The sequence below is a fragment of the Oxyura jamaicensis genome, chromosome 12 (genome assembly GCF_011077185.1).
Source record: "Oxyura jamaicensis isolate SHBP4307 breed ruddy duck chromosome 12, BPBGC_Ojam_1.0, whole genome shotgun sequence".
NCBI lineage: Eukaryota > Metazoa > Chordata > Aves > Anseriformes > Anatidae > Oxyura > Oxyura jamaicensis.
Window position 1 is genome coordinate 16488848 of NC_048904.1, and position 144179 is coordinate 16633026.

A 144179-nucleotide genomic window follows, 5' to 3' on the forward strand; every position below is an offset into this window, starting at 1 on the left:
GCTCACACTGCTCAAAACAACAGCAGGAACACTGAGCTATTCACCAACAACAGCTCTCTTTTCAGGGATCTACCTTCCCCTCCGTTATGTTTTGCCTTGTTCCTTCTGCCCCGTCCCAGATTTATGTATCTTTTTCTTTCCAATCTTAGCCAGCCTCTCCCTCCAGCGTCTCATCAGCCTGCCATGCCTTCCCGACCAGGAGGAAGAAGTGATTATTCTGCAGCTCACAGTGACACTCACACTCCATCATGTGAAGGGTTTTTCGGGATGAGGATCAGCAGCCCTCCTGAAACTGTGTAAAAATTAACATGTTTAAAAAATAAATAAATAAATAAAAATCTGTGGTCTGTTGATCTGACCCTGGGCAAAACACGGCTCTGGCTGTGGCTGTTTTACTTCTAATTGCAACAGAATAGCAGCTTCCAGCCAGTCTTATTTGTAATTTTTTATCTCACTGTTCAGCTAAGTCTATCAATTGCTGCAAACTGTGTCATGCTCGAGGGTAAAGAATAATAGAGAAATATTCAGCTAAATTGTACAAAACTTGTTCCCACTGCTGTGCATATATGTTGAAACAGCAGCCTGTCCCCAGCTTGCTAGGTAATGCCATCGGTCCATAAAAAGACAGCTACAGCTCCTCCACTCTCTGGAAAATAGACAAAAAAGCCATCATTCACCCTGGGAAATGTCCATGGAATAATTACTCCCTCCAAAACAATTATATCCACAAAAGCTCCTTCTCCTCAGAGGGAAAATCCTTGTGGAGGCTCTTCCAATTAAGACTTAATATATGACTCTATTTCTCCAGGAAAAGGGTTGTTCTCATTCCCACTGGAACCACTCGGAAGCTTTAATGGTCTTTGAGCCAAGCCCAGTGATGATGCATCTTCATTAGTGATAGGAGTGCTCCCCTGTTTCAGGTTTTTCCATGTTTTGAATGATTATCCATCACTCTGTGGAGTGCTGGGGATGAGAAATAGGACATAAAATCACACAAAGAAGCAAGATTTCCTACTGACTCGGCCACTCCTCACGTCTGCTTCAGGGACTGCATGCAGGATGGTATTTTCGGTAACTTTTGCCCAAAAGTTCCTGCCTCCACCACCAGCACAGCTGGGAAATGGGGTTGGGCAGCTCAGCACCAGTCTGGATGTGCTCCAGCTGAGGCTCTCAGGGCCATGGCTGGAGGAGCAGGACATGTTCTGCTGGGCCGTTCAGCTCTCTCCTGCCCCATAGCCATCTTCAGCTCTGGGGGCTGGGAGCTGGCAATGCAGGGAAAGGAAATGAATAATAAAGCAAGCAAGTTTCTTGCTCTGTACTTCAGTAAAACTGCTTCAGAGTGACTTGCATTTCAACTGTCCCACAGCAACTACCTCTAGGGGTCCTGGGACGAGCAGGGATTTCCTTAATTGAATTATTCTTTAATTTCTGTTCCCTATGTAGCACCTGATCTGTCTGGCTGCTAGGCTGGGAGCTCCCTGCAGGGTCCCTGTTACCTGGCAAAGGAGAAGAGAGATTGCCTCTGACTCCCAGGGGCTTTGCATCAGCTCTCCCATGCTTCCATCGCCTTGTTTATGCTTCCCTGTATATCCCATGACTTTTCCCAACAAACTGGGGACAGATCTGAATATTTATTGCTGCTCTTCTTTCCCTCACACACAGATACATTTCTCTCACTCTCACCACACAGTTGTCAATCTTTTTCCTTACCCAGTTTTGGGTATTACACAAGTTCTTCTTTGTATTATCTCACTTCTGCTCAGTAAATGACTCTTCTCAATCAAATCTGTGATGCAACTCTTTACCACACGCTGCTTACCTGAAGTTCCCTCTAATTCTTCCAGCAGTGTGTGTTCCAAAGCTTTGCCTTCTTGCTGTTGCTGTCTGTGCAGCATTTCATGCTGATGCCTTGCAGGATTTCTTTTCTTAGCTCCTCCAGCTGTGTAGAATTTCTTTCTAAAGTACCCATGGGTCTTCTTGATACCCAGGTGCCTGTAGGTGCCAGTGATGAGGGAAATAATGGTGATTGTCAGCTGCACTACAACATGGTTGTGCCATCCCAGAATTCGACAAAGCATCTTAATGTTTGTTTAAAGAAATAAAAATGATAAACATTCTCTCATCATAGGTAGTACTCAAAAAAGCTATTGGATATGAATCAAGCGAAAACCAATGCAGCATGCAAAGGCTCCTATTCATCTCAGAGGTGTTAACTCTGATTCCTAATACTGGTAAAACTGAGATGGTAAAACCAAGGTGAACAGGAGCTACAGACAATACTAGGCCACTCTTAGAGAACCTCAATTAATGCCTACCCTTCAACTGATTTTAAAGAAGAACCAATGCCTTGGTGTAATAGGGTTGCTAACTTCTTGGTATAAAAATGTAGAATTACACCCCCATTTTCCTCTGAGCTTAAAATCCAGTTTGTCCTGTGTTTCTATCCAAATTGAAATAGAGAAGGAGATACATTAGTCTCACCACAAAACAATGCAGCTGACCCTGAAAACCCAACCCATGCCTCCAAGAGCCCTCAAACCTGATTTTTCCCCAGCAGCTTTTGCTATGCAGCTGGCACTGAAAACATTTCTGGGAGTGGAGCATTCACAGCTTGAGATCCAGGTGAAATACACAGGAGAGCAACTTGGCAAAAAACAACTCTGGGGCCGCTTGGATCATGCCGTGCAGAAGCACGAGGTCCTTGGACCAAGGGCTATGATCCCAGCTAGCTCTAGCAGCCTGCACCTGGGGCAGCATCACTGGCACACACGTGTGTGGCACCCTGAGGAATCATTTCCAAAGCCTCCGAGTTCCTCTTTGCTCAAAGGAAATGCTATTGTTGACCATAAACCAATAGTCAGGTTTTTATGATATCTATATTGGTTATTAAATTTCTGAACTCTGTAAGAAAAATGAGAAATCCATGTGAGAGTTCCTTGTGAATATACAATGAAATCAATTCATTCAGGGCAGCTGAGCTGCTTATCAAATAAATGAATAAAGCAAAGTATTCCTTCTTAATGTGGAACTTACATCTTTAATAAACATCAGATGCATGTTCTCATGAGAATCCTATTATACAACTTCCTTTATTGATTCATGTATTAATATCATTTTGTATTAAACTAGTACATAATTGATGATATGGAAGTGTTTTTGTATTACAACTCCTTCACCGCATAATATAACCCACTTATCATATTTTCAGCTCAAAATTCAGAAAGTCCATGGGTACATTATACACTGAAATGTACAAATTAACTATAGAAAAGTACAGTATATCATTTGCAAATCACATGCTAACCGTATGTAAATATACAGTGCTAAATGCTGACTTTGATATAGTTCAGGTTGAAAGGTATACATCAGCTAACAGAAAAAAAATCTAAGTGCTCATTAGAAAACAAGAGCTGATCTAGCCATTTGGGAGCAATATACAGCCTATATGGCTACGATTATCAACTCTCCACCAGGAAAAACTGCCCTGTCTCCAGTGACTCCCGTGCTGGCACTACCTTCCTGCAGCACAAGGAGCCGCTCACTGTGAGTGACTATGTGAGTGCCCAGCACTTACAGCTCCAAAGATGCTGCCTGTGAGGCACACAGCCATTCTCCTCCACTAGGAAGGGTCTCATTGCTACTCTCAAAAGCACCATCATACAGCCAAAGAGTTCAAATATAGTGCTTCATAAAGCACTATATGCAATTCATCTGCTCTGCTTCCATTGCGCCATCATACACTTTCCCACCCACTAATAATGTCCATCCTGTGCTCAGAAAAGTGATTATTAAATATTCATGTTTCAGGAATAGATACTTCATCCACAGATCTGCCCACATCAAGTGCAGTAGTTCCACTAATCTCCTTTAGTCTTTCTCCCCAGTACAGTATAATTTACAGCAGACTCAAAATATGAGTTAATGCATCTTTTTTTCATTACCTTCTCCCCAGCTTGAAAATTTATTATGTATTCCAGCTAGTTTGATGAGGGTCAGATGCATATGGGACGTTTCATACGCTGCATTTCAAATCAGGCACAAGCATAAGGCACAGCTCTTAGATGTCTGGAATGGAGTGTAGCTGCCCCTGCCTGGGGACATCAGTGACAAAACTCACATTGGCCTGAATAATACAAGATGAAACCCCAAGTAGCTCCCTTTTTCCTATTTCTTATGATTTGTAAATATTCCTACTACTATATTCATTGAAGTGCAAAACTGAAAATGCACCTATTGTCCATTTGCCCATTTTCTTGCAGTATTTTAATCTCAGGGCTCTTTTTAACAATAAACCATAACTATGGGAGATTCACTGGCCATCTGACTTGATCAAAGCCACACAGATCTTTCAAACAAGAATAACTAGTATTTCTCCTTGTCCTTTTTGGCAAGCAGATTAGTAACAGAAAATACATTTTTTCCCAAAATCATCCTTGCCTTTTGCATAGCTAGCATTGCACCTGTGAAGGCTTTGATGCCTATGTGTTAACACGAAGCAACACTAACACTAACACTTTCCAGATGTGGAAGCATTAAAAATACATTGCTGTTGAATTGCTGAAGCAACTGGCTGAATTGTCTTCTGCAGCTCCAAAACAATATCGCTTCATGCCACCTGTATTGGGTTGTCCATCTGTATCCAGAAATCACATTTCACAATACTCACATATCAGTGCTCTGGGATAATTCTCATACCCAGCTTCTTTTCCTGGTCCCACACCCACAACGCGGGACAAGCTGGAGGGGTGCCATTTCCTGAGAACCAGCAGACGCTGGCACTTCCATGCTGACAGGGTCTCGGACAGATCCGAGGCAGCAGGCTGTCACGGCATCGCCCACCGAGGCACCGTGTGAATGCTGTGATGTCTGACAGCACTCCCAAACTCCCCCGAGCACAGGCTGTCCCAGCGGGCGCTCCGGTTTGCAGCCTAAATTTTCACAAGCAAGCAGAAATGATCAGGCATGGTGTCTCTAAGACAACTGCTATAATACAAGCATATATCATCTACCTATCTGCACGTACTCAGAATGCCTTCCTTTCCAACCCTCGCCTTGAGATAGTAGGCAATGGAGGGCCCAGCTTCTCCTGCTTCTCCTTCCTGTCTCTTCCCACACACCAACACTGACTGTTCACTTCTCTCCTGTCAGAAAGGGTGCTCAGGCCTCCTGGCTGCCTTCCAGCTCCCCTGAACAGGCAATGACCCACACGATGTGACTTTATAACTCCCTCCCCTCAAGATGACCTGCCACTTCCCCGTCCTCCGGTTCCTCTGAGCAGTAAACAAGAAGTTCTCCTCCAGGAGCAGCACGATCCATTATTAATCCTGCATCACCGTGTCTGGGACTTGCAGTCCAAAACAGAAATAAAAAGACTGCAGCATGGGCAGACTAGGGCTGCAATCAGAGCAGGGTCTGTAATTTAATAGAACTACCTGGAGTAATGCTGTAATCTCCAACAGGCTTCAGAAGTAGTTCAGAGAGAGATTCCCTAAATCCTCAAATCAGCTACAAATATACAGTTGCATTACTACTATGGATTGAAATGTCTTTGAAGTCAATAGAGAAATTCTTATGGTATTTTTTTATAGGTTCATGTGTTTATATATATATATATATGTCTCCCTAGGGGTTTAATTGGTCTTGAGGGTCCCTGAAGAGCTCATAGCTGAGCCCCTAAGGAAAGGCACAGTCTGAGAGCTGTCTGTCTGTAGGGGTTTGTTGCAAAGATTTTTGAGAAGATTTTTTTTTTTCTATTAACCACCATTATTTTTTTCTACTTTTTGGCAAGGTGAGAGTTGTCTCTATTCTGTAACATAGACATCACCGTGTCAGAGCACGTTCCCAAGGAGGCCAATTTAAAGACTGACAAGAAAATCACCCCTTCTATTTGGACAGAAAGAAAATGATATTTTCCCAGCTGGAAATGAAGGGAAAAAAAAAGAAAAAAAGAAAAAAAAAAGAAAAAAAAAAAAGAAAAAGAAAGAAAGAAAGAAAACAAACTGAACCCTGTTGTGTAATCCTGCCCGGGACTGCTGGACAAATCAAGGAAAACAGGTTTGCCAGACTAAGGATCACCGTTGTGGGACGAGCCTGGTGAGCTTTATTTGATTGTAGCAGAGCACTGACCTTCCCCACACTGTTATTGCCTGGTGCAGGAGCACGCCCTGCCCGAGGGCAGATGGACAATCACAGTGACATCCTCCCACATCCTCACACTGCCAATGCTGCTGAAGCTGGCCCAGGTCACCCATTTTTACCTTGCCCACCTTGCTCCTTTCTCACAGACGGGTAAAAATATTTGTGGGTATCTTCCAGAGGGCACAGATCTGCTCAGAAACCTTGGACATTTAAACTTAATCAATGGCTGTGAAAGCACTTCCAAATCAGAGAGCAGCTTGCTGCTGTGGGAGGGGAAAAGTGTATTGGTGAGGAAATATTTTATATATATATATAATTTGATTCAGGAAAAAGGAACGTATTTTTATGTATTTTTGTGTCATTGATTTTGGGGTGTGAGTTAAAAAAAATAACTGGTTAAGGGCTGCCCTCAGTGTCCCTGTCGGTACCTGGATACAAACCCCTCCATACGGGTCCAGATGCTGATGCCCACCCTCCGAAATCCCAAGGAGAGCAGAGCATTGTGCGGGCTCAGCCAGAGGTCACTGAGGGCTCTGAATGAGCTCTGCCTGCAGATCATATGGAGCTAAATCCCCATAACCAGGTGACCCCGCAGTACAAACAGATAAATGTTAATACAGAAATTAGCAGAAAAACCAAGGGCATATTTTTACCAAATCATTTCATAGAATCATAGAATCATAGAATATCCTGAGTTGGAAGGGACCCTTAAGGATCATCAAGTCCAACTCTTGACACCGCACAGGTCTACCCAAAAGTTCAGACCAGAATTTACAAGTTAAGATTTACAAATTAAGTTCAGAGCAGAATTTACAATTCTGCTCTCTGTTTCTTTGTTTAAATGCAGGCCAAATAAAACTGAAATAAACTGTTAACATAGACCAAGAATGGAAGGCTAAGTGAGGTGCACATAGTGGATGGGCAAAGCATGGGTAAGGAATTACAAGCCTCAAGCTTCTGTAATTGCCTTTCTGCTAATTAAAAAGCCATGCAGAATTTCCCATGGGAGGCATCAAGGAAATTGAGCCTCGTGGTGGGAGTCTGAGCAAGGGATGGGATGCGACCACTTGCCTCTGAGAGGAAATTTTCTGCCGGGCTTCTTTCCCTGTCCTGTCCCACCCCATCACTTCACTGCTGCCCCAAGCAGCCCTGCCCACAGGCGAGGAGCAGAGGGCACCATCCCAAAACCCTCTCCCCGTCCCCCCAGCCCAAAGCCCTTCCTGCCTCCACACCATTGCAACATGAGCATCTCAACCTCCACGCTCACCGGAATAATCTTATGTCATGTTCACAGAGATGAGACGGGATTTATTTCTAGATGAAACTTGGCTGATAATACAAAGAAAGTTATTAATCCACTCAGGCCAGCCATCTAACACCCAAAGCTTGTTACTCTTGCTGGCTGGGAAGAGGTATTTGATTGAATCAAGGGGGATTTGCTTAGCGCTCTCTTCTTGTTTGAGTTAGAAGCTGCTTATAATTTGCAGCTGGGGTTTGTGCCCCTGCCGGCTCTGCAGCACCAGAGACTGAACCCGTGGGCTGCAGCTGAAATGGGAACAAGAGGCGGGATTTGTGTGCTTTCTGCTGTGGTCTTTGGTATCAAGATGCCAGGACTGGAGGACTGGAAATAAGAGCAACTCTGATAATCAGTGGCATTATTTATTTATTTATTTTTGTCTCGAATATCCATTAATTCTCTCTTCCTTTCTGTCTATAAACTCAGCTTCCTTCCACTCCTCCGGCTATGGTCTGCAAGCTCTCCATCTTCACCTCTCCTTCCGTCAGACTCCAGACCCTCCTCACTCAAGACCCTGCTCATAAGGCTCCCATCGAGTCCTCAGATGGGGCCTGCGCTGCCCAGCTGCCCCCACCAGAGCCCCGTCCCCAGCAGGGGCAGGTCCCCACGTCCCTGTGCCCCTAGCTCTGCTCCCCCATGCCCTGCTGCCGGCCAGGTGACATACCAGGAAAACAAACCCCTTCAGCCACCACCACCACCTGCAGGGGAAATTCAGGTGCTTAGGAAGCTTTGAAGATCAGGGGAGTTTTGAGCAGCCACGTTTGTGTACCTCTCTGCAGGCAAACTCTGATTTCTCCATAGTGGTGGTTTAGATCTGTCAAAAGTCTGTGTTTAACTGCTGTTTTAACCAGCGGGGACTGGGTTTTCTCTCTTTCTCTTAGAGGGTTTGATGAGAGAACCGGTATCAAGAGGATCAGCCAGAGAGTGATGATAATGCTTTCAGCATCTGAGCCAAAGCCCACTGCCTTTACTCAAAGCCTTTCCATTGACTTCAGCGGCGTTGATCAGCCCTGCACACCACCGCCGGACGGGGCAGGCTTTGCTTTGAATACAGCTTCAGAGCTAGACACCAAAGTTTCCAAAGGCCAAGGTGGGGTCCAGGCACAGAAGTTTGTGAATAGGCAGGGGGACAAGGGAGAAGAAAGGAAGGATTTTTTTTTTCCTTCCACACCTTTGTCACTGTTGCTCCCATTATATTTCTTGTTCAGGTATTCCTCAACGTCTCCTAAGGGATGTGAAAAGAAAAATATGTCAACTCATTTCCAAGAGAGAGATGTAAAACCTAAAGGTATTGTGTAAATAAATGAACAAAAATGAGGGGAGTGAATAAAGTAAGAAAAATAAACAAATATTTCGTGAGATTGACAGAAAGGCATGAGTTTAACTCCTCTTTCACGTCGTCGGATATCAGCTAAATGTAAGTAACGCAATTTTCCCCGTCTCTATTTATTGCATTAAGCACAAACTCTACCATCTAGGGAGACGAGCAGATCGTGATGTGCTGTGACAAGCTGCCCAAGTTCCCGCAAGCAGGAGGCTCCCGAGCAGCCCCACAAGGGTAGAGCCCCCCCGTGCCCCTAACGGAGCGCACCCACGCAGGGTGCCCACGATCTGCCGCTCAGCACCCGCACAAGGCTCTCCAGAAATAAATGAACAAGCAGCACGTGGAAAGGCTGGTGGTGGGAGCAGCACTCGGTAGCGAACCCGAACTTCTGCGTCTCGTGGCGGTCGTTGTTGCTGCTTTAAATCAGGAATTAAATGAGCAATTGCAGGCCTGTGCCTGCGACCACCCAAGGGTTTAAATAAACATCTTCACTAAGCTGCTGCTTGGCACCGTGTGTTTTTGGTGGGTGAGACCGTAGGCTCCCACTTCCTTCTCAGGCTCTCTGCCTCGTTACACACTAAAAGCCGGAAATTAATTAGCTGCTTGCATAAAATGGAGGAGGGCTGAGGGAAGGTGCGACAGAGACAGGTGGCTGTCACAGGGGAACGTCTCTTTGTGTAAATACCCGTATCCATTTGCAGGCTCCAGAAAACCTCATCCCCGAGAAAATATATGCCAGATGCGAGCCATCTGATACGTGCTCTGCTCCTCTGCAGCAGCTTCCCCTCTGCAGCCCCTGGTTAATTATAACTTTGAGGAATAGCGGTCTATAATCATGTGTGTGGAAACTCATTTCTCTTTAAATGAAACCTGGCTAAGAGTTGCTTCTTACTGGAACAATTTTCAAATAAACAAGCTCTGAAACTTAAAAGGAATCTTAAACTCCATTAAATAATACAGTTCCTTAGCAGGAATTTCTCCTGGGAAGCGATGTCTTCTATTCAAGTGCCATGTTATGACAAGCATGACAGACTTGATAGCGATCTGTTCCAACTCATGACATTGCTCAAATTAGGTTAGATAGAATCTGTGCAGGCTTTCTAAGGAAAGCTCCTCTGGGTGAAAGCACTATTATTTTTGTTAATGGCTGTGAATTATGATTTTCTTCTCCTAGGAGTCATAAACTATGTTGCTACACAGTAGTACATCATGTAATGTATGTAATACATGATTCCTTAGTAGGGGAGGAAACTATTACATTTGCATACATTAGAGCTAGAGTTGTAATCAGAATGTGTTTTCCCACTTCCTCCACTGAATATTTATGGCTTTCTTTGCCACTTCCCCTTCTGCTACACATGTCTCTTGCTTGACCTGGTGTCTTGCTCTATTTTATTCAGGCTCGGGAAGGGTAAGTGTTTACAGCACGTTCCTGTTGCTCTGCAAACACCAAGTGACTGGCTTTCTTTCAGATTGCTTTCCAAGCCTCACACATGCTGCCATGCATAGGCAGCCGCAGCCTCGGCAATGCGAAAAGACAGATGGAGGCAGAAAGCAACTTAACTCCACCTCTGTGGGCTCACGAGCACATCAGGGCACCAGACAGCAGCTGATGGCAGCAAGGACACTTGCAGGTAAACAAGGGGATTTTAAGGTTGTAGCAGCACTCTGCATCCCAAGCAGTCTCTGAAAAACCACAGCCAGCAAGTGACAGTTCATGCCTTTGAGGGCTGCCAGACAGGGCTACGGGAGAGGACAAACCAGCCCATCCTCCTGCTTCGGTCCTCTCCTAACCGAAAATCTCCACACAGCCATTAGCAGCAGGGTAGGAAGGCACAGGGCAATGCATTCAAGGCTTGGCCACTGTTCTCATACAGTTGTTTCCGAGGGCTCAGATCTTCAAAGGTGCAGCTGGGCTCCTAAATCACCAAGGTCTTATTCAGAAATCCCGCTCACCAGTCCACCCATGCTTGTATTCTTCCACACCTTTGATCATTCATGGCTTTAATTTAATAAAAGCCATTCAAGTGCAAAGCCAGATGATGAGGAGATAAAACTTAAAGGGTTTGTTCTGAGCTTAAGTGGGCATACCTATTTCCCCGTCAGTAAAAAGCAAGCTGAGAGGAGACTGACACCTATTTGTAATTTGCAGAGGAACTGGAGGCCATCTGAGCAACTTAGACAAAGAAAATCAGCAATTACACTGGTTTTGGTGCTACACGTGTGCACAGAAATGAAGCAGCAAAGCTGGAGGACTCTCAGAAGGATCAGAAGACAATACCCTATCAGGTCACACTATCTCAGGACTTTGGGAGAAATTCCTTTTGAACATTATAAAGCAACAAAAAGTGCATAAAGTCACAAGAAAGGCTCTTGGACCTCAAGATCACAAAGCCACTCTCAGGTCTGTTTTGCCAATCACAGTGTCTACAGCCCACGTAAGAGCACATCAGCAGTTTCCCCTCCAGCCAGCGTTTTGTGCAGGTGTCTGGGATTAAAGACAACTCAAGAGGGAGGTGAGACATCACCTGCCAGTTCCTGCAAGTATGGAAGCACTGAGACAAAAGTGACTGATTACAGCTATGCTCCCCAATACACTGTTGCTGATCACCACGGATCACCTTCTCGATGTCCATCACACCTGCAGAGGCCTGACCAGGTTAAGGGGAGGGAGGTTTTGGGTGGAAGTGTCAAAGGCTCACATTAATAACGGGCTGCACGTTCAGAGCTGAGTTATGGCTGGCACAGGGAGGTTACAGAGAAACCAAGAGCATTTCTTACAGGCTCAAACCAATTTAACCACAGGTTCCCAGAGTGACATGTTGTTATTTGTTAGCTGGAAGATCATTTAAGGCAAACTTCAACCTTTCAGGCAGCCTACGGGTAGCCCAGCAAGCTGCAGCGGGCAGGTGCTTGTGTTGCGGAGCCACTGTCACCAAGGGATGCATAAAGATCTCGGTTTTGCCATACAGAAATATTCTGTCTCGGAGCAGATTTATTGCTGGGATGCCAGGAAAAGCTGCTCCTGCTCCTTTTCATTAGGGAGGGTGGTTACAATGTGAGATTTCTGAGTGCGGGCAGAGGAGGAGGAGATGGCACTGCGTGGCACTCTGAGGGTTTTAATGCATGCCCAAAGACATGCGTAGAGCTAAAAGATGTTTAGGTGCCTGAAGGTGCAGAGAAGCACACGGGCCCAGATCCTTAGGGAAGACAGCACTGAAATGTTTTTTTCCTGGGCAGAGCTTAGTGGAATTTGCGTGTCCTCCCAGTGAGGAAAACCACACCTCCCTGCTTCAGTGCTTTTGGGAGCCGTCTGTGCACCTGCTCATACCTTAAAGTGTCAAAAATGTCTTTGCAGGACTGGTCTTTGTACTAAAGAACAGATACACGTTTAAAAGGAAAACAAATTTTTAAAAAGGATGTTGCAATTCCTGAGCCATCAGAACAGGCACAAAATAAACAGTAGCAGGTGGTTTCACTTTCTACATTTGAATTCCTGACAAGTTCACATCAAAAAAAAAGCAATGCAAAAGATATTTCAAGATGTTTTTCTATTTTCTCTTCCCACAAGGGACTCTAGCCACAATGATCTAAGAATTACACGATAGTCATTTACCATCCTGGGATCATAAATCTGCTCCTGCGTTCAGCCTCGAAGGATCATTAATGTAAAGCAAACAAGAAAGGGACAGACCTTAAACCAAGCTCACCATCCCTAAGCATGAGCATCCCTACAGACACGAGCCCTGAATACCCACTCAGCTCCAGGCAGATGCCAGTACCAGAGCAGTGTGGGGGGAAGTTTGTAATTGCATTGTGCGATGATTTTTCAGTGGCTAAACAGCAGACTTCCGCCTGCAGTGCTGTTAATCTGGCACCTTTATGAAAACACCATTTATTTTCAAAGAGAACTGGATATTTACAGCTGATAAGTGTTATTTGACCATTTTTGTGAAATTTAATTTAAGTTTATACTGTATGCTCTCCAAACTACTCTATAAAATTACACTTAAAGCAAAAGTGATATAAATCATAGACAAACTGATACAATCCTCACCCCTTAAAAGTACCGCATGAGTATTATTTAGCCATGATGCATGCAAATTAAATTCAAATTAAATAGCAGTGGGTGTGGCACATATGCAAATTTCAAAACCTACCCAGTCCCAATTTCCCCTTTATGAACTGCCTACAGCTATAACTCTCGGAATTTATGAGCTGCTCAGCTCCTAATGCAATCTTTGTCATTGTAACCAGGCCAAAAGAATGGGAAACGATACAAAGTCAGCCCATCTCCCCCGTCCCCATTCCTTCTCAGGGTTTGGTCACCATAGAAATGCTGTCATAAAGATGGGCAGGCGAGGCACAGCGCGGGAAGGTGGGGGCACTTGTGCACAGTCCTGTGTACAGAGGGCACCTGAGGCTTTTGGAATTACCCAGCGCAGAGCTGGGACACTGAGGGCTGGGATTCACGCAGGGAACCCAGCACGCACCAGCAGCTGCCCTGCTGTTCCTTCCAGCAGCTCATGGGCACAACTAATCAACAAAAAACCTGCAACTGCTGTATGCCTCGTGCCCGCTGCTCCAACCCACATCTCTTCAATTTCCATCACACGCAGCCTGCTTTTCGGCAGCACAAACCACTTCCAGCAGCATCTCCCCACCATTTCAGTGCAATCCTCCCCGTTCTTTTCCATCAATAACACGAAACGACAAATCCCATGAAGAATAATACAATTTCCTTTCCTCTATCAAACCTCTACCTAGAGGGGTTATTTATATGTTGCAAAGGCCTAAATGCCTGGATTTAATATTTCTAAAAGAAGATCCCAGGATTTTGGACAGAAACTATCCCTTTTTCAAAGCAAAATAACATTTTGGAAATTCTTTGCTAGTAAAGTGTGACCTGGCTCCAGAAATGACCTGTGCTTGGGGCACACTCATTGTCAGTGCTATTTTCAAGTGCAGGGTCAGTATTTTTCTGAGGGAAACATGATGGTCACCCTCCCGGCTGACCTACGTGGTGCTGACATGGGGCAACCAGCAATGAAACAGAAATGCTAACAGCTTGAGCTGAGCCCCATAGATGGGTGGACTTCAAACACAGGACTTCTCTGACACAGGTCCTGGAGGCTAGGCTGATGAAGCATCCTTTGAATTATCTGAGGTTTCTCACAAGGGCTGTAGGGACTTCCACCCTGTGACAGCCTCACCTTGTTTTTCTCAAGATTTTGCAAAGAGCCTTCCAGCTGCTTCGCTTTCCTCCAGGGCCCTTGCCAGAGAAGCAAGATATGAATTTAAGTTGCAAGAGACTTGGTAACAGAGGAGCTTCCATCAAGGGCCATTTCCCATACCTGGCAGACTCAGACTTAACAGAGGTGTTGTGCCTCCATCCTTCATGTAAAGGGTTTCCTTCAGAGTTTCAAAGCAATAGCACAGCAGCCCCAGAGTCTCTCCATCACTTTCCTCCTTTCTATTCCTCATAACAGAGAAGGAATTTGGCTATTTTTCTCTCCTGTATTGGACTCATCACATTTATCATCTGGACCTTTCTCTGGGGACATATCTACAGACAGGATTTTTCCAGAAGTTCCCTGCCACTACCCACAGCAAAACTGAAAAGCAAACACTTGTATTCAGTAAGCACAAGAAGGGGGTGCCATGCAGCCCCTCCGCGCACAAACACAGAACTCACATCAGCGATAGCCTTTGGAGCTCAACCCTCCAAGGGGAGCAGATACCACAGACAGAGCTGGGTGAGGGGAAAGGACAGAAAAGGAGGTTTTCCTAAACTGAATGAACAAGGACTTTCAGGTGAATAAAAACATGCAAGACTGATCAGGCAGGCAGTCTGGTTCTGAGCTGCGCCAGGATTGCTGCCCGGAGCCCACCGATCACAGCTATGGTAACTGCGTGTTTGGTGACTGCAACCGTGTTTTATAGTTTTTATTAGATATTCACTAGCCACATGGTCTGCCATAGCCACGTAGAAAAGACATTTATTATGTAGAACAGAGACAAGTCTCAACAAACAGAGGCTTAAATAATTAACTTTGCCTCTGAGTAAGCAGCTCCACGAGGCACAAAGGAGATCCTGCTTTTTAGTTCAAATTCAGTGAAGGCAAATCTTGTGTTCTCAAGGACTGGAAGGCTGCCTTTTCCTCTGTGAATGCCTGCTGGAGATAGCATGGTTTCTTTGAGTCCAGGGTAGTCTGGAAGTCTCCACGTCAGAAAAGGTTTTTGAAGAGGAAATCAAGAAAAACTGCAACTCTGAGCACAATGTGCGCGAAGCCCCATCCACTGCAGATAGGACACCCTAATTTATGACTGCAGACCTAGGAGTAGCATGATCAAAGGCAGTGTCTGAAAGTGCAGTGTTTGTGACTTGCTCCTGTCTGTTCTGTTCCCAGCTAATTATCTCTTCCTTAGGTGTACGGAAAATAGTTTAATCCATTTTCGCAAAGCTCATTCCATCAAGTTAGGCAGCAAGGTACACAGTGCCTCCATTGCCAGGAAAACCTCTATCTTGGAGCTGCTGAAGCCAACAAAGCCACCTCAGTGTAATCTTTTCTACTTGACACACTGCTGGCACTTCTGCAGAGGAGAAACAACAGGCAAAGGAAAACTCTCAGAATATTGTACCTTCACTTGGGACACAAGCTGGGAACATTTTGTTTCCTCCCATCTACCATGGGTGCAAAGGATGGTGGTGAGCATTCAACACCCCACTTCTATTCCCCCAGTGAGAGGGAGAATCAAACCCAAACCCCATTGCAGCTCTCTGCTCTCCCCACTGGGCTCCGCAGGAACACTGCATTTCCCAGCATCGATGATTACCAATCTCCAAGACTGCTGTGGTGTGGGACATTATCCCCAGCCCTTCCCAAATTTCATTATGTATGCTCACTCATGCTAGGGATTATGCGACTCCGGTGGAAATCGCGCAGCTTCACAAGGATAGAGAGAGCACACGGCTTTTGGATTAGCAGAGTTATCCACCCTTTAGGGGTGTCTTAGCCTATTCTTAGCCTTGGAAGGCAGCAAGGTGGAACAGCTCCTACCCACGGAGCAGTCTCCTTGGAGTATTAGCAGTTTTGCACTTTGGGAGCCCTCGTTAGCAGCCTGCACTTACTTTATTGGCTGCTGTTAGGATGCACCTGTGCTTTGGTCTCATGAGTCTGCTGAAGTAATAATCCACCTGACATCTCCTCAGTCTGCTGTGCGTTTTATGGTTTTATAGCTTATTTCTCTATAATGTCACTATATACATACATTTCATGTGGGCTGACCTTGAGAGGCAAAACCTACTCCTACATAACTATACCCATAAATCCAGCTTAGTCTTTGCATCCCTTTGAGCTCTCTCCATACTGAGCATAAGCCAGGTCCTGCTGAAGCACGTAGGAAACCTCCAGCACTAGAGTTATTTCTCTTCATCCGGCCTTCATGGTGCACTGACCAAGTAAGCTCTAGTGTTACTAAGCTTTTCTTATTAAAACAATCCCTCCTTATTTGGAAATAAATTAAAGCAGTGAATTACAGGATTACAGAAGACAGACCCACAAAGGGCCTGGAAAAGTCTACCCAGCTTATTCCCCCTGTATCAACACAGGAGCACATCTACTTAAACCGTTCCTGAAAGATCTTGTTTAAACTATTCTGAGAATCCCTGGGAGTGAATCCTACTGTATTTGTATTTAGACATGAGTTTTTATTTGCATGGTTTGGTCTTTGAAGAGGCTTTTATATAAATTCTAGTTCCACTGAATGAACCAGATTAACAATTATTATTATTTGGGTTGTGGTTTTTTGGTTATTTTGGTTTTTTTTTGTTTGTTTTTTGGTGTTGGCGGTGGGTTGTGTTGTTTTGTTTGTTGTTGTTTTCATTAAGGCTATGTGGAAGACATAAAAGACACTGTCAAGACAAATTGGCATCCTTTTGCCTGCACTTTTCAGTCTGAGAAGATTCCAAACTATACAACGCAAAATGCACTCAAAGTTGAAAAGTATCCTATGGGGAGAAATAATAAATAAAACAATTTGAAGCCTTTCCAATCTGACAAAACAAAGAAACGTTCTGAGCTGAGGCTCTCAGGGATAAAAATCAGCTTTTCAGCTTTCTATTATATGTGCTAATTTATGCTTTACATATTTTTTAAAAACATGGTAAATTTGTAACTTGTTACATCTGCTGTTACTTCTCACCATGAGCATCACTCATGCAACACACGGGAAGCACTGGTAGAGCTAAGCACCACGGATGGTGTGTTCGCAGTTACTACCAATGCTCACTAGTTTACTGTGGGATGGTGCTTCACTGAATAATTTTTTTTTCCCAACCACGATGGCCATCTCCTTCCAAACCACAGCTCTGGCCTCAGTCACATCAGTGGAAAAAAAGATCTTTGGACATTTGGCTCTGACACCTTTCAAAAACATCCAGCTCTTTGAAGTATACTTCAGTTGATTAAACCAGTTGCACACAACTAAGGAAAAAATGCAAAACTCGTAATACAGAGCAAAATACAGCAGATAAGTGAGACCCTCCAGGGCTCAGGAACTGGAAACCAGCAGGATGAAGTTTCTGGAAAACCATTGTCCTACACCTTCTAAATCCACAGAAAACATTTCTTCCAACTACACCATATGCTGACTCAGTTCTGAAGCCAGTTGCTCATTCTGCAACACCATTAAACAAAAGGGAAGGAGAAAAAAAGAGTGTCATGTTCTAGCAGCTAACTACAAGATCAGATGCCAATGAAACCAGTCAGACTAGCCAGGATTTCAGTTTTGATGTTGTATTTAGTCTTAATTGCATCACTGAGACGTGACTCAATGATCTTTTTGAGTCTTGAAAATAATATCCCTTTTAACCTTTGCTTCTTCTCCACAAAAAGTCTTAATTCAGACTCCAGGCTCCAGTACTTCAGAGTACTTCTTCCAATGATAAATGGTTTCTTAAAGCTTTTCAAATATTCATCCTTGACCTTGAACGTTCCTGCATGCATCTTACCACCTCCCTGCTCCTCAAAGTAGTTGCTACTACTGGTGCTCAGCAGACCCAAGAGTGGAGACACAAAGAAGGCTCTCCCTTCTTTGAACTGCCCATAGGCATCCATATAATCCTTTCTTCTCTCCATTAATTATACAAGATGATTAGGAGAGACGTAGAGGTGCTGCGGGCTGGGCTGCCAGCAGTCTGCGGTGACGGAGTCCTCATTCTCCACGGATACAACCACTGACACTAAAAGCACGCCAGAACACCTCCAGGAAATTAGCTCTTGGAGAGGAGCAGATGGCTTGAACTGAATCCAAGCAAGGCTGAAGTGAATGAATCCAAGCACAACCAAAATGCAGGTTGAGAAGAAGGATTATTTTTTAAAAAAGAACTCATGGAAACATCATCTTCCACTCCATGGAAAAGCACACTGCCCACATTTGTCAGAGCTGTGCCTTGCGTCTGACACCTTGAGAAGTCTGGCTGCTTTAGGTGGCATCAGTAATCCATGAATTTGTCACCTCTGGGCTGGATTATAACAACTCTACGTGTTTTGAAGCTCAGTTTGGGAGCTGTTCACCAGCTCCAGCTGGTTGGGAATGGGGAACAACTGCTTTTTCTATGGCTCACGTAGCCAGCAGCATATCTGGTTTGTGTTCAAGTCTTCCGCATAGCTCCCAGACAGCATCTGATGCCTACTCAAGGCCCTGGCCCTATTTTTCAAAGCAATTAGTGTCTCAAGACCCAACTACATCAAAGACTGAATTTTCATCAGTGAACCCCCATGGCAACAGTGCTCCTTTGAGAGGTCTTAAAGCTCAGAACAAAGCATCTAGGAAAGCTATAAAGAAAACAGGCCCTTTTTATCAATTGCTATGGAATATTTTTCTAGTGGAGATGTGGCAAATCCAAATTCTGGTACACTTCAGGCATAATTTCTTTGAGGTGGATTTACTTCTTAATTTAAACATACAACTCATATAACTGTTATATTCCAGAACTTTTCCCAATTTTCTCACCTGTTGCTGATAAACTGTCACAAGTTTCTACACTCTTTGTAGAGAACTGGACAAGGTTCTGTGAAATCCATTAGAAATTTAACACCTCAGCTGATCTTTGCCTCAAAGTACAAATGCTTCAGCCCTTAAATACCCTTACAGAAATTAAGGAAAAGCAAGACCAGGAAGAATGTGCAGAGTCCAGTTTAGTCTGTGCTTCAATCCATCCTTGATGGTTTCTTTTGATCACACGCTGTATCAGACAGGAGGTTTAAAAAGCATTTTCTTCTGGCATACACGTAGCTTTTTCCATCCGGAGGCTGTGCAGCTTCCTCATGACTTTTTTTTTTTCACTCCCTTTATGAATTACAAGTAAATTTGGGAAGCGTTTTGAGTGTTCCTTCTCCAGGTCAACCACCTTGACAAGTGTCCAGGGCAACATTATCAGGGCACAATTGTGTGCAGAAGACTGATTTGTCTCTAGTACTGACCAGTGGAAGTATCAGGGTTATTTGCATTGAAAGAAAATTGATTTTCCAGCTCCCCACATTTTTAAGAATTACAAAGGGACAGTCCTTTACAGATGGACATGATCTCATATGCCATTTGTGTGTCAAGCTTTGGGAACTGCATTTTTTCCACAAGGCTGCTTTCACTGGAAAGTGACTGGCTTCAACCATTCTCCTCCTATTTCATTCCCCTTCCAGAACACCTCCTGCTGATCATCCTCAGCATTGAGCCCAGATAGTGGTAAAAGGGATTATCTTGCTGTCCCCACCAATGTCCATGGCATACGTTGTTAAAAACACACTCAGAGTGGCACAAGCAACCCCTCACATCCATCATATTTTGCCCTTACACAGATAAGATTAAAGACCTTTCAGTAATTAAAGATGGAAGGATGCCATTGAAAGGTACAGGGTAGCTGGGGAAGGTGAGTTATCCAAGTGACACATCTACGATTCTCTTCTCTTTCCTGACCCCTTGTTCTGAAGGCTACTGTTTTGTAAATCAAGATTAATGAGAAGAACAGCACTTAAGTGCACCTGATCATAAATCTGGGAGAGTTAGTACACTCTCTGACAAGATTAATATATTTTATATCTGACACTGTCTGTGTAATGCTCTGTGTTCAATTTATTACCATCCCAGACCTGAAAGCAGAGCATGGATTTACTTGCAGTGCAACTTGCACTTTTTGCAGAGCATTTCATTTACAACTCTATATTCATTTTCATCCATCTAGAGGTTATTCTCATTATGGAAAAAACTTTTCCTTTTAATATAATTCCAATATAATTATGCACAAAAACAACATATTGGCAAAAAGCTACTGAAAACTGCTGTCGTTAGTCAGATCGTGAGAACAACAGGTTTGGAATTTTTCTGAGGAAGCATCAGTAAATGCCAATTCACCTAAATCAAAACATTTTGTAGATAAAGGAAGGTTTAAAAATTAGTTACTTAGAAAAAAAAAAAAAATGCAATCTGTTTAAACCACCCTTTTTTAATATACATTTTTTACTTGAAACAGGCTGTTTTTTATGTAGAACTGCTTGCTTTCTCTAAAATTTAAAGTGATCAACAGATACTTCTGTTAAATTTTTAAAAGGCAGAAGCCAAACTGCAGTAATCACAATTAAAATTTTTGAGGTTTTAGTTTTCTGCCTTAATTTGGGACAACAATGTTTTTAAATGCTGAATTTCCATAAATTAGGAAGTCTCTTTCCAGCCATATCAGACACCCAAACTCTACAAGAAACCATAAACCATTTGGAGCAATTCCTTTGCAGATCTTCAGACATCCAGGAGCTCTTGATGCTGAAGCAGCATGGGGTAAGGAGAGATGGGACTCAGTCCCATTGAAGGGCTCCTCATCAGTTGCTTCCTCCTCATTTACATCTGCTAGAACAGCTCCTGTGGGCCCAGGGAGCCACCCCAGGCATGATGGGGAAAGGAAAGGGAGGTGGCACATCTCCTCCAGGGGCTGGTCCCTCCTTCCAGGTCTGCGTTCACCATCATGCATGCCAGACAAATAGGTTCTGTTCCCTCCTGAATCAAAATCAGAGCTGGAGAGCCATCAGCGTAGGTCTCCAGTTTTAATTCCCCTGGGGAACAGCACATGGACACAGATCATCCAGCTTTCAAACTGCTCTTATAATTCACGTCAGAAGTTCAGTGGCTTCCAGGCTGACATATGCCATGAGAAGTATGTGAGTGATGGAAGCTAATTTCACCACCCAAATTTCTTTTCCAAGACTCATCCCTGTTCACAGTTCCCATCCTTACATGCTTTGATTTCTCCTTTGTGCACACAACCAAGATCTTCACCAGTTCCTGCCCTCTGCCACAATGTTTCCTAAGTCAGCACCCTACCAAAAGTTTGCTTCTTATTATAATTCCTTGCTTTACAGTACCACTGTCACCTCCTCCCACCGAACCATATGTTCCTCATCTCTTCCCCGCTGAGCAGTCTTTGGTATCTGAAATCTGACAGCTGAGTGACCTCCCCTCCGTGGCCCCTCAGCACAACTCAGTGACTGCAGTCACAGCTCTGCTCTCCTCAGGAACCAGATCCACACCTGTGAGTGAGGGCAACTGCATGCCCTCACTCCCAGCCTTCACCTAGCCCACCTCCTGATGCTGGGGGCTCCTCGGGACGCAGCTCTCCTGTTATTTGGTGATAGAGCACTTAACGCAGGGCCTCACATCTGATTCAGGATTCTGGCTGCTTTCATAATGCAGATAGCTAAAAACCTGCTCCCCCACGTTTCTTGTGACTAGCCGCTTCTGAATCTTTTCAGCACCAACACCACTGAAAAGCTTCTAGCATGAGACGAGCTCTCAAAGAGGTTCCCGAGACACAAGGTCAGGATCTTGCCCAACAACAAACCATTTGCTCCCTGTTCGTGCTCCAGCTCTGCAGCCAGGACTAATACAAAGCAAAGTCAAGTCTTCTAATCTTCCATGGTAAAAAACACCCAGCAATCAGAGGCTTATTAGCAGATAATGATTTACTTTCTACCCACCAGCTATTTGCAAAGATCATCCACTCTCCCTGTCTGAAGTACCATCAGGGTTTCTCTGTAAGTCTACTCCATTTATCATTAGGGGGATTTACACTGTAAACAGGACAGCTGCATTCCTAAGTCTAATTATACCCTGAGAAGACAAAGCACCGTGTGCCCACACACTGCACTGGAATTAGAAGTCCAGGTAGAACAGAAGAGAGACTTTTAATTAAACAATGTCAGTTACCTTTCACAGAAAGCCTACGATTTAATTTAAACACACACGCAGGAAGAACAGTAGGTCAAGCACCTTCCCCATCCTGTGAACTTCAGGCTTAGCGATTGCCAAACACAGCACAATCATTTCAGCCCACCTGCCTCACATTTCTGTTCAGAAGTACTTCATTTTTTTTTTTTTTGGCTTTTTTTTTCCTTTAATTAGGAGCAAGAAAAAGGTTGTAGTGACTTCATAGCATGTCAGATTTAATCTGCATACGACCCCTTCATGTGTTGGGGGTGTGTGTGGCAGGAGTTTTTAATAAAGGATTACAGGATGCACCTGCTGTGGCTGAAATATTGTGAGCCTTTTCCAAGCTCCAGGAGGCCTGCATTAGGTCATGTTTGACTCGAGCACTTATAACTTATCAGCCTTTGGAGCTGGGATGGAACCTGCAGCACGGTGATGGTGCCAGCTGATTTCAGTTGCCAAAAAAGTGATCAGGTTGTTTGCACAGAAGTAGATAAGTGTTTACCTCAAGATGGGCAGGATTCCTTTGTCCCAGACAACATTTCTTGTTGTTCCCAGACGTCATCGGATAATGACTTTTATGCCAACAAGTTAATCGCAAAAGCAAAGCAATGCAAAATAATATATACTGTAGTCACATATTTCCTGCAATTGCTGCAAATTTAATATAATGAAATTTGCTTTTATGAAGGAAGGTTACTGAAGCTGTAGAAAATAAGCACTGTTTCTGGGTGTAGCCATCACACAGCCAACTGATTTTCAAATTTTCCCCTTTGCTGACCCCACTCAATCTGCTCATCAATGCTTACATCTCTCCTGGGATGTGGGACATGGGGTCAGTCCCTTTCCCCGTGAGAAAATTCAGCCCACTGCCCACCAGCATGTGCCTCTGAGTACTGGTGGAGGTGTGGGAAGGGCAGCCACGCTCCCACCTGCTGAAGCAGCCCCACATTGCATGGGCTGATCCCACATCACTGGATCCAGAGACAAAGAAACACCTGCATGCTCTCCTAGAGGTTTGAGAAGCCTCCTGCTCATGATTCTGTTTCCTTGCCTGTTTTTGAGGTCATTTTAATGAAGAAAAGCTTGTCATAGAGCTCAATTGGCACGTGCAGTTATACAGCTCAATTCAGCAGCTCTTACATCAAGCAGCAGCCAGCACAGAGCGGTTGAACAGACCACTTCACCTGGGTGCTCTGAGCAAAGGGCTACAGAGCCGTACCCTCTGCCAGTCCAAGTGTGTCTGGGAAGCAAGCATCTTTGGAGTGTTGGATGTCTCCTTTTGAATAAATCACTTGTCAGTTCATTGCTCGCAGCTGCCAGTGTGTACCAGACTATTTACTGCATCCAACCCATTTCCATTCTAATGGTACACAATAGAAGAGAAAGACATACTGAAAATACACAGCACGATGACAAGTGTTAATAGGGCTGCTATCCTGCTTTAAAGCAATTCTATTAACACATTATACTGCAGCTGAGGTTAATTATTTCCAAGGGAAATGTTTTTTGCAACCATGACCCATGGTAAGCTCTCATAATGGTGATTAAATTCACATGTGACTAATATACATAAGACATTAAATGATGTTTGAGGATTTATTAAGATTTGCAGAGACATCTGCAGGGCCATAGTAGACAATCTCCTTGGGCTGAAGAAGCAAGAAAAGTAAGAAAAGCTTATGTTGGCCCATCAAGCTAAATAAATGAGTTTCAGATTTTTGGTAGATTTTTTCAAAGTAAAACCTCTGTAAATTTAACATTTCATTTAGTTAAGAAATGAAACATAGGCCTTATAATATGTAAAAAAATGGTTAGGCTGCTTATAACATGTAAAAAAAAAAATACATTTTGCCATCAGTTAAACACAATTTCAATCTACCACTAAGGACAACGCCAGTTTAGAGGGGAAGAGATGAAGGAAATAAGGAGCACTTAGTCACACCTTCTCATCTGGCATTGTCTGTCTTCTTCCTTACTGCAACCTGACTGAAGCACAAGGTTGTGCATTCAACACTTCCCTGGCACACAAAAGACCAAAGTACTAGTAAATGTGGGATATGCCTTTCTCCTTTGCAGCATCCACCTGGGTACACTGGTGCTGGAGACTGATGAGAGCCAGTGGCAGATCACTGTGCTGCAGGAAAACCTCCTCCTCTGCCTCCCTTCGGACAGTGGGCTCACCATTGTGTGCCAATCTGTATGCCTTCATCGTGCATTTACCACAGACCCAGATCAGTCCCAGCAGGGACTGTCACAGGGCAAACAGCAGAAGTGATAATGCAAGTCATGCTGTGCCACGCACACTGCAGCATCGGGATCTAAAAGCCTTTCCAGCCTCATAAAAGGAAATCCTTCTATGGATTTCCACGGTGACTTGGTATGGTGTCTACAGTTACAGATAAATGAGAGCAACATCAGCGAGCTAACAGCTTCCCACACGCTCTCAGGACTGCTGTCTGGTGTCAGTACGGCATCTGGTTGCAGCTGCGGAGCATTTGGCAAACCTTGAGCCCACGCTTTATGGGAAACAATGCTGCAGCACCTGCCTGCAAGAACCAGATTCTGTTACAAAGAGCTTCCCCTGCTGCATACCATAAATGTTCTTGAATAACAGAAGATGCTAGTTTGAAAGGAAATAGCAAAGGCTCTCATCTAATTCTAAAAGGCTCTCATCTAATTCTGTCCATGCAACAGCAGTGCAGGAGACTTTAACAAATATCTCTCCTTTGGCTTCTGAATGTGTCTTCATATCGTACAATTTGGATATAAGAAAGGGAAGGGAAAGAAGACAGAAATGAGGAAAATTTGGATCTATATTGTAGCAGCCAGCCAAGTCTTGCACTACTTATCCCATAATGCCTCATGGTAGCAGCACACAGTCAATATTTGATAGACAAGTTGGCAAAGCTTCTCACATCTTACATTACATACTTACCACGTGGCAGGACGAGAGATGCAGACAGCCAGGCTACAGGAACCTGCACAAGGCAAGCACTGTGGTCTGGCTTCTCCCTGTGATCTGTGCCTCGGGACAGAATGGAAACAGACGAGGCTTCTTAGCCCTCGCTGTCATAAGCAATAAGGCAGAGAGAGATGTAATTGCTTTCAAACATTGATTGAAACCCTATCAGCTCCATCATTCATGCAAAGTCCTGCATGATAAATGTGCATGCTAAGATATCCACTGTATTTAAAAGACTGTCTGCACTTACTCAACCATTTTGTCATTCTCTGTACATAACAGAGTCTGCAACTGGATCTCACATTCAGCCTCCATCGCAGGACTCTGATTAACTGCAGGACCAAATCCAGTGTTTCTCTCCGTCAGGCGACCTTCTCGCACTCTCCTCCTTGGCCACTCCCCAAAATCAACTGAGAGCTAGTTAAGATAGAAATTACACATAGCGAGTTAAGGTTTGGGAAGGAGACAGTTTTGCTGGTGCCGAGGAGGGTGGTTTGCTATAAATTAGCTCTTCTGGGAAAGGGCTTTCCAAAACTGTAAGGAGAAAGAAATGGAAAATATTTCTTTGGTTCATAAGCCTTCGTGTTTGAAATTAGAACATTGCTTGTGCCACTGCAACAGAGGGCTCCTGGAGGGCAATGTTCTTCAGGTGCTGTTAGAATAAAAGTGAAGTTTAATAAGCAATTTCCTCATCGTACAGGCCAGGACATTCATGGACTTGAGAGAGAAAAATAAACAGGATTTACTGTGTTATTCATCAAATATTGATTTTTCCTACATTTCAGGATATAGTGGATCATACCCCCAGAATGTACTATGCTACAGTAGAAAAGTTAAGAAAGGAAATAATATGTTGATCATTTCAGGGGCTACTCATCAAGCAGGGAGGACATCTTTGGCAGACGCGGTACTGTTATTTCTTCATTAAAAAATAAAATAAAAATCTGGAATTTCCAAAGCAATCCTTGGAGATGATAATCCAGATAATGTCCCTGATTCAATTTCAGAATTTGTCTGACAGAATGTAATTCTAAATACCTATGGATCACCAGATCAATGACCCAGGAACATAACTGTGTTGAAATATTCTTGACACAGTGGACATTAATGGCTTGTAACAGGCCCATAGGGTCTATCCTGTCAATGCAGCTGCAGCAATTCAACAGACTGTAGCATCTCTAAAATTGCTATCAGCCCATTAAGCCATAGGTCTGCAGATGTACATCTCTCTAAAAGAGGAGCAAGGCCTGATTTGGTTTGACAGACTGAAATAGCCTCATCAGAACTATTAACTAAAATCTCTTCAAAGGTGCTTATGGGGGCTTTAGATCCCACTCCTTTTACACGCTGTGACTACGGAACTCCAGTGGGATGCTTGAATGGATAAACATTTCTGTTCTTCGAGCCTCTGCCCTTCCAACGTGTGATGTTCTCAGTGGATGGAGCAGTTGGACAAAACTTGGGAACCAAAACCTTGGGAAAGGAGGAGTGACCAGACCCATGAGCAGTCAGCGTGGTGACCTCACCATGGTACACTGGGGCCCACAACAGCCGCACGAAACCTGTGCAAGACTTCTGCCTCAGCAGCCAGTTACATGGCCCCTGCTCTCCATTCCTCATCATTGCTTGTCAAGAAAGGACCCCAGGGTGATGAACTGCTCTCTATGGCCTTCATGAAAGACTGCTGTGGTGAGGATGATAACCTGGTGGGTGAGTAAATGGAGAAAGGGGCAAGGGTAAGAGGGAGCAAAGACACAACGACAATCACAGCTATAGCCAACCCCCGTTTTGAGGGCTTCTCTGCAAATGTTTTTGGATAGAACCTTTCTAAAATGAAAGCTAAAATATTAAGACATTCATTGGAGATAAGCATATTGTATGACAAATACAGTTCTGTGAGCAGAGCCCTGAAAGATACTATAAACAGCTCAAAAATATTTCCTTATTCATCAGCTGCAACACTCCAGAACTGTTTCATTGTTAGGCTTAATTTTCAATCATGGGAAAAAATAAAAATGAAATACAAATAATAACAACAACAACAAAAAAAACTTTTTAAAAAGTAATGCAAATATCCGTGTGCTTCACAAAAGTTCCATTTTGACTTGATTACCCCAACTAATTAAAAACTACGCTTGTCACATCTTTGAAAATTAACTGTGTTCGCACAGGGTAAGTGCTATCATTTGGAGAGGTCACAATAAATTACTTCTAAACAAGAAAAAAAAAAATTAATTCCTTCTCTAAGTACCAAACTCTTTACTAACCTAATTAAAGAGCAAAAATCAGCGTCTTGAAGTGATTCCGAGCTGTTTCCCATTTGCAGAATAGAAGTCTTTGTGTTTAAGGGTGCAACACACAACACATTTGAGCAAGAGGTGGAAAGCACAGAATTAATTATATGAAAGATGAGAGACAGCATTTTATGCAAATATTATGTATATCAATACACCCTAATACTAGAACAGTGAGTGTATCATTATTGTGGAAACTGGGGGATTGACTTTCTTGTCATTCACTGCCAAAAATCAATGCTAAGCATCCTTTTCTCATGACACTGTTGCAATTCATAAATTATTAACCCAAGTCTTTTGTAAAAAGTTCCTGTTTACAAGGTTACTCTGTAAGTTAAAATGTTTGTTTCCCATCAGGTCTCTACTGTATAGCATCTGTGGGTAGATTTACATGATGAAGTTGATAGATTTGTATTTTGACAGTACATCTGTCATCTTCGTTTCACGTGTCAAGAGGTCAGGTGTGCGCTTGGTGTTATCAGGTGTCTCATTAGTGTCCTGCGGGATACACTACCTTGTCTGCTTTACTTTAAGTGACAAAAAATGTTCTTTTAGCCCTTGCTGCAAGAATTCACACTCCCTTTGTGACTGTTTGTATTTTCCTAGCATCAGAAGATTAGAAAGAATTTGTAGCAGATGTACAGAGAAAAATGTTTAGGGGAACAGCACCATGCGGGGGAAAAAAAAAAAAAAAAAAAAAAAAAAAAGGAAAAAAAAGGAAAAAAAAATCATTTCCTTCACACACACCCCACCAATCTGGTCTGCTAAGGGTGCAAGTATCCCATGGCCTCTTCCTTGCAGGACCTGAAACACATATTTAGGCACTCAGCACAGTCATGTTACAACTTGCAAAGTCTCTGAAAAATGTGTTAACTACCACCAGCAAGCCATCAGCTCACTGCTGACTTCTCTGAGATACTTATGCTCCCTATGGGCCAAATACATAGCCTGCGAAATGGTCCCAAGTAGAATGAAAAGCTTTACCTTTACTTTGCAAAGACCGCATGTGAGGCGTTGAAAGTAGCAGCACCATTCCTCTAGTCTTCCTGCAAATCCTGCAAAATCCTCATATATTTGTTAATGCTTCCTGTTGTCTGTGGCCACAGCTTAAAAAGACAGACTAGAGAACACCATTGTGCATTCATATGGACCTGTGTGAACTCGTCAACTCAAGGAGTTTCATACGAAACTCAGTGAGGACAAAGTTTGGTCCTGTGAATGCTAGTGTTATTTTACAAAGGACCTATTTTATTTTGCAGGGACTTAGAATAATGCATTTTACATTGATTTTACCGCTGTGGTAGATTACTTTGTGGGCCAATTAATTTAAAGGGTAAGCAAATAGCTGACGGTTTTGCTTGCAAATCACTTTTTCTGCTGAATTTTAAGCAATGGGCTTATTTGTGAGAAAACATAGTAAGGAAAAAAATTACCATGTTTCTGAAACTGGAAAATCATTCAACACATTAGTTTGTGTGGATTTGCATACTACTATACACCAGACAGATATATTCTGTACCTAATTATTTATCATCTTTTAGGCTACTTTTCCACTGTTGCAATATTCCTCGTCTCTTTCTCATAGTAGCTGATGGATGATATTTTAAATGCTCTTTTAAAGTGCAGGAAATTTATTTTTCCAATTATTATGGCTCTCTTCAGTCTCAGGAATATGAAGGCTATAGGTCAACTGTCCTTGAAAAGCCCATTAACTAATAACCCTCTGTATAAATAGTATTAGGTATCTTGAGGTGAAGTTATCTTACCAATGTTACCTTGTTACTCTTCTGGCTCCAGGTAGAGATCATTTGTGTGATAGGATAAAGTTTGCCTCTCTTCACTTTCTTTTCATCCCTGAGCCAAACTTTCCTCTACTCAAAAGACCAAGAATAAAGTTTCCTGGCTGGAAGGCATTTACATGAAAAACATCCCTGATGGTTCAAATTTAAAAAAATAAAATTAAAAATTAAAAAAGTGAAGAAAGTGCATCCACCCACAACCCTGAATCACAGAGAGAGCACAAACAAGGACTGTATAGCCAAGAGCCATGTGAGTGGGATTAGCAAACTGTCACCTAATGCATACATTAAAGAGAAAAAGGGATAGTAGATTCCTACAATCTACAAGTTCTTGTGTAATTACCATTACTAATCTATGCAACCTCATGTCAGTATAGACTGTTATGGAGTGAAACATAACTGCAGTGAGAGTACAAAATATTTGTGTCTCTATTCCTTTGCTGAGAAGCCTTCAGGGACCAAATCACAAGATCTTACAATGGAGTCAGTTCCACAAAACTGCACTTACAAAGATAAAATCGTTTAATACCCTAAATGAAGAAGTTATTGCTAGTGCTAGATCATCCAATGTCCCTAAATGTCCAATGTCCATACCACAGTTCAGTTTAGGGCTGAGGCAGATAACTATAAATGAAAGAGTTAATGCATCTTTAAAAGTTGCTGCCTCCCAGCTGGAACCTGGATTTCTGCAGCCATAAATATCAAACACCCATCCTCATGAACCCAGAGGTTCAACATAGCCAGCATATTCCAAATTCCAAGCTGAGCAGATCCATTCTGAATATGCCCAGAATTATTGCTACAATGCAGTGCTTGGGGATAATGTGCTGTGAAAGCAGTCCTTAAAAAGATATTACAACAGTTTAAAGGCATTTATTTACCCTAAATAGTTAAAAGTTTCTTACAAGCTCACCTATATTTCAATAGATATAGAAGTGTCTATTGGTGTGACAGAAGCCTTAACGGTTCTCTTACCTCAGGGTCTGCTCAGTCTGCAAGCAAATTGTTATTCTTCAAAGACATTTTCTATTGTTGTAGGTTTGTTATGAACTAAACCTTTAAGAAAATTTACAGCAAACGTAAAAATTTTATTCACTCTCTTCAGGTACAAATTCAAACAGAAATCCTTGAAGATAACAGACTTAGTGGAAAGTGGAATAAAATCTATCATGGATTTAACAGAGCTGCAGAACGCAAGAGAAACCTTGCAAGGATTTCCATTAAGATAATTTATTTTCTAGATAAATAAAATGCCATGAATCTAGTTTGATCTATATATAGATATAAATATATGCTTTAATATATTTAACACCACAGACATTTTCTTATCTAATTGGAGAAGATAAAGACGGTGGTAAGGAAGTCACTGAAGAGTGAACAATATCACCTTCTGTTCAGAATGAGGTATGATGGAGGTCCTCACCTGTCAGTGCTGAGATCATTGGACCATGGCCTTGCAAAGAGGCACACAGAAAACCCCAGCACAGGGGCCAGGCAGCACCTCACAACCTCAGCCTGTGGGAGAGAGAATAACAAGGGGTGACGTTCAGCAGCTCAAACTTCCAGGTCAGCTCTGAGGCAGCGTTGGTAAGGATGTACACTACCAGCAGGAAGGCATGAGCTGAAAAGATGCAAGCCCAGAGTATTAGAAAAACCCTCACTGACTGTGAATTGTTAATGTGATGCAGCTACATAAAAGGCAAAAGCAACACAGGCCACAGAAAGTGAAGTATTTGCAGCAGAGATGTGAAAGTGGTTTAGAAAATCATAGTTTAGAACACTGGCAATGGCATATGTCAAATAAAGTGCATAATTCTGGCAATCCTCGTTCAAAAAAAGATTCACCTAAATTGCAGTGGATGCAAATAGGGCTACACAGATAAGTAGGGAAAAAGATGAAGAGGTCATGGTTATTGTATATCTATTGAAATGTCAGCTGAGTGAAGGAAAACACATCAGGATCATACTAATGAGGGAATAAAAGAACACAGTTAAGTGAGATATAGGTATAATCAGGACATAAATCAGTTCAGCCTGCATATCAGAATAATATCTCATCAGAAGAGCTAGTGCCTGCAACAATTTTTTGTTAGAAATTGTATGGCAAAACTGCCATTTTAAGACAGAAGGGATCAGTCTCTGAACCAGGCTGCAGGAGGCAGTGTCTCCTGAACAAAGCCTGGACACGATGACCCACAGGTTTTAGCCCCACAGAAGTGTAACAGTGGGAAGCAAGCTGAGATTTCTGATAGATTGCCAGCACGCTGCTTACAAATGCTGCTATTCCAGAACAAAGGTATGCATAAATTAAGCCACTTACATGGAGAACACACCAGATATCTGTGATGTTGATCTCTCTACTAGCAGAGCTTCTGGCCAAGCCTTCAGTTTTGCTATTGCTCAGCAGAAGGGCAATGCTGGAGTCAGATGCCAGACAACAGCAGTAGAACAGCAATTCTCCAAAAAGAGACACGCATGTATTACAGCATTTGTACAGTGAGTCAGAAAAGGCTGTAAATCAACCCAAGATCCTCTGGAATGAAACTGTTTTAGAAATATAAAATCTCTGTCATCAGCTAAGGATCTAGGAAGGCAAGTCATTCATCTGGGCTGTATTTCATAATCCCATGCTATCAAACTTATGTTCTAGTTTTCCCTCTCCTCAGTGAAGCTGAGTGCCCCGTGCAGGCAGCTATTGCAAGGTGTGTAACATACTGTTCTCCTTCTTATGCTCCCCATGAGAAAGATTTAATCAGATGCATGAAGTTCTGGTTCAGTTCTCAACTCTGCCACAAATCCCCTGTATGACCACCGGCAAATAACATATTTTCTTTGCATTTATCGTCAAAAAAAAAAAAAGAAAAATAACTTTTCTCTAAAATTCTTGTTTGACCACATAGATCAGAACAGCTCAGTGACGGCTTTTTACTATGCTTTTATACAGAAATTACCAAGATAAATAAATAAATATCAGTTATGGGTCAACATTGTACAAACAGTAAACAAAAACCATGTTCACTGATGATACTCTTGAACAGATATACACAGAAATAATAGAAAGAGTAAAGGTCCTTTTAAAATTTAATCAGAAAATTGAAACAATGAAAAAATATTAGGAATGCAGAGCTCGTTAGGGCAAGCAGAGTCTTTTAGGTAGAATGCCTGTTCAGCTGTCCACGCACAGAGCAGAACATTTCTTGTTTACTTATCACCAAGTACAATGACCACTATGATCCCAGCTGTAATCAAATGCATAACTGAAAGTGAGCTAAATCAGAGAAGTCAAAACCAAAAAACACAGAGCCAGATCTTTCCACCACTACCTGCTATGGAATTACCTGGCTGAAAACTCCCACTCACTCCAGCAAATCAAAGGCTAGCAATTATTACTCTGAGCAGCTCCACACTGCTGATGGTATGGTTCCCACACACTAGAAAGGTTATGCACAGCGATCTAAAGTAGTACAACACACTCATTTTGGTTTCTTTCCTGGCTATGTAGAAATTAGATTTACATTGTTACACTCACATTTACATAAAGCAAAACAATGAGTTCAGTAGCTGGGTCAGCAGCAGCTCATCTTCATGATATCCATCTGCATCATTGCATTCTCAGTCGGTTTTAATGCATCTTAAGTCACAAAATGATGTAATGGGAATCAGCCTGGCTACAGCTTTGCTTCTACTTACTGTTCTATTTATGAAGACTGATGACAAAAAACTGTAACAGGCAAATAAGAAAAACAGTATGAAATGCATCTACAATAATATGGAACAATTGTGTGTCACAAAATGTAATCACTTGGAAATTCAGTCTGTCAGAGAACTGGACATTTAATTATTATAATCATTCTAAACAAGAACTAATTTAAAGTGAAGATTCACTTTTATCTAGAATTTTGTTCATGAATTTAAAGTTACCTATTAGGATATAACCAAAGCTATGAAAATCTGAACAAATTACTCTCCTTCCAGTAAGCCCTCCTTATGCAGTACAAGCATGCTCTCCTTTTTTGAGGCATCTGAATGAATATTTCTAGCTAATGGCTAAATCCTTTTCCATATCTAGATTCAAAGAGGCAAAGAATATGTATACTTTGCTATTCCCCTAGAGAATGGATTTATTTTAAGAAAAACTGTCTCCTTTCAAATTTTGTCTCTTCCTCATGCTTCCCTGCCATCACTCATGAATGTAAAAGTTAAAGTACCTAGAACTATCTAAAGAAATAAATTTACTTGCACAGATATAACCAAAGTATGCCCCACAATAATTGTTACTCATTTAAGTGCTATCTTTTCACCTTCAAACAACCTTGATAGTTACTAAATCACAGTTGAAAATACACAAAGACATTTACTCACTCAGCATTGGGATCAGCTTTGTATTTTTCTGTTGTACTGTGAGAACTACCTCACATAAATCCATATTGGTTGTAACATAAGCTTTGACCACCTCTATTACCTTCATGATCCAAACTCATTTAAAGCAATTTTACATATCTTAATGTCATAAAGTCTTATCATTGATGCACTGCAGAAGTCCAGGTGTATGCTTCCATGAATTGCTGCTAGGTGTCAGAATCTGAAGAATCCGAGGTGTATTTCAGGTAGAACCAAATCTCCTTGTGTTTTCTCGCAAAATTAAACATGTATTGTTCTGTATAGCAAAATCCAGATTCAGGAACTGCAACCACAGTTGAAAGAAGTATTGTTCTTTTCGCTGACTATTTTTGTAAGTTCAAATAATTAAGTCAATAGCATCATCACAAAAGAAGGGTCTGTCTGACAGCCAAGCAACACAGTTGCACGTGCCATTGTGCTGGTAGTGACCCACAGGTTTATTCTTTGCTACCGTGTTACCTATAAAAGAAAAATAAACAGTTACCTACACAGAATCATTCAAACAAGGGTGATAAAACATGCTTGGTTGCTGTAAAGGAACTGTATAAAGGATACATCATGAATGAAATGGTCCCAGCCAGACCTACAAAACTTGCACAGAAACAGACTCCATATGCAAATGTTAACTAGACTGTTATTCAGTCGTATAAAGAAGAGCTGCAGATAAAGAAATGGCTGATTACTATTAAATTGCCAACAACATCTTATGGAAATCTTCTTCTGCTTTATTTTCATTTTCAACAGCAATGCCTACAGCACAAGAGTATGACTTAATCCCCAGAGACCATTCATGCAAAGTGCTACCCATTCCCAGCAGTCCACCTTATGGAAGGCAACTACAGATAGTCGGTTTGGCTACACCCTAAGGAGGGGTCACATCAGATTTCCCATCCTGAAAACGGATGAGAATAGGCAGCCTGCACGGAGGGAGCTTTGTCAGCCCTGCTCTGTAGTGTCTAGACACGTTACAAAACTTAACAGACATGTAGCACAGAGAAGTTTTTATTTCCCTCCCCAAGGCAACTGGTGTAAAACACAACAAGCTCTTCAACTTTCCACATTTTAACTGTCCCACTCAGCTACTAGCTATTCATTTAAACACTGAGTAGCATCAGGAGTCTCCCATGTTTCATATACTTCAATTATTCTTGTATTTTCACAAAATAAAAAGATAGAAGTCTTAAAAGTGATTACTTGGCATTTCCTCTTTCAGTGTATAATTAACCTGTGGAACTCATTGTCCCAGCTAGCTCTGATCCCGAGGTCTTAGTAAGCTTTAAAAATTGATTAGAAATTTAAATGGTAATGAGATCATCTTTGCTACATAACACAGAAAAAAATTAATATGGGATGGATCTCAACTCTCATGCTTTAGATATAAGCCAAATATTAAATTGGAAGAATTTCATGTATGGGTACATTTTCTATAATTGTCCACAAGGGTTTTGCTGTATCTTTCTTATTTAAGTATCCCAGCACTGAGCCACACAGGCTGATTTATGGTTTGGACTACTGGTCACAATCAGATATGACAGTCCTCTATTTGTGCCGAGTTTTAATAATGCATTTAATATATATTTTACTGATTGAGCTGAGTTTGAACAAATCTTTGGTTCACTTTTAAATCAAAAAATAAGTTATACCATACTTTACTTTTCCATCTAGCAAGGGAATCTTTTTTTTTCCCGTTCTCTCTATTCTTTTCCATTTTCTTTGCAGACCAATACTGCATGTGCCACAAGTCTCCGTTCAGAATTTACAGTTACCATTGCTCATTAAATTTGTGCAACATCTGTACATTGGGAGACAGAGGAAGCCACCCACAAGACAGGCAAAATATCTACAGAAGAAGCATGGATGCAGGAATAAATTCTGTGGCACAACTTCTGCTGTCTAGCAAGTAGCCATCTACATGTCAGCTTGTCATCTGGGTCTTTTTTAAGGTACAGAAGAGAGAAGCCCTCTCTGGGAATACTCTTGTAGATGGGCACAGTGATGCTATGAGATCACCCATTTCTCTCCATGTGGCTTTGGAGAATCCTAAACAACTCAGTTTGGGTGGAACCATGCCTGCAGCTGGGCAGAGTGAATCCAGTGGTCTTTGAGAAACCTGATCTAGTGGGAGGTGGCCCCTGTTTCCTTCTCTGAAACGGCCAGTCACTAGTTGAAGTTCAGGACTCTCTTTCATCATTTCACTAAGATGTTTAACCACTAACTTTGTTATTCATATCTATATTTCTGTTGTTGCAGTACCCCAAGACTCCAGTCAGAACCAGGATCTCCCTTACACTGTTGCTAAGCACTTGCACAATAAAATACAGTCCTAGCTTAAAGTGTTCAAGTCTAAAATAAATTTTAAAAAGGGCAGCAAAAGGAAAGTAAAAACATGTAAAGGGATAAATGAATAGCTCTCATATCAGTAACACAGTAGAATGATTCACATCTAAGCGCAAGTGCCAGTTTGCTTATCCTTTCAATTAAATACCCCTCAATCTCCTATGGTGATAAAAATCAATGCAAAATGCATCACTCTGCGTCCCAGCAAAGTGGAGGACGAGCTTAATGAAATAACATTTGCACTCATATTGCTACACTCTGCCCTCTGTTAGACCCGCACAAACTCACTGGAGTTGATGAATTTGCACAGGTCTAATTGCAGGCAGGATGATTTGTCCCACTCCAGCTTTATAAAGACATCCCTAAACTCATCAGAATGCATTACCATATTCTGTAGATTGCTGGTTGCAGTTTTTGTCATGGATAATAAAATAAATGATCCATGCCAAATTTGCCCTTCTATTAGTAAAATCCCACTGGCTCAGGCTGCTTCTTTTCACTCTTCAAGAGCAAGAGTCATGAGCACAGGCTATATGACTCATGTGGTCAGTTGACCTCAATGAAGTAAAAGGCAACTGTTCATAGGAAGGAAGAGACAAATGCATGAATGAAGACTTAATGCCTCAAGTCTTCAGTCATCAATGCCAACGTAAAGGTCCTTCTTCTAGCCTTCATCTCTCTAGAATCTCTTAAGGGTATCATGGATATTTAACCCTGGCTAATTCTTTCCCGATAAGGTCCTATTGGTTCAGTGTCAGCTCTTTTCTGCCATGTCCAGAGATCAAGTTGTCTGATTCAATATATAGAACTCCTACTTGCCTTTCTTACCCTCTGGTGTGATGCTACCACACTGCCCCTTACCTCTATAGGAGTAGCTGAAGTCAGTGCCTGTGAAAAAAAAATCAAAGGCTGAGGGTAATCTATACCTTGCCATAACTGACTTCCAGTTTCAAATACTGATTCTAGGGTCAGCTCTCAGGTGCAGTATCAGTCGGGCCTAGGCACACCATAGACTACATCTTCATCTTTTGGTACATGATTTGCAACTTCTCTGACTGAGCAGGGGGGATGGACATGATGACCTGCAGGAATTCCTTCCAACCTATACTGTTCTGGGATTCTGTGATCTTAAGAACAGGAATAGGGTTTTTCAGAAACCCCTCCCCACCCCCTTTTTTTTAAGTCAGATTTCTCCAGCCTGCCACCATGGAATGTGTGTGTCTGAGCTCTGGACACTGATATCACACCACAGCTGTTCAAACCATCTAATTTTCCTTCTTTCATCCAGAATTAGTACAGTTTTCACTCCTTAGAACAGCCATTATTGAACAACATTTGGTGTCAGTATTTGCTTATTAACTCAGACTGTTACCAAATCAACAACATTCATTCCCATCTAGAAGAGGCTGGAAAGGGAAAATCTAAGCATATGTCTTTGCTTGCTATTCCCTGCTGAAGACTCATGTTTTATGATACATTTAGAAATGCAGTTTGCTATGACTTGTTGAACTTCAATGTAATGAACTCATTTTAGATTGTTAAGCAGACAGAGAACGTGATATTTTCTTTCTGCTGGCCATTAATTAAGAAATAGGATGGCACAGCAAAGCTTTGTTTAAAAAACAGGCTGTCTACATGACAGCCTGTAATTAGAAATTATCTGAACCAAGCCTGATTTCCACTGGTGTTCAGTGTCCCACAATTCCAGTGACGTCAGTAAAAATTCTCAACTCCCAAGGTTGTCATTCAAAAGCTAAAAGGACTTTCCAGTAGCACAGGATTATAACTTTAGATGACACTGGTAAAGACCTCAGATCTATGTACTCAGTCTGCAAGTTGAAGAATTGATCCTGGAACATAGTTATCCCACTAGCAGTGGTCACAACTGAATTATTTCTTTGGTTTGACTCCAGCATCCAGTAACTTAATTAGGCTCGGAATGAAGGGGCAATTCTGACCCAGAATTTTCCTCCCTGAGAATGTTTGCATTAACCACCACTTTCCAGAACACTGAGGAGTCCAGCACTGGTACTCACACCTGCAGATGCAATGCAATAGGCAAATGCCACCAGCAGACTGCCACCTATATTTAAATAGGTGATCTCTGTACTTGCCTTTGTGGTTTTGACTTTATTTCCACTGCTGCAAGACCAACCTGAATAGTCTGGTAGTACTTTACAGTCCTCTCCATCCAAACAGGGGTTCATATGACACCACCACTTCTGTAGAACAATAGAAGCTTGAAAAAAGAAATGGGAAAGAGAAACAGAATACAATCTTTTTTAATACTGTTGTTTTTTGTGGGGAGGTTGCGTGTGTGCTGTCCAATTGTTTGATTACAGAAAGTAGAACCCAGTTTTAGTGGCTTATCACACTGACCATGTTTGAGCTAAAGATGTGGCTAAAAAAAAAAACATCACAAACACACGGAAAGGTAAATGACATATGCAAACGATGAAGATAGCCAAGCACTGCTACAGAGTGTTTTGACTCCCATTTTTGAATTGACATCTGGAAGTGCCTTACAACTTCCACCATCTACAGAGGTGATTTCCTTCCTTCATTTACATGCTCCAGCTATGTATCTGCTGTAAGGTGGTATGAAACAGGCTTCTCTTTTAACCCGGATATGCATATGTGAGGCTGGATGAAGAAATGCCAGTTTCTCCCTCCACTGGGTAAGAAAATAGAATTGCACAGATATGTAAGCATGTGAGGTCAGTCATCAAATAGTGCAAATAAGGACATGGAAACCATTGGAAAGTATTAATTAACTAAAAATCTACTTGCAGTTACACTGCCAGTTTTGCAATATGTTTCAGGAAGACTTCAGTAGTACACTAACTGTGCAAATTTATTAATTTTCTAGCCTTAAGCCAATTTCTGTTAATAAGAATGTTTGTTTTTTTTATAAGCATAGCCGTGACTTTTTAATACTGCTGGTAACATATACTTTCCTACAAACTACTGCAAACTTCACTACTGCAAACTTCAGCATGTATTTCTCTGTTTTGCACTGTTCATAGGATTCATCAAATTCTATAAAATGATTTTAAAATATATCAGTTCATAATCGTACATAAACTAAATTGGATTTCAAAATAAAATATGGCAGAAAATGTTGATTTAGTCTGCATTATTCTACTATGTGCACAAAATATTGAACTGCATGCTTTAAAAGACACTACATCCAAAAGAGATGAACAAAAATAATTTAGTCTACTTCTTGTAAAGCACTTTTTTTCCTTTTAATTTCAAGGTAGATTCATATTTCTACAACCTTCAAATTAGGGTGACAAGCAGGCAAGCTGACATCAGGATATTGCGGAAATGCTCATTCAATTACTTTTGTTTTGCACTTTCACTCTAAGACTACCTGAAGAGCACTATGAAAAATATATTTCTGAAACACCAGTTTGGCTTTTATAAATGATTTTTTCAATCTCATAAAATTATAAAATGAATGCACTCTTTCTGTCACCCGTCATTTGGATCTTAGATCATTTGCATTGATGCTGGTTGGTTGTTGATGAAATGGATGAAAACTGGTGGTGCTTCCTAAGAGGTGAGGTATCACTTCCAGCCCAGACAAATAGTCCAGTAATTTATTTTATATCTTCTCTACTTTCTAAATTTGTTTCAACTTCTACACCACATTTATTTCAGATAAATATGACTAATCTAGAAGGCTAGATTCAAGAAGACTGCAGGCACCTACAGAGACCTCAGCAAAAGATCCTGGGAGTAATCTGGCTGCATCTTCAGAGCTCTGCTTCAAAGCCAGGGAGCCCTCCTGGGAGGCCTGGCTACTGCATCACACAGCCCCGCAGAGCGCTGTTTTGAGCCTGGATGTGGTGACACACTAAGAGTTTGCCTTCACTCCGACACATGAACCTTCTTTCATGTTTACAATACTACCTTAAAAACATAAGTTCAGATTCAGACATTAAAAACCATCTCTCTCACTCAGCTGTTCCTTCAGATGCCTAGAATCCCTGCTTCTAATACTTGCTCATTAAAAAAGGCACTGGTTGACTGGCCAAAAATGCAGCACAGAAGTGGTTTCACACAGCACTCTTGAACAACTGTGCCCACGTAGCTTTCTGGTCCACAAGGTCCATGTGGAAAAGAAATACATAAGACAGTGGACCAAGCCCATCGCTTCCCACAGTGTAGTCTTTCATTAAAACAAGCACAGGTGAGAGTGGGAAACCCTGTGGAGTCAATCTAACTCAAACAAGATCCACAAGCTCTTCAACAGACTGCTTATTTCACCTTCTATTCATCTCTTGTTTAGACACTTCCAGAGAAAATGACTGCTGCTCTTCTGTTGACTGGTTTCTATTCCGTGCTGAAATCTCTCTTCAGATTAATGGCAACACTTTGAAATACTGAATACAGATCTCATTCTATTAACTTTCAGCAAATTCCTCATTCTGCTGTAGGCAAAGCACTGATTCTTGCATCCACTTTATGTCCAATTTCTTTGTAGTTCTAATGTCCACTCTGCTGACATATATGTCCTAAGTGGCTGTAGCTGTTTGTGCCAAGCACACTTCTGGGATTAGTCTATTAAAATTCTCCATCAGACCCCCACGCTCATCTCCAGAGCAAGAGTTCCTTAACGATTGTTGCACTTGCAACTGTGTGACTCTCTGAAGAATGTAAAGGTTTCCTCTTCATTTAGATTGAGGCACTCTTGGAGAGGTTTCACCAGATGACTTTTCTAAGAAACAAGAGCAGTTATGTCATACTCATACAACCACCCTCATGAAGAGGAAGGAGACTGCTTCAGTTTGACATTTGCCAGTCGACTGCTGGTGGTTACCCTACCAGAAATAAATCTTCTGCTGACATCGTTCCCTAGATGATGTGGCTCCATGGAAACAGTAGATTCATAGAGATTAAGGCCAAAAGGTGCCAATACATCATCTTGTCTTGCATCATGCAATTCACTGTGCTGTGCCCCTAGCTGTGTTTGGCTACACACTGTCTTCCAAGCCATTTGGGTGCAGGTGAAGAAAGAAACTTCTCCCACTGACTTTTTTTTTTTTTTTTTTTTATGACATTAAACAATCTCAGCATGAAACAGCTTTGGATTTCTTCCCTTTCGAACCCATTCTGTTGTGCTTTCTTCTTCTGCATTACAGGACCTCTTAGCAATCATCATTTTCTCCCTGTGAAGGTATTGAATGTGTTGCAATCAAGTAACTTTTCAATCTTCTGCCTGATAAGCTGAGCTGATTGAACTTCTTCAGTTTCTCAACACACTACATTTGTCTTTATTAACACAGAGTTCTTTCAAACAGGTTCAACTTCCTCCTTGCAGGACCATGCCATGTGACTAATGTGACTACCTTGGGCTTATCATTACTTGTTCCTTTGCCCCATACATTTTTTGTTAGGATAGGTTCTACATTTGCTTTAAGGTCACCGCTGAACATGTTTCAGAGGGGCAGATGTAGAGCTAAGCACGGTGAAATCTCAGTATGTATGTGCCATTTGACTACCACTTCCTATTGCTGACTGTGGAGATGAACGTTTTTGAGGTATGCTAGGTAACTGATGCTGAGCAGTGCACATATGCAATAATATGTCATACAGTTCAAAGTTAAATGGCTTACAAAAAATAAGACTTAGACCCTCAGAAGTATTTAGGAACCAAATCTTTAGTTGAATAAGTGATACATTATTTTCCAAGCTTACTTGTAAGGTCTGGACTTCTGTAGTAGTCTTCAAAATGCCTCAATAAATAAAATCACTTGCATCTGGCAAATTTGTTTTCAAGAAAACTACAAATTCTTGTGATCTATACTCCAGGAATTCCTTGTTATTTAGATACCACATCAGCTTCTCAGTTTTTTTGTGAAGGACTGAGATCAACCTCAATCGTCTCTAAGTATCTAGTCCACACTGCCTACCCTCTCAAAACTGGCACAATACTAGTGCTCATCTAGAATGTCCCAAGTATTCTGAAATACATTTTAAATTTCAACAACTGACCAGAAATCTATTAGTCAGCTTGTTAGGACTGTAAGTTACACATATTCAGAATTTAAAAATAAAAATGGAAAACTTAACCCCAGTAGATCTTGGTTAGTGGTTTCTCTAATTAACAAACTAGAAAATACTTCACCATTCTATTTCTTACCAAAAGCAGAACAGTGATACTGACCTGCCTCAGCATTAGCAATTTCAATATTTCACATACTATGGGCTGATAATTTTATTTACTTTTATTTAATAATTTCTTTGTATTCTACTTTAACAAACTAATTCATGTTTGTTGTCGGGACGAATATAGATGTCTTTCCTACCTCATTGAATTAAGCTGTCCATACAAATTTGCAATACACTATTCATTCTATTTTGTGTTTCTTTTTTTTTCCTCTCTTTGAATACTGACACAGCATTAGCATCCTTTTGAGTACTCAAGTATTCTGAAATACATTCAAAACCAGTGGGAGGGAAATCTTCTCAGCAATTTGTACTTTTATCTGTTTGCTATGCATTGGTTTTTTGTTTTCTTGTTTCCATAAGCCCCCTTCCTTTCAGTCTGGAACCCAGATGGGCTTTCAGACAAAGGTGTCCTTTTTTTTTTTATTGTGGTTCTTTGACCTTCTAGAAAACCCTTAAATTCTTTAGTCTTATTCACATTCTTTTTTTAATCTTAGTGTTTCTTCTTCATAAATTCTAGGACTAACAGAATTGCTTGGATGGAAGATGATTTGGCTAGTGATGATTTACTCTGAGGTATTTAATGCACTTCTCTCCAGACAAAAGTTATCAATAGAACATATATATAAATCATACCTTCTATAAAAAAGACTTAGTTAGCACTATGTTCATTTTATCATGATTTTCAATGGGTAAAAGCTTCTACACGTGCATGACCAAAAATTTTGTAGTCTGACACAAAAATTGTGTGGCACTTACTGGGCACATACTCAATGAGTGTGATCTACATTGTTTCCTCATTTTATCTAACATTTCAACATGCGAGCAATTTGAAGCAGAAACTATGATAACAACAACCATGCCATGCCATGCATGATCAAAGAGCACAGAGATAATTGTGACTCTAATGTAAATTATAATTAGTTCTGTATAAGGTCTGAAGTTCAAAAAAAATGCTTTAAAAGTTTACTGTAAGTCAATTGCTATGCAATTCTTTTTCTTTTGGTTAGAAAAATTAATCTGCACTTTGGGCACATCCTTCCCTTTTAACTCAGAGCAAAATATAGGCAAATTAAACATCCCTGCTTTCGGCAAAAAGGTGTTGGAAAATAAATCATCTGTACCAGTCTGAAATATGCAAATTCAAAAGTTTTTGTTTGTTTGTTTTTTTTAACTGTTTATGGTTTCAACAGCATAGAAGCCTACTGAAGGATGTGTACAGAGTGGGAGAAAACACATCTAACCCTGAGGCTAAGGAAAGATAGTTATAGTTTCTGTGCTACCGCAACTGAAAAACACTGACTGTAGTCCCACATGCTTGCAAAAATAAGTGAAATATGTTAAAGCATTACCCTAAGAGGGAAGGTGGAATCAAAGGCTTCCACTTTAGAAACCACAACCTTACATTCACAATATTTTGTCTTATTTAATCTCAACTATGCTTGAAGAAAAAATAGCTATTATATTCTTTTAGCAACTATTTGCATTGACAATTTCAATTAAGCTCCCACTGTATCATGCATTTATGTCTTTCTACCATGGAATGATAATGCCACCTTTGCAATCCTTAGGCAAGCTTAAAACAATGCCTCATTTTTATTATCTTTCATATATAAAAGTATTTCTGTTGCTTGACATACCACCAAAAAACACAGAGTACTTCTCACTTGACAAAAAAATATTAACGAATTGTACAAAGTTGTTTGCATTTCTAAAGTACAAGGCATGAAAAGTCTAAGCAGCTAAAAAAATCTATTTACTTAAAAATAAAAGGTGGAACATACGTTAAACAAAAAATCAGACATATTGCATGTAGTTAGAATTTTATGTCTAGAACTAAATAGCTCTGAAAGTTTGAAAAATTTGGACTTTGAGGCTTTTGTTTTATATTTAACTTGTAATGGTTGCAATTTCATGTGGAAAAAAAAAAAACAACGAAAACAAGTATTTTCCTTATGAATTAATAAAATGGAGGATCTATTAACTTCTACATCAGTGTTAATTAGCTGTGAGCTACTTGAGTATTGTCTGAATTTGATTTGTTTCAATTCAAGTGTAGATCATACAGAACTTTCTGTTTAAATATCTTTTGAATGCTTACTGATATATACATGACATAAGACTTTCACTAGACTTTTTCTATGATGAAAAAAAATCTCAGTCTTGGTATAACTGCTTATTAAGTTAATAACAAGAGCATCAGCAGCAGCTTCTCCAGGGAATAGCCTCTGGTGCTGGGGGAGGGCGACCCACAATTTCTGAACTGTCAATAGGACAGAGAGGAAAAGGGCGGAGATGAGGTGCAGAGTGAACCTTGGGTAAGGAAGTTTTATAGAGTTTCAGAATCCCTGGTCAACATTATAATCAAGGTACAATTTTAGCTTTAGTGTATACAACACATTTCATTTCAGATGAAAACTGCTAAAACTGCTAAGTGTACAGATGGCAACACTGAGCTGAGAGGATTTCACATCTACCCAGGAAGCTGATGGACTGGGACAACTGCACCACACTTTTCTTTTATCAGGTAGGTGTCCTAGTTTAGACACTGAGCCCTGTGCAGCAGTATGCTTGCTCTACTCTACCAACTGTAACTTAATTGGGTTACAACACACAAAATGAATGGACATGAGGCATCATTATAGTACTGATGCCCAGCATAAGAGACCATTGGGCACATAAAATGGTGAAACATCCATCTGGAGAGCAGCTATCAAAATCAGATGTCCCACCACTACCCGTAAGCCCAGTCTTAGGACTGCATTTATTATGCAGTGACATTTTGGCCAAGCTATTATGTCTAAAGGTAACCGGAAGGGTTAATATCATTAGCTTTAAATTTTTGGCTTATGTTGTTTTCAGACTAGTTTTAAAGGAGAGTTTTTGTGTGAAAAAATAACAAGTTCTATTGGCACAGACATGAAATGGACAAGTACATATATTAACAGGATTAATTACACCCAGATTTATGCACAGACTCATTATCATCAATGCACAGCAATGTTTTCAAAATTAACAAAAGGAAGGATTATGCTTTTGAGGCAGTAGGAAGTCAAACAATCAAGGAGACTAAAATTCTCAAACAATCTTAATGAACCATGAGTGAGCAGGAGGCTGCTTACCTTCCACACATGAGGGCTGAGCCCTTGTTGTACCAGCCACCTGCCCTGGGAAGCAGGAGCACTTGACTGTTTGCGATCGTTCCTCAATCCGGTTCTTATTGCAGCAACGATGCACTGCCACAACTTCACATGTCCCTTGCTTAACTTGGTGCTGGCCTAATAATTGCAGAGATAAGTGATGGAGAGCAAAATAAAACACCAGTGTATAAAGAAAAAGCCAATACATACAGTCCTACAAGATACTGAGTCTCTCAAATACCCATTTAAGTCCCAAGAAGATGAAGGGATAAAGCATCCTGTGGGATCTGGCTTATTCCCTGAGTTTATCCTATCCTTACTAATAAAGATCAGTTCAGCATACCAAATCAATTTTTCAGCCAGTCTTCCTTGGCCCTTACAAAACCATAGGGAGAAAAGAAGATTGGACTAGTGAACTAGACAGATCAGACAAGAAGACATGCAGAGAAAGAGCACACTTCTTCCTCTGGCTTCCTATCTTGCATTTGGGTTTTACTTTCTATCCTTCCTTTTCACAAGCAGACACAATAGACAGGACAATACTTAATGCAAGGGAAAGTTAACTTAAATAGCAGCGAAATCCTCTATCATAACAACATGTAGGTAAGCTTCTATCATTGCAGGTTATAAATAAGGCTATGAATAAGGTAAGCCAAAAAGCTGTCATAGATAGTCAAGTGTTGTCAAAATAAATAAATAAAGTTATATGGAATTCCTGAAGTCTCTTCCAGCCCATTTTCAACAAACCTGTCATAAATTCTCTATCAGTTGTCTTCCTCTCAAGCACCTTTCCTCACAATTCACCATCTGTCTGAGTTTACTCTAAACTTCCTCTCCTTTCCTCACTCCCACCTTCATGCCTTAACTGTTCTGCACCTTGTTCCTGACCATTTTCCTCCACTCACCCTCTGTCCTGCCTAAAACCCTTGCTCAGAAACCCCACTTTATAAAACTCCTCTATTCTTTGCATAAGTCATTTCCACCTCCTCCATCTCCTCACTTTTCTGAGCTGCTCTCAAGTGCTTCATCTTGCATTTGTCTCGTCTTCTGTAGAGTAGAACCTTGAATACCTCTTATCTATATTTGTAAAGCACCTTGTAAGTTAACAGCACTATGTGTGTGTGTGCTTGGTTTTATTTTGCTTGTTTTTTCAGTAAGTGAGGTAGACAGACAATGCCAAGAATAATAAAATTATTCACCATCATAGTACAGGCTCGTTATATGAGAAAAGACTACAGTACAGGTATTGGTGTAGCTGTGTGGAACAGTGGAGGTACAGCAGGATAAAGGAAGGTGAAAGTGAGAGAGAGCATTTTTCAGAAATACTGAGATGCAGCGAAACAAATGAAAACACTACAATGGCAAGCTTGGAGAATTGCCCTGACTCCTAATCTCTCCATGCTTGACCCCTTCCCATACACAAAACCCTTTTGTTTTTTAAAAACAGTACCTGTTACTAGACAGATAGAGAACACCTTGGTTTGACGCAATATGGGCAGGTTTTGTTACTGAATGATTAACTTTACTGCACTGCTTGGACAGAAATTTTTATGAGTTGATTTAAGTGGAAAATCTCAACCTTAAAAAGAGTTAGGAATACAATCTAGGCTTCTAAATGGCTTTTGCACAAAAACAAACAAACATCATCAACAACAACAAAAATCAGGACCGCTTTCAACTATATACGTAACTTTTTAAAAGGTTGGCTTGGCAATGTTCCTTTGCAGTGCGTGGTTCTGTTTCACAAGCTGGAGGGCTTGTGTTTCAAACACAGCTGGAGGGCTGCCTGACTTCTGTTGCCAAATTTGTATTCACAGCACCTCAATGGGCAGAAAACTATATATATACAATCTTGGAAAGAAAATATAGTCTTTATTTGTGCACTCTAAATGTAAAAAGAAATTCTATATGCAGAGGTGTTTGGTTGTTTGTTTTCCTGGGGAAAAGCTACACTGTAGTTTTAAGCAAAATATGCTACAGCAGGAAAATGCATAATGTATTTTACAGAAAGTTGGGAAAATGTTGAAGACAGCATAAAAGTATCTTAGATAGCTACTGTATTAAGTTTATTGGCAGACTGAATTTTCATGCAAGTACCTAATATCGTATCATGAAAAAAGTGGAAACAGCTACCAGCCTGTAGGATAGTAAGTGCTCTATAAATCAGTAAGGACAATAAATGCATAGAGAAATTAAATCGGCCACACCACTTCATTCCAAAGTATTTTTCCACAAAACACCTCAACATGACAACATTTGGAGAAAATAAATAGATGGACAGAAATCCTGATGGAAAATATTTTGTAAACTGAGATTGTTAGTCTGAAAACATTTATCTATTCATTTGTTTGTTGGATTAAAGGCCTGAGCCCAAATTCTTTGGAGTAAACAGGGAAAGTTTCCATTGATTTCCTACAAGCCTTCCAGTGGTGGTCCTGCACTCACTGGAGTCAACAGCAAAATTCTAGCTGACTTGAGGAGAACAAGGTCACAGCCTGGACTGTCTCTTGAAAAGGGCATTTTGTAGTGGAGTAAAGAAAAAGCAAAAATTTGCAAATGCTCAAGCCACATACTTGAAATTGCTATGTATCTCATCTGAAAGACCAAGCGGTCAGGTCTTGTTTTAATTAAAGTCATTATTCACCACACATTAGATGCCAAGATAAGAGCAGAAGCCATTTTGTCAGAAAGTACATCATAAGGATGGACTAGATCCAGCCCCAGCGATCAATATGTACCTGAAAGAATGTCTATTTTCAAGACCAAAACCTGCTTCCTTTAGGTGAATAGTCCTGTTAAGTCAATAGCAAAATAAATCAAACGGGATTTGACCCTGAGCATACAGCCAAAAAAAAAAAAAAGAGGGGGGTTACTTTCAGTTATTTTGAGTTATCTTGTTTGAATTTTAAACCACTGACACTGCTCCCCTAAAGACCGTGGAGTCCACAGGCACACAGACACTTGTAGAAGACAAAATTAAGTTCCATTAAGAATGCATCCTTTGGATCACTGGCTATTTTACTCTACACTCATTCATACGCACACAAGCACAAGAATATGTCCCCTCTTTGTCTACGGGCATGGGTAGGATTCTAAGGTTTCAGAGTACTGCTGCCACGCGAAGGAAGACAGCACTCTTCTCCCTTGTCCCCAGCTTGCAGATCCTACGGAGTAAAAGAGCGAAAGGTACTAAAAAGCCAAAGACATCTGCATGCATCATTTGCATTAATTGGATTGCCCTTGTAATAGTCTTTTCCCTCCTACATGCTCACATCTATATTTCCTCCTGCTTGTTCACGCACATCTTAACACTCTTCATTCAGTTGAACACCCATATGCATTTCCTTTTAATATTCAGACACATCTGTGAACAATTGCTGAACAATTGCTAAGCGTTAACGTGCTAGCTCTATGTGCCATTTTTCTCAGCATTCAGCAATCTAGAGGACAAGCACTCAGTTTGCAGTGTGGCTTTCAGAGTTAGCAAAACTCACAGATTATCTTAAAAACTAACCATCAACTCAGACTATTCTCTGCCTAAATCTATTGATAAATGTTGTATCTACATTCAGGTGCCTAAAGGCAGAGAAAAGAAAGAATGTAAGAATATTTTCCTGCACATTTTATTCTCCATCTTGCGCTAGATAAAAGTTCATCTCAAGTTTAGAGTACATTTAAGTTACAGCTGAGAGCATAAGGACTGAAATACTCAAGAACAGTCTTAAAATATTTTATAATCAATGGATTCTCAGGAAGCCAAGGTATTAGAGGACTGAAGAGTTTTTAAGTGTGAAGATCACAATAAGTGAATTCTATACCAGACACATCAGGAAAGACATTTCAGGGAGAACTGCAATGAGAGATAGTAGAAAGCCAGACTTGGGAGAGCAAAGCCCCTTTGGGCTCACTTATAAAAAGCCCATAAATTCATAGCTCTTCACCTGTAAACCTGTTCAGATCTGCAACCTAAGGGCTGTCAATATTTGCAGCTGAAATTCAGTTACATCTTCACATTTAAATAAAAGAACTCTCCAAGGAGAGATGCATTTTATCAGCAACAGTACCATCAAAAGGTTCCTGTTGTGGAACAACTTCTGCATACCAAGAGAGGGGATGTCTGCCAGCCAAGCACCAGAGAGGACAGAGGACAGATCCTGAGAACTGTAGAACTCTGGGTTACCTCTGATCAGGAGTCTGGTGCTGGTGGTGTCTTCCTTATCCCCATTTCTTTACAGCTTAGCTTCCTTAGAAATACAAATGCTGTTCAAGCTAAGGACACATTCCCTCTCTCTCCGTACAGGACACAGACATACCAGGAGAGGGCTCGTTAAAGCGGCCTCTGGGACACTTCCTGCTATGAATTTTTATGCCTTCCATAATGAGATACCTATGGGTAATAACAGCCCTCAGGTGCCCAAGTCCAAAAAACCTCCTACTGACCTCATGGTCTGGCTACAAGAATGAACTCTTCTTTGTTACCTGTGTGCTTTCCAGCCCAGAAGACAGTTGACTCTTCAGAGCAGCTAGGCAGCCTTCAGTTTTCAGAGAAGGCAGTCATCACCTCTGAAGAGCAAGTACAAACTAGGAATTTATTAGGCTCATGCCTTGTAAGCCAGCACAAGTGTTATATGTATATTTGGCTAAATAATCAGCACTGAACTGTTCATTCTCAGTTTAATACAATTTTTCTACTAATTATTTGACAAGACCTTGTTTTCATTTTCTTCAAAGAAGTCAAGGCACAGATATGCAATTAATGCTTCTAAAACTCTTTGAAATCCTCAAATACAAAAAAAAATACAATTATTGTTAATAAAATATCAAACATCTCAGCAATGTACTCCAAAACTAGATGAAAAATATCAAAAAAAGAGGAAGGTTTCAGAAAGTTGCTAGCCAATTCTGTCCACATCCATTTCATCTCTGTGACTAATTCTAATCACTCCCAGGGAGCACTCTTTCGATGCAATATACATGCAGGCAGCATGCCTTTATCAGAAAACCCTGATCCTGGATAACCTTCTCTTTTTCTAATTTCTTAGCTCAGAAACATATGGAAACAACATATTTAAAGGGAGTTTTTAATCTCTGTTTCATAAGCTGCTCTCTCTGATGAGGAAAGCAACTAGTACTGCGAAGAACAGTACATCTAGGACAATATGATCCTAGCTCAGCACATTCTTCACTGAGCCTCAAAACCAGCAAGCTTGGTCTGCACAAAAATCAACTGCATCATTTATTTAAAGGGTAAGAGGATGTCTGTCAATAGGGAGATGAATGGCTACGGAACCTAATATTGCAGCAACAGTATGAGAAACAAGTGAGTTTAGAAGTCAGCAGCAATGCTGTTTGGAAGAGGAAAGCACTCTAAAAAGCCTGGTTATAGTTCATCATCTCTTCAGCTTTCACATCATGTTAACTTTTGCTTACACACAGAAATGCACACCAATATAGGCAAATATTCTAGAAAAACACTTATTAAAGGACATAACATTTGTAGTTTTTCACTTTTTGTTACCAACCATACTTATGAGAACCTCTCCAGCTCATGGGGTAGCATGCTTGTTTGTCTTTTTGAGGGGAGGGCACAGGAGGTGGAGAGGGAGTTTCTAAAAATGGCAGGTGGCCTCAGGAGATTTGAAATGTAAAATTAAGACACCATCCTCTACGACAAAATTACAGCAGAGCATTTCTTTACTAACAATTCATCAACCACCGGATTTTTTCACAAATCATTTCACATTCATGTCGAGGTCCTGACTTAGACGTTCTCTTTCCTCAAGGATACACAATAGTTATATATGCACAGTTCCTCATAAATTGTCTCTGCACATGCAGTTCAGTCCAGTTCCACTTGTAAAGCTGTACCTTTTCACTTGTTGGCAGTTAAGAGACTGTTAGAGATGGCCCAGAACTGCCACAAAACACCATTTCAGCTGCTCTACAGAAAAATATGGGCAAGAAATATCTTCCCCTAATGACCATTATCTGCCCATAATTGGATAATTGGAAAAGTAGGATGTAGTACCAAAAAAAAAAAAAAAAAAAAAAAAAAGGGTATCCAGTAAGGTAACCAGTTTGCTATCATTTTCACATTTCTCAAACACATAGCAGCATTGTGATTACTAGAGCTAACATCCATAACAAAGCAAGCAAGCAGAGATACAGTGAGCTCACAGATCAAGGAACGGGACGTTCACACTCAGAGTGCTCAGGTTTCCAACCCAAGAGTTTCTTCACAGCCCATAAAGCTTCTGTGCACCATCAGTTGTGGAAACCACTAGTGTGCCATGTGGAAAATCATAAACAGCATTGTAACCGGATGAGCAGGGAACCAGCACCAAACCCCTTTAATTTGTTTTGGGCAAGAAGTCACAGCCTGAGGAAAATGACTCCCAAACGTGCAACCAATTTGAGAGGAACCCTGGAGAACAGTTAATGTAGATGTGCATTACAAAAGACGGTGAGTGACCTCAAACCCTGATAACGAGACCTGAAAAGTTCATGAAATCAAAACTATAAGCTTTCATACGTGCAGGTAGAGGAACATGCTGACACAGCTGGAACGAATCATGTAATACAGTGAGTTCTTTGGCAAATGTCAGAGGTCACATCCATATGGAGATTAAAGTTCCCTGGAATAAGTAGTGTAGGTGACCGTAGATCAGACATAAACACTGAGACTTCTCCAGGGAACAAAGCATTAAATGTGAGTGGTCGATAAATCAAAACAGCTGAGACCGAAGTAGGTGCTGCAAATGGAGGAGGGAAAAGTTGCTGCAAATGAAAATAAAAGTGGATGAAGAGTGACCTGGAAGCAAAAACAAATTAAACCATGAACCTCTCTCTCTACCTGCTGGGTGCTATGCTGAAGTTAATCAATAAGGACTACCTTTCAGCCAGGCAGTAATATTCATCCTGGTTCAAGCACACATATCACTTGTACAAATGAAATCTAAAGCATAAAACTTCATGAAGTACCTTGCAGTGAAGTGGTGCTAATCATCTCCTGAGGGAAACTTTCTACTGTGTAGCTATTTCAGGTGAGAGAGAGAAAAAAAGTAAGGGGAAAGATTTGGTTTTCCATCACATCTTGTAGCAAATGAGCAACACTGTGTTCTGTAATATAGGCGTATTTCCCACATGTCCCATTAACACTCGTTCTCGCTATTACATGCGCACAACTCTTTTTCCTCGTTTCTTCCTTCACAAGTTTACCATGAGAGAAAGGAAAAAAGAATGGAACTAGCTCCCTATAGAGTTTTCTGCTTGCCTGAGGAAAACAGGTACATATGTATATGTACATACACATCTGTATAGGCCAAGCTTACAGTTATTCACCAGTTTCTAAGCTAAAATTTAATTTTCTGCCCCAATCATGAGGCATGATGGCCTCTCAAAAAAGGGTCACTCTTGCCATAGGAAGGCAAAAGTAGCATGCCTGGGACCACAATAGGGAAAGATTATTCCATCTTCATCCATAAGTAGCTCTTCATCTGTGGCAGAAGCCATCCTGAGCGAGACATCATTTATGCAGCCCTGGCAGGCACTGGGACCCTGATGAGATCTTTGCCTCCGGCATCCTGCTGCCATTTGCAGCTGCTCACTGCACCCAAATCTAGTACTCTACTTGTACCATTTATTACTTCACATTCGTGGCGCGCCAGAAGTACTTTTAATATTATCATAAACCTTAGGGGAAGATAAGAAAGGGAAAAGGGAAAAGAAAAAAAGGAAAAGCTTTGTCTCATATATGCAACAAAACAAATTTTGAGGCCTTGTGCCCTTCTGAGCATTTCTTCCTCACCTAAAGTACCATATGACTGTTTGGGGCTTAGCTGTTCAAAACAAATGTTTGTAATCTACTTAATACCAGAGGTATTTTTAACTCAGTTCATGGTCATTCATCAGACAAGAAATGTATTTGTTTAGAGAACACGAAAGAGTAATTGTCAGAAAGACATTAGCCTCTGCAGATTGAGTAAATGGCAGTTGCCAGAAAACACAGCAAATGTTTGGGAAAGAATATTTTCTTCATTTCAAGTGAAAATTAAATTTGTATTCTCCTGTCCAAATATAACAGGTAAAACTGAGAAGACAAAACAAGGCAACTTGTGTTCTGTTGCACTTCAGTACAAATTCACAACGTACAAAGAACTTGAGCTTTTATTTATTTTTTTTTACTTTTAAAATGCAAAAGTAAGTTTCTCTCTTTAATTAAACTACTTTTATGGGACTTTACAATAATAGTAATGTGCCTGAATTTGGCAGTTAAATGTAAGCAAACAATTATTCATTAGTTAACTTCCATTGGAAAATCTGTTCAAGAAAGATCCAGAAAAACTTGCCATTAAATGGTGTTGTTTATGAAAATTGTTCTGGTGCCATTTCCTGGTCAACAGCCTTAGTTTAAAAGACTGAATTCTGCAATGAATCTCTTCACGTTAATTGGTCTGTGTTTATTATAAGCACGTAGCACTACTCGTTGCTACTACAAGAGTCGTCTCTTTCAAAAACAAGGACCAGTGGAGAACGCTGAGAGTTTGAATGATACATTTCCTGCTGAAGTGCAATGAAATTTTCATGCGATAGGCAAATCAGGCAAATGGAATTTTGAGGAACACTGAAAGCAATCGGATCGGTTAATGCACTGGGCACCAGGCCATCAGCTCCTCAGCTGGTCTTTAATCCCTGGAATAGCCCCTGTGCCTTGATCACCACTGATTAATTATTTTCAGAGTTTGCTTCATTTTATATCAGGTTTTATATAGCTGTAATGGTTATCTTGGGTTTATTCTGATGGAATGGACAAGAAAAGCATCGCAGCAGTCCAACTATAAGATCCAGCTGCCAGTTGAGCAATAACAGGTCATAAAACTAAATTGCACAAATGCATTTTTAATTCTGAGTGACATGAGGACTTTCAAATGGTTTCAGCATGTGCAGACTCCATCCAACCTGGCTGAACAGCTAATTGAACTTAAGCTATTTTAACTATTATATCCATAAGGGCAAAGCATAAGTGAAGTTTCCAGAACACTGATAGAGTTTTTCAGTCGGTATTACAGAAAGTTTTTATTTTTTTTCCATTGAAACAAATAACCCCACAAAGTGTCCAATATTTTATGCCATACTATAACAATTAAAAATAAAAAATAAAAATAAAAAATAAGAATCACAATCAAATAAACTAACAGTCAGAATATGATCACAATCTCCCATAGGTCCACATTATAGCTCATGATCCGGAATTATATTTCTAACAGTCAAATAATAATTAAAAGGTCAGCATTCAGAAGCCACGAAGGCCTGTAAGTTTCCCTTTTCATACTGATGACTCTTTTTCAAAGTTTCACCATTATTACTTTTTTTTAAGGTTCGGCAGATCTCTTGAATCTCTCAATTTTCACATTTTAATCTTCTTTACCACAGAATAAAGGTGCAAATCTAAAATTCTGACATTTCAGTTGCAAGTTGTAGCCAAAGAAACTCCCAGAGATACAGTTCAGAGATCTGAGCCTGGAGAGCTGTGCTCAGTTCCCAAGTGCATTCACAAATGGTGCTGCCACAACACATCCTATGCTGATCTCTCACTTTATTTCCTCTATGTTATTTATATTGTTAATCCTATGATCTTATGCATCAAAAGGTCTTTTTGCAGTCAGTATACTGCTATGCCATGCCTTAGCTTTGACACAAGAAACCACATCTCTGGGAGAAGGCCGTACAGTTTAATCCTGGAGTCATATTTAAGTCTCACTGTCATCACCCAAAGGGCTAAGAAGACCGTTTCAGACTATTTTATTTGGAAGGTGGGTTTCCACCACGACATGGAAATTTGCTCCCTGATAGCTGAGCAGGGTGTGGGCGCAGCAGCAGCGCAATAGCAGCACTTTCCCACATCTGCATGCAGCCAGATAGCCACTGGCTTATTTTCAGGACACTTGACAAAGCATATCTGGGTGGGTGGCTTGAAGCAGGTAGAATGGAAGGTGAGGTTTCAGATTCTCAAAAGCTTTTAGATATTAAGTTCTTATCGTGGCTATAGGAACTACCTGAAAACATTGGAAATTACATGTTTAAATGGCAGGAAGACACTTGGACTTCTTTCTAGATCTTGGCCAAAAAACAAACAGGTCAGCCAGAAAAAGGGACAGATGTCATTCACTAGAGAAAAGGGGGATTCCCATTTTTAGCTGGAACATTTGTCAAAACTGTGCAGGTTGCAGAAACAATGTAGTGAAATTGTCTTTTTAAAGTATCCCAGGTAGCTTGTCAGATTTGACAAACTTTTACTCTAACCGGAAAACAACAGGCCGCCTCACCTGGTGAATTTTCCTTCAGCCCTAATGAGACCATCAGCAAATGCAGAGATGAATTAGAATAGTCATTAAGGAGGCAGAGCATAAAAAATGAGCCACGGGAAAGGTCAGAGCAATAAGGGTGAATGAAGAAGAGCACGTGCCCTGTCACAACCACTGCAGATGTGAAGGAAACAACCAAGGGAGAGAAGCAGATGTTCCTGTTAAAGCTGTGCAAATCTGATGGCTGCTTTCAAGGATAATGGAGCAGCCATAGGTGGCAGGAGAGGGCACGCCATTAACTTCCACAATGCTAGGCAGACTCCCCCAAGAGCCATTGACTTTAACAGAAATGCTCCGCCATCTCCCCAGCCTGAATCAGATTAAAGGTGACCTGGTAGAGTTGTCATTAGTTCCACTATTCTTCCACAAAGATGGTCCTCTAATTAAAATGCTTGTGTTTTTCCTCTTGCAGTGTACACGTTACAAAGGGGAAACTTGTCGAATGTTTCCTCAGATCAAATTCTCAAGAAGAAAAAAAAAAAGTGTAAAATCAACACTTGCACTGCCTATTTTTCTTACCTCTTAAATCTGGGCTGATTTTAACTCATTTTAAAGAGTTTCTTTTTATTTGATTGACTTTTCCTGGTTTTAAAATATGCATTGCCTCACTTGAAAGTTGAATTTTCACAACTTTAACTCTCTCTGCAAATCCAGAGAGTTCACCATATAGTATATAGTGTCTTCTGGTACTTCCTTTAGTTTAGCGTCCCACCAGGGACACGGTGGAAATGACCAACAGGCATTGCTTGTGGTGCACGACCTGTACTGCTCCGTAAAGGCAGATTTCCCTGCAAGACCCCTTGATTCAAGTTCATGGGAACCCAAGCAAAGGTCAGTTTAATCAGTCGTGAATCACAACAGCAGGAGTCAGTAACAACTGCATTAGTGCCACTGTCGATAATGAGCTGTGAAGCCCTCCACAGTCAATACAACATACTTGTACAACAGCTGGATAGGGCATGGAAAAAGACCTCATCCCCCAGCTCCTACCTGCTCAACTGTTACGTTCAGAGCTGTGCAGGACAGTGCACGTGGTTGCAGTGCTCCCTCTTCCACTTGCCTCTCCTTTAAACGTGAACAACTCTACACTCTGCTGGTGTGCCTCCAGTGCCCAGAGCGCAGGACTTGTGTCTGACAGCATCACTGCTGCCCACCAGGTGGTTCTCAGCATCAGTGACACTAGCCAAAATCACATTACTCTCACCCAATCAGCTCAATACAAGAAAACAGCAGAAATTGTCTCCTACCCAGGTGTGAGGGAAGGAGACAGCCAGAAAGAAACCACAGCCACAGCAATTTTTCTTAGGCAGACGTTATTTACTAACCACCCTGCAATCTCCAACTAATTTCACAGTAACCACCTGTCTGAAGGCAGCTCTGATCACTACCAAGCAGATCTGGATTAGAAACAATGACCCTGAGGTGAAAGGCTCCGTATCTTGTTACTAATCCATTGAGGCTTCCTGTTCTCTTGTGATTGCATCTTGTAATTATTTACAAGTGCTTCTTTTGAGCACAAGAAATTACAAGACTTTATTTTAGTGACTATACACCTTTGAAGTATGCAAACCTGGCCATTTGAGATTAAGCAGCGTAATTACCTTATTTGTTACTGCACTACCACTTCTGCGAAGAGAACTCTCAATTGTCAAACTGACGGTCCTGGCTAGACCAGTTTAATCCTACCTTGACAAGCAGAACATTTAAGGAAAATCATTTAGACACCTAGAGCGCTAAGCTGTAGCTTCTTTAATGAAACACCCTGTTTGGTTTTTTTGTTTTGTTTTGTTTTGTTTTTTTACTACAATACCTACATTTCTGCATTAATAAAAATCTCAGTTTTGCCTAAAAAAATACTACAAAATTTTATTCTTAGGCAGCAGGCATGGCATTATTCAGCATAAAAATGCTGACAAAGGAATTGCTTTTCAGAAGTCTTCTTGTCACTTTATATATGATTTATTGCCTGCAAGCTTCCTGTTTGAATACTTCTAACAGTCATTTACTTTATACTCATGCATTACATATGAAATAGGAGGAGATTTAAACTGAGGTCTCCAGCTGGCTTCTGAGAATGTAAATATGGCTGTACAGAAGTTAAGGCAAAATTTCCTTTTATTTCAGGGCAAAGGTTGAGGGAGAAGCAAAAGAAGAGGAAGATTTAAGAGATTCTAGAATGACTACAAAGCAGTTATTAGGTTTAAAACAGTAAAATACGGTAAAAGATATATTCTGCTGTGAATCACTGGCTGTGATAAGGAAGGATTCATCTAGAATGAGTATTTTTCTTCATTCTGAATTTGGTGACAGATCATCAGATGGCCTGAGGTTATCTCATATATACACACTCTGAAAGTGGCCTTAGCTGAAAAGATCTGTCTTCAACAGCATAACCCCCAAATAGTTCACTGCCACATGCAAAAGCAGATTTTTCCAGTATCGAGAGAGTTCCAAGCATCCTGTACTGTATTCTGAGAAGCTGAAAAATAATGATCTATCTTTAATCACAATTCAAACCTACATAATGAGTTTGATCAATGAGCTGACAGTCAACACAGAGTTTAACGTGGTGATACACAGAGCATGCCTAACTTCAAACTGCTCAAAGTGTTGGCTTACAAGGCTCAGCTCCAGAGAGACTGTACAGTATGCCCCATGTACTGTAGTGGCCAGGAGGGGGACACTCAAACTGCAGTGTGAAAGCTCCCACAAGGACTCCTCTGCTGCCTCTACGCAGTGGGCAGATGATTCCTGGCAGAAAAGCTTGGAAAACCTTTCACGTACAGCTTCCAAACTGACCAGAACAGTTAGGCACCTAAGGGATTGAATCACTCCCTTTCTGGGCTTTAAGTACCTTTAACACCAACAGTAAAATTCTCAGACCAGCAACTCCTTCTTGTTAGCTACAAAGGCCACCCTTTCTTCCTCACCTTGAACCTTTTCAGATTGAGCTGGGATGGATTTGTTTCCAAGGTGCCCTGGCTCCACGTTCATTCTTTAACACAGGTGAGGCATTCAGAGCACTCAACGGCCACCCATCAGTATCTTTTACAATGAAATAAACAACGGGGTGTGTCAAGAGAAGAATTCAGCTACCTTCCTACTGAGAACCATTCAATTTTTCAGTTTGTACTCATTAAACTTTGCAGACATGAAATCAAACATGTTATTTGGCAACAACCTTGACAGTTATTTTCAATGGACTAGAAAATACAGCATCGCTTATCTCCTGCAGGAATGCATTTTGCACCCTGAAATAAAAAAGGTGCATTCTCTTGAAAATCATAAGTTTTTTCCTTTTATTTTTTAATTAAAAACATCCACATTTTTATCAGAAGCTGTGGCAATATATAGTTATAAAAATGCTGAACTTGAGTAAAAAAAAATAGATTTCTATTTCTTTCAGTTTTTGTCAGTTTAAACTAGGATTTTTTTAATGAACTTTTTTGTGTGTCCATCAAATTACAAGAGAAATTCCAGTAAAGAAGAGGAAAACTCTGTTAATCAAGACCATCTAAAGCAGGAAGATACTGGGGGGGGGGATATGAAGTTCATGAATCATCCTGTGAAAATTAGGACTACCTTCTTTAAAAAAAAAAACTTCTCTCAAGTCCCTTCTAATATTAGCAAGAAAGGATTAAAGACTGATCATGATTCACTACTTGGAGAACAGGTAAGTTTCAGAGGAGAGGTGGATGGCAATTACTGGGCTGAATAGAGCCTTTATTAGACATTCGACGTGCTACCAGCCCAACACATTATCCTTTGTCAGCTTTTAAGTAATTTTAAACATTTGGGTAGATGTGGATTATTAGATAGTTTATGTTTCAAGGCACACAGGCAATTTATGCAGGCTTAGTGTTAGAAGTGGAAAACATCTTTGTTTGCAGGATTCTGTAAACAGCTTGCCCAAGTACCTTCACACTATGCAGCTGAGGCTTTTGCTGAAACTGAACATGTACTCACTCCTTCTTGCAGCTGCAGCCTGAGACCATGGAACAACACAGAAAGTGATGAATTAAAATCTTTGAAGAAAAGCCTGTAGAAAGGGGTGACCAGTTTCCAGCTACAGCCAGAGGGAAAACACGTACTCTAGCTTCTTTTAGTATGCAATCACTCCTTGGGTGTAAAAGTAAGTATAACATGGTTTGTGTCTTATCTTCGTCAGTACTGAACCAAGACAGGCAATTAAGAAAAACAACACTGGACTCTGTGAGACTATTTGTTTGTGTTTACTATACAGTGTGACCTAATAGAGACTCTGCAGAAACAAAATCCCTTTGGAGGTGTTCACTTTGCTCATAACTCATTACCCTAGAGACAAGAGATATCACTGATGTTATTTTAATCCACTAAGCTGCCTTCGCTCAGCTATCTAACAAATCTTACAAAATTGTTGAGTACACAGGAAAATCTTCTCTCCCTTGGCAAGAAGACCTTGAACTCAAAGGTTTGATTCTACAGCAAGTCAGTACATGGCAAAATGGCTAGTCATATCAGTAGAGTGGGATAATGCCTTATATTTTCAGAGTTTAAGTCTTGATGCACATTATTAGTGCACACGTAGCAGCCCTGGTCACCAATAATTGCTATTCCACAGCAACTACACAGAAGTACTCACCAATTGACTAATTTCATTTTGAGAGTTTTGGAAACATGAGAAATACTGATGTCTCCAAGCCACAGTCAGCAGCTGACACACATCTTCATTCTATCCGAAGGAGCTGCTGTCAACTGAATTGCTTAAAAATGTATTTGAGGTGGTTCTATGGAATACTTCAACAGTGGACTACAGAGGCTTCTGCAAGTATAAATTCTTGGGGTACTATTAAGATCTGTACAAATGAAAACTACTCCTCATGGCAAGAAGTGACAGCTTGAGATAAGTACTATTTATAGATGTCCAGTATTTTAAAAGCTAAAAGAGTTCTGAGAATAGGAATTGCATCTAAAAAAAATAAATAAAATAAAGCAATTCTTGACTTTTCCAGCAATGCACACTAAATATTTAATAAGGGATCCTGGAGCTCAGGAAGGTTTAAGACAGTGTGTTAGAATATTGAACTAATAAGCTCCTCCAGTAAGCCTCTAAATACGTATAGTTAAACACTACCTAGTTTATTTTAATTATTTAACACAGAGACTGAAGGAGGTTAATGTGACCCAATGGACTTGTTTATGTTGAAAACTATTGCCTCTCCTTACTCAAAAATCTGCATGCTGAGCTGCATCACAGCACAGAGTTACAAGGGAGCAATAAGGAATAGAGGTTTACAGCTGCTTGCTAACGTCCAAATGATAGCATTTATACTGGGGCAGTGACTGCATGAAGGCACAGGTAATGGAGAAGTCAGGCCCATTGACTTTGTTGAGATCACTGCAAAAAATTATACATGTACACTAGGCGCATACTTAATAGCTTGGATGATAAAGGATTTTATTGCTTGCTAAAATTGAGTTTTATAAATCTAGAAATCCTCATCATTTACCATTCAGCCCAAATCCTAACTGCTGACTACCTGTCCTTCACTCTTTTCAGACCATGGATGATATGTCACTTTTATCTTCAACCTTCTCTTCCAGCTAAGATAGTGGAGAAAGCAACCTTCACATCGCCACCAAAAATGATGGGGGGGGGGGGAACTTCCATTCATAAAACTTGAAGGATATTTATTAAGCAACAGGAAAACGGGAGGAAAAAGAGGGAAAGGTAACCATTCACAGCCACACCAGAGAGAAAACAAGAAAAAAAATCCAATTCTAAGTAGTACCAGCTAAGGCCCAGTATATTCACTGGACATCTCTTCCTTAAAAGGTCTAGTAGCTAGACTTGAATAAGCAAAAAGGACTTGAGTTTCATTTTCAACTGGGCAGCTGGTTTATTAAAAGAAGTCTGTTCCAAAACATTCATTTCCATTCGTCCTCAGGAATGCAAGCACAAGATGATGCTTATGTTCCTTCTCACACACGGAAAGCAAAAACCGCAAGCATCATGCTCAGCATAATGTGCCAAGGAAAAAAAAGTGGCTTTGCTCTGCAACATCTGACTATTTTGGAGCAATGTTCAAAGTCATTATTTTTTTTCTACAAACCTGTATTTATATAACAACAAATGTTAAAGACTAAGGAAAAAGCTACCGATAGCAGAAGTCAGAGGACTCTCGGAAGACCAGTTGGCAAAAGGAACAATTTGGAGTTCCCTGCACTAAGAGTGCTTAGATGCATTCAGAAGGGAACAAATAATGGACATTTTGCAAACGTGTTTCATAGGAACACCCTGCTGTGCTAGAGCAATCCAATCAGCTGATGCACAATTGCAGCCTTGTGTCACTCTACCATTGGAGATCTAGTCACTTAACACTGCCCAAAGGCAGGACAAATACTGTTATTTCAGCTTCTCAAGAGAGCAGCACTGGGGTCCCGACCCTTTGCCATTCGGGCTCCCTCACTAGCACCATCACCTTCCTTGTGGAAGGCTGTGACAAGGATGGCTGGGACTGTCCTTTGTTTCTAACTCAATGCTCTCCATGAGCGAGAGATGCGTCCTCTTCAAACTCTTTCTCAATTTAAGGTGCCCAAATTCCAGAGCTATGAAGTTTCCAGCATTCAAATATACTGGTTTGTGTGTCTTGGGGTGAAAATTACCGCTCTCACTGTGGAAATAACATGATTTTCAAACAACACTGAGATGAACGGATTCTAAAACCTGCAAATAAGATCAGCACCATCTTCAACCACCTAAAACGTCAGTAATGGAGAAATCAGTGGGGCAGAAACAAAGAGAGAAGCTCATCTATACAAAAAGAATGCTTAAAAATAATTAGTGATTCAAATGTTTTATCTGAGAATAAACCCAGGAGGTAGCAGAGTCTTTTTCCCCCTAGCACTGAATAAAAATAGCACACTTAAGTCTTAATTTTGTTGGCTTATTTTTCCTTTTCTGCAGGATTTTCATTACTGCTTTCCTTTAAGGCTCTCCCAAGACTCAGTTATGTGCCCGGAGAGCTTTTAAAGGAAAAGAGCTTACTTGCCTGGCATCTCTTTCCACCCTCTCTTAGCTCTAATTACAAGGTGAAGATTAAAAAGACAAATGAGTTTTATCACTGCATCCTTGGCCTTTTGGAAGGGAAAAACAAAACAAAAATCAGTGGAGCTTCCAACCTCAGGTAAAGTGTTTAAGTCAGCAGCTTGTACTGAAGGGAAAAAAGAAAAGATGCAATCCAATTTACAAAAAAAAATCACTACAAAGCCCACATGCCTTGTGGCAGTCTTGCTTGAGCACGAAGTTGTGCAGCATGCAGGTGACATAATTAGGTCACTGGGGGCACGTCTTCTCAGAACTATCACATAAATAAATCTATAAAATTTCTCAAATTAGACTTCTTCCAGGTTTCAAGGGTAGATATTTCCTTTTTGCTGCCATGGTTCAAAACAGTGACTCTGCAAGAAAGCTGGAGTAAGTCCTTCCTAGTTATGCATAGCACTGCAGTTATACGACCTGGCTAGCTAACAGTTGCTTTCCATCATTATTCCTCTCAGCTTGAAATATTTTTTTGGGATCCTGCTAAATACATTTTAGAACTTTGGCACTGAACATAAAACAAGATTAAAGAGACTCAGTAGGCAGGCTGCCATTGGTGCTTCCCTGTCCCTTCAGGATGAGGAGTGACATCGCTCATATAATGAAAGTGGCTAATAAGAGTTAGACTTCACAGGTAGGATTTTCAGAAGTGTCTAAAAGGTGGCCCAGGAGTGTTAAAATCAATGATCTATCCTGCTCAGCAAAAAATGAAAAAAAAAAAAAAAAAAAAAGTTGTTGCTACTTCTCAAGTAGATGTGTCTAATAATCAAAATCTAATTGAAGAGAAATCAAGTGCGAGTTGGACACTCATATGTGAGACTGATAATGGCTGTCCTGGGAGGGATAGACCCCAGTGTTGGGATTGTGGCCTGCACTGACAAAACAGCTACAGCTCACAACCATAAACAACAACAACAAAAAAAAGCATCCAAATCAACACTGTCTTCTACCATTAGAAGAAACTGGTATTTATTTCTTTTTATATTAAACAATCCAACTCTCGTTTCAGAAGAGATCATCTCTTTGTGAGGCAACTAAGAAATAATCCTTCACCAATTGTGCTGTTGCATAATGCTCAAAGTTGCATCCACGACATGTCTATTTTCTGTCCCCATCCCACACCAATGTCCATTCTCATCTGCTTCACAGTGCTCAGGCATCTTCTGTGCACCTTAATTACAGGATCAGCACTGGTTCAAGAGTAGGTGTGTAGTAACCAGCAAGGTTACACACAGGACAGGTAATCCTCAACCACACTGCAGCATTCTCTTAGCAGGGGCCATAATCTGCTGGTTTTCTTTGAATTTTTTGACCCCCCCCCCCCCCCCCCCCCCAATGTTTAAGATTGTCATTTGGTTGGAACTGGAACAGCAGGTTCAAAAAATCAGTGACAGTTAGAAGGACTGTAAAATTGCTCCTTTTAGGAACTTTTATTCCTTCTGGGATAAGAGGCATTTAAAATGCAAGAGGTATGTATGGTTCCCATTCTGGGAAGCACTACAAATTAAACCCTCTCACTAAACACAGTAAGTCTCAGCCATCTCTCGTTCTTTGTGGCAGTCCCAGCTTCATTTGCTCTGAAGCATTTCATAATTAATTCAGAACATGCTGGGCTACTGGATTGACAAGTATCACAATACACAAGAGCAAACTGAAATGGAACAGACGAACTAAAGAGAAGGAAGAAACAACTTGCTCAGGACAAAAAACAGAGAACCATTTTTCTTGCCACCCATAGCTAATCCCCATGCGTGGAACAAAACACCATCATAGGGACTTATTTAACAGCAGCCCTTCCACGTAACTATTGCAGCTACATAAATCATCTAATGACTAGACTGTATCATTTTCTAATGAATGAATGGGAGAGAATCCCAGTGCGTATATATGCTGTGCCCCTAAAACTCCATAATGTCCTTTAAACTCCCCAATTTCATATGGATTATTTCATGGGGCTTCCAGCCAGAAGTGCTGGCCTCTCTGTGGATTTCCCATCATCTGTCACCTGGGGCATACACAGCATTACTCCCAAAGCATCAATCACAGCATTAGATTAATAATGCTAACCAGATACCTTCTCTGAATGACACAATTAACCCTAATTAAGGGATCTCTTTATTCCTAAAACTTCTCCTTCAGTGATATTTTTCCTTTGGTCTTTTAAGCTAACCAGATATACCCAACTGCTGTTCTAGTACCATAAACCAGACAGCCCCAATTTCCACTGCACAACAACAGATAATACGTTCGGACAGTGTATATGGCTTGTCTTAGTAAGACTCAGGTTTGGATTTTTCACCATATAACAATATTGCCTAGCACTATCACTAGGACCTGTGGCTAGTATAAAGACTTTCTGATATAACCAAAAAGAACTACTGTGAAATTACCATTAACTCTCTAGTCACTGGGTGTCACCTTTACAGGCACTGATGCTGCAGCGAAATAGTCTGTGTTTTGATCTCTTATTTCTCATTTGTAACAAACAGTAATATCTTCTTTACTTTACGTACTTCATACCTGACTCAGCTCCCTTCATCAAATACAAGTAGTTTCTCTTAAACTTAGAATCACCTCTAAAGAAAACATGCAATATGCTCAAAAACCTATCTTGTTGTCATTTTAGCCACACCACTAAGTAATTGTGAACAATTAAAAAAAATAAAAATTATCAAATCTCAGTATTTAGTTGCAAGAGAGCAGAAGTCAAAGAATAAGAAAGCTCTTGCTCTCCTGACTGAAGTTCTGTCTCCACCTCGATATACAAAAGTGTCGCCATATATTAATTTTTGTGGGCCTTTCTCCTACTGTGGAGAACTTTAACTATACAAATCTCTCCTCTTACTGTAAAGGCTCTGCACAAAAATAGCTAGAAAATACTGCACTGACACTGAGGTGAACTGTCCACGCTTTCATCCCAAAGAATTGTTAGCCTCAGAGGTGAGCTAGATCTCATTTCAATGCTGGCACACGTATTGTTGGTCCAAACATAAAGTCATGACATTTAGTTAAGAAACATGTTATGGTATAAAGGTACAGCTCTACACCAGATGTTGTTAAAAAATTTAAGTAACAATTTTAATTTTAAATAGCCTCAAAAAATCAGATACAGCTTCAAGTAACATGAAGAATGTGGGATTGCTCAAGGTCAAATCCAATTACAAAGCTTGCTAAGATGAAGATCATTTTTTAAGCAGCAGGAAATTAAATTATTTGTCCAAGCTATCTGGCAGTAAATACCTGCCTGTTTTAATTGCTGCTGATATAGCCTAATAAAAATTGGAAGGGAAATATTCCTGCTCAGCATCAGTTCCCTTTCCAGGTAAAGCTCTGCCTGATGGGCAGTGGGCTGGGGTGGTCACTGCTGCAGCCCGACCCACCCCAGCACATCACCGACTGACTGGCCAACTCAGCCCCACTCAAAGTGAGAACAGGAGTCTGCATCCTTAGACACTGAGAGACAAGGAAACTGAAAACCAAGCTGTGCTTCTGCTGGGTACAGAAAGGCAAATAACAGAACAAGTAAGAAGAAAGACACATGAAAGCTGGGAAAAGAGAGTATGTTCTTAGTTGGACTGTCCCACTGCTTAATCAGAAGTGTGTATGGATGTGTCGTGCTGCTGCCATCCAGTGGGGAGGTTGAGTAGAAAGCACTTGAGTAAAGATCAATGGCTAACGAGGGCTGTCCGAGTCATGGTCAGGTTGATACACACACCTGGCTGTCAACATCTTCCAAGACAAAAATAAGTGAAACTAAAACAGGTGCTGAATGAAAAACCGTTGCAACTGTCTGCCCCCTCTGCGCAAGGACAAGAGGGGCTGCTCTGGCTCATTCCTGGTGCTGCCTGTGAAATCACTCCAAGGACTTGATCTGCTTTGACCCCACAGCTGTTTAGCTGTAATTCTGGGGTGTTTGCTGTTGATTTTAGGGCAGCCCTGTGTGGACCCGGGAGCTGGACTCGATGATCCTTGTGGGTCCCTTCCAACTCAGGATATTCTATAAAATGCTGGAGCTTACGCAGAGCTTTGTAACACGCAGCATCTCAGCTTGTATCTTCACAACTTTAAGTCTTCAAATTTCATTGCAGTTAAAATGGAAGTTTGGCAACTACCCTGCATACACACATTCGAAATAGACTACTGACAGCTACTGACTGCTAATCTGCAGCAACGGGGATCTAAATAGCTTGCTAAACTTGGCCTTAAAAGCCCGTATCAGCCTTGTTTAAGTACTTGGGAACTCAAAGTAGAGGTGGTCAGAGCAAAATGAAGAACTCTGATACTCTGTTATCCTCTTAGCATCCCCTCATAGATAACAGAGGGCCTCAGAATTGGTAAATGATAGCATAATATTTTCGTTATCAACATCATTTCTTGTGGATGATGAAGGAGAGGCAATGACAACAATTTAAACTCAAGTTGTTAGGGTACAGTCTAAAGAGCAATTTATGGAGAAGATAAATTTCTGATTTAACAGGACTCTACAGTAAGACATCAATAGGCAAGAACTCCTCCAGCAAATCAAGCAGAATGGGAGGGAAGCAAGGAGAGGTGAGTGGACTGACTTGGGACTAGGAGAGAGGTAAAAGACAAGTCTTTCCTCAGCAGTCCAGCTGCACAGTCAGCACTCTGCTTTGTGAGATGCTGCTGAGACTCTTGTTCTTCTTTCTCTATTTTTTAGATCTTCATAATGTTTCTGTAGAATTACTACAAGCAAAATTATCACTGAATCCACAGCATCAAATTCGGCCAAACAGCAGTAGTGGTGTGGCAGTAACAAGAATGAGATAAAGCTTTCTTTTTTGTGTACGGGAGACAACAAGTAAACTGTCACAATGAACACCATCTACCAATACTGGCATTCAGCTACACCATCAGCAGAATGGAAGAATCAAAGTTCACATTTCATTTGTTTGGAATAATGAGGACTTCCCCACACAAACCTTGAGATTTGTATAGCAGTAGAAAAGACTGTAGAAGGTAGAAAGGTTGTCCTCCATGTACAAAAAAAGTTAACCTTCCTGGAAAGCAAGCATACAAACAGAACCCCTCCACTTTCCAGCAAGTTCTTGCTGCTATAAATATTTGTTTGGAGTCACAAGCAAAACTTAAGAGCTGCTCTGTGATTACTTACTATACATTGCACCAGGCATCAAAGTCAGCTTTCCACAGAAAATCTGCACATATATCTGCCCTTATTTTCTGCCATATGTTCAGTTCAGCTTCGCCTGAGCAAGACACCAGCTCCAGGAGCCTTTAAGTGCTTAATTTCAGATGCATTCATTTAAGACAGTTATGTTTCATCAGTAAACAGATGTCCTTGATTTGCTGCTATACCAAAACACAAAAAGCCCATTTACTACTTTTTAAAAAATTAAATGTAATATTAAAGCCCTGCTAATTCACATACCCATATAAACATTGCACAGAAAAAAATACTTGCATGGCATAAAAGCATATAACATGAAGAATAATCTCAGCCTTTGCACATATTTACTAGGTTACTGCTTAACCATTTTAAACTCTAATGCTTGTTTGGATACAGGACAGCAGAATTAACTGAAGATGTCAATACATTATTTAATCTTTGATTCTAGTCAAGAGAGTATGTAATCATTAGCACGGACCTATTTATCTTCCTCTCATTTCATCATTCTGTAATTTAAATGTGATTTCTGAATTTCAGTTGGCTTATCAAGTGCTCAACAACATCATGAGATTCTGTCTCCACAGAAAATGATTTCTGCCTTTCTTCTTCCTTGAAGACTGACATGTCCTGTTCATTCTATCAATCAGCCTGACATTATCTTCCTTTCACAGAACGGATAGCTTAAGTTATCAGATTTATGCAAAAAATAACAAGTAGCTCTCATTGCCCCAGAGATCACTTTGCAATTGGATGTTGTTCTTTAAACAGGGATGCTTTTATTGAAGCACAGTGTTTATCCTTGTGTATTTCATGCTCTCTTCTTTTTATATTCATCAATTCTTTGCTTAATACTTTATTTACAGTACGCTACATCAGCGACTTAAAAAAAAATACTTTCTGATTGAAAATCAATTACAGAAAAAAAAAGTGCAGAGAAAATGGAAAGACAAGTATTTAAGAAATCCATTAACACAAAATGGAATTAAGATCTACAACACACACTTGTATACTAGCGTAGTTTATCTATTAGTACACAGGATCTAAACACACCACATCACCCAGGTAACTCCAGTGACCAGCATCTTTCTTCCATGCTTCTCACCCTGGGTGGTATGTCCAGTACAGATAGTACAGTATTCGGTGTAGTGAACAGGGACAGATGTGTCACCAAAGTGTCACAGCCACTGCACCCCTCCCATGAGACCTGAGCAGGGCACCACAATGCTTCCTCCCCACTCCTCCTCCTCGAGTCAGCTAGCATTGTGATTCAGCAAGGAGCCATCGTGACATAATTAAAGGGAGTGGTCTGAACCTTACTCTGCCAGAGGTCAGGACATGCTGCCTCCCAACACTAGCTAACTTTGTGTTACCTTATTCTCACACGGACTTCTCTACCAGATGAATGTCACCCTGATGGTATGTATTATCAACTGTATTATCACCTCACCTGAGACAGGACTCCACTTCTCTCCCCCATGGCCACGTGCAAGTGGCAAACCAGTCCTCAGTGGACATGCTAATGTAAGAGCAGTAAAAATTAGCTATACCTCATTACAGCCATCTGCTGAGACTGCCACAAAACATCATCTTCCCATTGCCCGTCTCTTGACTGAATGAATTTCAAACCATACCACCTTTCCTTGGTTGAGAAATGACCTTGCTAATACTATTTATTATTTAATGGATCTCAGTCTGAAAGCCCGTGTCATAGTCCATAATAAAATACAGTGAGCAAAACTTAATTGACTGCAAGAATAGAATATTTAGCATTCAATGCAAAATGTTAATAATATTTCAAAAATGCCATTTCTTTGCATGGCCTTTAGACCAGCTTAGCTAATGGACTCAGAACTAAGAAGCATTGGAAATATGTTTGGGAAGGAGCTTATCAGTCGCTTGTCAGCTTTGAAAGGTTTTTGCACTGTGCTGTCCAGCTACAGTGAATGACGGTATTTAAGTACTGTACTCTCGTTTGCATAAATACTGGCCTGGCCACCAAGTCCCAGGCAAGGCAATCTAAATATAACCTCTGTCACCGCTCTGCAACTGATTCCAATTTGTTCCTAGGACCTGGAAATATTCACCGTGCACGTGTTCCAGCCTCCCATCTGTTAAATGGGAATAATCACACTTTGCTGGTAAAGCGCCTTGTGTTCTCCTGACAAACACCTTGTATTGCTTTGATTTCAGTGAATCTGGCTGCCCGAGCTGAGTTACTCCAGCAAATCACTGTTTGTTTAGACAAACAGCACTTGAGGGAAAGGCCCTTCTCTCTTGTTGAGATGCAATACAGAGAGAATACCGGATCACCTTTATCCCTCTGGTAAACTGATCGTGTTGCAGTCATAGTTCTTTGTATAGCTGTTTTGACACAGTTCTTGCTACAGTCAGAAGAAAAACTGAAATGATTTTGCAGAAAACCTGACTCAGGCCTTGATTCTGATCCAGAATTCAGTTAATCCAAATCCCTTGATACTAGGGAAGGGTCAGAAAAATGCTTTCTGTAGTCACCGTTGGATTAGATTTGTTCCCCCAGAAGAGGACATGTTTTCACGGTAAACTCTTTTCTGCCTAGCTTGGCAGAAATTACCATGTGACACAGTCTGGATGTTTCTTGACATTAGCATAGCAGAATTATTTGTCAGTTGTAGACTAATTATCTTGGTTCCTTGTTTGGAGACTGTTGCATCCCTTGCAGTAAATTGCATTTTGCTGACGGCAGCGATTTCACTTCATTTCTAAAGGATGTTGACACAAAGTTTTGTTTTTTTTTGTTTTGTTTTGTTTTTTTTTTTGTATATCCAGTTAAAAAAAATGGCAGGGGGAAGAATAGTGCACCTGTCAGTATTTCCAAATGAAATGCCAGCCTAGCGCTTTTTCCTTTGTTGTTCTGACAAAAACAAAAAACTAAAAATAAAAAAAAAAAAGACAAAACACATGCACCTAGAGCATGGGTCTACCAGCAAAACCCATAAAATCCATTTATGTTGTTCCTTCCCTCACTTCTGAAACCTTAGAGATAGCCCAAAACCTTAAAAAAATAATACAAGGAAGTTAAACTCTGTCTCACAAGCGGCAGTCCCCAAAACAGAAAACCTATTTGGACATGCAGTCAAGCAAGTGTCAGTCCTAAAAGGCAATTTCTAGTGCAATCAAATTTCTTTTCTCTCTCTCTCTTTTTTTTTTTTTTTTTTTTTAAGAAAATTGTATTTAGAAGCACTGAAAATAAAAGTATCCATAAAATTTTAATTCTTCAGTGACAGTACGAATTCCAACAGGGTACAACTAGAGAACAGTGGGGGCCTCTTTCTATGTTCCAGCTCTTTTAGATGAGAGATTTGATATGATTTAGATTTTGGACTTTTGTTTTCTGTTGGAGGAAAACCAGCATCTGCTGAAAGGACTGAAGAGACAGAAATCATTAGCATATACACAACCTGGGCCAGACACTCATACTGCTGGTGTGATTTATGCCAAATGACATAATTTGCACTTTGTTCAAATTATGCTCTGACTTGATTTTCATACTTAGAGTAAATTGAATTTTCTAAGGACAATCTAGGAACACCTAGGAGTACAAACAAACATCAGAGACAATATACAGCTTAAGATCTTCCTGTTTGACTATTTTGAAAAGGACATCTCCTCAAAATAGTAAGTCATAAGGAGATGGCCACCATTCCTCTGGGTGACCAGTTATTTGTTTTCCCTCATTAAATAATAATAATAAAAAATGTGCCTGCACAATTATTGCTTGTTCATGAAAGAATATGGTTCCTTAATTTCCAGTGCTTCGATAGACTTTTTATTATACCACCAGACAGTGCAACTGACATAACTGGGGCAGGAAGAAGGAATGTGCCAGAAAGCCTTAATCCTTTCAAGCTGTTTGGCACATAACATAGTATAAAAGAGCCATTAAGATGTCTGTCTAGGGAAAACACATATTTACCATATTCTTTTTCAAGAGACATTGTCTTTCATTGTGCTGTGCATTGGATCAGGAAGAGCACTGGATCCAACCTGGTATGTTCCAAAGGTCATAGCTAGGAACGAGGGACTCGCATGTTCCCTTTTGCACTGTTAGTTGCTGAACAATTCTAGGGCTGGACCCAAGCAGGCTAATGCCACCTTAGAGGCCTTGTACTCCCCTCATCTTCATGTCCTGTCCAGTGATGATCCAAAGGCAGCGTGAAGGAGGAAGGTCAGCATGCTCTTTATCCACTTCCATTACTTGCTATATAGATGGAAATCTCCCAAGCAAAAAAAGGAGCTATGGAAGAAATGACATACAGAGCAGAAGAGATTCTCTAAGCTTTTTCACCCAACCTGAAAATAGAATGCATGGGAAAGACTACCTTGATACATTCAAGTTACATTCACTTTTGCTAATCAGGCATCAGCCAACATGAAACAAAATCAGCTACAGGCAACACCCTGTTAACACAATCACGATGTTACATTCCAGTCCTGATGTTCCACCCCAGAAGTATAACACCAAGCTAGTTCGCAGCTATTTGTTGCTGTGCAATAATAATAAAAAAAAAAAAAAAAAAAAAAGGCAAAAAGAAAGTCATTTATTCTAAAACACTCACTGCATCTTAGGATGCTACATTAAGGAAACTCAGGTGTGAAACTAATGGTACAATTTATCAGAAATATGCAAGCAGTAAGTAAAAGCTCAGAGAAAGCCTGCCTCACTTATCGTTTTTAAGAGATGATGACCAGGTAAGCCAAAATAATAGTGACCATCACTAGGCCATAAGGCATGTGGATGACGTCCATCAGAGAAACGACAGTGGAAATAAAGGGAAAAAAAATAAAGGCAGGTCAAACACTAAGTAATAGAAATGTTGATCCTAGATTTTTCTGCTCATAACGTTTGTTATTGGCAGAGTATCATTAAAGATCGCCACCCTGGAAGATAATGGATGTCAGGTGTAGCCTCCACTCCTGTGCTGATGGGTAGCATCTCAGGTCTGATGAGGAGAGATTATCCTGCTGAACCCTACAAAACATCTTTAATCTCCTGATTTAGAATCTATTGTTTTCTACCAGTTGTCACTCTCCTGAAAGAATGCAAGAAAGCTGCCAAAGACTGAAAAACAGACAGCTGCAGCAAAAGGGATACTGGCAGCAATTTGAAGGTGCTCCTCCAACAATATACTTAAATGTTAGTTTAAAAGAAAACCATCTGCAGGTTCTTCCACTATTAAACATTTTTGTTCTCCAAGACAAGATGCTTGCCCAACCATGTCCTTGACAGCAGCCACATTCACACCATAAACTCCCAAATTAACACCCAGGCAGCTCTCTGGCAAGGGGAACTGCCTGGCATGAGAACGGAGCTGAGCTCTTCATGTGTCCTTGTGGAGTAGGCACAGGTGGGGACAAACATGGTAGAGCCAAGCACAACAACTGATTTCCTGCTCTTAAGTGCTTGAATTTTTTCAAGCCTTAGCAGTCACTCTTTTGGGATGAAACTCTCCAGTAGCACGAAGCCTTACAATTACATTAAAATTGGAATTTAAGTTTGGGGCAGGCTCTGAGCTGCTATTACAATTAATGTGATTGTAAGGCTGTGGCAATGCAACCCATGCAGTAAGCACAGACATGTCGATCAATAGCAGAACAGACCCTAAAGCAATTTCCATCCCTCAAAATGGCAGTGATTTGCAAAACACTAAATGATGAATTCTTCAAGAATGACTGGCTCAAGTGCTAATAAAATCATAACTATAAAGTCTAACTTTTCTGCTGGGACCAAAAACCATATCACATGTCCGGAGCAGGCTGGAAACTAAACCACAGAAGAATCACAAACTGCCCCTTCAGTGGGTTCAGGACTTCATCTTAGGCAAGTCTTTCAATCATTTCAGAGCCAGAAATTCAATGCAAGTCCTTTACATTTCAATTTACTGCCTTCATCACTCAAGCATCCATCCTCCCAAGGACTCAGCATGCTGACCTCCATGTAAACTCAGTGCACAGCTCCCGAGTAGAACATGTTCCACTTTTCACTGCATCACTTCACTCAAGTAAATACTGAGGGCAAGATGCTTTCCATCCTATTTGTGGATTTCCACCTATCCTACCACGTCTATCTCCCCACATTAGGTCAAGCATACCTATTTGCAATACGGGTACTGTTTTGTAATACAAGTTCTAAATCAGGAGAAAGTAGATTAAAAAAAAAAAAAAAAAAAAGAACAAAGAAAGCTTTCTTGGTTGGAACTTTGGTCAATGGAACATAAAAAAAATCACCGTTTATTGCACTACCAGCTGTAATAAAAAGACAGTATCTTCACAAGCTTTCTCCAATGGCTTTAGAATAGGGTCACCTTGATATTGCTGGAAAGAGCTTGGTTTCAGCCCCCCGCTACACACGTTGATACAAGAGACTTGACCATTTTTGCGCTAAATGAGACTGCACCTTTCAAAAATCTCATTTCTTTTTGTTATATAACTCCCCCACATGCATGCACACCCCTTTTGAACATGATGAAATATGCTAAACAAAACCTACACATTCTTCAGTTCATCTGTAATTCTTTCCCCTAACTCCCTGGAATATACAAATCTTTTCATATACAATCATATTCCTCTCAGCTAAAGTGCACATTCATGCAAAACTGTAACAGAAGCTATGTTTTACCCCATAAAAGACTAAATTAACACTGAATTTCTTGTTACTGGTAGCATTTATGTATCCACAGTCTTTGTAAAAAAAAAAAATCTCTTACATATAACAAGTTCCCACTGTTATTTAAAGTCCCACACACCCTAAAAAAAGATTAAAAAGAAAATAATGTGCCTTTCCTCTTTTTTCTTCTCAAAAAATAAATATCCCAGCAAACTTCATGCAGCAAATTCTGCTCCATTCTGTCTTAAAGGGATCCTATTGCTCAGCTGAATTGCTTTTCCCACCTTATTACTTCAAGAGATTACAGCCAGGGCTGTATATTGTAGCTAGCCTATATTTAGAAGCTGGATAATAAAAAGCATAAATAACACACTGAATAAAACATTAAGACATAAAAGGAGTTAAACAGAAGAAAGGACTAAAGCTTATTGTGCATTAACCACATCTGACCCATTGAAATACAAAGGACTCATAATTCTAATTAGTAAAATGTGCAGTTATGACTTAAATCAGGAGTCTTAAATCAGCAAGAGCGGTGCCCATCAGCAGCTGTGTGCTGAAGCCGCTTTCGCAGCCTTGCAGGGCCCTCTGGTGGAGCGGGGAGCTGAGGCCTCAGCACCCCAAGATCACTATAATGAAAAGCCCAAAAATCAGAGGAGAACCAGAAGCCTGTTTTTCCCCTTCTTCCTTGAAAGCAACAATATTTCTGACACAAAGCTGCATCTTTCAGACAAAGCCTCTCTTAAGCAGATGAAGTCCCCGCACCAGCATAAGGGAGACATTTTTCCTCTGACTCTACTATGGGCAGGATTCTGCCCACCAAGTACTTAAAGATGTGAGAGCAGCTGCAACTGATGTGGAACAACAATCTTGTCTGCTGCCAGACCACCTGAAACCAAAAGCACTATCAAGAGGTATTAGCAGGTCTGAATTCCAGGTGACAGGAACATTTCGCATTAGAGAAAAAAAGAAAGACTCAGAGGGCCCTGCAGACCAAAACAATGCCTCGGTACGTGAATTGCTGTTTTGTGCAGGGATGATCCCAGTATCATTTACGCACACCTGCCACTCAGCCCCCATGTCTAGTCCAACAGCATCGCTGAATCCTTCGTTTGTCCTTCAGAAGAACTGTGCTGTTCATTTCTTCTTCACCTGGTATCAGCACGGGGTGTGCTCCTGGTAAAGCAGGGAACTGATCAAGGTTTTGCCTAACCTTGGGTGCTATTGACTCTTGCTGCCTGACAGAGGGCAATGCAGCACATACTCTCCCAGTGTGTTAGTTTTGAGGAGGGTTTTTCCACTCCTCCAAGGTGCTGATTTCTTTGTTGTTTGGGACACAGAAAGGACTTGTTCAACACCTGACTTAACACAACCCCCTGTACTGCCTTCAGCTGGCCCGGTTTGCAGTTCAGCAGTGGCAGACCTTTGCACCAGACCCATGTCCATGCAATACCTGTCACTGCCCAATGACAGGAGCTCTGCTTCTGTGACAAACCAGTGACTTGGATTTTCCCACTGGTAGGCTAGACCAGCACCTCTTCAGAGAGCAATGAAAGACAGGTGGGAAATCAGAGGCGGACACACTCTAAACAGGCTCTGCCTGCCCTAAGCACTCGCAAGGGCAGAACAGGAGCAGCAGCAAGCAAGGAGAGCCTTTGTCTTTTGCATCAAGGGGCACTGCTGCATTATTCACCCAGATTGCTCCTACGTGAGCTGAGATTTTCCATGCATCTGTCTCACCCTGTTCAAGCATCAGTTAGAAGAGTACAAAGGAGAATGCTCATAGAAACCCAGAAAATTAGCTCAGGCCCTGCACAGCACAGTCTACAACAGAAGCCCATCTTTCACACGATGGAAATCGCTGGTCCTCTGAAAACCAGCCAAGACAGCATCCTGGTTGCTGGAGATCGCATCCAAGATGCCAGGCAGCAAATTAGATTTTCTGCTGCTTTTCACTAAGCAAAGAGGTAGACTTTTCAACAGCTCAGGATGCTGGTAATTCCCTTATGATCCCACTTCCCAATCTCCACGGTCATGCACATTTGACTTGTCACTAGCATTTTTAATAAGACTTCTCCCATTAAACCTCTGATAACCCTGTAAATTAAACCATCTGCAGAGCAGCAAGGAATAAACTCTAAGAAAAGAAGTTACTACTCATTCTTCCAGTTGGCAAGACAACCAAGCTGTGTCCCAGTGCATTCAGTGATTTATCCCTATGCTCTGCACCATCCTGCAGCTGGGAGAAGCAAGCAGACCGTTAGGGCAGAAGTCCTCACTTGAAATCACACACGCACAAAAAATAAAAAAAAAGAAAATGTGAACCAAGTAAGAAAAATTCAGAGACAAATTAGGCCCTACAGGTGTATTTTAAATATATGAATTCCAGGCATATTAATAATGGCCTCTCCAAAATCTGGACCGTTCAGCAAGCAGAAGGATGCTGGAAGTATTTCAGGTGAGCACCATCACATAAAAATAAAATGCAGCAGCTTTAAGAAAAAACAAGCTGCACTGGTAATTCATGACAGAAATTGCTCAGCTGGCTGCACCAATTAATGATCTACAAGTCCAGCCCCCAGGTGAGGCGACCTGAAGAAGTTTCTGTTCAATGCTTCATCATTTGTGGATCCTGACTTACAACAGCAAGGTGGAAACAAATCTTTCCTGGTACTAAACGTACATTGCTTCATTCAGCACAGCATGGAGTTGATAGTTATTGGTATCAGTTAGGAACTCTGGGAGCCTGAAATACTGCTTGATTTTAAATAGCTGTAGTAAGATTGGTGCTTATGCTTCTCTCTGCTGTTGTCAATGCAAAAGACAAACTCTTCAGAAGGGTACTTCAGAGCAACCAATTCAGATGAACATTCTGAATTGTCTTCTCTACATAGTTGTACAGGGAGCCTGCTGAAATAATCTGCATAACTAGCATCCTCAGTGATCTAACAGTAAAGAGAAGGAACATTTCTCCCCTTCCTTTCACCTAGTTAACTCTGCTAGTCATAGCAATTACACTGTTTAAATAAAAAATAGGCTGAGACCTCCAAGCTGGGCTCAAGATTCCAAACTTCTTCAAAGCAACGGCAGGACTGTCTTGCTAGATTGAACGGTCTCTTTCTCCACTAAGAGTTATTAGATGACAGTGAATATACTGCAGAGCAAAAGAATGGGTTAGGCCTGTCCTATGCTTTGTTACAGTGGTGAGACCTTTTTTGTCAAAGGGATTGCTCAATACCATTGTTTCTCACTTTTCAGCAACAGGATGGCTTCTGGGTCCTTAAAGATCTAACCTGTATCCCCGTCTGAATATATAAGAAACGGCTGTAGAATGTCATTCTTTCAGGTGCCATCTAACACAACCAAAGTCGATAAGTGTCTTTTCCTGGATTAGGCTCCTTAAAAACCACAGTATTTTGAAAAGAAAAAAAAAGTCAATCCCCACTTTTCAGCTTCAATTCTATTGTCTGCCCTTGGTTAATAAACTTTCTTAGATGTAATGACTAAGCATGCTTTCAAAATAAACTAGTTATGTCAAACACAGATTGAAACACAGATTTTCAGGGTCATACAACACATTCTTAAAAAACAGCTGCTCCTAAAGTATCGCGAGGTAGGCACCTCGTGTCTCATAAACAGCAGGTATTTCCCACCTCAATACGTACCTGCTAGGTTATGGTTGCTTGACCTAAGGGATACAGGACAGAGTCTTTGCCAAACCCAAATCCTGAATTCATCTCTCTACCATCTAACATGCTCCAACACATTTTACTTTGAAAAATGTGAAAGCTGTCTATTGACCAGAGTTTGTTTTTAATCTCATTTGCCCTTCAAGAACACGTTAATTTATTTTAAGCAGATGAGGCTAATTGTTTTCTTTCCATGAAATGGGCTACACTAAAAGAAAAAACATTTGCTTTCCTGATGCAAATCAGGAAGGAGCAAGACATTGCCTTGTTCACGTATCAGATCACATCACAGATCCGATTGTACATCAGAAATTCCTCAAAAATGAGGGAGGAAATGCAGGCCCTTTCAGTAGGGCCCTCCAAATGCTCAGTGATGCCATGCACCAGATATGGGGAGCTGGATAATCAAAAATTGGGGTGATTTGCATCCAGCACATGGAATCATAAAGTGGGATGGGGTGACTTCAGCATACACATGAAACTCATGTCTGGGGAAGAATATGACGCCATGAGTCTAAAAAGGTGCATGAAGGTTCCAGCTTCAATGCAATCTTTTTGAAGAAAAGCTCCAATCTGACCTCACTATTTAATGAAGAGCAAAACCTTTTTCTAGCCTACCAGAAAAAGCACTGTAAGCAAATGTGCTTAACAGTTGAGCAGCTTGATTGTGTTTTACAATACCTCTTTGATACAGGGAAAAGAATTCTTAGTCTCAGTTAAAAGTATGCAGTCAAGCATTCTGAAATGTTATGTTAAAAGACTGCCATAATTTACATGACACATAATGAGTATTCATCATATGAGCCCTCAAAAGGAGATCACTGCTCCCTTATTACAGGTATTTCCCTTTGGTACACATGCAAAGTGCATCTTAAAAAGACAAAAATAACATTCCTTCTTACAAGACTCTTCCCTGCATGACAAATGCTGCAGAAGTCTATTCTCCAGGTTCTGCTGCAGTCTGGAGAGGAACTTTAATTGCTTAATCAGCTCTGAAATGCACTGCTAAGCAACAGTTGTTTATAGGAAAGGTCAAGAGGGCCTAATTAACTTGTTGTGTGTAGACCCCCTTCCTCAGTGAAGCAATTCAGCCAGTTTCCATAACAGCTACCTGCAAAAAGGTAACGTGGATCATTCCCTGACCCTGTATTCAATTACTTTACAGTCTTTTGCTGAAACTTCTCAGTTATTCTCCTTGTGACTGCATTTTATGGCAAACACACTTCACTGCATGGAAAACACATCTATCAGGGACTGAAAGAAATAGTGCCCAATTATTTTGGCATTTTGTCAGTAACTCTAGCACACTTACTGCTGACTTGTATTTGGCCCAATCCTCTGCCACTGAAAGGTGATAGACACCCAACAGAAAGCAATGGGCTGGGATCCTCTTTAAACAGCTCAAAACCTAAAGGTGTAAAAAAAAAAAAAAAAAAAAAAACGCATGCTTGAACTGCTGATAAACCCTACTTATCCATGCATCAGAGAAAATCCAAGAGATTTTCTTTCCTGATAAAGAGGTTAATTTTCAATAAATCTTGAATGAAGTAACAGGCTCAGCCTGGATGGGCAGTGAGAGATGACATGTCAGAGCATGGTAAGAAAGCTCCACAGCACCAGGGAACCCAGAGCATGGAGGTATTCTGTGAGGCTCTTAGATACACACATTGCTGATGTGCTGTGAGCATGTAGATATAGACACAGCAGCTGTATGCAGGTCACATTCAGCTGTGCATGCCAGGACTGAAAAGATTTTGGCAAACTCATGAGGATCCTTCAGCTCCTACCTAGACATCCACCAGAAGCAGCCAGGAAAGAGATCAATAAGTTGTCTCATCTGGAGGATGAACCCTCTAACAAATGCATCCCCACTTCCTAGCACTGAGCTGAAGCGGATGCTAACATTAGACACGGACCCATGAGAATCTGGCTCAGAGCTAAGAACATTATATATGGATTAATGGCAACTCACCTCATCTAAGAATGAGACTACAGCACAAATAGGAGCACTTGCAGAAATCCCCAAACCAGCATGACACTAACTACAGTACTGAGAGTCCAGTCTTCTCATCGCTAAAGCACTGCCAGGTTTTTAACCTCTCCCAAAAGCCGAGCCCACAGGTGGTATTTTGTTAGCTTTACTTCTCCTGCTTCTGGGATCAAAGGTGATACAGGTTATTAGCACTAATACATCTATATTTCTTTCCGCATTCAAGCTGGGGTCTCTGCATGGTCCTAGCACAGACTCATTGCTAGCAAGTTCCAGTCTGGTATCAATTTATAAAAACAACCCAGCTTGTTGTGAGCTATTTCTGTCATTCTATCATATATAAGATACTGTATCGTGGCTGGTAGATTGTCTCACTAGAATAGTGCATTCTCTTAAATGGAATTATCTTTCTGTTTACCACACTATGCAGGAAAAAAGTAGCATACCACAAGCTGAACTAAACCACAGTTCAGTATTTGTGTAACTTAGTGAAAGAACTGGCTCATGTAGTTTTAAGGCTTTGATCTATTGCTCACCAAAGCCAATGATACCATTGTAAAGTCTCCTGATAACTACTGGATTAAGAAGGGGAAGATAAAGATACATTTCAGAGCAGTACAGAAAAGGGATAAAGCAAAAGGGCACAAAAAATCCAAAACTCCTAGCCGTCATTAAGCTCACTGGACAGACTTTGTGGAGTCATTTCACTACATAAAACTAGTAGAAAACCCCATGAAATTTTACAGTAACTCATTTGGGTGTTGCTGTATTTTTAACCCATTGCACTGATTATAGCATGCTGTCAACAGCCTCATCAATTATCCATTGCTAAAGAGAGGGCCCTAACACTCTGCAAGTGGTATTAATTGGTCTCAGTAGCACGTAATGAGTTCAAAAAGCTCCTACCTGTATGTCCCCGGGGATGGTGGCTAGAGGCGGACAACAATTTACAGCAGACCATTAACACATAGACCAGAAAAAGCCAGTCAGATAGAAGCATTGATTTGGCACAGAATCTCATCCTGGAGGCAGAAAAGGAAGCAGATGAGTGAAAGAACAATATGAGTAGGGAATAACACAAAAACAACACTGGGAAGGAAAGGCTGCAAAGATGCTGAAGAATAACTAATACATCTTATTACAAGGCAACACCAAAAAAATCACATTCACAGTTCGGTTGGGATCAATTCTTTTTGAAGCATGTTTCATAGTTAGAAGCAATGCAATGGCTATCACACATCATATTACCCACACACATTTATAACACCATACGAGTGCAGTATATTTTTTACAAATCTTGAGGTGTTTTTTTAAGATTAAGACCCATCCACACTCAATTTAAAGATACATATTTATAAGGTGCGCTGCTATTTTTAAACTGCACCTGCCTCAAAATCATAGAAACACCACAGAGAAGTGTCTTTTTTACTTAATACTTCTCATTACACATTTGCTAAAGATACCAGCATCTGCTAGCTTTCCTGGAGATCAATAAGTTTGCTAAGGGTTAAACAGTCACGAAGCCATCAGCTCAGTCAAACACGCAAGGATTCACTACTCTGCCGGAGCATTAGCAACTGTATTTCAGAAAACAGTTGTTCTACAGAAGGCAGATATTGTTAGCCTCATTTATGTGTAAGAACTAAGACCACAAATCCTCAGTAATTTTGCTGCAAATACTTACAATTAAATCCCTCAATAGCTTATGTTATGCTATTCATCACATCGAAAGGTAATCTGATCATTTTCTTAAACTCAGTTACGATGATTTATTACTCGTGCAATACATAAATGGGCATTATGCACTTGAACCCTTAGAAGTAACGTTCCACACTTTCAGCAAATGCTGTAAGCAGGCATACATCAAATTAATTAAAGGCAAATTATAGATTTGCATAAATTGAACTAAATACCGCTATGAAAGCGGTGATGTTAGTCCGTAGTTAATCGGCACACTGGGATTTGGACAAGCCTATCACAAGCATGCTTATTTGCACCAAACAGTCATTTGAGAACTTTTCCCTTCACATTCCAGCTCTGATTCTTCCATGTATTTCCTAAATAATTTATCGGTATATCTTTATGATAGCTGAAACTGTTCAGCTAGTCAGACCATTCAAGTGCTGAACAGCCTGACAGTTAAAAAAAAATAAAAAACAAACAAATCTCATGCCTTAGCTCTACTGTCAAAGGCAGGTGAAGCGTTTCAGTCCCATTTTAAATTTGACCACCATCTGCAAGTAAAACCAAAACAGGCCTCACATTTTCTCATCTACAAATGCTTGCTTTTCCCTTTTGCACATCAAACAGTATTGTTCTCAGCACGTATTTGTGGGAACATTGATAAAATCCAAAAGAATCACTTGTTAATAGCAAAAGTTAGAGGTCAAAAACCCATTGTAAATATATTTTAGCAACAAACACTATTCTGCACTTGTGAAACAAAACCTGAATGAAAAACCCAGCATCTTCAGCTGTCCTTGTAGGCTTTACTCTAACCCATAAACTTTCTTTTTTAAAGATCTGCAAATGTGAAAAAAAAAACCACCATGCCGATAGGTTTAAGAAAAAAAAAAATAATAATAATTTAAAGAAGCTACATTTTAAGCACTAACATGGGAAAAATGAACTTTTCCTTCTATTAAGTAGATGCTGTTCCGAGCTCAGTATATTGCCACCCTAAACACAAGTATAGGAAGTAACAAACTGAGATTCTTTAAAATACAGTGTACAGGAGTCTTCTCCAAGCATGAAGTACCCTCTTACAGAGCACTCCCAGGCTAATTCAGAGCACCTATTCTTCAGCTAATAAACATGGGCCTAATTCATCTCTGCACGCCGTGAACCACATAGTGGTGCACTTAACGGGACTGAGTCACTGTGAAACCAGCACAAATGTTGTTACTGCTGTTTATCTTAGTCTAAGTAAACAGCCCAATAGGCTCTGAATTTCAGAATTTAGTCACCCAAATCCTCCCAAAGTAACAATTTTCTTGAGGAGACAGCTGAATTTAACCTTCATCTTCTTTCTTCCTTCATGAGAACAGTGACACCTTGCACCTCATGCACCAGTTACCACTAAATAGGAAGTTATGATTTGCTCATTTTGTAATACTATCCCTCAGTTGCTCTAAACACAAATACAGGAATCTAATCCAGGCATCAGTGGACAGCCCAGCTCTGGTGTCACTGTGTAGTAACATAACAAAGAGCGACCTTCCTTTGGGTGTCCTGAGACGTGAAAGCAGGATTTAATCCTTAGAATTAAATGCCATAGATCAGAAATTCTCAGCATACCATTTCTGGTGTGAGTTGATGAAAGGGACAGGTATTTGGACCCAAATCATACACTAGCAGCTCAACAACTCCTATTTCACCATATAAGTGAGCCCAGGTGTTCCCACCATTCCCAGTACTGGAGCAAGCCTGGTCTCATTGGAAGTGTATGCTGACATCATCTCAAAAATTCTTCCAGATTATGAAAATCTGACTCTTTGGAAGCCATAACCCTAATGTCAGATAGGGAATAGGAAACCATGTTTAATCAGGTTAACAAGGTAACCCTAGCCCTCTGTTAAGTATATTCAAGCCCAGGAATAAATACATCACTAGAAAACACAGATCTATCCAAGCTGAAAGGCTGCTAAAACCGAGCAGTGTCATTAAAATGATATAACACTTGCTGACTTCAGTCTGTATTGTAGGTAGACAGGACAAGTCTTCAGCCTACTAGTATAAAGAAATACAGGGGGACCTTTAAAAAGACAGAAGGAAAATGAAGTTTGGCAGACAGATGCAGCAAGGGGTGCTGGACCCTTCAGCTTCAGTGGGCTGCCACTCTCAGAAATGTCAAGCCTTCATTCTCTGTTGGATTAAAGTGGATGTTGTTGCTAACCAGAACAGCAAATCTTCAGTGTCATTTGAAAGATAAAAACTGTTCTTACCTTGGGGACTTTGCAAGAATTTTGTTCCAGTCAAACACAATTATTTCAGTGTGTTTTTCATAGTTATTCCAGATTCCCATTTGCGGCTGCAAATAAGCCTTTCTGCATTTCAGAATTTTTTCCTTCACTTTGGGGACCTACAAAGAAAGCCATATTACACTGCAATTAATGCCTAGAATGATGCTGTGAAATAGATCTTCGTTATCAAAATCATTGTTTCACACTGCCATCTACAGTACAATCCAAGGCAAAATGCAGCAATCACACTGCTCTTTTCACTTGTTTCCAAGAACACAGAGAAACAGTGGTAAGACAGCTCTGAAATATCACTATATTAACTAAAAGCAGAGTTTACTCCACTGGAAATTACAAACACAATGCACACTGCTTACTGCGTCCTTACAGCCACATGCCTCCACACAAATGCTGTGGAAACTGTTAGATCTAGTAAAGACACCACCACAGTGCAAACAGATTTCCACGATTACTTGAAACCTCCAACAAATCGAACCAGAGGTTATTAAAGACAGGGTGAAATCCTTCGCTGTCTTCGTAAAGATCTGGCCAAGGAATCCAGCTACCCCAGAGCAGAGGGTCTGTAGGGCTGCATCTGTAGGACTGTGTCTCTATCCTCAATGTATTATGGCTCCCTCTGATGCTTTTGGCTCCCGGCACCACATCTCATGCCAAGCCCACCTGTACCCAGAAGCTACATTTCCAAGTCACTACATGGAGACAGTTTTGCAGCAGTACTGACGCACGTTCCACAGAATAATGAGCTCAAACACTCTATTTCATAGGCATTCGAGTCTCTTTGCTTTTGTTGTTTATATTTGTTCTCTCAATTCTATCCCTGGGCTCAACTTGACCTTCTGCTATTGAAAACACGACAGTGCAATTTGTGAGAGTAATAATAATGTGGTCTTCACTGACGGAGGGATCACAATAACCTTTTCTCATCTTGTCCTGCCACTCCTTTCATTTCACTCTTCCTTTGATCAATTAGAAATTTGCTTTTAAGAAAGTTACACTGTCACATTGGAGGGCAAAGCATCTCTGGGGTCATAAAGGCAGGTAAGCAGACACCGTTCAGGAGTTTAGGACAGAAAAGCCCCTGGCTTCACACACACAGTTCCCTTCTGTTCAGGACACCATGAGAAACCAGAGTAACTGAGGGAATTAAAGTACCAGGCCAGCAATCTATAATTAATCACATTTTAGTCTGTCTTCATCTTCCAATATAGAGTTTCAGAATGAGCCAAAATTGTAACACAGCACTTATAATCAAAACAAAATGCGAGTAAAGAGATGTCTTAAGACAAAGAACTACCATCCAATATTAAGTATCTTATTATTAGCTCTTTTACCTGTGATATTAACAAAAAATCACTGTTCCTGAAAAGATTTATAGAGAAAAAAAAAAAAAGCAAACAAGCTTTTCAATACAGTACTGAATGACTGAAGTGGTTGTGCAGTACATTTTTATCTCTTTCATAATAGGACAGATAGATATATATATTCTTACAGTGCTCTTGTAGAAATCAATATTTTGATAAAGTAAATTGGGTTTGGGGGTTTCTTCTTTGTTCCATAACTTTTATTAGAGAGGACAAAAAAACTTTGGATGCACCTACAGGTAAACACTAACTTTAGTGTAACCTATTCTGTAAACTCATGTTAAACACTGGTTAAAGACAAAGAAGCCTTGATGATTCTAACTCATTCTAACTAAATGGATACAGCATAAAAGGCAGATAATATTGCCACCAGCATACCTTGAGGCCTTCTGATGCCTTGCAGGCAGCAATATTTCTTAAGAGAATGGGGTTGTTTGAGGGAACTGTAAGGCAAACTGTTACAGTGCAATTTTGAGTCCGAGATACAGCTGTTTCATTTCAATAAAACATGGAGAACGGAGCAGACATGAGAGCCTCGCCTGGTTAATAACAGTGAGAGGAATTCCAGGCTTCTCATGACAAAACCATCGTTTGTGTGTGTTTTGAGACCGGTAGTTTTAATGCCGGCCCCCACATCATTTCAGGGCGTAGCGCTGCTTTGGAAAGAAGAGCTGCTTATTTGCAGAGTGCACAAACAAGCGAATCACTCCTGACCTGCTGCACCAAGAGCTCTGCTGGGGCAGCAGGGCCTGTGAGGAGCCCCACCACCATCTCTACCCAAGCTCTAAAATCGTAGGGAAGGAGGAAGGGTGCAAGGAGAAGGGCCCCATGCTCACAGCATCTACATGTGGGCTGGCCATGAACAGCTCCTGCTTTGCACATCAGTCACTCCAGTCCCTGCTTCAGCTCTCCCGGGTCAGCATTTAGGGCATCTGCACACCCAAACTGAGTCTCTGGGATCTGGTAACCAAAGGAAATTGCAATGGCCGTATATGTTCTGGGACTAAGGGACTGCAGCCTGTCTCTGTGCCCCCACACTCCAGTAAAAGGGGTATAAATAGCTTTGTCCTGTGCCAGAGAAGCGTTTCGGGAGCAGCTACAATAAAAGTCTTAAGTTATTTGGAAACTGCACAGGCGCTATATAATTCCTTTGGCAGATGGAATAAGATAGCATTTTAAAGTAGGTACTATTTCCTACCAATATTTACACGTTGTAAAATACTTCTTACAGCTACTTTCTGTAAAGGATAAATTACCAAAACATTTTAAGCCATCTCTTATAATAAGCTATTAAATAATTTAGAGGATCTCCATCCATTAAATATTTAAAAGGCTTTAATTTCTCCATCCTCAGTAATTCCTCGTTTAAACCAAAGATAGCACATCCCTTAAAAGACTTTTTCTGTAAAATCACGGCTAAGAAGGAAGCAGGCGTACGCGCCACACATTTCACAGGGCAAAGCACCGGCTGCACAGCTCAACCCCACTGCCAGCCCTGTTAAACTCCGGTGTCCTTCAGTTTCTTAGAGCACAAATAGTCCGTTTGTTTAATTTAAAAGCACTGTTGCTTGAGTTGGAGGGGAAATAAAGATGAAATCAGCCAGGAGCAACAGCAAACACCTCCTTGTCAGTTTCCACCTGTCACCATCAGCTCCCTCACACAGAGAGCCGGTTGTGAGGCTAATGACCACAGACGGGGTGGGCACTGACCGCTCATTTACCCCCCCACAAACACAGAACCCCCCCCCCCCGGGCCCGGGGGCAGCCGGCGCCCCTCAGAGGATGGCGGCGCCCCATGGCGGCGCACGGCCACGGCAGGGCAGTAGGGACATGGCGGGCAACCCCCGCCCCCGGCGCTGAGGGGCCCTGAGGGGTGGCGCGGGCGGGCAGCGGCTCTGCCGTGAGGTGCTGCTGCCCTCTGGCGGCCCCTCGGCGGCTCAGCCAGCCGCGGCCTGCCACAGGATCCAGCGGGGAGCCGTGGGGCACGTCCCGTTCTGTCACGACTCAGAAATCTCATTAAAGCCCATCCGGACGCCCTGCACCTAGTGCTCTGTCGCAGCCAGCTCGTTGTCCCCGGCCGAGCCCTCCAAGAGATCCCTGCGAGGCCGCTGCAAAGCCTCTCATCTGCAAGCGCTCCTTTGTGCGAGAATGAGCTGTCCATGCAAATTAAGTTTCGTCATTAATCATACATGCTAACACGCCGCTGTCACCACATTCCTCCGGTCACCCTCCCCTCTGCAGCCACGCTGCTGGCCACTGTGTGAGGAGATGGGGGGCCAGAGGCTGCCCCACAAGCTGCTCCCCTCTCCACCAGGTCCTCTGTGAACCCCCAGAAATTTTTCCACAGGAAAATAATTCTTCAGGTCACAGCCAGCAGTGAGTTTGGCTTGAACTGAAGATTTCAAGTGGCAGTAAATTCACCACAGCACAGTTATTCCAACAGTTAATTAACCTCACTCTAAACACTGCACCTTATTTCTAATCTGAATTTGTCCAGCTTCAGCTTCCAGGCAACTGATCTCGTTAGGCCTTTTTTCCTTCTCCTCTGCTATCAGGTACCGCTGTCCACACACGGCACTTGCAGCCTGCGGTCAAGCCCCCACTAAGCAAACTTCACATAAGTTAGATGGAAGAAGCCTCTCCTTGAAAGTTTTGCACTATTAAAACCCTCACGCATCTCTTCTCTGCATTGCTGCCGATTTCTCAGTATCAAGTTTTTTGAAGTGAACATCAGAAGGAAAAGTAACCAGAGATGGTCTTTAGTATTGCCACAAACAGAGGTAACAAACTTTCCAGACTGTACCTAATGTACAGTCCAGCTCCTCTTCCAAGCACTACACGGGGACAAGCCTGGTTCTTAAAGGTCTCAGTTCTGCCCATCCTGACTCACATTAATTAATTAAGGACACAAAGCTATGCACATAGGAACATGAGACCACTGTCACACTGCAAGAAAGCAGAACTTCTATTGGTAGCAGTTCCTGTACCCTTCACTCCCAGTCAACAACTTTTCTGCTGCATTTTCTTCCCCATGGGTATCACTGAGGGAGCCCTGATCACATCAAGCTCCCTAGCATAAAGCAAACTGAAGTAAGGTTCTTCAGGCAGTAAGAGCGTTAGCTAATCGAGGGGGCACCAAACTGCAGGTGTGTGTACTCACTTTTAAGAAAGCCAGACATGTAAAATTCACTGGGAGACAGTGGCAGTTCCCAGCACCTCTCAGACATCAGCAGGCTCCTAACAGGCTTCACCTGCAACTTCTCAAGTGCTTTTTTATGACATCACATTCCATTTAGGACATCAGCCTCTGCTGGTGGCCCCTCAGTCTGCCACCACCAGTCAGCAATTTCCACAAGAATATTTCAAATCCTGACTTAATACGAACTGAGAGGCAAGGAGGAAAATAAAACAGCACTGTGAGAGCTAAAGGAAATGAACGCATGGCTTCATAAGAAGGGAGTACTGAACTGCTGTTATATCCACATAGCATGAGCTACCCAGCAGTGGGGCGATCCACACAGACATCCTGTGTGCCGTATGTCTAGGTGAGATGTGCCTGTCTTCATCAGCACCCAGAGCTCTCTCTAGGGTATGTGTCTTCTCTGTCTCCTTTGGAGGTGAGATAAACCTTCCATCCATCAAGGACATGTTAAGAGAACACGTCCATGGGAGGGTTGTAAAAATATTCCAAAGACACCCCAATTCTCCATCTCCGTCACTGTACGCTTTCCCAGTTAATTGTAGAGAGTAAGAAGCTGAGTTGTGTGGATCCTCTGCTGGAAGGGATTCTTAGACTTATTTTTAAGTGGGAGTTTGTAGCCTTCAAATTGAATCTGGTAGAGCTCAGGGCACACAGAAGCAGTAACTATAGCATGCAGAATCAGAAAACAAATTGAAGCAAGGGATTGAGGGTGAGAACTAGAGGACTTCTAGAAGCTCTCAAGTTCACAGAGTGTAAGGAGGAGCTTGGAATCAAAGCCATTGCCAACTCTGCTGAGGCAAAACAAGTCAGGTATCTACTTGGAATCTGATGCAGTGCAAACTACAGGGCCTAGTTCAGGTCCCCTCCAGGCAGGGGAGCAGTAACGTTTTCAAGTACATTAACTCGAGCACCTGTGATCCCCAGAACATAGTTTTCAATTGTATTTACATGGCAAACAGAACTAGCAGACAAGTTATACTGGCACGAATAACTACTCACTTGCAGTCCAAAAGTATGATCTCTCTGTATGAGAAGATCACATAAATGAGACAGAATCTCATTTAGAAATTGAATTTTTGGGAAAAACATTTTAGAACCTGCTCTCTCATCTCAAACTGAGCCAAAATCTTTCCTTCAGGAAAAATTCTGCCGAGACCAACAGGACTACTCAGAAACTAAAGTACAGCTATTATAGCTGTAAAGCAAAGACAGAATATACCCTCTTCTCCATATAGCATTATTTATTATTCATCACCAGCCTACAAAGAACCCTGCTGCCAAAGTAAACACGTGAAGCAGTAAGTATTTTTATCAAGGTTTCATTTTTAAGGTTGCACAAACAGACTTCCCAACTTGGACAGCAAACACAGGATATCTCCTCATTACAGCCCAGAGTTTCAACCCTTTCAACTACATTTATCAGAGAGAATTTTTCATTGTGATTATCCAGGTTCTTTCAGGCCCACACTGCAGCCTGTGAAACAGCTCAAAATCTTTCCCACCCCCTGGTGTATGGCCTACTTAAGAGATGGGAAGAATTGCAGTTGCTGTGTTCAAGAAAGCACAGGAATTGCCTCAACCCTGTTCAGAGAGGAGGCAGAGTGGAGGCAGTGCCCCGCTCCACTCCCGGCTGACCTCCGAGGAGCAGAGCAGTACTCTTGTAAAGCAGGCAGCACACCGAGAAACGCGGAGAAACAGGTCTTTGAAATAAATCTCTCAGCAGAACATTTCAGACAAAGCAAATATGCATTTTCCCCTACTATAAACTTTGCCTACCAGGTAGCAAAGCAGTAAAGTGGTTGCAAAGATTATCTCAGGCAGTAAAGACACTTTCTCGTGCCCTGGATTGATGTAGGAATTTGATTCATTTCTCCCATAGAAGTAAAAGATAACAGATCCACAGCTATAGAGCAAATCACTCACCTCTCTTCCCACTCACCGTGGACCCAAGTGAGCTGGCTGGTGTTTTTGCAGAGATCACTTGGACAAGGGATGAAGAGAGAAAGGGGCCTTGTATCTCTCTGTGCCTCTGGACAAGGCACGGGGTCCCAGACCTGCCTGGTTTCTGCCTTGCTCTGCCAGGCCAGGGCTCACACGCGAGAAGCAGATGATCATCAGCTGTAAGTCACCATTCAGATTAAGAACAAGAGGCAACCCCAAGGAAACTGCATGGCAATTAAGATTCAGAAAGTATGATCAGTGAAGAAAATTTGAAGTAGCTGTGCTCGTTTGGTGAAGAAAGTGTTTATTGGAGACATAACAACTGTCTCCTCAAAGAGGTCTGCTTTATAGAAGAGTGTGATTTAAAGAAGTGTTTCTCTGTAGCTACTGCAAATACCATAAAAAATTGTTATCAGTTGCAAAGATAGTTTAGTGTGTGCATGGGGGGAAACTTCCTAAGTGTGGGAAATGAGTGGGACAAGCTGCAAAAAGAACTCACGGAGTCGGCTTCACTGGAATTGTTTTAAATTACCACTTTAACACCTATGGGATTGCCAAAGCTCCCTTCTGCATGCATACAGTGGGATTACATGATGCTCAGGGGCTGTATAGGGACTATGTTCCCTTTATGCCTCAGAACCCTGACCGCAGACAGTCATCAAGCATACATCTGTCAGAAGTTATTGGAGGAAAATAGTGGCAGAAGGAAACTAAAAACACCTACATCTCTTTGATTTTTCCATGCAGACCTCTGAGTCTGAGAAGATTTATGCAACTAAACCTAGTTCTTTGCAATTCTACTGCATTAGAGTATTATATTATCTTCCTGTTCTCTAAAACACCTCACTCATGGTAAATAGTTACAGCACATCTCCTCATGCTTCCCCGAGTCCCATGGCCAGGCCACGACGCTGACAGGGTCTGTCCATTTCTGTGCCACCAGTGTAATCTGATCTCTGCTTTCATTTCAGTTCATGAAACTCTCCTCCAAGAGAAAAGCACAGAACAGCTCGATTTGCTCTTAAAGCACAAACATGCTTTATGAGCAGTGGATGCACATTGGCTGATGAAGAATCCCAACTGTCTGGGTATATGGGATAATTGTTCCACTTGGGACTCATTAGCTAATTGTTAAAAGATTCTAATGAAAAGCATTTCATAAATACAGCACTAAATTTCGAGAAGTGTAATTATGGACTGAACGCACATTTTTAGCACCTGTGTTATCAACTACACAAGCCAATAGCAAAATATCTTGCACTGTGCTATTTCTGTTTTCGCTCTCAGTCACAGGGTAGTGCACAGGATAACTACCAGCAAATTGAAAGGTAGCATTTTTAATATTCCTATTTTAGTACAAAGATAGCACAGCCAGCTTGAGATTGGTTGGAGATTCTGCCAGCATACAGAATCTTTTATGGCAATAGTGAAGAACAAAACTTGGATGGGAGAGGAAAATCACAGACCAAGGAGCTATAACCCAACTTCCTGGTCTTCTATTGTCACTTGACTTCAGTACCCCGGGCAACCTTTTTACTTGGTATTAGAAAATGTTTTCTTATCAAACCCTGCTCCTCAAATTATTTTAAAAAATCATTACTTCCTCTACTGAATAGGAAAATTCCAGATCTATGTACCTGACCTGTCAATTCAGGAACTGTTAGTGTAAATTGATTAATTAATTAATATCATTCCTCATTTTCTGTAATTCGGTGATAGAGACAAAACACCGCTAATATGCCAGCAAAGCATTTGTATGGCATGAAGATTTGGAACTAGATCAATAAAACAATTGCAATTTAAAGAAGAACCCAATCTTGTTCATTCTTTGTCCTACAAAAGCATATTCAGAACCAGTCTCAAAGTTTGTATTTACCTTACTCTGGCTTGACAGCACCATGCTGGATGGAAGTACTGATCATTACAGAGGGCAGCCCCACTGTACACAGCTCTGTCGGAGCTGGGGGTAACAGCTGCTATTTCAACACCGACTGCACCATCTTAAGTCCTGAGTTCTGATCTCTGCTCAGCCTTGTATCATGGAGAGGTATCTGCTTGTTTGGAGCTAACTGGAGCACCACCATCACTGTATGGGCACAGCACAGCTGGGTTTAACTCTCGCTGAGTTCAAGATTGTATTGTGCTCTTCAGGTACCAGGAGTCTCATAAGGTTTTCTGCATCCTGCCAATTGCCTACTACTAAGTCAAAAAGAAGAATGAGCAGATATCTGTTAATTATCCCCTGAGCCACTGGTCCTGTGGCACTAGAATCAATATTACTTTGCCAGAAATAAAAGCAAATTTTGAAAGTGGAAAGACCTCAGAAAGATGAATCGCTTTACATGTGGAAGCAGCATGCCCTAACTGGGTTAGTTTCCCCAGCAGATCACTGACATGTACATGGAGTGACTCTACCTTTCCCCTACATGCCCTTGTCTTTCTCCTTGTAACCAGAAAAAAATCCCTGTATCAATATGAATACGGCAGGTAATGCACTCTCTCCCAGGTATTTTCATTTCCAGCAGTACGAGGTGCTGCATGCCCTGACGCATTTCAGAAGTCCCATTATCTACATTCTGCTTCCTCCCCCCCAGAAATGATTGCTGTTGTCTCTTCCTCTTCCAGCCCAATCCTTCAGTCCTCCTTCTCTGTCCCTCCTCAGCCCTATTTCTTGTTTACGTAGCAGCTCTTCCTGCCTCCTCCGGGAAGCTCACCTGCTTGGCAGCAGCGTGTGAGGGCTGGCAGAAAGGGAGAGAAACCCCACTGGAGTTCATGCACTGATCAATAACGAAAGAAGGTCTCCCCATTTAAAGGAGGTTAATCATCTGCTGGCTGCTGTTTTCATCCTTTCACAGGCACAAGGAAGCCAGATAGAGCTCTGAAAAAGGAGCACACCTCAAAAGGAGAAGAGTTTTAGACTCACTGCTGAGACAGGGTAGCAGCCGCTGCAGCAAGCTGGTACTGCTTTTCAGAGGCAGGAAGAGAAAGGTGTCAGCATGTTTTTACCTCTCGAGCACCTGAAGTGTCAGAGAAGACAGAAGCAGGGTCCTCCTTCTGGTACCTGTCACAGCCAAGGGAACAGCATGTTTCCATACAGGAGGCTACCCTGACCAGAGTGAGACCACAGCCAGACTTTGAATCAGTAACAGCATGTCCTCTTCAGGGATAAAGCTAGAAACTTTCTTCTTTCTTAAAAAAAGAAAGACAACTTTCACAGAGCTCAGAGAAGGCTGAACCTTAAGGCTTTCAGTTCCCAATCTGCCTAGGATGGATTTTTGTTTCCATATTGTCCCTTCACTCATGCACAAGCCACCTCATGATCACATAACTGTGTGCATGATTGATGGGAGGAGCTGGGAGGAGGGTAAGTGGTGTAATTTTGCTTATGCTTTGAAATGCTCAGGGTTGGAAAAGAAGTATGAGATCCCCTCACTTTCCCATGATTATGATTGCCTTAAAAATGCAAGATCTGTTGAAAGTAATAAATTGTTGATTGTTTGTTTAGTTTCAGGGTAGACAACAATCAGCTTTTAATCAATTTTTCATCACCACTGGAGAGCTATTAACTCTCTTAAAATAATTAGAAAACAGAAAAGAAAAATTTCCTCTAATTATTTTTATCCATGAGCTGAGACTTCATGAATAAAATCTCAAGACTCATAGACACACACACACAAAACACCTAGGTGGCACATTTACTTCAGAGAGATGGGAAAGAAAAACCAGAACCCTAGGTATATTTTTCACAAAGCCTGCCTCAGCGAGCTTTGTCCAAAGCTTTATCTCAGCCTGTGGTGAGCACTGATTGACTCATACACCTTGTCACAGCAACTTCCCAGCAGCTTTCCCCACCAATAATCCCCTGACAATATACCCTCAGCATGCCTCCTTTACTTCAACCCTTTTGCTGCACACACCATTACAGCAGCACACTGGTTGTAGTTCAAATGCAGCTGTGCTTACAGGAAGACAAGTTCATGAGCACTTCGCCAGATCCCAAGACAAGTTTTCAACAGACATTTACCTTTTGGGATGGTGGCCAAAGTCCTACATTTTCCTAAGTTACAGTTAAGAAGCAAGCGGCCTTTGGTAGGAAGACTCGCCGGAAACCTGTCCTCAAACCCAAGAAAAGATGCCCTTCTTGATGGTACGCGAGTCAAAAATAATTCTCAGATCTCATAAGGGCTACCTGAACAAAAATGTAAGGGACTGTAAAAAAAAACAGATCAGACTGGCTTATGGATTTTAAGGGATGACCAACTAAAGTGTGTGAGGGACTGAGCTAATTAAGTACTCCCCAATCAGGACCACAGTGACTGCATTTTATTTTATTTTTTTCAATTGCCTATTGGAGATGAATTGTGATTCACTTTAAAAAGGGATTCTTCTTGTAAATCAATCAGTGTTAGACCCATTTGACCTACTAGTGTCTCTTTAAAGATTGATGAACTGAAACACAAAAGTGAAACTCTCTCACTTTAACCGTTCCCATCTGAATTTCCTGCACGATGAGATACATTTTTAAAGAGTCCCGTGGAATGGTTACAACATGAATCAAATTTTTCAGGTTATTGCACAAAGGATTTCCATAGCCTGGCAATAAGCAAGGCAACCACACAACCTGGAAGAAAGCAAGGATAGTCACAGGGCTGTTTTAGATGAAAATCTGCTGTTATTAAAAATGCACTACATCTCAGGGACCATAGTAGGAATTTCATAGGTCTTTCACTTTAATACTGGTTACTAATTAGATGGAAAACAGAATCCCTAATGGAGGAAAAATAACAAGATCTAGAAAATCACTTACTAGATTTACTTTTCCCGCTCTCTGGGTGAAACCCCTTTCTTGCAAATGACAAGCTTCTTGGCCACGATTAGCACAACCACGATTAACCTGATGGCTTTCAGCAAGTAGGATAAATACTTGGGTAGTTCTGTTCAGCTTCATTCAAATTGTTTAATTTTGAGGAGGTGTTTGCAAGTATGAAGTGGCTTGTAGCACCTTTATAGCAGAAATACAGCATAACTCGCTTCCTATACAGACACTACTTCATAAAACAGAGTAAGTGTCCAGTGGGGGTGTGGTTTCTCATTTTCAATTATTTTTTGGACTCAAGCCAAAAACAGTTGGGTTCTTAAGCCATGATTTTGTCCTTTTTAATTTGACTCAAGCGTACAGGACTTCCTCATTATTTCTCTGCTTGCAGTACCACCATCCAACTTATTACCTGCAAAGAGCAGTATCACATAAATAATCTACTGCCTTTTGAACCTGAGGGCCTCAACATCTGATCTCTGAGAGTATGAAAAATCTCAAATTTAATAATGGAATATCCCTGTGATAGTCACTCTAACTGGAAAGTAATAGCTTCTGAAGCTTCCTGTTTTCCGTTCAGAAGGATTTAGGGTCAAATAGATCAGCCGATGACAGCGCATCCTCCTCCAGCAAAGATGCAGAAGCGTGGAGATGAAGAGCAGGCTGTCTATTGCATGGAGAGCCAAGGCCCCCATGCTCTGTGTCAGCATTCAGGCTAGAAGTGTGAGTGTTGTACTGAGGAGACACCAGACTGGGGTTCAGCATCAGCATTGTTGCTCCATGCTTGGATGCGTGCTGGGCTAGCTGAGCTCTCTGCATACAGCGCTCAAGCCTGGCTTAAGCACCAGGACCCCTTGAAGGTCTCCTCCACCAGATACCACCCACCTTCTGACATCCATGTCCCAGCTGCAGAACCACTATCATACGCTGTGTCTATATGTTGCACAGCATAGAAAAAAAAATGGTTCAGGATGAAAGGAAAAATCCCAGCACTGCTCCCCTGGTACAGAAAGACCAATAAGAGTACATCTGCCGTGACTGGGTAAGTTTCAGCTGAATTTGCACAAGTAGCAGGATTTTTTTTTTTAAACATCTCCAAGAAAGATCTGCTGAGCACCTTGTAATAAAAATAAAGACAGACCAGACTTGACAGGTTTGCAATTAATTTTCCTTGGCTCTTATTTACATCTTTGATCCTGGCAGTCTTTCTCTTCTGAATGAGAAACACGGGCTCCCATTTGTAGTTCCTAACGTAGCAAAATCCATGTGGCAGGTGTTTGCTACTCATTTCATTGACACGAGTTTCATGTTTAATCAAAAGCTGAAGCAAGACAAAATGAAGAAAACAAGATAAAGCAAAGCAAAGCCTGAAGCACCAGTCTATGCTCAACTCTTTACAGTTTGGCAGGGAGCTGATGGGTAACAACCTCAGAGAAAGATTTGTCTGCTGAGGACCAAATCACCCACTGTATTGTCAAGTCATCCCACGGATGCTCCTAGACAAAGACATCCTAACAGACTTCTCAGCTCTTGTCCTATGCACCAATACCTTAATTTTAAGGCACTGTCCAATCCTTTCCCATCATAAGCATGGCCTACCCACAACACACCCCACCATTATCCAAATACGTTTCTTCAAAAAGAGCAGAGGAGACTGTAGGAGAAGGCAAAATCTGAAAATCTTTGTGAAACATCTAATGCCTTACACTAGGAAGCTAACAGAGCTGTCTAGAAAATATAGGAATAACTAAATTTCAAAGCAACTGTTGGACAATGCAATTGCAACAGAAAGGTAATGACCCAAGGACCCGAAGCAGAAGCTCAGCCATGCTTGTCATATGATGTATTTGTAGCTGCACTGAGATTTGAGAAAATATATTCTGAAAAACAGGATCTTCAAGCTTGAAAACCAGCATGACTTGGGAGTCACTTAGAATTTAAGCATGAGAATTGTGAGAGTCTTATTCAAGGCACAGTGCTATGCACATCATTATTCCACTGAGGAATCCACCCATGGAATTTTTTGTGGGTACACGCTATATTATGTGAGGGGGGAAAGGAAAATGTTTGCAATAGAGAAGATCATTTATCTATTTATCTGTTCCTTAAATGAGTTCAGCTACCATGTCTTAAGAGAGCAGCTCCTTCTAACAACTCCTCTGGGAGCAGTGGCCACAGTTACCAGGCCCATGAGAGCACCCAGCCAGTCTGGCACGCACTCAGAACCTCACAAACGCCCTTATTCTGCACTATGGAGCCAGTTGCCCCATTGCAGCAACAGGATTCTGCCCTGACAAGAGGCACAGGATACCAGAAGCAACACTGGATGAAAGATGGAGGCCCTGAGACTTCTCTTTTTCATCACAAGTAATTTGTAAAGCTAGTCAAAAAATCGCGAGAGTTTGAGCCGGGTTCTGGTATCCATAGCACGTGATCAAAGAGAAGAATTTGCCAGTCACTGGAAAAACAATCATAACCTACCTTCCACCACTGAAGGCAAAGCCTGTAAATATTACTATTGATCAGAGTAGGACAATTTTCATCAGGATGCATTGCATCGGACATTAAATATCTGCAGAGGCAAGGCCTATGCAAGCTAGCGCTGGAACAGATAGTTCCAAGGATTTAACATGCGCAATACATGAGCAATTTGCAAAAGAATAAGTCACAGAAGACACTATGAAACCATACTAAAAAGTATATCAGAAATGGATTTTATGTAATATTCCAGGTTATGTTACAGCATATTGACATATGCAACAAATTAAAACAGTTAACTCATCTTACTACCTTCCACTGATAATTTTTTAATTAAGTCACTTATCTTTATCTACATATTTAAGAATTTAGATCTTTCATTATTCATCTCTTAAAGAAAATCGATGTTGCCTGATTTGCTACAGCTCAAACAAGCAAGCAGTATTAGCTGAGATAAGACAGCCTAACAGAAAAATAATTCATTAACTTTATTAAGAAGCCCTAAGAAAATGCTACTAAGCAAGTTTTCCTACTCCTAGAAGTCTGAATTATGAACCAAAACTTAATGGCATTCAGTGTGTCTGAAATACACATAACAGATTTTAAAATATATATTTGTAAATAGAATGAGAAAATGGGAAAACTATTAAAAACTATTAGAAGAGTTCAATAATATGTTTTGGAAGGTTTGTCCCTAATACTAGGTTATATTATAAAAAACACTATCAAAAAGCTTCATAGTCAGGAATGAATGAAGAGACTGGAAGCTAATCTATAGCACTGGTTAGATGCGAGTGTCTAAATGCCTGTCCGCTGTACAGCTTCGAACTATTTGCACATCAAAACAGCCCCTGGTTTTACACTTGGGATCCTAAAGCTTTATAAAAGACACCGTGAAAAGAGTAAACTTTGAATCTCGGTTCCTTGAGAAAGCAGACTTTTTCTAGTCATCTTAAGTGTCCTTTTCTTCTCAGGGTGACCTTAACTTTCAGATTTGTAAAATGGTTTCCTCTTGTGTTCAATCCTACTGTGTAATAAATTTTAAAAATGACTATTTATCTTCTTTAATATATTAGTCATATGTAGCAGGAGAAGCCTCTGTGGGAATTTTTGCTATTGAGTTTGCTCCAGCTTAAGTCAATGCTGATTTAGAAAAAATAACTTACGCTTAGTAACAAACAATCATGAATATATTTATTGGAATAACATCTTGCCATTCTCCCCCAGCAGCGTGTTTAGTTTATCATTTGCAGTACTATATATCGGTGTATATTTACAGTGACCGAGGCAATTTAAAAGCAATGCCCATCTTACGTCGCCCATCGTATTACACTTCTACAAGCCTGATTCTCTGGTATTTGGAAAACAGATCTGATGGTTCCAAAAAAATGTAAATGAAATGCAAATTACCCAGGCAGGTATAAGTTACATTTATTTGTGAAAAGCAAGAATCAGTGCATTGTTCAAAAATTGCCTGTTGCAAAAGTTGTATTTAAGCAAGTTTAAATGTTTCTAGATTTTGCCTCGCTAATCATGACCTCAGCTGCTTGCACCATGTAATGACAATAATGAATAAACATGCTGTGCTTATGAAGAACTAGAACCTAACAAGCTGATCAATTGTTAATTCTATAAAGTGACTAAAACGTGTCTCTACTATCAATAAGTAAATCAGCTTCTATCTGTGGGACTAATGCACCTTGCACATATCCTCCAGCTACCCTGCCCTTCTCTATAATAATGTAATTATCAGTTTGGTCATATTTAAGTGCAACCTGAATGAGATTTATTTTATTTTATTTTTGTCTTGAGGGTGGAAAACTAGAAGGAAAAATTGCTTGGCTATTTAAAGAGAGACACCACCATTTGTCTGGAGGTTACAGATTTTCCGTTTGCCCTCCAATTAGTAATGCACAATTATTCACTTGAAAACCAATTATTTTAAAATATTATTCTTAAATCCTATAGACTATTATCAGACAGTCATTCCAGAGAAGGTGTCCCTTTAATTATTAAAGCCCTCTGCTCTACGCCTCTGTAACAAAGAATTTGAACAAAAGACAACAATACTCATTAACTGTAACAGAAGATGTTACTTCTGTAGAAACAGCCGTTTTAAACAAGATCAGTCTGGCTTTATTCAGTCTTTAGTTTTTCTCTTAGACAAGGAAAAAACAAGAAGATATATCAATATTTCAGCCGTCGTACAATTATTTATATTCCAAATATGCTAATTACAAATAGCTGTCCCTCTCGAGTATATTTCCAAGCAAGATTTAACAGTAATAGTTTCTTCATTGCTGAAGATTCTCTTCAAGAAGAACATGGAAAACATGAAAGCAAAAAACAGTTTTGCTCAAAACACCCAATTTCCTTCTCATTTCTACAGCCATTTGCAAAGAGGCTGGGTAGAGGCAGCTACCTGTTCATCCACCCAACAGCACGGCTCGGCTCAGCCCAGGGCACAACTAGAGAGCAAGCACAACCCGCAGCATATGGTTGGTGAACGATGCCCACCGGCAGGGTAAGTAATTGTATTTGATGTTGCTGCACCTTTTTCAGCGCTATAAACAGTAATTATTCTTGGAGGTTTAGGGCTTCTACGTCTATTCTATTGTTAAACCTAAGTATATATCACAAAAATGCATTGGAAACATCTACAGGAAGGAAACATTCTGGAGGGAAATGCTATTAAGTATGTGGATAAGCTCAATAGCAATTAATTTCCAACAGTTAACGAACCAAATGAACCCATTCATTTCTCAGGTGGAATGTTATACTAATTCTGCCAGAAATTGCCCTGCCTCACCTCAGATCCATCCCTCTGAGTCAATTCGGTGTAGAAACAGAGGGAGGATCCTTCTTACCTGATACTCCCATAAATTAAGAGAATCTGTGCAGCATTTTTAAAGTAAATTTTCTAACAACATTTTGGTCTTTTAATTGTCCCTAAAAAGAAACATGTCTATAACTATTCAAAAGCAGAACAGATCATTTTAGCGGCATACCAAAAATACGGGAATAATTCAGCACTAAAATAAGCATTTTGCTTTTTCCCTCTTCAGCTCCAGTTAAACCTATACATCCTGGAACTGGCAAATATTTCCCCAGTCAAACTGCTACTCCAGCAGTACCTTTCAGCTAGACAAGCCAGTGTCAAATACTCTCTTATGTTCTTACAGGTAATAGATATCAATGCAAAGGTTCAAAGACGTTGTTTCACTGACTAATGTAACAGGAATACACACAGACAACAATCTTTCTATATTCCACTGAATTACGAATCCTTTCTCTCAATTCAGTGGCCTCTTTTATGTGCAGGTCCACTTGCTGCTGTGGATGCACGTTTGGGGAAATTTTTATAGCACTCGACTTCTAACCACAGTGCTTCACAGTCATTACACTGACGGTGCTCAGTGCAAGTAGCAACACAGTGAACACGAGCCCACCAGACAGCCAGGCTCAGTCTTTTAGAGCTACCTGTATTCATGCTGGACACATTCCAGTGAAATCACTAAAACTCTCATGGGGTGAGACAAAGCTCTGTATATGCAAAGAGGAAAAGGTTTAGCTTCATAACAACACTACCAGCTGACCAACATCAAGCTCACTGGCTTGCTGCACCCCAATGTTCCTCAAGGAAGGAGCAGTGCTGTGGCCCCAGAGCCAGGTTTCAGCGCTGACCAAGCCACAGCAGCCTCCTCTCTGCTCAGCTACATGAACGGGGCCAACGAGAGTCCCCTTCCTTGCACAAGGCACAACCCAGGGAGCATCTCTGAGTAATATGGGGGTTGGCCAGTTCCCCTCAGGAGCTGATATACACAATGTACAGGTGGCAGTGGAAGTGTGCCACAGGTTTCCTTCACACTCTATCCCATGTTCTAGGAACAGGACAATGGGGAGTCCCAAATACAGCCCTGGCATTGACAAGGACCCTCGCAACAGCCAGAAGAGGAGATGACAGCAAAGATGCCTCCTCCTGCCTTCCTGGTATTCTTATCTGTCAATCACTTGTCAGGAAAATGGAAGGAAGCAAGCAAGGAGTCAAGCTCACGGGCTGCCTGGATGTCCAGCGAAGGGACCATCACCAGCCACTACAGCTTCTCTATTTCTCTTTTAGAATCATAGGGAAGAAGTAGCCCCAAAAACTAATTTAAGTAGAGCATATCAACCCCACAACTGGTGTCCAAAAGCATGCTTCTGTCAAAGACCACAACCACATCTGTTTTGTCATTTAAACAGAATAAGAAGTTTCATTTAGGAGTCTAGGTTAAATGAATTTTGTTGAGAAATTACAATAGCAATGTATTATATTCATCTCCGAAGTAAGACATTTCTCTTCCTGTCTCCGACATTATTAGCATGTTACAGTGGCTTAAATTAAAAAAGAAACATTTATTTTATCACCCTGATATCCGCTCACTGCAATATAACATTTCTGAAACAGGAAAATATCACAGCTTAGCATCATAAATTCAATACTGCAACAAGATAAATCCTTCCTGTTAATGTAAACCGCTGTACTTCACAATCTATCTGTATCTGCAATGCACTTCTATTTGCTGATCAGACTATCATAAACACACATAATTCTCATTGAATAATGGAAGCAGCAGAGAAATCCGAGGGTAACTATGCTCTCTAGACTAAAGCAGCCACAGCCTGGTCCTTCAAACAGATTCGCTCCTGCAGGGATGCGCCCGCTTGCAGATGACAACATAAAATACCCTGGTCTCCCCAACTGGAGTCTGGGTGACACAACAAATGACATCGAAGTACAGTCCTTAATTACACGGGCTCAGAATGTACACTGGAAGCTTTATTAACTCTCAATATATATAAATCTAGGAGGTGCACTTTTGAAAGACGAGGTGCCCTATCAATTAAGAGAATTTTCAGATTTTTCACTGAATACCTGAAATGACTCAAGAAAAAAAGAAACTCACTTAATTTTGTTGAAAATAAAAGTCACTAACCATTTGATGCTGCCTAGAACAACTGAATTTTCTCCTTTTCCCTTTTACACTCAGATTAACACTCTGAAACTGATGCCAAATGCGAATTTGGCACGTAGTTTAGGGAATGCAAACACATCAACTAATAACCTGAATTATGCAAATGTGAACCTGAGATTTGCAATATGTGTTAAAAAGCTAAAACAAGTTGTGTGAACTGGTTTACCTATGTCCAGGCACTACTGAAATGCTTCTGGTTTAGTTAGCAGTTTCTTACAGACTGGACAAAAGCCTACAAATTCTTTAAGAGCTAAACCATCAGGGTCCCGCTCTCTGTCCTTTTACGTGGTCAGTCCAGAAACAACAAGTCACGCTGGCCCCGGCTATACCATAACCCTTCCATTTTTGAAGGGCGTCATGCACAGCTCAGGCATGCTGCAAGTTGCAGGCTGGAGAGCAGAAAGGGGCAAAAGCTCTGCATCGAGGGCTGGGGACTAAGTTCTTTAATCGGAATTTCACCACCATGTAACGCTGAGGCTGGAAGTGCTGCCACTTACTCCTTTCTCCTCATGGCACCTGACTTGTTATTTTATAGGAGGGAGGGAGAAAAACTGATGCTGCACAAGGGGAAATATCCTCCAAGGAGAAAGGCCTGACCCCACCAGAGTTTTTATTCCACAGATGGTCTCTGTAAAGTGTAACTGAAATTGAAACACAACAGAAGGGCAATAAAAACAACGGGTCACCTTTTGAGGCACAGAGATACCTGATACTACGTCCCTCCATTTGAGCTTCACTCAGGAGCAGTTGCACTCTGAGGAAGTCAGCCTTTCAGCTAACAGCCCTTCCAAAATAATCAATGCAAAAAAAATTAACATAAACCAAAACTGGTGAAATCTGCAGCCCTTTGTTCCTCCGTATAAGCCTTTTTAGAAAAGCAAAGAAGTCTGGATTCAGTGACATAGCCCAGTAGAAATCCCCGTAGCTTGCAAGCATTCAGGATGCTTTGCCACTGCAAAGCAGCTCACGTTGCACTGCCTAACCTCAGGTGAAAGTGTGCTGTGATCTTCTGATCTACAGGGCTGGCACTGGCTTCAAAACAACAGCTTGCATGACGGTTATCAAATTTTTAAAAGGGAAAAAGAGATGCTGAGGGAGTTTTCTTAGTAGACCTTGAGAGGGGGCAAGAAGTTCCAGGGCCATAAACTGTGAGAGTGAGACAAGGAAAATGCAATATATTGGATGATGAGCATACATACCAGAGAGCTCTTTATTCTGAATACTCTTCCAAAATCCAGGACAGAGCAGAATCCTCAAGACTTTCCTCAGGACACTGGAATGAGGCTTAGCTCTCAAAGGCACCTTGCTGCTCCATATTCATATTGATAAAGAGTTCAAAAAACTTGTCTTAAGAGTGTTCTTAAAGATTAATATTTGAAACAAAACCACTACTTGTTGTAGTTTAGTTTGTAGATCTAAAGTTTGAGCTTAGTTCTAGATTAAGGGCTTGATTTTCCATTGGCCAGAGTTACCTGGTATTGCAGGATCACAGTAATTTCAAGATTTCACAAGGAGTTTTATTCTAGATGAACCTGATAATGAATGACTTTCCACCAAATATTTTAGTATTTACCTCTTAAATATACATTTATTTCTACCACTTGAGCCGTGCTGGCCAGATTTTGCCCTTTTCATTCAAAGCCCAGTCCTTAGTTGGGCATCTTGCCTGGGAAAGGACAGCAGGTGTTGGCCCCGGATTAATAAAAGATTGGCATGGGGAGATCGAGAGCTGCTCTGCACAAGTACCTCCAGCCAGTTGCCAATTCAGATCTAATCCGGAGCAGTCACATCTGGGAGGCAATTCCAGGGAGGGCTTGCATGGCGAGACGAGTGGGAGAGCTGGTGGATTTCACCTAGTTCTTAGGAATAGATGGAAAGCCCAGTGAAGCCAGTGGGAATCTTTTCATGCAATTTAAATCATATCCCAGAATTACCAGAGCTGGGGCGGCCTTCTAGGTAGCCAAGCAAGGATGCCATGGGATATGTGGGCATGAACCCAGGCTATCATCTCTGCACCCTGGCAAGGCAGAAAAGCTCTTCAGTATTGGACTGAAATCTATCACTAAGCCTCTTGTATTGTTTTGCATGTGTTCTTCTTGTATAATTAGGAGCTTTTAGCTATCAGAGTACATCAAATCTACACCTTCCACAAGCACTAAGTCACTCAGAAAAACAATAGCAAACATTAGTGTGAAAGTAGAAGGAAAAAAAAGAAATCTGCTACAGCATCATCTAAACATAAGATAGTAAGTAATAGCATTAAGAAAAAAAAAAATCTATTTCACACAGATGAAAATCATTACAGTTCTCTAGAGACCCTCTCTCTCTGCAGTAACCCATGTCATTTCCTAGCCAGTAAAAATGTGCCACGGGATATCAAAAGACACTAACATTTTTCTAATTTTAATATTCCCCTAATCCAGTAATGGCTTGTTTACGGCTTTCTAATTTAAAGGTAATTCATTAGATGTATCCTGTCACGTTTTATTGGTATTGAAGGCGTAAGAACTGCACACACCTCTGAGGCAAGCTGGCCGTACTGCTAATATCCTGTGCAGTTCCCCTGGTGTAAATGGCTCTTGGTGCAAAGGCACTGCGAGGGGAGCTCACCTGCACCCTGCTTATAAAATATCAACAAAAAAGAGACTTCAGCACTGAACGCTGGACCAAAAATTTACCTTCAGCAGTAAGAAGTCCAGCGAACCTGAAGAAGACATTTAAACTGGCACACGTGATTTGTGTGCAAACCTTGGTGATCCTGACACAAAGGGTCTCAGGCCGTCTGTGCTGAAGCCCCCCGCTGACCTGCAGGGACTCGAACAAATCTGCTGTGAAACGATGAAGGTTAAGGAAGCAGAAATGCCCATTTCGGGAGGCAGGCCGTGCTTAATAACACCTGCTGTGATCCTGCAAAAGCGACACAAGGCAGCTGAGTTTTTAAGTAGCCCTACAGCAACGTAGCAAGGACAGAGGCTGAGGGCTTCAGAGCTGCTGGACCTTGGTGGCACAGAGGCGCCGAGGTCCTGGGGTGGAGGTGAGAGCATATCAAGGATCAGCTTGGGGGGGACTCACGCAGTCCTGCCTGGGGAGCTGCAGCAGCACCCACCTGCCTGCATGGTTTCCCTACAACTCGTCCGACACCGAGTCCGTGCCTACCTCCAGGTGAGCAGCTCTAAGCGGTGAGGAAAGGGAGGCGTTTAGCACGGGTAAAGCCGCTGTGCTCCAGCACGCTGTTCAGGCAGCCTTCCTGCCACAGAGTCTGAGAACGCTTGGACTGCTTATATCCTGCCAACAGCCAGCTCAGTCACACCATATCCACCGACATCAGCAAACTGATATGTCCACTGCCAAGAAACAAAATCTCTGACCACCAGACTAACCGTACACACGGGGCTGTTTAACGAGCCATGCCTATCCCAGTGGGGGCACTGCAAGGAGCCTGAATTCGGAAACCAGCCCCGTTTGCCAAACTTGTGCTGTTCCCTCGGAGCAGGGCAGGACCACCACGTCAGTTTGAAGACAGTTTGGGTCAGTTTGGGTCCAAACCCACCACCTCATTGGCTGTCGATGATGTCATGCCCAGGCATTAATCCCCAGTGACTGCAGGTTGAACATCACACATCTCGCACACCATCTACATAATGATGACGAACGGAGCCTTAGAGGAAATTACTGGAGCAGGGAATAATGCAACTTGTTGAAAGAGGGAAAGTAGCATCCCTTAAATGATTAATTCCAGCTTCTATTGTTCAAGTGAAGTTGGTGGGGTCAGGAAATAACGCATGTCTCACTAAAAGAAGTGGGCATTGTTACCGCTCTATTTTAAAGAAAGTAAATCTTCAACATCTCCCACTCAGAAAGGTAAAAGTGACAGCAGCGAGAAACCACTTGATGTGGGAAATGGAAGTATTTCAGAAGCTGTAAAATTGGTAGCTGAAATTAAAAACATTTATAAAGAGAGGGGGGAGAATAAAATAGTGATATCTGCAAGCGAGCTTTTCTGATGGCTCACGCCATCCGAATGCCCCAACTCGCTGGAGTAACTACGGCAGCAAATTAATTACCGGAGCGAATTAATTACCGGAGGAGAGTACAAACGGGCACGGGAGCACCCCCCGAGCCCTGGGAGCGGTGCAGCCCGGCTCCCCCCATCGCGGTGCCGGAGCCGGCTCCTGCCCAGCCGCCGGACTCGCCCCGGGCTCGGCTGAAAGCGGCGGCACCCAGGCAGCCCCAGGCAGCCGGGGGAGCGGCTGCGGCCACCGCAAGTTCCCGGGGGGCTGAGCTTAGCCGCCCCCCAGCCACCACCACCACCAACCCTCTCCCCCCCCCCCCCCATCCCCTCCCCGCTCTGCCCCCGGCGCCGCTTACCCGGGGGGGCGCATCCAGCGGGGCCACCTCCCCTCCCGGGCTGCGGGGAGGATGCTCCGCACCAGCTCCGCACCGGCTCCTCGGTGCCCTCCTCTCCGGAGCCGGGTGGCGCTGCCCCGGCTTCTCTCCCCCCCTCCGCTTCTCCCCTGCTGCCCTGGTCCCCTCCGGCGGATCCTCGCCGAGCCCTGACCTTGTTCCAGCTCCGGCGCCGGGCTCTGCTCAGCCGAGGGATGGGGAAGGAGACGTCTCTTCAGCTCCCAGCCTGCCCGGAGTTGGCAGCATCTTTTGGAGACGGCCGCAACTTGAGCGGGGGGCAGAGGGGCCGGGCCGCAGCCTCCCCCTGCTCGTGTCACCGTGCGCCACGGTCCCGCTCGCTATCAATAAATCAGCGCGCTCGGAAATGTGCTTGCAATGGAAAAAGTGCCAGATGAGGTTGTGCTGAGAGCGAAGCCGGGGGCAGTGCGTTGCAGCAGCCCCCCGGAAAGGCAGTCCGGTTCTCGCAGCACTTTTCGTGCAGCCTTCCCCAACTCACTGCGCGCCCTCCGCTCCTCCTGGAGCCCCGGTGCCTGCTCCAACGGTGCTGTCCAAATACACGCTTCAGCGGGAGCCGGGTGCTTAAATACGAGGGAGGGCACTGCCTCGCAACAAGCGACTGCAGAGCTGAATGCAACGGTGGCCACGCTCCCTAAGTGCTGTTGCGATACAAATCGCCGCCGCCACCTAGGACAAACAGCCCTTAAATTGGAGGAACCGCTGGCAATGTGCTGCGTGGAGCAGGGCAGGCTGCTTTTAGCATGAGATCGCTATCGGCTACGGATTTGGAACTGCACATTCAGCTTCCAAGTTGGCCATGTGCAACTTTTTTAGGCATGCATGTGACAAACAGTAACAAATCTCAGTAGCTTTTAACACCACAGCTCACTGCAAATTAATAAGTCAGTAGCAGGCTCTCTTATCTTGGATAAATCTGTTTAGCGTGAGAGAAAGAGTCAAAAAAGAAAAAAAAAATCTTAGCTCTCCCTCTCTTCCTCATCTCATGTTAGACTAACCCAGCTAAGCTCTTAGTCAACAGGAGTTACAAAACAGTCCCAATAGGAGGGAACAAGCCCACAGCATCAGATTACTTTTCTCCACACAGTCCTTACCACCCTCTTGCTCCTGACACAGTCACTCCCCTCCAGTCTTTACTCCAGACCTCTGCGAAGCCAAGAAAAGAGGAAGAAAAAAGGCAGAGAAGGGAAGGAGCTCTGAGCTTGCACAAAGGGTTGTGAGACGTGGATCTAGGGAGATAAGGGGGGAAGAAAAAAAAAAAAAAAAAAAGAGAACTGGATGTACTGGCAGCAAAGGGAAAGATTTAGGGGACAGGAGACACAAATCAGCAGGAAAAAAAGGTCTGGTCTTGCTGCCTGGGGAATAATTTGTTGAAAACAGCCTGGCTGTCATACGGGGCCATCATACGGGGATTACGTAGGATTAACACCCCCGGTGTTTGTGGGTAGAGCAGTTTCCCAGCACGGGTATTTTAACAACCGAATTGCTGGGCTGCTGGGGACACTGCGCCCCTGTCCTGGTGCTACCTGCACTCACATTTCCCTCTCCATCCACCTTCGTCTTGTGCCAGTCCCTTGGTCTCGGTTATCCCATCCAGACAATGGAGACGGCCACGTTTCTTGTGCGGGGCTGCTGTCAAAATGAATTAAGTGATGTCCAAAGAGTACTTTGAAATGCAGATATTATGCTCACTAGTTTTAATTCCTCCAAAGCGGTCTCCAGATATCTCTAAATCCTCAAGATATCCCTGATCAATTCCTGTTTTACAGATGAGGACACCGAGCAGAGGGACGAGTGCTTTAGCCCATCTCTTTTATGTCGGGTTCTGTGGGTCCCCCTGACCTTGCCATGGCTCAGACTCCCGGTTTCCAGTCCACAATGACCGAACCTCATCCAAACCCCATTTTGTTGGGGACTTAAAACAAGCATCACACACACAGAGCATCCCCACCGGATTTCTACCCCGCTATGTTTCTCCCCATATTTTCCTTCATAGGTGTGCTGGGAGGGAGCAGGCCTCTGAAGCTCTGAGTCCCCAGGCCTGTGATCAAATTCTCTCTCCCTCTGTCACACATCCTAATCATCACAGCTGGCGGTCATGCCAACAATATTAACGCCGCTGAGTAGCTTTCAGTTTTGCAATTAGCAAGGTTTTCTGCTTCCCGCAAATAAAAAATAGGCTTGTACTACTTAACGCTGCATAAATGATACAGATGCACCCAGGCCCACGTTACTGTCTCGTTGAGAGGAATCGACATTATAACTGCTGTAGATATTTTAAATCTTTAGAAGATTACGATAGTTACAAAGCTCATTATTTCTAAACGTGTTTATCCTTCCCCTCTTTTTTGTTTGCAAAATTAGGCAATGTGCAGTTTAAATAAACAGCTATTGTACTATTAAACATTGATTAAAGAAAAGAGTTCCATTTAAATTATTAAGTGGTAAGATAAAAAGCATCCCTTCTCTTTTGTACGCTACTTTATTCAGAAGTCAAACTTCTGTAGTCTCACGGAATGCTAATGAATAGCATAATAATGCACAAGGGCAAGAGGGGGCTGAGTAATTAAAAACAGAGGCCAGAAATCAAAGGGCTTGAAATATACTTACCAAAATAATTCAATTATACATTAGAAACCTGGGATAATCAAAACACGTCCCACGGTTTCATTCATCATTATGCCCCAATTTAATATCTCTACCGGTTCGCTGTACGCAGGAAGCAGCAACTGGGACTCTCACGTGCAGTGCTCCGGCTGAAGAGACAAAGGCAAGGCGCGCTCGGGTCCTGTTCTCATCACCCTGCACCTTGGAAATGGCTTCACTTGGCTGAGCATATTCTCAGTTAAACTGATTTCTGGGACTATTTTTAGGCACGAGCTATTTCTGTATTGGTTATATATTCCTTTTCTCTTTAGCTTTGCAATTAATTAATTAAAATCTCCACACCCACCATTTTAGCTTCCCCATAAACTCAGCTCCCATCTCTCTCCTTGGCTTCACCTCTCTTTGTGGCTTCAGGCCCTCCTGGTGACCCACAAAGAGCTCTGCCGTGCAGTGCAGCAGGTAGGTTTATTCAGCACGCCATGCGTTTAGCTGGGATAGCACCACAAGCCTCTCAGGTTTTCACACAACACAAGCTGGGTCAAAAAAATCTGCTGTAGTTTCACAACATCACCCCTCTTACAGGTCACAGAGTCTCTGCGCCGCATTTCAAGGAAGTTCCAGTGCCACACAATAAAATAAAGAAAAAAAGAGCCAGTCTAACCTTGTTTGGTGGTTTTGGAGACCAACAGAGGATTTGTGCTGCTTTGTAGAGTCTTGATGCAATAAGCAATGATAAAACCTAGTCCCATGGGTGCTGGTGACAGCTTCGTGGAGGAAACTCCAAGTGGCATGTGGTCAGGAGCCATGGAGAAAAAAAAAGAAAGAAAAAGAAAGAAAGAAAGAAAGAAAGAAAGAAAGAAAGAAAAAAAAAAAAACAGAAGAAGTGAAAAGAAGTTCCCAGCCACCAAAGAACAGCAGTATTGCTCACAAAGTCTGCAGACACACAAGTTGTTCCACCCCTACTGGCATGTAATTAAGGCAAAAACAGCCAAAAACTGTTGGAAACAACACAGGGCAGGAATTTCAGCAAAACCAGCATTCAAGTGGGCAGTGACTTCCTGAAGCATCAGTCTGATTAAATTTTTAAAGTTTTAAGCAGAGACACTACTCGTTGTCCCTAACGAGCGCAGGAGTCAAACAAAGCACTGCTGGGCTTCACCAGCCATCAGGAGCCTGTAGGCCAGCATAGGTCGAAACATTAAATGACCAAAAAAAAAGGGAAACGAGAGCCTCAGCTCAAGTTTTCCAAAAGCAGAGGTCTTAATTAAAATGAAGGTTACGACTTCAGCAGATGGGTGCCGTTTAGCAAAGCCCCAGCTATTACTGATATTTGCTGCATCTTCAATTTAGAGCAAAACACCGCATGAGAAAGAGCGAGTGTGCTTCAGCCACTTTGTGACAGCAGCAAACGTGGCTGTCGCAAACTCCCCAGCCCTACCAGCTGCATTTTCCTCAATCAGAAATAAAGCTCCTTTTGAGGTGTTTCAGCTCTCCCAAAAGATGTGTATGCACTTGTTACAAAGGAGATCATTAAGACCAACCAGCCTGTAATGTGAGCCGGAGCAGTGTTTGCCAAAGGGGAAGAGGGAAATGCACAAATTAAGATGGATATAATTCTAACATACAGTGAAACAGAGAGCAAAGTACCTATTTTTCCCAATTTTTCTAATGAGGAATTCATTTTTAGAAGTCACCAACTTACGTGTTCCTTGATTTTGCAGGGGAGTGGACGGAAAGGGGGGAGCTGTTTCCAGGGGCAGAGCCTGGGCTACGCAGGAGCCCCCCTGCTCAATATTCGGTGCCCAAGTGTGGCGATGAAATACTCTAATAGATATCTTAGTGACAACCTTTTTCGAGAAACAGTCTGGGGCAGTAATTCTAACAGGACAAGTCAGCTGTAATGAATATCTTTCCTCAGAGCAGATGGGGCCTCGCTTTACTCACATGCAGAGCTCCTTCGACTTCCTAAGCCTACACAGAGACGAGAGCAAGTAGCTCTGGCCTCTTATGTTTACCTGCCTTAAACAATGCAGTGGCAATCAATAAATGAACTTCATTTCTTTTAAATATGCAATTACATGAAATAGATTATAGAAGTGACAAAAACCAGAGCGACTCCACAAACACAGAGCCGGGCTCTGATTTCTATCAGTACGAGATCAAAGTAGTGTAGTTGCTCATTTACAGCTCAAAGCTGCATTATTTTCCCTAACTCAGGCTCTATTGCCAGCCAAGTGAACACTGTAAAGCAGAAATAGCAAGCCATCTTGATATTTCTTCCCCAGTAAATAACGCTTTACAAAGGAGGGGGAAGATCTCCCTTCCCCTCCCTCTTTCAATTCATTAAGTTCAACTGTGATAACCAGTGAGGCATACAGGGACAGGTTAGGTATCTCTGCCTCTGAATATTTAATTCAGCACTAAATGTAATGCACGGCATCCTTATACCCTTGGGAGTTCAGCAGCCAATATGCCAATGAATATATCCTGACAATAGTGATATTTTCTGCACTTTGGAGGCATGAGTGACATTTGTTCACCACATATGTTACATCGGATGCTGAGGTCTACACTTGTGAGAAATTAATCAGAATCCATCTGTTTCCTTCTCATCCTGGACAATTTCATTACAACTTAACCAAAGATTATAGGATTCTCATGGCTGCGTCCCCAGCCCCCAGCCCTGTCTTGGTGTTTCCATACATGACGATTAAAGCTGCTTAGTTTAAGTAAGGTCAAAAGCAATCTTGCTTCCTGTAGGGAAAGGCATAATGTTCATGAGCAGGGTCCAAAATCTGCTCTAAATTATGTGTAGGCAAATCCAGAATATCCCAACTAACCCAAGCAGGGTTTAGATTTAGCGTGGAGCAGAATCTGGACCTTGATCTTCCAATGCATGTTTCTGGTGGCTGGTTTTGATTGGCATTAGGCTTGAGATGGCATCAAGTCACTCACGCTGCAGGTTCCCTGTTACGTTTTCATTTCCCTGTCCAGGGAGTCAGCAAAGGGGTGGCTCGGCCTTCCTCAGGGGCTATTGGATATTATGCTAATGTTGGGAAAAGAAAGTGCTACGAATAAAAAAATAAAAAATAAAAACCCCAACTCCCTGTACGTGCATGGTGGCTTAGCAAATCCTTTGCTTATTCCTTACTTAATTTTACTTCTTTAATTTGATGTAATAGCAAGGGAAAACTGGACATAAAGACTTGCTCTGACTCAGCTGATTTACAGCCTTAAACATTGCACAGCGATGGCTGCACTTGCTCAGAAGGAGGCTTTTCTCAGAGTTCTTTGGACGAGGCACAAATGGTACCAAAAAAAAAAAAAAAAAGCTTAAATATCAGTGGGGATCTGGTACCTGCTTGCTAAGTAACACTTGTAGCCAAGCCTACTGACATGAGGCATCCTGAATGACAAAGAGGCCAAAAATATGAACCAAAAAGTGAGGCTTCCATTGCAGGAGCTGTTGACAGAGAGGACAGAGAGGAGTTGAATGGGAGGCTGGGGAAAGCTGGCAGGGATGGCAACGTGCTCCCGAGATAAGGGGAGGCTGACAGGCAGCTGCAGCACCCGGGGTCCACGCGTCAGGGAGGTGAAGTCTGGGAAACAAAGAAACCAGGACCCTGAGCTCGCTGCTGCTGACAGCAGCGGGAGCTTCATTGTTGGCTGAGGTGGGATGGAGCCTCACAGCCAGACTGCCTGGCAGGTCCCTTTGCAGGGGACAGGATCCGTACCTACAACCAGCCCAAAGCATTTCAGCCACTCACCCACCAGTGCTTTTGTTCAGCCTTGGTGCAAGCAGACAGAGACGCGAGGTTCCCACCAGCTCCGGCAGGACCTCTTGCCTCTTCCAGCAGGGAGCTGGAAACTGAAGGCAGACAAGATCTGCAACACAAACAGCACTCGGACAGCCTGAGATTGGAAATGGCATGAAGGCTCCCTGACCCTGCTCGGAGCCGTGCTGCCTTCCCCGCTTCCCACTGCTATTATTCCAGCTGACTTGCAGATACCTGATAGTTATTTTTGAAATGAAGGTGCATTCAGATCGGGCTGTCACTGGCTGTCTTTTCAATCACGAGTCACTTGATCAGATGGTTTTTTGCTGTAACGTAATCACATGATGCCAGGGCTTTACACAAGACCTGTATTCTAGCTCCAGTGCTGGGCACTTCCTTGCCAGAAAGACAGCGACATGTTGGGAGATGGCTATAAAAGAAAAGAAAGATCTTGCATAAATTAGCTTATGCTATTTATAGACATGGAGAGCAGTCTATCCATGGGACCATCTGCTAATCTATGTCCCATGGCAATTAGAGTCAACATTTCACCACATCTTCTCTAGCAAGGGCTGAGATTATGCACTGTGCTCTTCCTTTTTTTTTTTTTTTTTTTTCCTTATAAGACCAGTCTTACATCTGTGCTGTTTTGTGTTTCTCTCCAACTTTCATGACACTTCCTATATCTGCTCCCTGAGTGCCTGCTACGAGAAGGGGAAAACCCGAACAGTTTGCTTTATTACTGTGAGGTTGAGGGGCCAGTGGGTGTCAAGGGCTTAGTTTATTTCATTGATTCTCAAAAAAATCTTTACTGCTTTAATAAAAATAAAACAAACATTGTGAAGTAATGTAGAATTAATAGGGCAGAGTTTATACAGTTAAGTCTCTTGCTCAGAACATCCCACATACATTTTCAGAAACAAGTTATAATTTGGGGCACTTTTTGAGTGTCCAACTCAAGATGCTTTCCAAAAATTATTAAAAAAATATTAGCAGATGTCCCCCCATTTTCTTCAAAGAAACTGAAAGTCTAAAAATTAAAACATTCAAACATGTTGTTTTGGAAAATATGCAAAGACAAACAAAGAACAGTATTTAATGTATAGCTTGTATAAATGTTAAATACTAGATAATTTTCCAAAGTAACTTGCAGAACAAGGCAGTGCAACTTGAGCTTTTATCTTTTTATACACAATACATTTTTATTACTCTATGTAATTTTAATAATTTACACTGGCACCATCAACCGCATTCACTACATTTAGCAACAGGAATTACTATAAAAGCAAGCAAGAAAATAGAGACAATTCGATTAGCAGAAAGACTTGCCAGAAAGGCAGCCTTACAGCAGGGTCTAATAGTGAAGGATTCTCACTGATGTAAAAGATAGTATTTTATGGAAATGGAACTCAGGCATACATCGCATAGACCAACTGTTTTTTTAAATTGACCAAATGTATCAGAGGCTTTCTTATCTGTTACACCGTTCAGTCAGTGCAACACCTCAAGCAATGCTCCATCTCTGTGTCATAGCTGATATTACAAAATCTTTTTCCAGATATGGGGGGGGAGAAAGTCATGGAAATGTTAAGCTGTGACACAACCAATTGCGATCCATTTTAGTCTGAAAGTTATCATAGTCCCGCGATATTGAGCGGTCACGTGAGGAGAGATCTCCACAGTTTGTGCTGCCTGAGCCGGTCTGTATGGGATCACTCCCCTCCCAAATCCTCCTTCCCCTTCTGACCTCCCCAAAACTTTCCCCTCTCTAGTTCCTACTTCCAAACACGGGATTCAGGAGCTCTGAGTTACTGAGACTCACGGCCTGAGACGGAAGACGCTGAGGATGAATTTCTGCAACCATGGCCAAAGGTCTAAACTCTCCGCTCAAAACCTAAAGGTTATTATGCAAAGTGCTGGAGGAGAAAAATTGTTTTAATACCTTCCCTCAGCATCTGAAAAGACATAACAGACCATTACTGGCTACGGATATAAGGTATACAAAGTATACTATGGCATAGATCTAAGTATTTGTGGAATGGTTTTACAGCCATTGTTGTCCATTCTTGCACATTAAAACCCACAAAGAGATTTATTTAGAGCATTAAATCATTTAATTTCTCTTTGGCTAGATTTTTAACTCTTAAAATATTCATCATGCACTCCAAGAAACTCCATGCCAAGTATTTATTTTATTTTTATAGCCTTTTAAAGAAATAGCTTTAAAATATCTTCAGGTGCACACCTCTCCCTTAAAAACACTGAAAATAAGAGCCCGCTGTAAAACACCAGAGAGAAACAAGTCATCAGCCACTGCTGAGACCAGAGCTCTGCCCAGCAGCCGTGGCTGGAGGGAGGCTGACTCCACAAAATGCAGTGCCTACAATTGACAAAGCACCTTGCTTCCAAAGTTACAAGGTAGTTCTTGGGGTGTCACGTACGTGGATGTAACCTCTCACTGCCAAGAAGGCTGGGGGAAAGAAGCCTTCTGTGAAGTGGATATTTGCATCAAAACCTCCTTTTTAGGTTTCCTGATGAGCAACGTTTTTTAGTAAGATGTTTGGCACAGAGAAAAATCACTATTTTCTGTTAGTAAAACCTCTCCCTCAGCTTGTCACCCTCTCTGACAGGATACCCCAGTCCGAAATGATGTGCAGAGGCCCCAGCCGGGCCTGCAGCTCATGAGCTCATCCCAGCCTCATTCCCTGGCCAAGAGATGAGCAGCACCGCCAACACCCAGCCCATCTCACCCTGAATCTTTCACTGTGGTGGCAGAAGAAGAGCTCAAGCATCTCCTGCCCCGCACTACACCTTGGATAGGGCCTCTGACAGAGACCAAGGTTGTGGCTGGATGCCTGCACACCCCCAGCCCCGCAGTCCCCTCAGCTGGAGATGCTGAATGTGATCAAACACAAGTTGGCAGCCGTGAAGCTCGGTTACAAACTGCCTGGGAAGAGATTACCTTTGGTTTCAAGAACATTTTTTTTAACATGAAGAGAAGCAGGCGCCTCCCCTTCTCCTCTCTGTGAAGCCTCTCCTTTATGCACTGAGCCAATATCATGCTCAAACACCAGTCTGAACCACTGTTCCTCTCAATATTCCCACGTGTGATTTAACTTCTTCCACACGCAAAAACATAGTTCAATCAGCCTTCCTTCTGCTTCTTATTACAGAGGGAGGATTCAAAGAACAATGCACAAACCAGACTAATTATATTGTACTCCCTGTGGCTGCTTCAGCATCTCCTCCACTAGCTCTCTGGCCACCGTGACTCCTTGGAGGACAAAGGTAGGGAGCAGCTTCAGTCAATTTCATGCAGAATGTCATGCCGTTGCTTCTCTTTCCAAAGGAGTTTCATCCTGTGTGTGTATGTATATAGAGATAAAGATACGGTCTTCTGATTTCTACATATATATGTGTGTGTATACATATATATGTATAAATATACGTGTAGAAAGCAGGAGAGCCTGTTTACTATCTACAGTCTCCAAGGAATAAGGGACTGCTTGTATGCAGTCATTCCACCTGTTTTGTTTTCTCTCCCAGACACTGAGCTTAATGCAAAAAGGCAAGTAAGACCGCATTTGTAGACACTGACTACATTATTACTGAACACAGAACTTAACACCGAATGTCTGGGTCATTTAAAAGGTGACACACGTTTGTGAGGAAATGCACTTAGTTTATTTATGGACAACACAGAGACACTGGATTCACTACATCATAAGCTTTCCTGAGCAAAATGCTCCAGTCAAGGTAAAGTAAGTGAAGACATCTTACAGCTGGGGAGGAAGCTTGGTCTTTTTCGACAAATTACTTGCTGTATGGTATATTAAGTATCATTAATGGACTTCATAATCTGTACTGAAATATGACCTGCTACTTCCACAAGCAAGTCTCTTACCTTTACCACATTTATTTCCTCCAAACTCTTTGATTTTCATTTAATGTTTATCTAAAAGACTAAAGACCCAGGCACTCAGCTCAGCTGCATTGACATTGTCTTTTAATTAGCAGAGGTCACTTAATGCTTTTAGTACAATCAACGGTTGCTTTCTTTCCATGATCAACTGCAAGAGCATCACAGTTAATGCAGACTGATTAAAACTTGAAAAATCCTTTAGCATGGAAGTATCCCAGGACATAGATAATCAAGCCACTGAGTGTAGATCATTTTCATTGACAGCTTTGATTGCCACTCCATTAGCGTGTGGCCGACAACCACTGCACTGTATCATTTCATAGAAAACACCCTAATTTCTGCAGCACCACCAGGTCACAGGAAGAACAATTCAGGAGCAGTGATGGCTGCTCTGCTCGTAACATGGCTTTCACCATAAGACCTACAATGCTATGGGTGAAATCAGTCCCCACAGCTATCTCCAGCTGCATGTGTTTCACATCCTTTAAGTGCCTCCAAAACCTTGTCTCAGAAGAAGGAATACAAATATTAGCGTTCAGAAGTGATTGGGAAGTGGTGAATAAAGCTCACACTGGCACATATACCCGCCTCACTGCTCTGCCCTGCCTCTGAATGCACATTTAAAAAATGTGCCCAGCCTTGTACTGTCTTGCAACTACAAAATGTTTTCCTTGTACATAGGTGAAACTGGGAACCCTGCCTCATTTCAGTGGGAAAATAAAAAATAAAAAATGTATCAGCTCTTTGGAAATAGGGACTATGTTGAATTTAAAACAACGGCAGGTCTTTTTGCACCAGTGTCACTGGCCCTTTTAAGAGAGAGAGACTAAAAGCTATAGGTAAAGACTCATCTCTTGCCTCTGATTACTAATAGTTTTGTTAATCCTTACCCTTTAGACCCATGCACAAAGAAAATTGTTCCAGGAAACCAACAGTAAAAACTCCTTTATAATCCCTGCATTATATTATATCTGCTACTGAGTTCTCAAAGTCAGTAAAATCAGAGGAGCTCTTACTCTGTCTGTTACAAATTAATGAAGGCTTCTTAGTCTTGGTAGCTTTTTATTGCTAGACAGGGAGCATATGTCAGAAAACATATGGCAGCCGACAAAACCAGGATGAACCAGACCAAAAAAAAAATACAGCAAGGTTTTCTATTTAAAAAACAATTACATAAAGCTCCATTGGAATGGCCACATACATCCACAAACCAGCCCTTCTCATCTCCTGTGATGCATTTAGGTTATGAAAGGATTTTGTTTCACAGGAAAGAATTTGAGACATAAGGAATGCAGGACAATTTTAAATTAAACAGAATGGCTATGGCAACATCTGCAATAGATTGGTTCCCTGAAACACAATAGAGGAGATAACAGTTGTCTTATCTATGGTTTGGTAAATAATTTCTCCTACCTCAAGGGTCATTACATCTTCTGCTCTTTCTGTCATTTGTGATTCCTCTGAGGGGCTAAGGAATAAAGCCTCCACAGGTGCTTAGGGTGGAGGTGAAGGGCTCTAAATAACAGCTCTAAATAACAGCCCCCGGTGTAGCCATGCAAGACAAGAAACCTCATTCCTGTCCCAACTCTCCTGCATCAGACAGCAACTTCCAGCCCTGAAAAATGCAGCATCTCCCTACATCAGATGTAGCTGGAAGTCAGCGACAGGAGCCATTAGGGAAAAGCTTTTCAGCTTTCCTACACCCCCCAAAGCTCCACAATCCCCTACAGAGAGAAATGAGGAGCTTGCAGGGGAGGGCAAAAAAAAAAAAAAAAAAAAGGCACCAAAGCACAGGTCCCCAAACCAGTGTATCAGCAGAAAACCCCTCCTCTCCCATCATTAAGTATGGACTCATTGGGTGGGGATAACAGCAGCCAAAATCCAATCCCCATCGCTCGGGTAGCACGTGCGCATCACTCACCGGGCTGCCGCCAAACGCTTGCTTTGGGAAAGCTCTGGGCTGCCCTGGGAGCAGCGCTCCTTGGCTCTACAGCACGCTGATGTTAAAAGAAACCCACAGGTCTGCAGCTGGAGACTGTTTCTCTATTACTGGAGGGAAGAAAAAAAAAAAGATTTAAGAAGAGGGTCACCTTAGCTTAAGAGAAGGAGGAGGAGAGAGGAGGAACAGCAAGATTTAGTGTACAAAGATATTAAAACTAAAAGCTGCGGAGAAGGTGAGGGGTACTTCGATCAGGCAGCGCTAAAAACACACAAGTGATGCGCAGAAATCTCCTGGGAAAAAGTCAGGACGGAAGTGACAGCTGGTCTGAAGAAATAGCATTTTGAGATCCAAACCCCCGTCAGAAAAGCCCAACAGTACGGCCAATAAAGAAGTTCAATAAAAATGGGCAGGCAGAAAAAGGACACAAAATACATAAATACATGCTTATTCAATAAAGAAATGGAACAGCGAAATTGAGCAAACAAGGCTGCCTGGCGATGGGAGACAGCCTGATTTATTTGCCTTGCTGAAACCCAGGAGCGTGGAAAACACAGCGGGGAAACCGTGTTGTCTCGGTAGGAATTATTCAGCAGAGGAGGGTTAGGTCATGGCGAGAGCACTTGAAAGAGCCCCTGGAAGCCAAGTCTCCAAAGGAAGGAAAAAATCACAGACTGCACCTAATGGATGTAGGTGGACCAGGAGTTGTGCTATTCGCTTGAGGGTAGGCAGAGAAAAAGTTTTTTTTTTTTTTTTTTTTTTTTTTTAATCTATGAAGAGTTAATAATAAAGCAGTAGTGACTTTAATTACCTGCCTGCAGCTGATTACTGCCCTGCCGCAGTGACGAGCTGTCTCTTAGCAACTCACAGCCAGCTTTTGGAAAGGCTCGGACCAGGGACAGAGGCTCCATCTCCAAGGGGCAAAAGTTTAGTGGTAATCTGTCCACACTGTTCAGTTTTAGGGGCCAAGGATATTGCAGTGATGCAGTTTACCTCCCATAGGAAGGGATCACACTAAAATGCAGATAGGAATTGAGCAGTCTTGTCAATGAAGATAGTCAAATCTTGGATTTGGCACTGGGGATACACAAGCATTTCTGGCAGAAGAGTGGTGTGGAATTATAAACCCACCGTGACCATTTTATTGCAGACAAATTTGATTATTTTAAGAGATAGTTGAAAGTTATGCACGTCACAGTGAGCAATATGTTTCTATAAAGGAAAACTGCACCTCTCTGCCACTTGATCTGCAAAATACTAAGGGAAACTCACCTACGAATTGTATGGTCTTTGGAAAGGTCCTGGCAAGGGTCTGTGGATGACCTGAAGTATCCAGGAGAGAGAGATTAAGTACTGCCACAGCTCAAGAACTGGTAAGGAGATGGGCATAACCAGTTAAGTTTCCAGAGGATCGAAGGCTTGCATCACCACTGATGCTTAATGAATTAATGAGCTAGAAAAGCACATAAACAATGAACATCAACTACCAGAGAGAGGCTAGAAAAACTCCAGAGGGACAGGCAACTTCACGACCAGACACACAGAATTAAAAACAAAGAAACACCGATGCAGCCCTACTCTTGTGTATACATAACTACTTTGCTTCATTGGAAACTGCTTCCCATAATAACTAGTAGTGACAAAGAATAACATCAGATGGAGTTGCCTGCAAGAGCTCTGCTAAAACTTCTCCGTGACATGCTGGCTGGAAGAGCAGCCAACAAGAGAAGCATTGCTGTGGGAAATGATGCCAGCCCCACCTCGGATGAGGTCTGAGCACCACTGAAGCCCACGGACAGGTGAGCCATAGATTTCAGCAGGGCTGGGGCTTCACTCAGCGTGGCCACCGCCAACCCCATTCGCCATCTCAGACCTGTAGCAAAAGCAAAGTGCAGCACAAAAAAAAAAGAAGTGGTCTGGGTCTGCTTAAATCCAAGCGGAGACAAGTCAGAGAATTACTAGCAATACATATGCAACTGCCCTCAGAGGGAAAAAAGCAAAAAGGGTTTTAACAGGAATTTTAAGAAGGAATGGACAGATAAGCTGGAGGACAGCACAGCTGCAAGGAACAGGCTGTACCTTCTTCAACCTGCTCTCCAACAGGTTTTCACCCACAGCTGGATTTGGACAAGGATCTAACACAGGATCCACAGCTGCATGCTTTCTGTCCCTCTTCATTTAGATGTCCCTAGCACAAAATTTGGTAAGCAAATCACTCTTACTGCATTCAGGAGAAACCTGTACAGCAATGCTCTTGTGCAGCATTGCAATGCCTGTATCCTTGTGAAAGCTGCTTTAATAAACTGCTCTATTAAAATACCTGCCGACAGAAGAGGCTGTGTAAATATGATATTGGAGAGTTGTTAGAAAGTAAACACAAGAGCAAGTAAACATGGTTTTATCAGGAAGGGACTAGACACAGAAAGCTCTAGAAATCAGCGAAATTGTTTAACGTTTGAAAAACGTCAGGCAGAAATTTTCAGCCGGGTACTGTCAGTGGGACCTGAGATGTCCTCAGCCAAGTCCCTTCTGTGGAGATCGAGCTTCTGCCACAGACAGGATTTGCATTCCAACTCTTGCTTCCAAAGTGACAACAGCATCCTCAATTGATGTCATTGCATGAAGCTAATATTAAATGCTTTCAAATCTGATCAATAAAACACAATTTACATTAAATGACCTGAGAGCTGTCAATTTTTATATTTTTTTAAAAAAATCCTCATCTTACTCAAGAGCTCCTGACTCAAAAGGAAAACATTATGCTTATTAAGTAATGATTGATTTATTACATACCATTCAGAAGTGTTTTCTCTGAAGCATGCATTAAGAGGCTTAATATTCCCAAGTTTTTTTTTTCTTTGGGTTGAATGTTAAAAACACCAAATAGTTAAAAACCAAGAGAGTTTTGCAACCAAGGGCAAAAGGAGGAGGACTGGAGTATGTGTGTTCCTCTTCGTTACTTAGCTTTAAAATAAATAAATAAATAAAATGTTTTAATATTCTGTATTGAACTAACCACAGTTTTCTTTCATTAGGGAAAGCAGCCTGAGAACAGGCACGATGCTGCTGCATTCCCCACTCCCTGATGCGGCCCTGCCTTACCGAGGTTACACACACGAGGGAGGGCACACGTGGCATTGATTCAAATGGATGGCTCACAGGAATTTGAATCCAGGCATCGCTCAGACTTCAAAGTGCGCAGACGCATTCTTCAGCTGCGGTTGTCCCTGTTGAGATTTATCCAGCTTCATAATTAGGTTTAACATGGGAAATACGCGGTGTTCCATGTGTGCCTCCACCAAGTAAACCCCCTGCATTTCACCCACACAGATTCAGCCGCCACTGCAGGACAAGGAGTGCTGGGACTCCAAGGTCCCAGCAGGAATGGGGTTTCCATCCACCAGCTCGTACTGAGAGCAGGGTGCCTCACCCCCCACCCTACCTACAGGCCCACTACTCCGCTCCACTTGCTAATTTAGTAAAGCTCCTGGACTTCAACCCACGCTCAAGCATAACTTCAGCATGTACTTGACTGCTTTGCTGGAGTACTCAAGCCTCAGCTGCCCAATTCCTTTCACTACAAACCCCCTGCTCCTCACCAAGAGGATAAAGGAGGTGAGAGCCCTGCCTGGTGCCTGCAGGAGAGCTCCTGGCACAGACACAAGCAATCTGGTAACCTTCAGCGACTGGAGAGGAGGGAGCTTTGTAAGGGAGAATCCAGGCTGCCTAAATAATGAAGTAAGGGCTATCAAAGAACATGTATGTAGAAGGGAGACTGAAAGTTTAGACTACTTTAGAATGCAATAAATAAATGATAAGAAATGCTGAATACTTTACCATTTGTATTTAGTAATAAAACACTTTAAAAATATATAAAAATAATTTTAAAAATATTTACTTATTTACTAAGATGTCTAGCAAAAGAAAAGTTTGACATTTCTCATCCCCCACTGGGTCCCACATGGGAGCTGAGGCTTCAGCTGGTCAATGAGTTTTTTGTTGTTGTTGTTGTTTTTTTCCCCCATCCCCATTTTCATCTGGACTGAGGCATCTTTATTTAGCAGCACCCACCCTGTCTCCGAGGCTCAGATCCCTTTACACCGGAGACAAGCTTGCTTATTTTTCTGACACCGCTAAAGTTCTCACAGTCATAACAAACCAAGAACAGCCAGTCAGCTTGACAAAGATGAAGTGATAGGTAGGAGGCATATTTCATTACACTATCAAGGCTTTGGCGTGGTAATTGGTGAAGAAACAATCCAGAGCTGTCAGCTCAATACACACGCCTTTTCACTGACTGACGTGCCGAGTCCTTGATGGGGTAATGAATGATGTCGAACCGCAATCACCGCCGCTCGCACCCTCCTAGCTGGTGTCCTGGCAAAGCCCCGAGCAGCACGAGCATCCCTCGCCACCCCTCAGCTGCCCTCCTGCCCAGCTAAGGGCCAGGGTGGGTTCCCACACCCAACACATAACCACCAGGAGAATTATAATTATCTGCAGGATGCAAACATCAAACACCAATTTTTATTTTGCTGAGCTGTTGAAAGCTGGGGGTCAGGCTGCAGGCAGAGAAATCAGCTCCACCAGCTTTGGCCACAGACAAGTGGCAATGCAGGACACCTCATCCCTGCCCCAGGCAGCCCAGGTCAGCTCAAAAGGTTTTCAGAGCTGCAAAGAGAAGTCAGTCAATTCCACTTTAAGTGACTGACTGCGGGATAAGTTTAGTAACCTGTAATGCTCACTTTATTTTTTGGTCAAAGTCCTCAGAGTAACTGGTGTTGGTAGTTGATTTTTAATAAGATAACTCTAACCCCTTTCTCAGGCTTTTTGTTTGTTTGGCTGTTTTCTGAGTGAGAGTGGTCTGCACTTTCAATGACAGCAGATGTACATGTGAACATAGCCATGTATACACTTGTGAACTAAACAAGATAAATAATTAGGTTGTGGAAGATGTATGACTATTGCATGACCAGGTATTACCGTTGCTTAAAGGAAACTCAAGTTTTTGCAGCAGAACAGAAACTGTTTCAACTGCTAAAAAGTGACAGTTTGGCACAAAATATTCTTTTTACAAGAAAATGAGAAACATAATTTTGCTACAAAAGATCAACTGAAAATTATTTTTTTCAAAACCACCTAAGTTGCTTAAAGAAAACAGGTAAAAAATATTCTGATATTATAGCATCTGAGGATCCTACACTGAAACCTAAAATCTCCCTAGATTATTTTTTCCAGGCATTTCCTTCCACAAACAGGAAGAGGGAAAAACAAAATCCTCACCTGCAGGAGCAATTGCTTTATTGTGCTCCTGTGAGCTGACTCCTTGCATTTGAAATTAGATTCCCTTTGAAGAGCCAAGACGACATTTGAAAGGGCTCTAGTGCCACCTACTGCACTCTGCTAAAACACGTAGTAAATACTTTTATGCCATAACTGGAAGTCAGATGTCCAGTCCAAGGACTTTTGCAGTTGACAAAGATCACCAGGAAGAGGAGCAGGCACCTTAGTTAATGTTGTAATCCTACAGTGTCGTACTGAGCACACGTGCGCTTCTGAAAAGCTTAGAAGACCTAAAAATAAAAAACACTTGAGTTAGATGTAGCATACAGCTGGGTTACTGACCACAAACACACCACCAGAAAAGCAGATTTCAAGTTCTGAACTGATGATATTCAGCAATGTCCTCGTTTCAGCTAGCATAGAGCTATTCTTCCTCCTCGTAGCTGGTGGGGTGCTATGTTTTGGATTAGGATGAGAAGAGTGCTGATAACACCCCGATGTTTTAATTGCTGCAGAGCAGTGCTTACACCAAGCCAAGGACTTTTCAGCTCCTCGCTCTGTCCTGCCAGCAGGCAGGCTGAGGGTGCAGCAGGAGCTGGGAGGGGACAGACCCAGGACAGCTGACCCAAACTGGCCAAAGGGGTATTCCATACCATCTGGGGTCATGCTGAACAACATATAGGGGTGGCTAGCCGGGGTGGGGGGCCAGCTGCTCATGGATAGGCTGGGCAGCGGTCAGCAGGTGGTGAGCAATTGCATTGTGCATCACTTGTTTCATACACATTATTAGTAGTAGTACTATTATCATTATTATTATTTTCTGTCTTAATAAACTGTCTCTATCTCCACCCACAGGCTTCATTTTCCCGTTTCTCTCCCCCATCCCAGAGAGGGAGGGAGGAGGGTGAGGGAAGGGCTGTGTGGTGCTTAGCTGCCAGCCAGGTTAAACCACAACAAGCAGCTAATAAAACAAACCTAAATCTAAAGGTTTGCTATACCATCCCTTAGACAATTGATTTCTCACTCACTACTCGGAGTTTTAAGTTTTATGCACTATATTCTCCTTCAAATACTTGTTTATTAGTACAGGCCAAAAGTAGATCTGATTAAAAAAACAAACCAAGGAATTAATGCCATGTTGTAATTTACACTTATCCAACCAAATTCAAGTATTTTTATTTTCAATTAGTGTCTTTTTTTTTTTTTTTTTTTGCTGCTTCTATTCTTCTTTTTATACTGGCCATTGAAAGTTAGCAAGAAGAAGTTAAAACAGAAGCAAGTACAGAGAGAAGGAAAAGATACAGACTACTCTTTAATTTGTTGTCAACAGGCAACAGTACCAACAGAAATAGTTAAAGTAGTATTAAAATATTTTACCTTTCCAAGAAAGGAAAGCAACCTATAAAAAACACATTTGAGAACATGCTGTCAGGTCTACAAAGCTGTTACAAAACACCATATAGGTAACCTCCACTTCCTTTTCCCTTTCCAACTCTTCCCTCCAGCCCAACTTCAAGTCACCCCCCAGTTTCCAGCCTGGCCCTTCTCTCCAAATCGCTACCTGGTCAGGGGCTGCTGCTCTCCTCCTCTCCTGCTTCAGACCTGGGGGAGTTCAGGACCTTTCCTTTCCCCAACCCCTGTCCCTCCTTAGAGTTTATGACAAAAACTCTCTTGCTACCTTCATTCTGGACTGTTCTGATGGAGTTTCTGCACCCTTCCCTTGAGTTGTCTGGCTCTGAAGTGATCAGCTCAGTCATTTCCTTCCAGCTCTCATTTCTTCTAGAAAGGCCACTGCAACCTGTCTGCCTGCTTCAAGGTGCTGCCACACCAGAGGAGCAACTCAGCCATCCCTTACACCACAGTCTTTACAGGAATAAAATGAGTCTTTGGCATACATTTTAAACTGCATCTTTTACTAAGCCTGCTGACTCTGGCTGAAATAAGTTACAGGGAGCCCACACACAAGCTGATCAAAGCTGTCTGTAGACAGGAGCAGCTCCCATTGAGAGTAGATCCGTAGCTCCAGTAGCTGCAGGCTTCGAGCCCTCATGCCCAGAGTCTGAGATGAAGAACTGAAATACAAGAAGGATGATGAGAATTCACGTAGGAATATGTGAAGACCCAAACGATTTTGGCTGTTTCAGGGTCCAGAGCTAGAAGAGCATTTAGGACCAGTTATTTTGTTTCAGACAAAGTCCATAAGAAATGCATGTTCAGAGGAACAAAAGTAAAAGCTCGTTTGCAATGCTAGCACAGCCAATTGAAACATTTCTTCAATATTGAAATCCAAGAAATTTGTCCCTTCATATTTTACCATTTTAAGTAGATAAAAAGCTCTCAAGAATATTTCCTTTAATTTCTCTCCTGCTTAAAAAAAAAAAAAAAAAAAAAATGATATTCTAAACCCTTGGTTTCCTCATGAACCATATAGCCAGTAAGATTAACAGCAAAAATTAAGTTTCATTATTTCATTTGTTTTAAGAATGTATTGCCTTAATATTTACAAATGTATTCTTAAGATTAATAATCCTGATTTACCACCTCCCCCTCCCACATCATTTCTCACACTTACCCAACTTCCACAGAACTTCACAAAGAAAAAGTTTTAACTACATCTTGAAGATATCTGAAGCAACAAGGAAAGACACCATGTGCATCCATAAGTTAATTTTTATTTCAAAACCAGCTCTCAGTTTACACTGTACATGAAACACAGGCAATCCTGGTAGTATTCAGGATTGGCAGCATTCATTAAGTGCCAAAGCTAAACTCATCATGCTGGTGCCAACGTGCCAGTTAAAAAGAGACTCTATACATCAGTGAACTACAGACAAAAAATCAAAAGCAGCAAGGAACAAAACTCCTACAGTCTATTAGAAAAATATAATCCAAAGCTATACCTTGCCTAAAGAACAAGTGGCGCAAAGTCTCCCAGATTCCCTCCAATTCCAATTTGCTGGCAGAGCGAGATGGCCCAAAACCTCTTTAAGAAAGTCACCCATGCCACATCTGCTGCTGTCCAAGTTTTCTCAGGATTTATCAGCAAAACCCCATCAATCCAATAAAAGCTTCCTACTGCCAAGATAATTTTGTGACTGTTCGTAAAGCTAGTCAGCAAAAATAGTATTTTCATCCCAGTAATACTAAGCCATAAAGGCTAAAGAATACATTGGCCACTGACTGTTGACATTACGCTCAAATTTGCTGAAACAGGTGAACATTACCAGGATATTTTGACCTTGAATTAAGTCCCCACAGCCTCTCCTGCACACATTCAGGCATATGGTTGGCCACTTGCTTTAGTGAGTCCTAGCATAGCATGAAAGCGAAGCTCCTCATTAGCTGCTTCTGTAAAGATGCAAACACATTTGTACTCTCACACTGGCTTCAAGAGCATCATCTGCAGCACAGGAAGTTAAGCATACACAAATGCATTCCACAAAACAATTGTAAAACCCCCTGGCAACAAAGCCATCAGCACAATATGCTGATGACCTCAGAACGTCAGGTTGTCGTGGCAGGAAGAGACAGAGACATGACTCTATGCAACTAACAGCATCTAAAAATACTTGCCTCCAAAATCTGACAAACTAAGACCAAAAGTTTTTACTTTTTTAATAAAAAGCTTTTATTAGAAAAGTTACCAAATACATCTGTGCACAATTCTTACTTAAAATGTCTTTATTTTGAATTATTGCATTTTTTTCTCTCCTCAGACATTTTACTGACTTTTTATACATTTATTTCTTTAAAAACCCTAAAAAGATTAAAAATACACAAATACAGGGAATTGTATTTCTCAAAAAAGGCTTCCCCCCCCCCCCCCCATATCAAGAAGTGCAATTTTGCTTCCAAGGTTCTTTAACGTAAACGAGTTTTATCCATCAGTAACACAATACACTAAAAATTGCACCAAACACCTCAATATCCCTTGGGTATCAGCTGCGTCTAGCTTTTCCTATGCACTGCTTAAGGTCATGAGAGATCTATAGGAAAATTATGCTTACCGTAACTCATTTTTACCAGTATAGGCAGGTCAGTAAATGTACCTACACTCTGTGAAATTGCCTATGACTGTTAGGGTACGGCGGTCAATAATATCTACAATTATACCAGTGGAGTGTTTACATTTACTGTAACTGTCTTGCTTTTGCATACAAATGTATGCCTTGCTTCAAGCCACTGAGACTGCGTGATTATACTGCAAGTCTACCATGGGAATACAGTCCCAAAGAAAATCCATACTGTAACGGAATCTTTATTTAATTTTTTTAAAATCGCACTGAAAATATTCTTCCACACATCCTTCTGGCCCCACTTAAAAAAAACAGAACTACTTTTTCATCTCCCCACCTGCATTCCCCCAGAGCTGACATGTTGGTACTACTGAGGGAATTTTATAAGGAACTCAACTTTGGCTTAATATTTCCTTCAGTGAAAACAGTGAACTATGTTACTGACTGGGGAAGGATTTTCCAAAGTTTTCTGGACTGTCTCTTCAACTTTTTTTTTTTTTAAAAGAAAAATATTAATAGATCCAGATTTTAGCAATTCCAAAAACAAAGTTCCTCATGATTTCATTTCCTTCCAGCTGCAGCTGAAATACACCCTGTGCGTCTTATCATTTGTCATAAAAAAAAAAACATTCCCATTAGCATCCTCAAAATGGATGAAGTTTTATTCTAATTTGCTTGGGTTTTCCATTGCAGAAGTGCTGTTTTATGTGAAAGGTAGGAAATATCCAGATTACCTGAAGTTTGTAAGCATTCACTTAGCAAAAGATTTATTTGCTTTGATGAAGATTGACTAAACCTACAGAGCAGATCTGCTCTATTTTAGCATTTAATACACGAGGGAGAAGAGTCGAAGCTTATATTCAAATGCAAGAACATCAGAAACACTGCTTTCTACCTTGAAAATGTTTCTAAACTTGAAATAGAAGTCTGCAGTTTCTGTTGTATTAAATGACAAAAATTAAAGTTTCCTTAACTGCTTAATTCCTACAACCACTATTTTTCAAAGGAAGCTCTTCTAACCTACAAACAATAAATGGCCAAGCACAGCAATGACAAACAGTGACAGAGAGGAACTAACCAAACATCTCAGAACTACTGTGTCATGTAACTTGACTCTAAGTGACATACTGGGCAGTGCCTCACAGTGACATGAGGATTCCTATTCAGATTTTTACTTACAGATACAGGATTACATAAAAGCATCCAGCTTCTTTAGAAGAGGAACTCTGACAGGCCTATTTCATTCCCACAGAGGCTACACTGAGAAACCAATCTGTAACACTTTTCATCCGCTAGCATTTCCTTACCTATTAGTAGGCATACATTTTTAACAAACTTAGTATCTAACCTCCTCCCAGAAAATCTTAAATGAAATGGATGGACATATCTTTGTGTAAAGACAACAAGTATTTCACAATCTGGAATGTAAAACTATAGTGGGGGGAAAAAAACAAAAATATTCTGATTGCTTCTATATTTGGAAAACCCACAGAATTAAAGAGATTGGTGACAAAGGTAAGGTAGGGTGCCCTGAAGTGGTCTGACTAATTAATGAGTTACTTCCCTCGTAGAGGTTTACTTTTTTCACACCAGCATTTTGCTTTATGTTGTTACAATATTTTATGGAGCATTATTTAAAATATAGTATTTCAGTCTAATTTAGAATTCATCATGCTTTACCCTAAATGGCCACTTGGAATGTTGTGAAACATGATTTGCAGCCAGAAGCACCAAGTACATAAATTCTTCCACATCAAAAGAGTAGTTTGTAAATTTTGGATGTTCTCCCAGTGTTGGGTGGTGCCCCTAGAAAAATAAAATAAGGCCTTTTAGACAGAAAAAGATTCCATACATCTTCCATTAAAAAAAAAAAAAAAGGAGCATGTGTTATCTGCTCTGAGGCAAATGAGTCAGCAAAGTAACTGCAAAACATCATGCAATGGATGGACTGGATTAATGGTTAAGTAACTCAATTTTTCTTCTTACCCCAGCCATTAATATCAAATGATTTCTTAATCACAACATGGAATTTAATTTAGTCTAAAGAAGGAAACCATATTTCAAATTTCAGAGCACAGATGGGTAAAGATAAGCTAGCCTTCAGCTCCTATAGTTACAGTAGAAAGAACATCTCCACCCTTCCACCGCTAGCCACCATTACCTGATCTTGAGGGAATACTTTATTTCTTTTTCGCCAAGTGATGTAATGAATGCCTCTCAGCCTTGCCAGATCCAGGTAACAACGTTCATCTTCACAGTTGTATCTAGGGACAGGCAGAAGATCATTTACCTACAGATTGTGCTGAAGTTGACAAGGGTGAAACAGGAAAAGAACTGCAAAGTCCAAACATTTGCTGTCCAGTTCCAAGGCAACAAAAGCACAGACAAATTCTGCTCCACTAGAAACAAGAACAAAGGCTACCTACCTGTGCTTAAGATGTGGTCAAGGAGGCATTCTGAGACACATCCATGTATCAGACATGTCCCTGCCCAGCTGTACCAACTCTTGGGCATGTAAAAAGCAGCCTTCCCTATTGCAGGGGTTTTAAGCAGAATGTCCCCAGGATGGGAAATTCAGCGCTCTTTGGACAAGCGTGTTGCATTTTATTTAGTTCTATAGAACTGGAATGCCAACTAAGCCAGCTTCATAACAAAAATATATTTAAAAAAAACTACTGGAGAAATTTAGGTAGGACAGGATGACACTCAGCTGAGCTTGGCTAGCAAGCGGTGCTCATGCCCCAAGTATGAAAAGGAGCACATACCCTTCAGGGCAATCTTTAACAGCCTGGACATGCATCTTACATCAGACAGATCACCAAAATACTGTTGTATCTCAGACCCACCTGGCAGAATCTGACCAGTGAGGCTTTAAAAAGGTTTTCTCCCAAGCAACTGTCTAACAGGCTGCATTTTATTTATACTGTGGCACCTTACAAAGATAAGCCTGTATAATAGTTACACCATATTTTATAGTGAAAGCTTCCTCACTTCCTATTCCCAGGAGAAGAGACTGCCAAAAATGAAGTCTAGAGGACAATGCAAGAGAAACGTTCATAATCAAATACTGGCAGTGGAGAGTACTTCATTAACACATATAAACAGACATTAGCAGTTGTGTGTATAATAGAGGGGGGAGAGAGAAAAATAGACTTACAGCTCGAAAACAACAGCCCAATCTGGTAGAAAGAGCAAATGGGTAAGTCCAGCTCCGTGCATCCCAATGAATATATCAGAGTTATGCGTGATTCTCAATTGCTCTGAAAATTCAAGTTCCCTGCAGACAACACAACAAAAATAGTGATCTGGCATGCCTCTCCATCTCAGCAAGAATTAGTTACATGTAGAAAGCACAAAATTAACTTAAGGGAATACTGAAAGAGAGAATTGATTTTTCAAGGAACAATACTAAGAATCACAAATGCTTCAGCAAGCAATAACTCAGCATGGAATTAGAAGAAATGCAGACAGGTTTCAAGAACTTCACATTAATGAGTGTCTGTTCCAAAAATTTGATTTTATTCCTAAGTTAAAGTTCATGTAAGTTTGGAAGTATTTTTTTTTAAAACTTGCTTTAAACAACGTCCAAAAAACATTGCATCATCTTTCAAAAAAAGAGACAAAGGACCTCCACTGTTTTTAATGGACTAAATGGACTGTAAAAGTGTGCAACTCCTTCTCAAAGATGCAGATATCCAACCCAAACTTACACACAGGGTTTATTCATTTATTCATTTTCAGCTCCTGCCTGGAACTCACTTCTCTCCCACCCTTTGAATGTAACCTCCAAACACAGTATTCTCTCTAAATAACCAGGTGTTCCCTGAGCACACAAATTAAAAATGGACAAAAGATACTTAACTGTAAGGCAGACAATTGAAGAGGGAAACCACAACAGGCTTCATTTGCATACTAACAGTTCATACATTTAAAAGGAAGAGAGCAACTTCCTCTGCGACCATTTTGAGGACAATAGAAACAAACTGTCTTAAACTGCAACAAGAAAATGCGTACTGCTTAAAGTGCTGCAAGGGCAGACACTGAGGAAACCCTTTAACTATGATTGGAGTGATGCAGCAGGATAGCTGTGGAAATCTGTTAGTGAATGGTACTACAGTTTAGACAAGCACAGGAACTGTGGAAGCATCTCTTGGTTATGCTTTCCAATAATATGTTGGTCTAAATATTGTCTCAAGGGTATCCACCCTCTTCTACATGATTAGCTTGCTCAAAGGCTGTCACTGACAGAGGAAATAAGACTCTTTTGACTTCTTCATTCTGTCTCTGCTTGGGTCAAAGCACTGATCTCGCACTGCTGATTCAGTTCCTCGCTGTTTCCGCATGCCCCGTGACAGCACCATTGACTACATGCAAGCTGCTGCCATCTGGCACAGGAATACACTGCTTCGGAGCTTTCTCTTCAAACCATTTTTTCCTGGCACAGTGCCTAGCACATCTGGGCACCACAAACTGACCTCGTGGTGTCTTCAGGGCCACCAGAGCAGCAAAGAATTTAGTAATGAATGATAGCTTAAAAATCATACCAAATAAGATGCTAGCATCCTACACGAGAAATCCCTACTGACCAGCAGTTGCCGAAGAGCATTAGCAAACACATAAGGGTGGTGGTAACGCAGCTGTTTTGGGGAGAGGGGAAGAAACAGGAAAAAAATGATTTTTTGAATCAAATCAAAAAATGATTTGATTCAAAAATCAAATGATTTTTGGAAAAAAATGATTTTGCAAAAAAATGCTCATTCCAGTTTTAATCTGAGCTTACTGACCCTAGCTATTCATAATAAGTATTGCATCATAGAATGGGAGTGCTTAACTTACTCACCCACCGCCAAAATGTCTAACCATTTTGCAAAGGTTAGACATTGGAGCACGTATACCTTTGCTTGAAAGCAGCTTCCACAACCCACCGACAGCATGTAACCACACTAGGTTTCTCTATCAAGATACGTACTTGTATTTGTAGTCTACCACTTTGACCTCCAACGTTGATACTGTTTTCAAAGCATTCACAAGCTAAGGAAGGGGGAAGAAAAAAAAAAAAAAAGGACAGTGATTTGGTGTTCTGCTTCAATTAATTCTTTCCCTGCACTCCTGACTGTTTCACACACTCCACCTCCTCACCAGTGAATTACAATTAGGAAGACAGAACATCCTGTCACTGTCATATAAAGATGCTCCTCAGCTTTTGTACATTTCCATGTAGGATACATATGTTATTCCTAGCAGAGCAGCCACTGCAGAGGGAACTTGGATCTCCTGAACTCTCCCAGAGACTATAGTTGACTTTTGCATGCTCCAGGGCCCAATTCCCAAACCACAGACTAGTAGCAGTTTTGCTGGGAATGGCAGGAAGATGTGACACTTTGGGTTGGATTTCCAAAAGATTAACTTCTCTCTTTTGTGTTATGTGCTTAGTATCAGAAAATACCCTGCATATAGCAGTGTACGCAGGCACTGTAGACAGTCTAGCAGATAATGCACAAGTCTCGTGATCTGAGCCCTGACTTGCCACTGAACTATTGCACCAAACAAGCCTGTTTCTCCCTTAACTAAGTTGGGGATAATAATGCCAATTCATTTTTCTCAGGTATTAACAGATAGGAATGAAGAGAGAAAGAATTGATGTTATTTTATCACCAGAGAAGCTTCACCATAAGTTCTCTAAGCTGTATGATTCAAAAAAAAGTGATTAAATATGAAAATTCATTGAGTTTTGAATGCATACTCTCAGATACAACTGCTTATTTTGATATGCAAGCATAACAAAGTGTTTTGTTAGAGCCTTCAACACTTGGAATGTTAGAAACAAAATAATTATCTGAAAGCAAAGTTATTTAATTTTGTTAGAAACTGTGCGGCATCTGTTTAATAAGAGGAAATACTTTTAATATTACATCTGTAGATTTCCATTGAAAAAGAGCAGCAAGGTTCAGTATCTGGTGTACAGAAATTGGATAGAAGACACTAGAAGAAATTATTAGCACTGAAAGTATTTGTCCAAGATTTGTTAGTGGACAGATGTCTTGGTTGTGCCTGAAAAAAAATCAATTCAATGAGCAAAATTAACTTCTGATGGATTTGTTTTAAAAATAAAAAGAACCGCACCTCATTCTGGTTTAATATTTTCCGGTAATCGGTACTGCGTGCAAGTATTGTGACTCGAATTTTCCCATCCTAAAAAGAAAGAAGCAGCAGTGTTAGCTATGAGGCAGACCTCACTTAAAAAAAACACATAACTTCCATATTTACTTTTGGCAGTTATTTGAGCAACTAAATATGTTCCCTCCTCATGTAGTAGATGATGTAACCACCTTAAAATTCACATTGTATTTTCCAACAGATTAAAAGTGTCAAAAACTGCATGAAAGTCTGACTATTAACAAAAACCAAAGCATTTTATTTTATTCAGTACAAAAGAGCCTTTGTATTACACATCATACAGAAGTTTTGAAAGCGGGAAAGCAGTTTTCAGGAGGGTTTGTGCACAAGATCCTTGGAAAAAATAATTTACTTACATAACAGTTCCTCCTTTTACCTCTTTAAATTAATTGGACTCATGGGAGTAAATGTTCCAAGTGAAATAAAGAGATTTAACTGCATGACTCCCATTAGTGTCAGCAGGAGAATCGTAACTAAATGCCTGTGCAGTGCTTTGAACACGTGCCCCTCAGCGATAATATGTAGGCTACTCTCTAGCAAATACTTCAAGAAGCCCAGGACTGCTGCATCCAGCAATGCAGCCATTGCAACAGTTTTTGAAAACTACCGGTGTGTACAACAGAGAAGCTCAGGGCCAGCCAGATGGTACCAGGGAGGAACTGAAGGACCGGACTCAATCATTTCCTCCTCTGAGAGGAGCTCAGCAATAGCTATGAGGACTGATAAAGAGCACGTCTGCAGAGAACAAGCTTGTATTGCTTTGTGGGATCCCCTCTGCTGGACCTGAGGCCTGCGCAGGGTCTCATCAGCAGGGAGGAGACCGTAGTGTTGGAAGGAAGATGTTCTGAAGTCTGTCCTGTGGAAGGAAGACATGAAGGCAGCTGCCACAGACATACACAAATGTTTGCTGAAGTTCTTCATAGAACAGACTGACTTATCGGAAAAGGCCAAGAATCACAGGAAAGGACAAAGTGCACTATGCGCTACTATTCCACGCTAGGATAGCATCACACCAACTAGCTGATGCTGCTTCTCCAGTAAGAGCTGTCAGCTCCGTATTACAGTTTTATTGCTCGTTTATCATACCTTGGGTCCTTCTTGCGTTATATTTAATCTGTGTAACACATGCTGAGAAAATGCTCTAAATAGGCCTGTTCCATGACAGCCAGAAATCTGAAATTAAAAAAAAAAAAAAAGCAATTGTTACTACAAAGCTAATCTGCTCACAGAAATCTATTTGGGATCAGTCTTTTGCCATTCTTGTGGAACAAAAGCCAACTATCATGCTCTGCACTAAGCACATCACTATTCGCTGCAACACAAGTGGCACTTTCATTTAAAATATACACGTCTCTCTCATTGTTAGAGCCTAAACACATGAGCTAATGCCTCTAGGAAAGTCTGTCAGCATACAAGCTCTTGTTCTCTGCAAAAACACCAGTAAGTTCAGTGCCCTCCTGTTAAAAAGTTATAATACACATCTCATAAACCGTGAGACAGAGGATTGCACATAACCACTTACTATCAACTAGCTAAAGTAACTTTAAAATCTTAATACTGAGGGAAGATCATTTCATTTGGAGCTACAGAGACCTTCAATGCAGTACATTTCATGATAACTCAGCCAGACATTGGAGAGATTCATTAACTCAGACTTTATAGTGTCATATATAAATCCAGTTAACACCAAGATAAAAAGGACTCACCAATGGTGTGTTATAAAACAAGCCATATCGCATCCGAGGCAGTAATGAGAAGACTGCTTCTTTAAAGCATACCTGCAAAGGAAGATCACAAGAAGTTACACTGCACTGCTACCTTCCGCTGGCACATCCCGTGCTCATTCAGTGGGATCACTGCTTATAATGAGCTAGCAATTACGTGCTCCTGTCAAGAACATCCTCACTTCCTTGACTGTGCAAATGAATAGAACAAAGGCAATCCTGATTCGATGCTACAGAGACAAGTGTGGGAAGAGGTTTAAAAACAAACAACGCAAAAGCACACCAAAAAAAAACAGAACAAATGTGAACTACACAGAAGAAAACTTGGTAAGATTAAGACCGGGTTTAAAAGATTTAAGAGACTGAAATGAGCTCTGAATGAATTCATATGTTTTTGGTGAGAGAAAAATGTATTACTGGTTTGTCTGCGTGGGTTTGTTTTGTGGGATTTATTTTTAATTTTTGTTGTTGGTTCTGGTTGTGGTTTTTTGTTGTTGTTGTTTTTTGATAAGTAGCAGGTACACTAACAGTTGCACGGGAAGATACATACCTAGACAGGAATCAGAAGCCTTAGAAAGACAGTAAAATTTGAGAACCCTCAGCTGCAGTAGTGGGTGCCGTGCAAGTGAAACTAATACATAAATATCACCTCTCAGAAGACAGAGAAGTTAGGTCCATCTATGTAAAGTGCAGACATGCCTCAGAATTAGGTTACAACTCTGTCTCATTGGCTAGGTAGCACACTCAAATTGCACAAATAAACACACAAAGTATCCGTGCTCTCCTCTGAAACACCTACATCCAGGAGCAGCTTTAAAAGCAGTCATATTTACTACACAGTCACCATGAATTAAAACGAAATATAGAATTCCATACCCTTTTAGAGTCAAAGGTCTTCAAGTGTATTATTTCATGGTCAGTAAATGCCTTCCACGTCTCACTGAACAGGTCACCGTAGCCATACGAGCTCTATGATTGGAAGGAAGAAGAGAGGCATAATGATTACATAAATGCATACAACTCCCTTCATGACTTACAAGCTCTATATACAGGTTTAAACACACACTTAGTAGCACATCATCACCACCGCAGGACCTAAGACAGCCTAGGACAGAAAGCAGACATTGCTGCTGTGTTTACAATGGCAGTTAACTCAGATTGTCTGGCAGGTAGTTGATTTTTATTATAGCAGTTCTATAAATCATCAATCTAGAGAAATTCTTCAGCAGCAGATTAGAATCCGTGAGTTAGGAGCAAGAATACCTACTGACTATCCCAGGGACAACAGAATACAAAGTAAATGTAAGCAACAAAAATGAAGGGTGGGTAGAAGGCACAAACCTGACTCCTGAGACTAAAAACCACCTGTTTGGGATTGTCACTTGCATGGTGCACATGTATCTCAAACTGAAGGCCACGATCTGATTTAGTGGAAGAAGCAACCAGTAAACTACGTTTCACATTAATTTGACAAGCTGCCAGGAAGTTTCTCTATGGAGCTGTATAAGACTTCCCTTTAGCAACATTGCTCTGCAGAACTTTTTAAGAACCAATGACTCCCTGTGAGACTGGCCCTTCAGTCCTAGAACTGGGGGCCTTCAGACCTGCAATACTACCTAAACATCTGAGGGCTGAGTCTTGGAATGCAATTAAATATGATTCTTGCTTAAAGCTTCCTTACAGCTTTAAAGCTGGTTCAGCCTGCTTGGAAAGTTACGTGGAAACATTCACAAGAAATTTGAAAATGAGACTATAAATAACTGCAGAAGAAAAGGGACACCTACTAAAATGCAAAATAATCTAAAGGGTGTCAGATTTCCTTCACCTGAAGAGGTGCTTCCTTCCCCTCCTTCTGCCATTAAATTTTACAATTCATACTGCTTTCTGGTAGTCTGTGTTAGAAGAATTGCACTTCCAGAGAACTGATCTTCCATGCTGAAAGTACTTCTCTCTAACCCTATCTGCTCACCTTAGAAGTGCTTTATAAATGTTGCTTTCTGCATTTGCAGAAACAGTCTGCAAATCAACACCCAGTAGGTTTCCTACTCATTTTCTGCTTTATTTAACCTACATCTGAGGGCATTACTGTTTAATAAGAACAGTGCACTGATTCTACAGTAGCTAGAAAGTATGCCCAAATCTAATTACTTCAAGAAAAAAAAAAAAAAAAAAGAGAATGAATAATAAGAGCAAGTCTATCTTTCAATCATCATAGAACAGCTCATCAGCAGTTAGTTGGTGCCATCATCTGGTTGTCCATGGTGATGAACTCAGGCAGACCGAGCAGTTAAGGCTCATTTAAAATGATAGTGCCGTGGCAGTACTTACTTTGAGAATGGTACGTTTGAAAGAATTATTTGATTCAACAATGCAATATAAGAAAAAGCTTTGCTTTTCAAAGTAACTTACAGCGCTGACACATCTGATCTTTTCAGAAAGCCACGGGAGCTGGATTAACAGCTTCCTGTATCAAATCCAATAAGCTTGCTTATCTGGCAGGCACATTTATTTTAACTTTCAAAATGTAATTGAATTAAGGAAAGGTGAAAAAAACCTCCTCCAGACAAGGAGGTTTTTCATAAATAGCAAGTAGTAGATATTTGCAATTCTCTGGTGAGTATTTGTCACAGCAGTAAATACATAGGAAGAAAATACAGTATTATAGGAGAACAAGGTAATAGATGTGGGATGGTATCATAGCCATCAAAAGTTTTGTTTCTTCTGCACCTGATATACATTATCCAGCATATTCCAACTTGTTTGGTTTAACACTCTCCTAAAGAAATTAAATACAGGACATTAAAACTATACTACTCATAAACACAGCCACGATTTCAACTCAGCAGCACAGCAGAAATAGCCCCACTTAAAAGCTACTTTTATTTTCAGGGGTGATTGAGAGAAGTACCCGTAAGGTAGCTACTTAAAGGAATTAAATATTAGACCCTGTTTTGATATGCATGTATATATACACCAAATAATTGTATCAGTCATAACTGTTTTTTTTTTAAAAAAAAGTTTTCTTTATTACAGGTCACACATTACTGATTTAGAAAGATCCAAGGCTGCATTTCTTTTTAAATATAGAAAAATAGTTTTCAGTAAGTCTACCTCAATATTCTCAGAGAAAAGAGTCCACAGAAAACAGCACGCAATATTCAAATGCTGCATATTAGGAATACAAAAGATGGGATTTTTTAGCACACCAAAAAAGGCATAAACATGTACTAGCAAAGGATGAACTGTGGCATAGTTCAAACAACACATGGATTATTGCACAAAATCTGTTCTTTTACTATTGTTCATGCACCTGTATTAACAGGATCCAAAAACTTATCAGTTCCATGTGGCTCGGCTACAGTCCACATGAAAGCTAAGGATTAGCTAATAAAAGGTTCAGAGCATCCATAAAGCAGAAGTACAATCCATCACGAGCACATTAAAGCACTGCAGACTTACAGTGTCCCACATGACTATGTTGACATCAGTACTGAAGGAATTATTGATATGCTGTGTGATATAAAGATTGACGAAGTCACAGAAGTGATGGTACATATTAACACCTGAGAAAAAGAAAAAAATGGTTGGCAAAATACTACATTATTCATTCCACTTTTCATTGGTTTATTCATTTTCTCACTAGTAGAATCCTGCATTTTATGTTAGTTTTCTCCCTGACTGACTGCTTCTTATGTACCCTAGAGAAGCAAACCTTTAAAGGGAAGGAATACAGGTAAGAAATCTGAAGTAAAATGTCTTAAAAGTTCAAAGAAATCAGAATACAAGCAAAACGATGGTGAAAGAAAAAGATAAATTTCACATACTATTTCCCATTACAGAATGCAAATGCTTTCTGAAGCATATGAAAGCAACTATAGCTCTAACAAAAACTACTTAGATACAGAAAACATTAAAAACAGGCCTTTGGCACTCCTCTTAGTTATTTTTTATTAGGGTAAACTGAAGCTCTCACTGTCAGACTACAAGACAGAACTTGTACTTGCACAGAAGCCAAGGCCCAAGTAATTCCTCAGGTTCTTTCTCAGAGCATTCCTGTTCACTCTTGGTCTCTCACATTAATACCTTAAAATCATGATGCATAAAAGGTATCATGAAACAAAGGAGGTAACACAGTCCAGCTTCCCTGCTATCTAAGACTAGACACCAGTTTCGGGACCACGTGCACACAGCTCCCATTTCTAAGCTTCTGACCAAGAAGAGCTGCCATGGTAGGAAGTAGCTCCTGGGCCTCCCATCCTGCTCAAAGAGATATTCTCATCTGCCTCCCCCAAAAACAGAGAGGCTGGACACAATCACCTTCTGAGCACAGCTAGAACAAAGCTGCAAAAGGTACAAGTTGACAGCGCAGCACCTCTTCCACAGTTTCTGTTCAGGGAACTGGAACAGCTTTGAAATACAAGATACAGGCCTGCAGGTTTAGAGGAGTTAATCCCCTTTACAGTTGCAGCGTATCATGTGGTCAGAACACAGCAGACAGCTACACAGTTTAAACCACAGCTTACTCCACAGCACCTTGTTTGCCTGTCTGCAGCATTACCATTCTCTTTCATTAAGACTTGTCCACAAACCATACTGCATGAACAAAAAGGTTGGTGAACTTCAAAAAAACGTTGAGTACCACTGTTTCACACTCCAGATGCTTGGGTGCTGTTGCTACTGTGGGTTTTTGGATAGTGTTGAACAGCATTCACCTTAGCTCTCTGTAACGAGAGAGGTGCAAAGCCACGGCAGGTAGAAAACAGGTAACTTTGAAGCTTCAAGATTAAAAGAGGGTTGTGGGATTTCTTTGTTTGCCTTTTTTCTAGGGGTATTTTAATCAACTAACAAAACTTATTCCCTTGAACTTTGTCTTTGAATGCACTTCCTCTGCCACATCATTCACCACGCACAGACTCCTCAATTACTGAGCACTTAGAGCAAGACATGTACACACCTATACCCTGCGTTTCATAATACAGAAAGTCATCCAGAAACAGCCAAAATCACAGACTGTACCAGAGTCACAGCCACAAAAATCAGAACAATTAAGAGCTGAAGACCATGCAAGACAAGTGGAAGGTTTTATTTATTTTTTTTTAAGTCATCTGTGGCAAAACCCAAGGTTTTAAACATAAAAGAATTTTGTTTCTGACCTTATGAAAGGAATTAAAGGGACAAAAAAAGGAATGAAGAAGTCACACCATCTTTCAGAAAAACAATATTACAAGCAAATTTGACAATCGTAATGACATAATGTATATGTGCATGGTACATATGGGCTCTTTTTACTGCAGTACTGTAGTATTAAAAAAATAAACTGAAGATACCAGTTACCTGCATCTAATTTCATGAAGTATGTTGGCTTTTCGATAACAACATCACACTTGTCATCATCTAGGGGCCTGAAGTTTAATGCAGTAAATGTCTGGAGTTCTGCAAACCTACAAAGATTTAATCACACAGAACATGCTTTGACATTAACATACTTGAACACGTGTATTTCATACATCTGAGATTCAGTAACTGTTCATCCAGTCAGTTTGATTTAACAGGACTGCTGAAATCTGATAAAGTCTGCCAATTAAAATTATTTGAAATTGTAATGTAAAGTTCTTCAGGTTATGAGCTTCAAGAGTTAAACACTGCCTTTGATCTCAGGAGTGAACAGCACCTTTGATCTACAAATCAAGGCAGCAGAGATGTAACAGAGAGCCTTAGAGGCTAGATCCGTGAGTCTAACTTGATCTGCATTGCCAGAGACGCTTCAGCAAGATCTTCATGCTTTGGCCAGAATAATGAATGCAGATGCAATATTTATTATTCCTGGATCTAAACAAGGATGAGCAGTTAAGATGACTATAGCATGTAGAGAGAAGTCTTTTCTTCCTCTGCAGCTGTTATTAACAGAAATTGACCATCAGCGCAAAAAAGGGAAAAAAATAATTGAGAACATGGAAAAAAAGAATAAAGAGAGTATTCCTACAGGCACCTTGGTAGCTCCTGTTCCTTCATGCTTCATCAATTAACTGACAATCCAGCTTTGAAGTGCTAACATGTTACCCATGATACTAAACCAGCTACCACAAAGCATCCTCTGCACTTCCTACTCAGCCCGTAGACCGTCGCCCGTTTCATAGTGGGAACACAGGCATGAATATACATCCAGATCAGGCATTGCACTGGATCCAACATCGCTAGGACTGCGTGAACCAAGGCACAAATGCAAACTTTAAGGCATTTAACAACCAAAGAATTGTCTCCTTCAGATTAGGCATAAGATTAGGCATAGAGCTAACATCTGCTCTAAAAAAGACCTGAATATTAGAACCTCAGATTACAAGGCACTTTCAGATCTGTTACTGCTGTCAATTCGGCAGAAAAGATACGATTACATGTAACATAGTTCAGAAGAGCACTCCATGTAGATGTAAGTGCTAGAGGTATATAATATGAACTCTCAGACTGACCTCAGAAAGGAACAACTGTTTCCCCAGAATGAAATACACTACACAGCTGCTAGTGCCAAAAAAAAAAAAAAGATAAGTGAACTTGGAAGTAGCCATGACAAGTGATTCTTACCAAGACTGCAGAGGGCTCTTGCGTTGACCTTCAGCCAAAAATGCTTGAACGTCAAGGGTACAATGACCTCCAATTTCTCCCTTCTGGAAGAAGTCTTCTTTGAATCTATTGCAAGTTAGTAAAAGTCTATCAGTTTTTGTGCATTTGTGCAACAGTGCTACAAGTGCTCTGCAATTGAGATTACATACTCAAGCCAGTATTGTTTAATCTCAGTTTAACAAGATACTTCATAAATATTTCAAACTTGGAGTATTTTCTTCAGCATAAGAGAAGCATTTCCTAATGCTTCCCAAATAAAGCGGTGTTCTCAAGAGTTCTATACAGCCATCTACAAAACAGTGCTACACTCAGAAAGTTATTAGGTATCATTTCCACATACCTGATGAGTACTTAATTAGGTTTTCTAGGATTACTTACAGGAGCATCATAAATTGTTTTCGTTTTTTTTTTAATAAAAATAATCTCACTGAAATTCTCCTCAGATTTCTTAAACCAGTTACTCACCCAAGAATTTTATTCAACACACAATGAACAAGGTGCAAGAACAGGTTTCATGAAATCAAGTTGCTAAGAGTGCTGTCTAAACTTGCTTACAGGATAGGTTGAGAAGATGACAAAATCCATTCTGAGGGGTATCAGTGTCACAGTCAGGAACCAGCTCTTTCCAAGTCAGGTACACAAGAAACTGACTTCAAAGATGAGGCAAAAAGAAAAATGGGTGATGCCACTATCAGTGGCACTTCCCCCTCCCCCACGTTGTCCATTATGTCGCATTTTATTTTAGGATGGCAAGGTTCAAGTTCTGATCTCTCTTTGGTCTTACTGCATTTAAAAATGCCATTCCTGGTTCCGGTATAAAGGCGCCTAGCACAGGAAAGGCGTTCTCAGTGCCTTATGCAGAA

The 144179-nt window shown here is 41.3% G+C and overlaps 2 protein-coding genes and 2 long non-coding RNA genes across 11 annotated transcripts in view; 1 reads left to right on the top strand and 3 right to left on the bottom strand.

Annotated features, from left to right (window-relative positions):
* Nucleotides 1-2062, bottom strand: part of LOC118173161 — a 26173-nt gene extending 24111 nt beyond the window's left edge. The window contains exons 1-2 of the long non-coding RNA XR_004754066.1: nucleotides 1820-2062; nucleotides 397-963 (exon numbers count right to left, since the gene is read on the bottom strand). This is a non-coding gene — a long non-coding RNA (uncharacterized LOC118173161). The remainder of the gene's footprint in view (nucleotides 1-396; nucleotides 964-1819) is intronic.
* Nucleotides 2063-31972: 29910 nt separating this feature from the next.
* Nucleotides 31973-90714, bottom strand: TAFA4 (TAFA chemokine like family member 4). Of its 5 annotated transcripts, none has more exons than XM_035337982.1 (7): nucleotides 90509-90714; nucleotides 83987-84123; nucleotides 80949-81064; nucleotides 69168-69236; nucleotides 45109-45264; nucleotides 37965-38048; nucleotides 31973-33931 (listed from the first exon to the last, which is right to left on the bottom strand). In XM_035337982.1, the coding sequence occupies exons 2-7, from the start codon at nucleotides 84064-84066 to the stop codon at nucleotides 33810-33812; spliced, it is 627 nt and encodes a 208-aa protein (XP_035193873.1). In that variant the 5' UTR covers nucleotides 84067-84123; nucleotides 90509-90714; the 3' UTR covers nucleotides 31973-33809. The 5 variants fall into 5 exon arrangements, with proteins under 5 accessions (XP_035193873.1, XP_035193875.1, XP_035193877.1 ...); XM_035337984.1 differs by having other exon boundaries at nucleotides 37924-38048; XM_035337985.1 differs by lacking the exon at nucleotides 31973-33931 and adding an exon at nucleotides 37692-37847.
* Nucleotides 90715-90874: 160 nt separating this feature from the next.
* Nucleotides 90875-91689, top strand: LOC118173103. The gene is made up of 2 exons (XR_004754016.1): nucleotides 90875-91378; nucleotides 91498-91689. It is a non-coding gene; the product is annotated as an uncharacterized LOC118173103 (long non-coding RNA).
* Nucleotides 91690-127433: 35744 nt separating this feature from the next.
* EOGT (EGF domain specific O-linked N-acetylglucosamine transferase) overlaps nucleotides 127434-144179 on the bottom strand; it is a 20583-nt gene continuing 3837 nt past the window's right edge. For all 4 annotated transcript variants that reach the window (XM_035337354.1, XM_035337351.1, XM_035337353.1 and 1 more), the window contains exons 7-17: nucleotides 143278-143382; nucleotides 142033-142139; nucleotides 140158-140261; nucleotides 137575-137667; nucleotides 136681-136752; nucleotides 136061-136147; nucleotides 134921-134989; nucleotides 133767-133828; nucleotides 131955-132074; nucleotides 130959-131061; nucleotides 127434-130603 (exon numbers count right to left, since the gene is read on the bottom strand). In XM_035337354.1, the coding sequence (XP_035193245.1) occupies nucleotides 130457-130603; nucleotides 130959-131061; nucleotides 131955-132074; nucleotides 133767-133828; nucleotides 134921-134989; nucleotides 136061-136147; nucleotides 136681-136752; nucleotides 137575-137667; nucleotides 140158-140261; nucleotides 142033-142139; nucleotides 143278-143382 (1069 nt within the window). In that variant the 3' untranslated portion in view covers nucleotides 127434-130456. The remainder of the gene's footprint in view (nucleotides 130604-130958; nucleotides 131062-131954; nucleotides 132075-133766; nucleotides 133829-134920; nucleotides 134990-136060; nucleotides 136148-136680; nucleotides 136753-137574; nucleotides 137668-140157; nucleotides 140262-142032; nucleotides 142140-143277; nucleotides 143383-144179) is intronic.

Coding starts and splice junctions, on each gene's coding strand:
- TAFA4 (XM_035337982.1), bottom strand. CDS start 84,066: ATGGGAATCTGGAATAACTATGAAAAACACACTGAAATAATTGTGTTT. Junction 69,237..80,948: donor CCATCCCCGGGGACATACAG/GTAGGAGCTTTT, acceptor CTCTTACATTAG/CATGTCCACTGAGGACTGGT. Junction 38,049..45,108: donor TCAGCCCTCATGTGTGGAAG/GTAAGCAGCCTC, acceptor TCTTTTTTCAAG/CTTCTATTGTTCTACAGAAG.